A 108,488-nucleotide genomic window follows, 5' to 3' on the forward strand; every position below is an offset into this window, starting at 1 on the left:
GAACACAAAATTAAGTTGAAATTGCACCCCTTTTGAAATTTTCCCCGGCCTTTTAAAATTGCAACCTTTTTATCTATGAAAATTTTGTACTGAGCAACGAAGAATTCGCAGTACCCTGTTGATAAAATGAAACGGTCGTTTCCGATTTTCAAGGAGTTGTAGCCGCACGATTTCCTGCTTAATAACACTTTAAATGAACAGCAAGATTACATAAACAAAGCCTATAAAGAAAAAAATGAACATGAAGATTATAAGTTAATGATTTCCCAAATATATCTTGAGAAAATATTCGGTGCTAGAGGAGTATCAAGTTGCGATTTGAAGATCAAAGATGGCTCTATAAATAACACAAACCGCAATAAAACCTATACGCACCGGAGGTGCTGTTGTGGCTTGCACATGGACGGGAAATCACAGAAACATATTTTTTATGAGGACAGACATAGGTGAGGATATCGTGAAAATTCACAGCACGAGCTCTATTTGGCAACTGTCATATCATAAGGGCCCGACCACTTGAGACTGGCAGTAGCATGGCCACACAGTGATCACAGCGTGGCGTGCAAGCAGGTTGAGGTGGAATTTCAAACATTAGCAGTCTGATCACAGGGCTGTTTACATTCGACTTCAGTTTTATCTTAGCCTGTTTTTCGTGGATAATTGGGAATAATATTGGGGAAATAATCAAAACCCATTAGAGGTTTCTTTGGCATTCCGTCGCTCGAAACAAAAGGAGAACGCTGGAATTTCGAAGGCGCTATCTTGTTATACGGGGCAGTGACTACGGACAAAGACAAGGTTGAAGGTCTCTATTTGAAGCGATTAAACTCGATTGATCAAAGAATGCTATATTAAAAGCCGTGATTATACATCAATGTTTATTAGAGCCACGCTCTCGTAGTGAACGGACGAGCATCAGTGCTAGCGATGAGACAGTGAATCCAGCAAGTGAAGAGTTTTCTCAACGTTGTTGCGGATTTAGGTTCTTTGCTTCACAGGATGGAGAAGACGGTAATTTCGATCATTTGCTTGTTTTTTGTGCTGAATCAATGTTCGGCTGAAGAAGCCCAGATTGTCGTGCATAAGAATGAAAAACTCAAAGTATTTTACGGTCGTGCAGTTTATATTAGACCCCGCGTGGATTTGTCTTTCTTGTACAAGCCCGAAGGAAATTGTCAAGTTTACGTATTGAAGGACGAGCCAACGCATTATAAAGTTGGCGGTCTGTACCCTGGTATTTTTCCATGCAACTTCGACGAGAAAGAAGTTAAGTATCAGCATTTTGGTGGTCTTGACAATCTAGAAGATATTGTAAAGATGCATGCAAGGTTAGACACGGGGAGTCAGACTGTGGTGCAGCCGTTCGCCATACACGTTGAGGTATTATTCAGCATACCTTCCGAAGTATTACAGAAGAAAGCTGATCTCATCGTAGAACAGGTTGGAGGGCTTTCTGAGCCAATAAGCAACAGCGTGCTTCAATTCAGTTTCGATCAAAATAGAGAAGACTGTTTTATTCATGTAGTCAAGTCTGATGCCGGACCCCCATATTATGGGCGCTTGGTGCACGAGACAACAGCCACTGGCAGAACAGAGCTTAGTCAAAAAATTGAATGTGCGAAATTCACTGATGGAACTTTGCGATACAGCCATAAAAATGCTGCCTCTTCAAACCGGGATTATATTCCATTAGTTGTTGAGATCGCAGATAAAAAGTCGAAAAAGGTCGAGCAAAGGGAATTCATCCGTGTGCCAGTGAGAATAAGAGGAGCCGCGGAAAATGAAAGACCGAATCAAGCATTCGATGCTGTATTTTCAACCCAGGTTGACCAGTCTATCATCACAGCAATCAGCCCTAACGTTCTGGCTGTCACCGATAAAGAAACAAATGACGATCTTTTGATTCTCAATGTCACACAACCACTTGGTCCAGGTGAAGGGGAACTTGTGAACACGGACAATCCAAATGTACCTATCAGAACATTCTACCAAAAAGACCTCAAAGATTTAAAAATTGCATACAAGCCACCGAAAAAATACTCAAGTGGGGCCAGAGTGCGAAGGATTTGGTTCGAGGCTATTGATGGAGAAGGGGCAAGATCTATACCATTTTACGTTTTCATAATTCTCAAAGAAATGAACACTGAAACACCAAGGGTTGTGAAGAATACAGGTATCACAATGTTCGAAGGCCAGTCACGTGCGATAGACAAAAATATATTGGTAATCACCACACAAAACGATCCTTCCAATGTTGATATTTCTGTTATCAATGGACTTAAGCATGGACAGTTAGAGAAGCTCGGAAAGTCAGTTACTTCATTCACTCTTAAAGACCTTCGACAAGGATTGGTGAGATACATTCATGACGATTCAAACACCTACCACGACAATTTTGTCATGAGGGTGAAGGATGGGAAACACCAAGTCGACACTCTCCTTGCCGTCACAATTATTCCAACAGATGACGAGGCTCCAATTCTTAAGCACAATCTTGGCATGACCCTCGAGGAGGGTGGCATAATGCAGATAAACCAGTTTATTCTTACTGCCAAAGATGTCGATTCTGATGAAACTAAGTTGATTTTCAAAGTTATAAATCCTCCGAAAGCTGGTGGCCTTTGCTACGTACAAACATCACCCCCTGACCAAAATGATGTTGGATGGATTAGAGAGGGATCAACGTTCATGAAAAACATAACAGAATTCTCCCAAAGTGATATTATTGTTGGGCGGGTCTTTTACAAACATTATGGTGATGAGATTTTCAGTGACCGTTTTACGTTTAGAGTTAGGGATGATAACACAATACCTAACCAGTCTGGGTTGAAAACATTTGTCATTAACATAAAAAAGATCGATGACCTTAAGCCGAAACTATTTCCTGCCTGTCCGTTAAAAATGAAATCTTTGGAGACCGTTGTATCAAAGTTTAACAAAATCAATTTGAGGTACATAGATGTGGATACAGATGATGATAAGCTTATCTACAGGGTTACTAAAGAACCGTATTTTGTCAGCGAGCAAGGAAAAGATGGCGACGATGAGAATCTGGATGCTGGTACAATCATTGCTGAGCTTGGCAGCATCAAAAGAGAAGTTTCCACATTCACGCAAAAACAAGTGAATCATTTTAAAATTGGATACGATCCACCGAAAACAGAGATTGGTCGTGCAAGACGAAAAGTTAAGTTCGAGTTTTTGGTTCAAGATCCAGCTGGAAACAAAATTGAAAAGCAAGTGTTCACAATTGATCTGCACCCGAAGAACAACAAGCCGCCCGTTGGTATCATCCAAACTGTGCCCGTGGACGAGAGGCGTGACGTCATAATCACGAAAGACTACTTGGATGTAAAAGATGATGATAACTCTGCGGAGGACATCAGTCTGGGCGTGGCAACTCCACCCAAACATGGCCTATTGATCAACGCAGGCAGAAAGATGCTACCTGGGGACATTTTCCCGTTTCAAGAAATCACAAGGAACAACATCGTTTACAAGCATGATGGTTCTGAGACATTGAAAGAACAAATTGACTTTCTGATCAACGATGGATTCCATTCAGTTCCAATTGTACTGCCCATCGGTAAGTTTTTTATCTTTTCTTTTCACATATTGATGCCATTATCTTCAAAAACCTTCTTCAAATGTATTCAGCTATTATGATTATTATGATGGTTAAATCAGCACTTTGCATTACCCCCTACAGCGATCTCTTATACCATTATCAAAATGTGCAACGTTTTACATCGTGAAGTAGAAAAAAATTAATCTGGAAACGTTTCAATTTGACAATTTATATTACCTCACCATCCTTTATTTTCCTATCTGTGTTTAAGGTAGTTGTCATCTTTCTTTTTTATTGCAGGCGAAATTTTTTAATTAACTTAAATGCGTTTTCTCTTGACTCAAGGAATTTCTCCTCAGGGTATTTCTGGTACCTTCTTTTGAATCCACCGTGAATTTTTTTTTGATCAGGTTGTTAAAAGGGTTTCGGAATCTGCATTGAACTTTGTAATTCTAAGAACTATCTTAGCATAAGACGGTCACTTTTCAAGTACTACACAGGCTCTTTGCGCACAGTGGGAGGAGAGAGGCTATCGAACTACAAAATAGTACATATCAGAATTATTTTTCTATAGAAAGTTTACAGAAGAAGAAAGGGGCTAGAATTTATCGGATAATCATACATATGGAGAATATGCTTCAACCGTGAACTTAAGAGCTGAGCCACTTTTGCTTATGTTGTTCCAAACGTAGGTGATACTGATAGATAACAAGTACTTTCAATATGCACCCCCAAAGGTGTAGGTTGGCTGATTATCGGTGAAATATGCATTTGAGACATAAGCGTTTGCCCGCTCTTTATATCCGCTTTCCTTCAAACAGTGTTTTCCATTTACATCACTGAATGAAAAGGTTAGCAAGTTTGGCTGCATTTAGCAAATAATGTAGGATAATGACGAGATTTAACACTGCTCTGCCTGCTTTAAAGGGATAATTTGATTTAAATCGTCTTAGAATATGATAGGCTGACTAGCGAAACCTCGCAGTTTTGACTAAAACCCGTCTGTTCAACGTTGGAAAGCCCCAGCAATTCGTGCCTTTTTACTTAATTTTATAACAATGAAATTCCATAAAATTTGTAGCGAACGTCTAGTGGTTGCCTACTTAAACATTCACGTGAAAGGAGTGTTTTCTTTGGATATGTGAAATTTAAGGCGATTTTTATGGTATGAATGATTCTTTTATGACGAATTGCATGATCTTTGGAAATAAGCGAAGGAAACCTCACTCGTGAACAGTGCTGGGTGGGTGTCTAAATCCCTTGCTCAGCTATCGTTGATTGTCTGTAAGATTTTCCCAGGGATAATTATCTTAAATCCACGCAGCCGTAAATCATTTCGTCGTTTCATCTTGAGTTCAAAAGGTGTAGACAGATATCCTTTTACATTTTAAAATTTTCTTGAACTTCCAAAGTGGTTTTTTTTAGAAATTATGATAATTGATTGATGTAAACCATACACTGTCAGGGCTGTCGGATGCGGGGTGACTAGTGAGATTTTCAGCCCCCAGTAATTGACAAAGCTTCTCTATTGTTTATTGTATATGTTTATGTATATGTTATCATCAATTATCAGCAACATCAATAATGAAATAATAATCATAAAAGTAATAATAATCATCATCATAATAATCATATTTTATTATTACTACACATGATACTTTCCCACTAAATGTAACAATTGTGCAACTAATACTGAGAAAGCGTAGGAAGGACCAAATCACCGTAATGTATTTCAAAACCTGCGGATATCTTTCACAAAAGCTCATGATCTTAAACGAATACTTTCGCAAATAAAAGGGCCTTACTTGGTTGCGGGATGCTGCTGGAAATACCAACAGAATATGTGGTAGTTAAACAAACTCACAAATACGGAACGTTGTATGCATCTATGGAGAATAGATGCCGGTCCTGCAAAGAGGACGTGGGAAGAATACGATTATCCCAATCGTATCCGCATCTAGTCTTAGTAAATCTGTTAGCCGAAAGAAGAACACCAGTGCTTGATTAAAGTGCAGAACGATTCCTTATAGGCCCTTATGCTTGCAAAGGTTTAGAACTTTGCATGATAAATCAATTGGTTGTGCCACTCGAGGCAGTGGTTTCATTCAAGTTAGAAAGTGATGGTCTTGTTCTACAGTTTTGTAATTCCAGTTTTTGTGTATGCAATTGCTTGTTAGATTATATAGGGTGAGGGGGGGGGGGTGGGGGGTTGGTAATACAAAGTGCCGATGATTCAATTTTACTGAAGCGAGCCTCCTTCTGGTTATCGTGGGTTTTGTAGTTTCCTAAAGGTCCGCTGTATGCAGATAAGAATTATGACGTTAAAACCGGGTGGAAAATGGCAAAATGATTTTAATGAAGTTAATTCTCAGTTTCCTATTCACATACATCATGGTTAGGACATCTTTCCTTCCTTCCGCCCTGTTTTCTACCTTTTGTGATTGCGCTCCTCGTTTTTCGACTGAGTTTAAAAACAACAGATTCTACGTTGCGGCAAACAGGGAAATTGTCACGATACCTTGTTAAGCTGCTTCCGCGACGATTTCTAAAACTATAGCATTACGTTAAGCCCATTTCATAAAGTCTTTTACCTTGAGCTTTCTTTAACAGGGCTAAAGAAAATAAAACGTTAGATTTTGCCGAAGCTCTTACTCATACAGCCAGTAACCCCGACACTGAAGTATTAATGGGAAAGATTTGTTTTACATTGGGATTATAGGTAACATAATCTGTGTAACTGTACCGAACCTAGGGCCTTCATGTGATTTCACCTCATAACGTTTCCTAAATATATCACCAAGAACCATATGACTGGCTAACGACTTTTCGACTGGACAGGTCCTTTACCCATCGCTGTAATTTTGTCTCTGTCCATAACTTTATCAACATAGCCAAAATAACAGTTATCTGTTAGCAGACTTGAAATATTTCATTGACCATATCTTACTGGAGAATATATTTAAGCTCAATGTAAAAAACATTTAAAAAATCGTTTTAGAGTACCTCAGCCTCAGCTTGTTCTTAATTTATTCTTAGTTTTAACCAGTTATGAGGCTCATGTTCTGATAGAATTGCGTTATATAAAAGACGAATGCATGTTTAAATATTCATAAGCGGAATATTGTATCAAGGAACTAAGAAACATGGTTTATGCAGCCTCAAAACGTTGCTTCTGGAGCCCCCCTAAAAACTTTTCTAAAAAAGATTGATTTCCGTTAAGTCAACAATGTACATTCTATAGTACTGCACAGAACTTGATCTAAAGTAGTTTTAAACGGATAAATTCTCCGTTAAGTTGTTTCCTTCACCGCAAATATTCTTCTGACATCACGACGGAAGTCCAGACTCGATTACGCTCTTCCCACGGGGCATCTACCCAAAAATGTTAATATATATACTTTTTTCGGCCCGCCAATGCGTCCATGATTAAAGATCTTTCTATTAATTACTCGTTCATTCACTTAAAATCCTAGGCTATATCTGTTGGAATTAAATGCTTTTTGCCGCTAAACGCCCTTGGTCCGAGCCTCGCTATTTTTATAACCTGTTAACCTAATAACCTTTAAACCTCACAGATTCCGCTGGCCTAGATATGTAAAGATTCTTTTATTTTTGGTACTCCGGACATCTTGTTTGTAACATCAGTTACAGTTGTGCTCAAATCGCAAATACTTCGTTGGATTCTTATCGCTAACAGGTTTATCAAAATCTCACTAACCGTATCAACTACTCTTATCCCACTTTTTATCTCAATCTATTTTTATTTCGAATTGGTTACAACTCTACACGTCCTTCACTGTAGGCCAAGTGTACATGGATCTTAATCCTTATATGGCATAATTGTCAGCTCTGCCATATTTTCCTCATGGTATCGAGGCGTAGTTTTATGAAAAGAACGACGGGGCATCTCACGCAAAATATTACAAAAAGGCAATGCCAGAACAAGAAATCGGTTAACTTTCGGGGTGAGAAACTGGACTCAAGGTGCTGCATCCTTAGCACTTTACCCCTGCATTGAACTTCTAATTGTCTCATTTCTACTGTTATATTTCCCGTTTAAGACTGGAATTACAAGTCAGCTTTTAAGTGACGAGGGAATAATTGTATATCTACGCTGAGATACACATGAATGAATTACCATTTATGCATCAGTAAGTAAGTTTTAGTTGTTGGGGCCACCCAGGTCCTTATATACGGGTATGGCAAGCTATTCAAACTGTCTCAGATTAAAAGTGAATGGAACGAAACCAGTTCTTACATTTACGTATATGTTACGTTACATTTACCACAAGGGCCAGTAGACAATGACAAGGTAAACAAACGGTATCGCAAACGAGGTACAGTGCCCGTTATACTGATGGAGATCAGGCCAATCCAACCGCTACTTTGTTTTAGTATTGTTTGCTACTTGCATTACAACAAACAAACAAGGGCCTAAATAACAGAGGCAATTCATCAAAATAAAAAGCGAAATGAATTGCCGATGCCATAGATCTAGGCGAGTCTAGGTCAGCTCACCACAAAATTGATAATACCAGGGCTTCAGTGCGTCAAGAAAAGATTCCGTGGTACATCATTGCAAGTTAGAGTAGAAATTCTTAATTAACAGGCCCAAATGATTCACAGGTGTTCGCGTGAGAGAGCTGATTTAATTAGGGTTTTATTGATATTTTGCGCCATTGAGGAAATTGTATCATAGCATCACTGCATCAAATCGTTTTATTGAAAGATTTGTTGTAGATAGCCGTATCTGCTACCTTGCGATAATTGAAAGAGCTTTTTGTTTGTTCTCGCAACTTTCTTTACAAGCATCAACCCTTAATTATGAAAATAATCATAGCTTCATACCCCCCCATTCTCAGCCAACTGGGAACAAATCGACTAGCCCAATCATTGATAAATACAGAAACCCTCTTTTCTTTGCCATACGCAATTGTACAGATTTGCTTATGTCACGGATGCAATGAATTGAAACAACGCAAATGATTGTGCCTAATGCAGGATATCGCTAAATAAAGTAATTCTGAAGCCAGGTGAAGCTGTATATTACAAGATCAAGGGCTGTCGAAATACCGAGCGGAGCCTTTAAAAGTCTGGCACAAGAGCAGAGGTTTCGTCAGTTTTAAGCATCTTTGTTTATCTCTGTTGTTGAAAATCCTTCAGTATTGAATTACCGGATAAAATTGACTGAACGCCATTTCTATGCGGATTTGATGGGTTGCATGTTGTTGGTTCCAGCGTGATAGAGTACTGAAATATCTATGCAGAGCAAAGAAGTTTTAGCAGTCATGCCATCAAAGATTGCGAGGACGGCGTGCAAAAAAAATAAATCAAAGAAACACGCCTAAACCCCGCCTAAACCCCTCCTAAACCCCGCCTAAACCCCGCCTAGTTTTCTTTTTTTAAAACACAGTTATGAAATCTGTAATTATGATAATTTTAGCCATTTGTAGCTTCCGTTAATCTAGTCCAGATACAGATTGTCCAATGGGCCAAATAGAATTATATTTTAATCAGTCTCGTCACATCAATGTAATTCATGAAAATTCTTAGTATAAATTAGTGTTTATTTACTGTCGAAAAAGCATTTGTACAATGCGATGCAATAAAAAACAGTTCTGTAAATAAAATACAATCAAATGTAATACAATACAATACAAGACAATTCGATACAATGAAATGCAGTTCTATACAATACAATACAATAAAATAAAAACAGTCCTGTACAATACAATTAAAAAATATAAAAATTCTAGTCGGAACATTAGGTAGGTTGTATTTGCCCGAAATTTTTCAAATACCGAAGCACTTCCAGCAACTGTGTACAATGCATGATTTAGGCAAATTCAGGCAGACGCAATAGAATATACAGGATTAACAATACGAATGGGCGAATCAGAAATAGTTAGTATATTGGATTGGCTAATAATGTCGCTTGCTGTTTTGTATTTGCTTGAAAATCGATTTTTTGAATACCGCTGCATTCTTGTCTGATGCCTGAAGCGGTATTTATGGACTTATTATTACCATTAAATTGGATTTGCTCATCAGTGCAGCAATATTCGCTTAACGTAATATTTATTAAGCTAGATGACAAAGAAGGCTTGGATCCAATTCAAAGAGTCCTAATCCCACATGCACGTATGCAGTTGTGGGGTCAACTTACCAAGATGGCGCGACCTCTTCTTGTTTGCATACTTTGTTAGGATAAAGAGACACCGAAAAACATTGAATTGTGGTAACCATGCAGTCTTTCAGAAACTCGATTACTTTGCATTAGTCTACTTGATGTTTATTCCCTGCCTAGGCATTAGACAGGTCGGCACTGTTTTTTAGCAATCTTGCAATGTTGATGCCGATCCCTAAATTAGAATGACGTAAAAGTGCTGAATCAAAGGGTCGAAAGCCTTTTGCAGAAGAGATCTTTTTGCTTGATCAAAATCATTAGTTATGAATACCTCCTTTTAATGTTTAATTCTACAAGGTCTCATCCAAATAATTTCATGTTTACACGAGAAATTTTTTGAATAAGGTCCAAATGGATCCGCCAAATAAACTTACAGCTTCTCGGTATTTTGATGTTTAAGTCTACGAGCTAAAGAATAGTGGCCTTGTGCTTTTGACAGTCTATTTGCTCCGACAATGACTGTCTGGAAAGTAGCGGATTTCTTTTCTTCTCCTAGAAAGAAGATTGCTTACATCTGCTTATATTTTTGTTTCTAATATCAACAAATCTTATAATCATGATACCAGAACGAACTTATCAGTCTAGAGAGCTCAACTGTACGGCGTAATGTAAACAATTTATTTGGTGTGGCACCGTTTTAACTGACCCTGTAGAATTTAATATTTGATCCGTGTGCAAGGGGTATAAGTTCAAAATGAACAACTCCCTGCAGATTCCTTCTGTTTAGTCTAGACTAACTCATTTCATTATTTTATCGCTAGGGGCACTTTCAGATAAGCATTTATATTTTTCAACAAAAATGTGAAAACATATGACAGACGAGACTTGTAAACCATGGAATCCTCCCTTCAAGACATGCTACGTTCAGTTATAGATCTAGAAAGTAGATCATAGGGGCTGCCGAATTCTGACACGTATCAAGACAGATAACTATTTCAGCTTTTAATGAAATTTCTTCAAACAGATTTCTTATTTCTTCTTCCTGTCTTATTTCAGCTGTAAACCCAGTCGACGATCAAGCACCAAAAGTTAAATATTTGGCTGAAAAAGTTCAAGTTTTGGAACGAGGTGTCAAAATTCTGACAAAAGAGATCATCAGCGGTACCGACGAGGACACAGACGATGAAAATCTTACGTTTTTGATTGTGTCGGGACCGTCACGTGGTGTCATTGAAAAACAAGGTATGTTTTATCAATAACTTACATGTGTATCAAGATTTTGGCTACTTTCGCATTTGTGTTTCATTTTCCGAGAGATTCCCAAAGCAAATTTATTTTCTTCGCTGCAAGTGCACTTTTAGGCATTTCCCTTCCATTTCTTTGCTATCCATTTATCCCCATCATTTTCACTGTTAGCACAGTTATATTCAAATCGAAGGAGCAAATCACTCCTTTGAAATTTCGTAAACCTTTGGTAGAAATCCTGATTTATCTCTAAATCCCCAGAAATTCTTTTTGGTTTATTGAAATCTTGTTTGCTATTCGCCAAAGTGAGTTGCCCCTCAGGGACATCCAAACATTCAAGCAAACAGCATGCAAAACGACCATGCTTCACTTCATTCTTCCAAGAACGACCATGCTTCACTTCGGCCATTCCAAGTAGTTTGCAACTCAGTTTATTGCATCTTCCCTAAGCGCCATTTCTTCAGCTGGTTCTTACTCAGTTATCAGTTGGGAAGCGAAAAGTTCTAAACGCTAGAAGCCAGTTATCGTATTCCGCATCTATGGTAAACCTACATCATGAATCTGCCCAGTTCTTGGTGGTCATAGAGATTAGGTCGCAAAGAACTTGTTTGGAGTGTTTTTCTATTGAAACCTATCATTTGTGATAAGCTGCAATTTATACCAAAGGATAAGACATGGTTATTTTAAGTTGCTGTTAGATTAAAGGAAGATATATTTGTAAATGGAGCCCATGAAATGTTAAACCTCGCCTTTAAAAGACTGCTCTGTGTCCTTCATGCTGGTCACGGAATCGTTTCTCGTGAATCCTTATCAATTTTTTTGTTAGGGTAATGCAAAATATGAATATAATCAAAGGATATTTGACATTGCCTACAAAATAATTGTTTGGATGTGTTTACGTTTCTCAAATTATGTTAATTTGGTGAAAAAAGCCTTTGGTACAGTTAAAGTGATTCGTTTCCCCTGATTTCGAAACATCCACACGTGCTCCTTACCGTACAATTTCTCTACACGGCTGGTGTTGCATATATAGAATGTTCTTATGACATTTTCGTAACAGTTCTTTGTTATGAACCCTAGGAACCCTAGTTTTTACAGCAGTACAAAATCTTGCTGAATATGCTTTAAGTATTAAACTGTTTTCTTGCTTTTAGAGTGCAGGCTAGTCTGCCTTGTCAGTTTTATGTACGCCATGTTTAGCACAGTCTGAAGTCATATTTCGCGGATTTTTTTGTTATTTTTCTAGAAGACAATAGGATCTTTTGCCTAGGGGTACGAAATATTCGTGGATACGTCATGTCATGAAATTAGAATGCCATCAATTAATTAATATCTTCCCAGAGTCAATTTGGTATATATATGTTGTTATGTCGTTAGTTTTGTTAAGTTGAATTTTTTCTTCAATATTTAATTACTTCACAAGCATACAGGTTTCTTAGCAAAAGCCCGACCAACTATCAGTAGAAGAAACATACCTGTTCTTAAATGAAAAACCAACGAGGATCTGATGATGTGTTTTTTTACTTAATCGATTTAGGATAGCCTTTTCGGTTGCGACTTGTCTGAGATAGGAAACCAATAAGCAATCATTTGGAAAGATAAAAGATTTTTGGCAAAGATCGGCTGCTTTTATATCATCCTCAAATTTAGATAAACCTTGATTGATAAAGCCAGGAATTTATTTCGAAAAGACTGCGATAAGAAGTTACGACGAAAACAAGTTAATATGTTGTGCAGCCAACGAAGAATTTGGGATATGTTACATAAAGTTGGTGATATAAAACGAAAGGTAATAAGGGTCACCTTTTTAAAGATATGGATATCGATTGCCATGCTAAAGGTGGGACAAAGCCCAACAAGTCCTTCTCAAAGCCACACCCATATTAATCGTGTTTTCTTGCTGTGGATCATAGAGTCTTGATAGGAAGTAGTTAAATACCCCACATATTTATCGACTCTGGAATCTATGATCCACATGTCCCGTTTTATGCCTTCCTTCAACTCTTGTCTATGCTGATACGCCCATCCTCAGAGTAAATATACTACTCACGAAGACACACGCGTGATTAGCTTTTTTCACATCCTCCAATGGAATTTCCATTTACCTGTCAGAATGTGGTATATGCTCACCACGTGTAAATTTTTGAATTCTACCTCCAACAGTGTGCCTACCGCTTTTTTGTAACAACTCGTCTTTGAAAGCTGAAAATGATATTTTATGTATAGGATTTGGTTTTGAGTTTTTTCTCTCACTATTTATAGCTTTTCGTTTCTATTTGTGCAATGGAGAGCCCTGTTTTGAGCGTGTTGGCAGTGACTCTTATTCCATCGATCTTCCTATCCTTCATTTCTTGTATGCCCGTGAAAAACGAGCGATTGATAAACCTTTCACTTCCATTGCTGCATCTTACTGTCATCTCGGCGATATATACCGAAAGCCAGTTGTTTTCTTCTTCAGCTTTATTAACGACTACACCTAATTTCTAAAGTGTTGTATATTTTTTCTATTTGTGATTAAACACTTATCACCCCATCACCGCATTACCCATAAACCCCACAGCATTATTTCATCCTTCGGGCAATTTCTTGTTGGGTTCCAAGGAACCTATTATTTGAGGATACTGGAATTGTCTTTCCTTATTTTCGCTGGTAGTAACGTTTCGACGTGTTGACCTCCTTGAATGCTGATGTCTTTTCTATGGTCTGTCCATCTTATAGAAATATCCTTTCTACGAAATCTTCGTTAACTATGCTGTTGTCTTTCTACAATTTAATGACGATTTTACATACAGGAATAGACCTCCAAGAATGGTTCTTGACACATCTGACAGCCTTCTGTCTCTAGCATTTGGACCGACATCCCAGTGTCTATGAAATCCAGTGATAGGACTTTCGCGTTCGATGAAGGAGCAAGAAAAGATTATGCATACATGCCTAAGCAGTGTCATTACAGACTCTCATTTTAAAAATACCAATTTCGCATCTGCATTTTATCACTTTTCAAACCACTCAGTGCTCAGCAGACGGACATGTGGTTGTCCCAAATAATCGTTAGAATGTGTCTTGGTTATTCTAATTCATCTGTCTATGATGTTAACAAGTGTATCTGGTTCTTTGCCTTCCTGGCGCCTGTTTCCGTGGATTAGATGCAAATATCCTTGCTACCAAAATATACTTCAAATCAGAAGTGTTAACGAATCGCTTGGTTTTATTACAGGGTGTGAAAATAATTGGACTTCACCCAAACGGTTCACCACGGTTAGCCATCTGTAGACAAATGCCTCGAAATAGTTGGAACACTTTCTCGAAACATCTGCAGTGTTTTCTCTCCTTTTAACATGTGCTTTTAACATTGGCTAAACCGCGACAGAACCAAAAGTTACATTTATCAAGATAACAGCAGGAAGGAACAGCCTTTAATTTTGCAAGTAGCAAAAGTTGCAAACTGTTTTTGTAAATCAGTTGTTTTGTTCCACCTTTTCGTGCATGCTGGTGGAACTTGTTTGCAAATCCATGTTGATCAATTCGCCATTCTCCTTGACTTTGTGGTCCGTTATCTCATGGTCGGCCAATAATGTTTGATTTTTCCCCACCATAAAGTTTAAAGAAGTAATTGAAACTTTCAGAGATGGGTAAGGAGCAAAATGTTCACAATACCCATTGCTTAAATTCTTGCTTTTTAAACGAAAATATGGTTTATTGAAAATCATTTGTTTCATTAAATATAACAGCGATCACCGTGTTGTCGATTATAAAGAAATTGACATGATTACAAGATTTTGGCCTTTTCAAGAATAGACACTAAATATCTGTGAGAATTCCTACAACCGTCGAGATTTGAACCTTATATGGATGGGTCAAATTGTTTTACTTTTCTGCTATGACTATAATACGAAAACACGCCGGTGCGTTTGAGAGAACGTCTAGCTATGTGGCGGCTTATCTATTCAATTTATGAAACTTCAAGGCCTATTTGATAGCAATAGAAATCCTACATTACGGATACGTGACCACTAAAATAATGTTTAGATTAAATTGTCTTATGCAAAGCAGATAAAATTGTCAGTTTCTTTAGCGAAATCGCCGTTTGATTGGTTTTAAGAAAGGTGAAACACTAAAAGAATTCACATCAACAAAGATAAATTCTCTGTCCATAGCAAAAGCAGGATGTTTACGAAAATTGGAATAATGTTAAACAAAGTGAAAATCCGACCAGCTTTTTTATTTTAATTGTATAAAACTACGCAATTGAACAAAATTGCAAAATCAATTCTTCCCACACATTATCTGTTTTAAGGAACCTCCCATTCCTAAGCATGACCTTTTTATTAATCAGATTATGAGAAAACATTTGTTACTGTAAATCCTGGGATGAAAGTGGAATTGGTGCATAAATCTGTCACACAGCTTAAGGACCAATATTGTACTTTTTCGTGGTCGGTCGTTCACAGATCGGTAGCATGATTTTGTTGAGAAAACTTACTGAAAACGTGGGGGGTAATTTGAAGTGAACCAAGGCAATTGCTGTTACCAACAGACCACGTTTAAGACATGACGGCGAAAGCTTACTATAAAATTCGAAAAACTTCCTTTGTCTTGGTCGCTTTACTATGATAGAAAGGAAGAAAATATTCTTACCATGTGTTACAAAGCAATCTAATATTTTTCCTAACGAGACTAAATATTTGAAATACTGATTTTTTCTTTTTATGAAATATTTTGAAATATTGTTTTCCAAAGAAATCTTGATATTGGCATATCTGCATATCTTTATTTACTTTATGTTATTTCTAAGAAACGTACCCAACTTCAATTTTCTTAACTAGCAAATGAGCCTATCTTTCTTAAGACCTTAATTCACAAATACTTCCCAGCGACATACCATTCCATAAAATGAATGAGTCGTTTTACTTTACCCCAACATTTCTCGTTTACCCCTTTCATTGGGCTAGAGCCGTGCAAAACTAAAATCCAGACCACGACTCTTCTGTAATACGAATAGTAACTCTGGACTAACTGCTGTTTGGTATGCAGAGGTACCGTTGTAGATGCTAAACTGTACAGTTGTTTTTCTAATATGTAATTATACGTAATATTGCCACTGTTATCTAAGAATATCACTTTCCCTTCCTTCAGGCACACCAGTGAATTATTTTACTCAAAAAGATGTCTTCCAAGGGCTGATAACCTACAGGCACACTGCTGGTGAGATTGGATTAGAGATGCAGAAGGATACCTTAAACCTCACGCTCTCAGACATGTCAGACGAGTGGCTAGTCGGAGGTAATACATACAACGGCATACTGCTTCATTTCGAAATACTGCCAGTCGATTCTGAGCCGCCTGTTCTCGCAGTCAATACGCCTGTCAATGTTGTTGAGGGACTCAATGTAACCCTGACTGAACCGAACCTAAGGGTCATCGATGTGGACACGAAGCGAGAAAAGATCATTTGCAAAATCACTCAGAAGCCTCAGTATGGTTACATTGAATCGGTGACGCCAGCTGAAGGCTCCGAAGTGAGTCGTCGTGGCACTGAGTCTAAGGAGTTCACTAACTTTGATTTGATCAACGGACATGTGAACTATGTCCAGAGTGTACACGAGAAACTGGAGCCTACAGTTGACCAGTTTGTTATTGCTTGTTCAGACAAGAACAACACATCAGCTCAGACGACAATCAATGTCCTCATACAACCAAGAAATGACGAGGAACCTGTCCCTCTCGTGCGCGAATTCATTGTGTTGGAAAATGACTATTTGTCGTTTGACTTGGCTCTCCTAAACGCCATAGACGCAGATGTTCCGTCAGACGAACTCGTGTTTTATATCGCCGAGAACCCGAAACACGGTCAGCTGTTGCGACAAGATCAAGATCTCACTGTCATTAAGAAATTCACCAAAACGGAGTTAATTGCAAGCGAAGGTGGTATTCTGTATCAACACGATGGCACAGAAACAAAAGAAGATAGCTTCAAGGTTATTGTCTCTGATGGAGTGCACAATGTGAGTGCGATTGTGCCAGTTAAGATCATTCCTGTTGATGATGAAGTTCCTCATATGACCATAAACGCAGGATTGCGCGTGGAAAGAGAAGAGATGAAGCAAGTTACTAACAGGAATATCAAGGCAACGGATCTTGATTCAGATGACAAAAGCTTGATGTACTTTGTCATGAACGATGCGAAATTCGGAAGCCTGGTGATGCGGTTAGAAAACGGACAGTTCCGGAATCTCAGCAAAGGCAGCAATTTCACGCAGAGGGACGTAGACCGCAAGAGCATCTACTACCACCATGCAAACATAGGCAAGGAGGAGCGTGACGTCATAAGACTTGATGTATCAGACGGATTCAACCGATTGGTTAATCAGCTGTTTTACGTTATTATTGCTCCAATTGATAACATACACCCAGATGTCATCAACAAAGGTGTCACATTAAAGGAAGGTGACAGGATAACATTGACTACAGACCTCCTCAGTGCCTCAGACATCAACAGCAAAGATCAGAAGCTCGTCTTTCAAGTGAACAAGTTGCCAGCAAAGGGCTACCTTGAGAATACAGATCACCCATCTGTGCCCATTACAAGTTTCAAGCAAATCGACTTGGCTGGTAACAAGATCGTCTATGTGCACACCAGTCAGGATGAAGTGAAATTCGACAATTTTGAATTTTCAGTCAGCGATGGCATCAACAAAATCCACCGTACATTCCGCATCGCCTTGACTGATGTTGACAATAAAAAACCGATTTTACACATCAATTTGCTTCCGGCTTTCGAAGGTAAAAATACGGTCATCACCCCCTTTGAGCTCAGAGCTGACGATAAAGATACCAAGGCAGGGAATGTCGTTTTTACCGTTACCCAACTACCACTTCACGGTCAAATCGTAAAAGATGGCCACCAGACTGTAAGCACGTTCACCCAAGCGGACATAAATGACAATCGAATCAGTTATCGCCACGACGGTAGCGAATCCAAAACTGATAGTTTCTCAATTGTTGTTACAGATGGCACCCATTCAGATTTCTATGTTTTCCCCGACTCAAAGTTGCCAAAGTCTGATTCACAAGTCATCGACATTAGGATACGACCTGTTGACAACAAGCTCCCTGTCGTTGCCAAGAATGTTGGCGCTTCATTCTTGCAGAACTTCGATAAAGGAGATGTTGGTTTCCAACTGTCTGACAAAAGTTTGCAAGCACATGACAGTGACAGTGATAATGGAAAGCTACTATATTTCATCACAACACCACCAAAACATGGCAAGCTTGTGAACGTGTCGGCTCCAGAAGAGGTTCTCTCAACTTTTACCCAAAATGACGTCAACCAAGGGGGAGTAAGGTATGTTCTTAATAAGAAGGAAAATGCAACCAGTGATATGTTTGTCTTCAAATTGATGGATGCAGGAGAGAATACTCTTTATGGGCAACAGTTTTACATGAACTGGGCGTGGGTCTATTTTTCACAGCCTGAGTACAACGTTAGTGAAACAGAAGGCCACATAACCATACCACTGCGTCGTCGTGGGTTTTTAGGGGAGACCAGCTTTGTAAGCCTAGCTCTTCACAATGGCAGTGCTACAGAGAAAGAAGACTTTGAGATCAAAAGATCAAATCAAGTACAGTTTAGCCCAGGCCAGGCAAGAGCGACGTTGAAAGTGAAGATTGCTGATGACTTGAATTACGAAGCTATGGAAACATTCCAAATTACGTTGGTTGATAATATTCATGCTTTAGTGGGCGAACCAGGAAATGCTACAGTAAACATATTCGACAAGGATGACGGTGAGCATTTTTGAAAATTGTTTATCATTGAAATCAAAGATATGTTTCAACTTTTTCTCGTCATATACGTTTCTTAACGAAAAGCTAAAGCTAACATTGAACGTTCAAAAGAAAAACTTACTTCATTTCTTGATTTAATCACCTTCATTTTTGCAAAACTTTTCTTGCATCATAAATCTGTAGGTTGGAAGAGTAAAATCGTAGATGCAATTTTTATGTGAAATTTCGGACACTAACGTCTAAAAAATCAAACATACTTCAAAAAATCGTTTGCAAGAATGCCAATACTAAGCACTGATAGGAATGCACTAATAGAGGCATTGATGGGAAGTAGATAGTTGGAGGCTGAAAAATGAATGGAGGTAAGTGTAACGATAAACCTGCATAATTTATATTGTCGAAATCACTAGCAAGTGCTCTCGTTAACAAGGACTATCGCATTGTTATAAATTTGAACTGGCATTCTTAGAGCCAACAGTTGTGATTGAAGATCCAGAGTACATTGTGGAGGAGAATATTGGGGTTCTAAAGGTACCACTCCGAAGAAAAGGGGACTTGAAGCCACTGGTCAAAGTTGTTTGCATAACAACTCCAGGTGCGTGAGTGAAGTTTAATCTTACATTTTTTGTAGGTTTGTTGTCCTTGCCCTTTTAATGAAGGAAAGCCTATTTTTAAATGCAGTGATGTCTTGGGGGATTGATTACAACGAGATGAAACAAGAGAACTGAGATTGTATAGCTAAAACCCCTCGATTTACCTCCCTTTTCGCATCCTGATCCTCGATGGAACGGGCTCCGTTGTCCAAGTCAAAACCTTTGACAAGATTAAGCCTTGACGAGGCTAATGAGCCAATGCTCGTACATTTCTATCATGTTTTAGTAGCTAAAGGTGAAGGAAAAGTGGCTGAAACCCGTACTAAAACATGATAGAAATTTGAGAGCAATGGCTCATTCGCTATTCAAGGTAAGTCGAGGGGTTTTAGCTAGACTTTCTTAGTTCTCTTATTCTATCTTGGTAACAACAATGCAATGGAAGTAATACCAGGGGGACCTGCAGATTGACATTTCCTCTTATCGATATGATGCCCTGCTTCTTTCGTAGCAGTGCCTAAACAGTCGCCAAACGTTTCTTGATATGAGTTTCAATGGGAAAGCACATCAATGCAATAACCTGAATAACTTTAAGATTTTATTGGAGGTTAATATACCCCACTAAGCCAGCTCAAGGCATTATTGAAATGAAATACTGCAACTGTCACCGAGGTAGTTAGCGCAAATTGTATCTATCCTTTAATCGCACACCGCAAGTTGACATAAATGGTCTTTGACACGCATCTTCAAATCCATTTCACTGTGGTCTCTCTTATTCTCTGATTGGTAGGATTCTGGCAGTTTTGCATTAACACAAACCCCGAGAGTATAAGTACTTGTACCACCCAAATTCCCATTAGAAATAGCACCTTTGGAAGAATAAAGAAAGCGTAACCAAACTGAAAGATACGTTTGTTTTTTGCTTGGCTTGCGGCTATAAAATATACCCCATTTGATTCAAGTAGTGCAGAATTAATAAACGATTTTTCCATTCAAGTCCCAGTATTCTCATGATTTTGAAGATTATGGTTAAACATAGCAGAGACCTAAGCAGTTAAAGCTTTTTCTCCTGCCTGATTAAGCTTAATGAATAAGCTGCCTCAAAACGTCGTTTTTTATTTTTTGGTCTTAAGGCCTAATAAGTGAATGAAAGATTGAATGTGCTTAACCACTGTTATTTAGTCATAGCTACCGCACATGTTGTTGTGAATGCCTTAGGTTTTTAAGGGCATTTATTTGAAGTATGAAGTGACTTTGTTGATTCAGATAAAAGCAGCACTATTGTAACCTTAAGTTGCTAAAGCTGTTGTTTGGTGTCAAAGTCTCGTGTTTGATGTTGTATACTCTCTCTATTTCGAGAGTCACTCAATAGCTTACAAGCCAGCCCAGGATTATCAATCTTTTGACCTGGGTAACAAAACTTTTGGCCAGGCAACATCAAACTATCTGAACATTTTCTTTTGTGATGAAAAGTCGAGCTTTCACTGTTAAGTAAACACTCACACTTTGAATAAAATCTTATCCCTATTCTCAGATTTCTATATTTACAAAACAATTGTGCGTTGGAGAATATCAAACCCAGAACCTAAAGGCAAATCGATTAGTGTATTTGCAACACTCAACTACTTTTGCGACCCTTGACCAACCTTGCAATTACTAAATTTTTTACAGGGAGCGCAAGTGGAACGTTGGGTTCAACCGTAACATCATATAGAGACTACGTTTCAAAAGCTGCCCTCGATCGTGACAATATCATCACCTTCGATACGGTATGAATTATTCGAAATACTTCCCATTTGGTGAAAACGAAATAGGAAACATTTTTATAATATTGAGAACGATGATTTATAAATTTGCTTTTTGCCATACATCGTTCTTTCTTAACGCCGTTTCCCTTTCCTCCAAACTGATGCTTTTAGATCTTTCTTTTTTTTTTCGATAAGGACATCGTTAGCAAGTTATTTAACATGTATACTTCAGAGCTTGCTGTCTCTAACTATACCTCAAGACTTCATTTGTTTTCTAACCACGCCATATAATCATATTAAAGAAAGATGTTGAAAGGCAAACGTTTTATATAACAATTTTGACTCATTTTCTTGAGTTCATTTTGATTGACCAAAGTCAGTAAACATGATAATCTTTTTGCAATCTAATACAACAAGAAAGCGCCAAAACTTTTCAAGAAACGAGGTAGCAGATGATTATGTGCTTTATCTTTCGTGTATCTTTATCTAAAATAGATTAAGATAAGGACATTTTGTCTTAAATGCTTTTTTTCGGACAACGTTTATCTCTCTTTGCACTATACAGTTTTCTTTGTGTTGTTTTAAATTCACATGTAAGTTTAAGTGCGGTTTGTAAACAAATTCGATTACTTAAACCTATGAAACCACCCTAACTATTTGCTCAAATTGAATTTGGTTGATGTTTCTTTATATAGTTTGCTGTATTGTTGGTCAAATGTTGCAGCTTTGATAATCGTTGAGAGCTATCTCTGCTTTGCCTTGAGATTAAGCATTTAGGCGCTGTTATTCCTCTGTCTTCTCTTATAATGAATGGAACTCAATCTTGTATAAAATATCAGTTTGTAGTCTTTTCCTTCTGTTAAGTTTGCATTGCCCCCCCCCCCCCTCTCCTTCCTTAGGGTGTGTTGTAGAGAGCTTTTCTGCCTGCTATTGTCAGCTACTTTTGTTTCTTCAGAACGAGGTTGTTCAATACTGCCCGGTTACAATCATCGACGATTCTTTGTATGAGAAGAATGAGAAATTCCATGTGAAGCTTCTTCCTTATATGGGTGCTGCTATTGGAGACAAATCATCCACAGCTGACGTCATAATCCTTGCTGACGACAAAGATGGTGTGTATTGGCTAGATACCTTAACAGAGATGACAACATAAACATGAAATCTGTTAGACAATTTAGCGCAGCTATTTTGACAATTTAGCGCAGAAAAATACCAATATTCGTACATCAGATAGGAAAGTTTTAAACGTTTCCCACCATTGAGGACTTTACAACTATGATATATGTATGATTCTCTACTAGCTTTATATTTACATAGAATTGATTGATTAATGCTTAGTTTCGAAGAAAAGAGACGACCTAAAAACTATCAAAACCCATTTTTGAGCATCTTTCGAAAAAAGGGCGCGGAAGCGTTTTGAGCATCCCGTTACTTGTCTATTCTACACTTAAGTGCAATAAATACCTCTACGAAAAAGTACATATCATAGCCATATGAAAACGGTAAATGCAAATCTGTATGAAAAGGTTTAATACAACTCTATCTGTAAAAGTTCAATTCACATCTTTATTGTTTGAAAGAGTTTAATACACCGCCGTGTTAGAATGCATAAGATTGTAGGAAAAGGTCCCTTAAAGATACCCTTGATATTTTTTTCTTCGTATTTAAAGTACTGTTTATAGTGCATCAAACTACATAGTTAGAAGTATTTTAACATTTTTTGCAATAATATTTTTAACACATAGAGCCAGCATTCACCCTTGACGAAGATCATTACATTGTTGATGAAGATGCCGGCGTATTCGATGTGACTGTTCGCAGGACTGGCTCCGATCTTGCAGTAGAATCATCGGTGCTCTTTGCTACAAGACAATGGAGACCAGTTTCAGCCAGAGGTGATCTATTCTCTCCTTTTTCGTATTCAAGTTTTGACATCACGACCTAAAAGTGTTGTTCTTTTTTCCCAGAATGTTGCAAAATCTTGAAAACAGCAGAATTTTAAAGCGCAACGACATATTTTGTTTAGTTTCAAATTATTTTTATCGGAGACTTACCTTTGCCAGTAGCCAGATTAAGTGACAGTCACGCTGCCAACCGTGAGTTTTGTCACAAAAGATACTTTTGATCCAAATCTTTATATCGAGTCTCCAAATAATTATCGAACTTATTTGAAGACTCTCCTTGTTATTAGGAACACCTGGTCCCTCTACATGTCGCGAAACTTTTTAGATCGCCAAAACATTGGTTTCTTTCCCAGGTTTTTAGCCATTTGTGTTCCTTGGCAAACAGTGAAAACGACAACATATTATGAAGGACAACAGCGTGAACAATATTGATTTCAATTCTCCTTCCTTACAAATAGAACCAAACAAGTCTGACTTAAAAGAGATTCTCATCTGCATGAATATTTCATACTTTTTGGCGACGATTTTTGAGCTGGTTACTAGGATTAACGTTCCATTCTTTGAATTTGTTTTTATTCCCAGCCGAAAGAGATTATGTTCCACAAGTCCAGAGTTTGCAGTTTGCTGCAGGAGAGACGGAAAAGGTCGTAAAGATAATCATATTAGATGACATTGCACGGCCAAGGATAGAGGGAAAAGAAAATTTCACGGTGCTGCTTCGTGTCCCATTGAACGCCACTCTGGGTGCAAATCCTTCAGCCACCGTGACCATTGATGATACGAAATCTGATCGTAAGTACTGTCTCCTAACTGCTTAATTCGATACAAACATCACAGTTGTATTTATAGATAACTGTTTGCTTGAAGATTACATTGCGTCTCAGTTTGGTAATTTTAATGTGTGCAGTGATTGACAGAATATGTCATTTATTTACATGAGGTTACAGTGTTAGCCCTAGGAATTCGTATTGGAAAGTTGTTAAAAAAGGAATGTTTGAACCGAATAGACTGACATGACATTGCCCATATGCAAGGTTTTCTCTTAACATTTTGACTTTGACCTTTAAATCTGTTCATTAAAAATTGTCGATTTTGACACTGATTCGTATAATATGACGAGGATCAAAAGTCAAGAAATTAAATATATAAAATTTCCTTCTGATGACCAACTCTATCTTGAATATCACAGATGTTGAAGTATTTTTAATAAAATTGATTTAAAGTTTAGTTCTAATCCTTTGTCATTGACAGCTGGTTCGTTTTACTGGTTCATTTTTTGGTACAAATGCATACCAAGCAGGATCATCATAAACCACTAGCAATCTTTGTATTTCGGACTATTCTCATCAATCATTATCACTTTACACAATTTGATCTCACTTTTCTGACAAAGACAGCAAAGATTTATTTCTGCCGCATACCAATGTTTCGACTGCCGTATTTTTAAGTAAATTGATTTAAAGTCTAATGCTAATCCGTTGTCATTGACAGCTTGTTCGTTTTACTGGTTCATTTTTTGGCACAAATGCATACCAAGCAGGATCACCATAAACCACTAGCGATCTTTGTATTTCTGACTATTCTCATCAATTACAATCAGTCTAATGCTAATCCTTTGTCATTGACAGCTGGTTCGTTTTACTGGTTCATTTTTTGGCACAAATGCATACCAAGCAGGATCACCATAAACCACTAGCGATCTTTGTATTTCTGACTATTCTCATCAATTACAATCAGTCTAATGCTAATCCGTTGTCATTGACAGCTGGTTCGTTTTACTGGTTCATTTTTTGGCACAAATGCATACCAAGCAGGATCACCATAAACCACTAGCGATCTTTGTATTTCTGACTATTCTCATCAATTACAATCAGTCTAATGCTAATCCTTTGTCATTGACAGCTGGTTCGTTTTACTGGTTCATTTTTTGGCACAAATGCATACCAAGCAGGATCACCATAAACCACTAGCGATCTTTGTATTTCTGACTATTCTCATCAATTACAATCAGTCTAATGCTAATCCGTTGTCATTGACAGCTGGTTCGTTTTACTGGTTCATTTTTTGGCACAAATGCATACCAAGCAGGATCACCATAAACCACTAGCGATCTTTGTATTTCTGACTATTCTCATCAATTACAATCAGTCTAATACTAATCCTTTGTCATTGACAGCTGGTTCGTTTTACTGGTTCATTTTTTGGCACAAATGCATACCAAGCAGGATCACCATAAACCACTAGCGATCTTTGTATTTCTGACTATTCTCATCAATTACAATCAGTCTAATGCTAATCCGTTGTCATTGACAGCTGGTTCGTTTTACTGGTTCATTTTTTGGCACAAATGCATACCAAGCAGGATCACCATAAACCACTAGCGATCTTTGTATTTCTGACTATTCTCATCAATTACAATCAGTCTAATACTAATCCTTTGTCATTGACAGCTGGTTCGTTTTACTGGTTCATTTTTTGGCACAAATGCATACCAAGCAGGATCACCATAAACCACTAGCGATCTTTGTATTTCTGACTATTCTCATAAATTACAATCAGTCTAATGCTAATCCTTTGTCATTGACAGCTGGTTCGTTTTACTGGTTCATTTTTTGGCACAAGTGCATACCAAGCAAGATCACCATAAACCACTAGCGATCTTTGTATTTCTGACTATTCTCATCAATTACAATCAGTCTAATGCTGATCCTTTGTCATTGACAGCTGGTTCGTTTTACTGGTTCATTTTTTGGCACAAATGCATACCAAGCAGGATCACCATAAACCACTAGCGATCTTTGTATTTCTGACTATTCTCATCAATCATTCTCACTTTACACAATTTGATCTCACTATTCTGACAAAGACAGCAAAGATTTATTTCTGCCGCATACCAATGTTTCGACTGCCATCAAAATTATCTGAATTCTAATATAGCTTATACTTTATAGTATTTAAACTTTTCTATCACTGTCTTCCAGTTCCAGCCGTATACTTTGAGAAGTCTGAGCTGAAAGTCAGAGAAAATGCTTCTTTTATCGTTGCTAACATAAAACGACGTGGCGATCTCAGCTACACAACCTCGGTTCGATGTTACACCAGACAAGGCACTGCAAAGGTTTCAAAAGATTACATAGAAAGGCCTGACACCAATGCCTCCTTCGTTGTTTTCAAGCCAAGAGAGACAATCAAGCCTTGCAAGGTAACGTCTCGTAGCCTTTTTACTATTCTTTGGGGCGTCTAGTCTAGGGTGGATGGCTTAGTTCCAAAGGGAAACCTTAACATCAAATGAAACATACATACGGTCAATGCATTAGTGCATTACCCAATCATTTGACGTGCAGTAAAAAGCCCAGATAGAACAATGTTTATGTACATTAAAGAATGCCTATGCCATAAAACTAAAGGCTGCGTTGCGAATCAAAGATACCACAGCAGCCTGGCTGGTTGCTATCAGGCTTGCAATGATAAATAACCGGTAACTGAATATCTAAAATGTATGTCAAAACTAATGAGTCATGGAAAGCCCAGAAAATCATCTAAATCATCTATTTTTGCAGGTTTTCATCGTCAATGACACGATAAAAGAGCCCACTGAGCAATTCAAATTGCATCTTGGTGCCGTTTTTAGCACAAATGCCGGTGGTGGAAAGCTTGGAGGACGGACTGTTTCTGTCATCAAAATCACAGATGATGACCGTAAGATTGCTACAATCCTTTATTCATTTCGACGAAAAGTCAAATTATTTACTTTCTAGCCTAAAGCTATTTTCTTCAATGCCTTATTGGTTTGTGCAGCCTCAGATGGCTGCTAAGATGCCATCTTTTTTATGTGTACACATTAACCATTGTCTTCATAGCTTTCAACCTTTCATTCTTTGTTGCAGAGCCCATGATCAAATTCATGGAAAGCAAGTACTATGCCAAAGAGCCTCCACCTGATGAGGAGTCGAGAGTGGTTGAGATCCCTGTGTTCAGAGCTGGTGATACCTCAGAGCAGTCTGTTATCACTGTGTACACGAGAGATGGATCAGCAAGAAGCGGAATTCACTACGAGCCTTTAGCCAAGGTGAGGCTTCGTTAAATGATCTCTATTATCTGAATTTATCCTTCAATGCAGGAAGAAGGAAATTCAATCTGGATAGGAAAGTACTTCATGTACATAGTCAATTGTTAAGGAAAGAATTTTGTTGATGCGTCAAGTGCCTAAGGATTATCAAATCACATAGAATTGATAGCAAGTTAAACGTCAAAGAAATAAACAAGTATTGAAAAATAGCTGTAAAAAGGTACATATTGAAGTAAAAATGAATCCTGTTTTGCACATGACTGTTTCTGAAGTTGTTATGGGATATTTCTACCTATAAACAGTTTCCTGCTGGATTACATTTCTCAAAAAGATTATTGTCGTCTACAGAAATTGACTTTCGGCAAAAATGTAACAAAACAAATGGTGCAGCTGAGGATTTTCCACGACAAGGAAAAGAGTCTTCGCCGAGCGTTCTCCATGCATATCAAACCAGACGAGATGGGAATAGCTGGATTAGGGTTAAAAAAGACAATAATATACATTGAAGAAGTTGGAAGGCGAACTGGAGTTACTTTCCCATTGAAGCCAAAGGTCGCATCATTGAAGGATTATGATGACTTAAAGAATGCAAGAGTGAACCCCATTCAAGGTTACCCCCTTATCTGCGTCACGGTAGGTTTTTCTTGTTAATTTTCATCTTAGTCTTGGTTTAAGACTTCCTTGTTTAGCTTTTTACGCTGTTAACCTTATGCTGACTGCCTTGGCTTTTTAACACCCATTTTCTATTATCTCAAACTTTCCAGAAGACCTAGTGATTTTGTGATATCTTCAACTGATGTCATGTCCATAAAACATAACTCTTATGCTGTTGCTGCTCGTAGAAATGTTTGCTTATTTTATCTTTATTGTCAGGCGTGCAACCCGAAGTTCCCCGATTACTCATCGACTGCTGGCATTTGCAAAGCAGAGCGAATTAACAATGAGTTCACAAGATATCGGTGGCAGATTTCTGCCAGAGACAGCCAAGATGGCGTTACGCACCAGTTCAAGAACGTTGAAAGCAAAACTTTTGTCACCAAGACTAACAGAATCACTCTTGACAGGTATGAAGACTCTTCTCCTTGTCAATACGCATAGTTGTCTTGAAGCACGTCTAAAGCGGTGAAATTTTATTCTGAGTCTCTACGCCATCATCGCTTGTTTTACAGTTAATGATCATAGGTACTCTTGCAATGCATCTACACTAGTAATTTTGATGATGTCATTTGATTGAAACTTTGACCTTGTCTTCTGTCCATCATCCTGCACAATTTTCTTTATCTATTGGTTAGCGAATTGAGCAATCCTAAACATGATTAATCATCTTGCAGCGTTTACTTCGGTCCCGGCACTCGCGTCAGATGTGTTGCGCAAGCTGTCGATGAAGACGAAGGGTATGGCGTTGAAAGTTACAGCGATCCCATAACTGTAGATCCTAGTGAAGGACTCTGTATGCCTCGTAACGAGCGGGATATTGGAGCCGAGACATTCTCGGCCCAGGTCAAATACACCGGTGCTAAAGATCCGAAACATCCAAACCTGATCCGCGTCCGGATACTTGTTCCGCATTTCGATGGTCTAATGCCAGCAATTTCCACTAAACAACTTTCCAACTTCGAAATCGCTCTCAGCCCAGATGCAAGTCGTGTTGCTCAGCATACTTGCTCAAATTTATTGGATATTAATGAAATTAGAACCAGATTCGGTTTCTTAACCAAAGACATTATTGATCCTGATAACGCTGGAGAAAGTCTTCCATATCAGTATGATGTTGGACTTCGTGGAAACGCTACCCTTAGGTAATCTGAATTTTCTCCCTCAATAATGTGAATGGTTTTTTTCTCAATGCCCATATATTATGTTGTTGTCTTGAAGCAATATTCTTGGTTACAATAAGAACAATTAACAACTTTAGGAAATTGTTTTCTTATTTCAAGTGTTTAAATTGTGAGAACCCCATGAGGTATTCATCTTTATACCTGTTCCCAATACCTGGTGTTGTACAAAAGTCTTTTGCAATTTTGTTTGCTGTTTTTAAAGCAAGTATCACGTCAATTCTCAGGTTCTACCGCCATCTTAATCTGGATGCTTGTCTTTGGACCTTCGAATCATACTATGACATGACTGAATTGGTGCAGAAATGCGGTGGAACGATCACCACTGATGGCCAAGTGAAAAACACGGTGCAATCGCACATGTCAGTCAAAGTGCCACTCTTCGTCTCCTACATTTACCATTCACCGACAGCCGCCGGCGGTTGGATGCATTTCGACCACAAATCGTCATTGCGACTGACCTTCGTATACGACACTGCTGTGCTTTGGAAGGATGGCGTGGGACCCCCGGCGACGTCAGTTCTTAAAGGAAATCTGTATCCCACGAGTATTAGAATCAGAGACTCGGATCGAAAGCTTGTTGTGAATTTCAGGACAAAGGCAAGATTTAGAGGACAGTTCATCATGAAAAAAGACAGTATGTTGCACCTATTTCCTTTTTTAAAGTTATACCCATGACTAATCCCATAGAAAGTTTTGCGGTAATCTTTTGTCGTATCTATTCTTTTCATATTTGTTTATTTCTTATAACATCACTCTGTTCATCCAAGTACTCGTTTCATATCCGTCGCCTAACTCCGTGTACACACTTTTTCGAAAAACAATAACATTATTGCATATCCATTCAACTATGGTATCTACTGTATAGACTTGCTTTGTAAATAACTGACGTCCTCCCGATACTATAACAAAATATTTTCAATAGGAACATCTGTCTACAGCTAGTTAGGCCTAAAATTATCGTTGCCTCCTCAATAAAGCACTCTACATAATCTTACTCAGCACAAGCTTATGACGTAACATATTTCCTCCCATTAGCAAGCAAATACGCTTCAATTGTAATGTCACCAGACCAGCCCAGCCTAACAATGACCTTGAGCCTAGTAAGAAGTGACCAAACGTACGCGGAGCCAGAGCAGCTGTGGCAATTTGTCTCAAATTTCGCTGTTCGGGATTACAGTGGCCTTTACATAGTCAGACTGGTTCCCTGCACAGTGACAGAGGTGGGTTGTCAGTCGTTTCCTTTCATTTATCCTTTTTCAATAGAGCTAAATGTTGGCCTAAATAAGAAAGAGTTAAATGATTTATAATCAATGTCGCCTGATTGGAAATGAAAACACATTCAAGATGACATCGTTCATATCTTTCATGTTTGAATGTAGTCTGCTTTTTTTCTTTCTTTTTTATTCCTGGAAAGTTTTGAAGTACCGTTGAAATACAGGTTTTTCTTTCTTGAATTTTTTCATGAAATTAGGGCAGCATTTTCGAACATTGGAGTTTCTAGATCCTCGCAATACAGCTATTTTCACGACTGAAAAGAAGTTGCTTTGGTCTTACTAGCTGTTTTTGGAGCCGATAACCTAGGTGAACCCAAAGGAATGTTGAACATCAATGACAAATAAAGCATTTTCAGGAAATTAATATGATTCTGAGATGCTCAACATAGATCCTCCTTATCGTGATGACTAACCTTCAGATTTTTCCATCTTTTTTCAGGACATTGAATATGCAACGCCTTTAGAATGTACTCCTCGAAATCCAATCACCTTCCAACTGCCAATCAGATTCCAACAGACAAGTGAAGCAGTCCAGGCTAACTTCAGTCTGAATACGAGGTTCTTCTTGCTAAATAGAAAGGAGCAATGGACTTCCGAGAAATTTACTGGATCTGAGGCTACTGACGTTGCCTTTACCAAAGGTAATAAGAGCTGTTTTGCTCTTTTGGTATTCAGAAGATATTGGCCTAGGCATTTATTTTCTAGCACCTTAGACATCATCCGGATCTCTCTAATGTGGAAAAACGGGATGAGTTTAGATAGGGGGGAGGGGGCCAGAAGAGCGAAGATGTTCAGTTAAAAGTAAACAAGGGAATTTTGTTCGAGTCCAAATGAAGTGTAGAAAAATTACTCTTTTGTATGAAGTTGCAAGGTGAAGGAGACAATTCAAAAATGGGAAAGGTTTTATATGCATTCAAGGTCATGGTAGATTTCTAAATAGAATTAGAATTGTGGTTTTTTGGCATCAACGTTTTGTTATTTCTTGCGTTGCAAGAAAGTTTCGTTAAAGGTAAAACACATTTTCAGTGTTGTATCAATTCACATTTCCAGAGCTGAAGTTACTTTTATGTACACAGAAACAAGGAATTGAACGTTGTTTTTGCCTGTTTGTAGGTTCAAAGATTTATGGGCGAGTCATGATTGACACGGCTCAAAGCTTGGGAAGTGCGTATCACGTGGTCATTGAAAAGGTGTACCTCTGCAGTGGACTTGATGGCTACGTTCCTAAGTTCGACCCATCAGTAAACGAATTCGGTTGTCTGGCCGATTCTAAGAATCTACTATATCGATTTAAAGTCTTGGTAAGTGCATCAGGGTGTCTTCTAAAGACGGAGAACAAAATTTGAGATTTGATGAGTTTAGCCTTCTCTGGGTGATTTTTGTCAAAAAAGCCTCTAGCTTTTATCTCCGTATATAAAAACAGGGTGCTCTTTTTTCCAACGCCACATCTAAAAAGTTCTTATGTTCACTTTCTTTAGTGCAAATTTTTAGTACACTTTTGAAATAAAACACCTCCTACATATAGAAACTACAGAAGCAATCCTTCACCTCACTTTATTATCAAATTTAGTTTATATAAGCAGGCTCGGGTGAATAATCAAATTCCTTTGCCTTACGTTTAACGCAAAAAGTTTTCCCTTTCTATGTTTTAATTATCTACCTCTTCGATCTACAGGATAGGCTAGCTCCGAGCACAATTACATCCCAATTCGACAATGTCCAATTCAATGCTGTTTTTGCCGCCGATGACCAAAGTGCGGACCAACTGGTGGAAAATGCGGGGGCCGACGGCTTCAAACTCGACAGTGAGCCTCTTTTCAAGGTAAGTCATCGCTTTCTCAACATAGCCAATAATTAAAGTCCAGGGAACTTTTATTGATTCCTGATTCATTCTAGAATAGGCTTTATATCTTTAGAATGAAAAATACTGTTTGCCGATCTGTCATAAAGTGCTCGATGCCGTATAGGCAAGGCTGCACAATTGCCTGATGAACTTAGAACAGTCTCGTTTTACACACCAAAACATGTAAACCTTTGGATATGAACTCATATAATGAAAAGCAAAAGCAAGAAAAAATTTTTATCATTAACGAAAAAGTAAACAAATCAACTAGAAATAAAGAAACCTGCATAAAAGTTGCTGGAAGTATACATCTCATATCGCGAAATTCTCTTGAATTTCGGGCACCTCGCAAAGTGTTTATTGAACGCAGTTTTTTCGTGCTACAATGCGATTTTAAGTAAAACAACTTATCAAAATACGGTCTAAATCTTAAATCAACAGGTTTCTGGTGGCAGAAATTGGTTCTTGCACACAATTTACACAGTAAGGTCAGAGTCACAGAAGAACCGGGGAGTAGGCAAAAGGAGCTTGGAATATCTTGTGACTGAAACAAGACATTCCATTATGGCAAAACCCTCACACGGACGGTACAGAAGGGAACTAGAGGAACTGAAAACCATTGGTAAAAACAGAGGAACAAACATCCAGATGATCAGGCTAGCTTACAATCCCCCTTCTAATCCTCTAGGGGATTCCTCTTTAACCTTGGAGAATAACTACGGTGGAAACCTTCCAAAAGAAAAGGGCTTACAGCGACAAACTGTTTTAGAAGAGCAACTCTCATCCGGGGCCATTGCAGGCATTGTTCTAGCTGTTTTGTTTTTGATCATTGCAACAGCCGCTGTTGTCCTTTATAAAAGGAGGCGGCCCTCAGACGAGGTCAAAAGGACTGCTTCTGCCGTTAGTGTGGGTGATCAAGATGGGACTGAAATTTAGATGTTTTATTAGCGTATAGAAAAAGGGATAGTGCACAAAACTCGCGTAGGCCTTGTCATTAAATGACCTATTTACGTGTAAACAATGATTATATCATCAGTGATAGGTATGGCTGTATCAAGTCAAAATTTTATGTTTTGTTTTATAATACTCTTATATAGGCTATTGTGAAAAATAACGGCAAGGCCTGGAAATGGGCTTATCGCACGAGTCCCCAGTTTAAGAAACCCGTCTTCTTGACTGCGTTGTGAAAGCAAAAGTGATGACTTAATTAATCTATTCTTTGTACTGTAGGTTTTGTTTGTACTTTTTTGATGTAAATCAAGTTTAAACTTTCGAGGAGTGTAGCTGTTTGACCAGTTACTCCTTGCGGGCACCATTGTTCCAATGGATCATGTTTCCACGGGCACCCCGTTGCAATGGATCATGTTTCCACGGGCACCCTATCCCAATGGGTCATATTACTGTGCCAAAAAACACTCACAACATATTTGGTCCGTACCGTGTAAACAGAACCCAAGCTCTTAAAAAGTGCAGCTTTCCATCTTTTTCGTCAAGTGCCAGTTCCCACATTACCTGCCTCACTTCCCTGCTTGCTTCATAGCGAAAATGATTAAATCGTTGTGTAGCCCAGATGTTATGATGTTAATGTCAAGGCAGTTATAAGGTTATTTGTAAGGATGGTCTTTTTGACCGAACCATTCCAAAACTTGGTTGTTGTAATTGCTGGAAAATTTTTGAAAAGGAAGTAGATATGAGCGGGATTGCCTACAACATGATTCTATATCCAAATCGTATTCACAAGAAAGACGTATTTTTGTATTTGGCGTTTTTGTAGTCTATAGCGTTTTTTATGCCATCGTAGCTTTTTATATAGATGGTTATAGCTGTGTTAGATGATTTAGCGTGTAGCTTTCTTGACAAAAGCTGAAAGTCAGCCATACGCAAACAAATAGTATAGCATGCCTTTTTTATTAAGAGATGTTTTAGTTACTTATCAACTACTTTAAGTGGCTTGCAGTACAGGAGGGTCTTAGAGAAGAAAGTCGTCTTGGCCTGCAAATTTGATAGGCCTTCAAATTTGAAATTACATTAATAACTGTTATCTTACTCTCGTATATTTGAGTTGACGATGTTCGCTGCTACCTTCTATCTTCCACCTCCCCTTTCCTTCTCTGTCAGCAAACCAGTGATAATAAATTCGTGAAAGTTTTTTTTGCCTTTTAAATCTAATTCGGCAATATTTCTTTCTGCCCAACTAAAACTAAAATACATGGTCAGCTGTTTTCCGCTATTATGTCTTTAACAATTCGTCTCCAGTTCTCTGTTTGCTGTTATCTCTTGCAGGACTTTAAATGTTTTTCGACAGAATTTGACTCAATGTTTATTTGTTCTTTCTGCCACGTCATACTAATCTTGCTGTCATTTTTTTTCGTCAACTGATCATTCTCTACAAATGCATCCTTATCGCTGTCAAAATAGGTATTTTTAAATTGACTTGGTATTCAGTGGTGTTTTCCATGCTGTACTTAATATTTTGTTCCTATCATTTACATTTGTATATTTAATTCCTCTGATTCATAAATCTGTAACAATATAACTGTAACAAAATTTTGATGTTTTTGAAAGAAACTTTATGAACTTTTTGCGTGTTTATAATCTAGTTTCCTCGTCACCATTTTAGTTACACGGAAATCGCAATATCAGAATCTACACTTTCTAATCTCTTGAAAAAACGTACTACGATCAATGACCAATCATAAGAAGCAAGTAAACAAGTTTGTTATTGAAAAGTACCAATATGCCATTCTGTGTCGAACCTCAAGCTCTAAGTGCCAAGACAGCAAGAATAGGGGAACAGCTTGCCTTATCACCCCTATCCCCTTCATCGGCAGCGTACGCAGTATGGCAGTAAGGCCATTTTCTCTTCCACACTGATAAGACCTTGGAAAGATTTAAGCCACGATGCAGTCCCCCTTGCTCTATTATGCTTCCAAGCAGTGAACTGCACATGAAAAGGGTGTTACTCTACAAGATATTCTACTTAAAAATAACTCTTAAAAATGGCTTCTTATAGTATGGGATGCATGGGACATATTCTTTAACCACTGATAAGTGACAACAGGGGGTTATGTTCAACCACCAGCATAACCAAAAGGTAGCTCCTAGCAAAATGTTTGAAAGAGGATTGAGTGGAGCCTTTGAACTACAACTTGCAGAACTGAACACAATTTATCAATTTTCACCTGTCTTTTCTAAAATGTTTTTTCTGTCTATTCATCTTCATTTGTCGTTGGCCGTAAGAAAGGGAACCGTACATGTTTTAAAATCACAAAGCTTGATCTAAGTAAATGAAATTACTCATCAAAAAATTGCTTCTTATTTACCAAGTTAAATTCAACCAAGTCGAACATGCATCAAGGTTTGGGTATCCTTGTTATCCTAGTTTCTTGGAAACTGCGTAGATAACAATTTTCAAAGATTTTTCTTTCACAAATTACTCGAATGGTACCTGGTTGGGATCGCTTAAGATGCAATTTAATGATCCCAAACATGCATTTTTCGCATTATCGATGCATGTGGGGCTGCTTTGACTTGAATCTTAAGGGCAACTGCATTTTCCTTGTTACACATGATATCTCTTTCTGGAGTTTGTTCTCACACAATGATTATTCGCGCTACCTCGTATAAGAAAGAGTAAACGAAATATTCGCTTGAATACAATTAACTCGTGTGTTTGTCATATTTGCCAAATGTCTCTATTCATTAAATGCTGAAGTCGAGAAAACAATAACAAATTTGTTTTCTTGAAGAATTTATTAAAGCTTTTTGTGTAATTTAAAATCAGTAAGTTTTCATGTATCTTATAAAATTGCCAGTGTTTACATCGTTCCCCTTTAGTTATGTGTTTTATATCAAGTGCAAGTTTCCTAAAATTACAAAGTTGTTATCATACACTATTTCTTCTGATAGATCTACTTCTATCTCCAATGAATGCCTTTTTGCAATTTACTATTTCAATTCTGACGTTAGAGTTAATACTCGTCGCCTCCTTCTCCATCGTCCTTATCGCCTGATTCTCCAACCTCTTCATAGTCTTTTTCCAGGACCGCCAGATCCTCCCTTGCTTCGTTGAATTCACCCTCTTCCATTCCTTCACCGACATACCAATGGACGAAAGCTCTTTTGCGGTACATGAGATCGAATTTGTGATCGAGGCGGGCCCACAGTGAGGCCATGGCGGTGGTATTGCTCAACATACAAACTGATCTATTCGTTTTGCTCATGTCACCTCCTGAAAAATAAATCGAAATAAGTGAACGAATTACTCATATGACTTAAAGGTTGCCTTGAATTAGTTCCATAAATTTTAAACCACTCCATTTATTTGCAAGTTGCTCATCAAGTCCTATGTTTTCAAAGATTTCCGTACAAAAAGTTTCTTATACGCAAACGTTCTTAAAGTGGAAGTGGGATACAATAAAGCTGCAAAGAAAATTGAACAGCAGAGCTGTCTAGGGGTATATTTGTTAAAAGCAACGTAAATGTTTATATTCTTCCAGATATGTAGAAACAAATAGCTTCATTTGACTATTTCAATATCGATTACGTATATAATTTCACGCTGGACAAATGGAAAGGGTTAGATTCGAAACAAGCTAAGTTTTACCTGGAACAACTGTGGCAGGCTGGTGGTTTATGCCAACTTTGAAGCCAGTTGGGCACCAATCGACGAATTGTATAGTATGAAGTCCGCGTATCTTGGCAATTGAGGCATTGACATCGCCTGGAACGACGTCTCCTCTGTACAGCAGGCAACAGGCCATGTATTTGCCCGTTCTTGGGTCACACTTGACCATCTGGTTGGCTGGTTCAAAGACAGCTGTTGTTATTTCACTTGTATGCAATTGTTCGTGATAGGCCTTTTCAGCAGATATGATTGGTGCAAAACTAGCCAATGGAAAATGGATCCTTGGGTATGGAACCAAATTGGTTTGGAATTCATTTAAATCCACATTCAGTTCACCTGTAGGGCAAAAATACTCGTGTTGAAAAACTATAATTTAAATATAAGATTTTATAAGGAACGGTAGTACTAAACAAAATGGAAACGAGAAAAAACTATTGTTATCAACGAACTTACCATCAAATCGCAATGATGCTGTTATTGAAGAAACAACTTGGCTGATGAGTCTATTCAAGTTTGAGTATGTTGGGCGCTCGATATCGAGGTTCTTGCGACAAATGTCGTAGATAGCCTCATTATCAACCATGAAGGCACAGTCTGAGTGGTCGAAAGTGAAATGAGTCGTTAGCACAGAGTTATAAGGCTCCACAACTGCAGTCGAGACTTGAGGGGCAGGGTAGATTGAGAACTGCAGCTTGCTCTTTTTCCCATAGTCTACGGACAACCGTTCCATGAGACGTGCTGTCAGTCCTGAGCCAGTTCCACCGCCAAAAGAGTGAAACAGGATGAATCCCTGCAGTCCATCGCAAACGTCAGTCTAAAACGAATGTGAAAGCTTGATCATCATTAGCCTCTTACCCCTTTCCAGTTTTGCTCCAAGACTAACAAGGCAGCATTTGCCTCTAATCTTATGAAGAAAGATCAACCTTACTCAAAAAGCTCAAAAAGTATGTATTGTGCAACTTGTTCGTGCAACCTTCAAAGAAAAGATTGGCTACATAACACAGTACAGGATGGATTTTGGGAATGCGGAGCCATAAGGCACCCGGTGCCAGTGCCACTCCCCCGTCATTAAGGAAAAAGGTCTATCCATTCCTAAGTAATCCACCATTTCAAGATCTATCATCAACTCGGGGGATTAGAAGCAACGAAATACTTCATAAATGAAAAAAAAACAGATGTAACTCACAAGCTTTCTGACGCGATCAAGGACAGAGTCGACAATATGGCGGCCAACAGTGTAATGGCCGCGAGCAAAATTGTTGGCAGCATCTTCTTTGCCGGTTATCATCTGGTCAGGGTGGAAGAGCTCCTTGTATGTGCCGGTGCGCACTTCATCTATAAAAATATTAACTCGTCAAAAGCTGCTCATCAAAAGCTACAGACTGCTCATCAAAAGTTCTAATGTTAATCGGTGTGTTGTTGTTGTTTTCAAATGAAATCAAAACATCAAACGATTATCAAATAGATTTCATAGGACAAAATAATTCTACCTCAAAAGGAAGGTTTGAATTGTTTGTGTAACCCTAAAAACGTGAATGATCTTGAAGAAGATTGAATGAGAAACAGTTTTTATTAGGAATAGCCAATTTAATTTGGCAATGGAATGGGTCAATTATATTTTGATAACAAATATTCTGTGCGGACAGGTAACAAAAACGGTCTGTACCTTCTGTGTTTCAGAAGCAGCGTATATTTATTAATGTACAATGTTTAATGTACAATGTTCCGGGTAAGTGCTTAAGGTTTAGCCCAATAAATGGTTCAGAGCACAAGAAACTAGCTTAAAGAGCCACTTTTTGGCAGGTGCAGCCAATTTACAATAAATCTACACACCGATAACAGTCGGTTCCAGATCGACATAAACGGCCCTTGGAACTCGTCTGTTGCTTTCCGTTTCGGCAAAAAACGTCGTGTTTGAATCGTTGACATCTTTGACGCGGTCTTCGTTTATTCTTCCTGTTGGGTCAATTCCATGCTCCAAACAGTAGAGTTCCCAGCATGCATTGCCCATTTGGCAACCAGCCTGGCCGACGTGAATTGATATACATTCCCTCTGCGAAGCGAAATAAAATAATTCAGCTTTAGAGGATTGGATTAGGAGGCGTGCTTATCAATCAATCTATACAATTGGTTTTAAAAACAAAACGGTAAGGTCAAAGTGTATCAAATTGCTACGAAAACATAAACAAAGAAAGGCCTTGATGGAAGATGAAACGATTTAGTTGTAGCATAACATTGAGCAACGCTTTAATTGTATGATTACGAAATAATTCCTTAATTATTCTATTTTAGATTCTTATTTGTTTTCAAACATCAATTAATCATTCCATTTGTAACTTGGAATAGACGGCGTCTATTCATATGGCATATAAATATTTAATTTCGAATGCAATTCGATTTTGGCTGCTCCAGAGCAGGCTGAAAGATGCTTTAGAAACATACATGTCAATCATTATCGATGCGCAATTGAAGTCTCATCCAATGACGTGCATTTTTGTCTGGGAATATAGCGCAAAGGGAAGAAGATACTAAAGGGGATGCAGTAATGTTAGTGAACGAAATAAATGATTTGAATAGTGACATGGAGAGAGCTACTGCAGGATGGCAGCACCAAATGTTTTTGAATACATCGTTGTATACCATCGTTGTATGGCATGATGCCCAAAGCCATATACTTAGTATTGATGGTATGCCAGGCGAGGTATGCAAACGTAGTGCAACAAACATAGTGCTCCCTTGAAAATATATCTTATGCAATATTATATTATTCCACTAGTTGCTGGCTTTTGGTGCCTGTAGAGGAAAGCATGATAAATGGGCTCGTAGCATTTTTGAGGTTTGATACTAAAGGAAATCATAAGACTTCGAGGTTGCAACAAGTTCTGCAGGAAATAATTCTTGAATCATTTTTAAAATATTTCCTGTTTAAGGCAGGGAATGCCTTAAACAGGAAATATTTTAAGACCTTTTAAGGTTGTTTGACATTAAAAAGCTGATAAAAGCTAGAGGATGCATCAAGTTTTGTTTTCGTCAGGTGCCTGTTAGTGAACGTATTATTTAAAGGAGATTCATACAAATGGCCATCTTAGAAAGGAACTAATCCTTTGCTTTTTTCAATTCAGCAGGCATGCTTTGTTTGCCAACAAAAGAATTCCACCAAAACTCTGTGGGCAGATGTTCTCTGCTCATGGTCAACGGGGTTGTTCGAGATTTCAAGATAATCTGTTGGTCTACGAGAAGTATTTCCAGGAGATTTATAATCCATCCAACAAACAGCGCCCCTTGTTGAACAGAATTGCTTAACAGGTCTTTCTTTGCCGCCTCGACAGGTACACACCTTCAGCCTAGTGCAACGTCTGGGGCTTTATAAGGTGTCTGGACACATACATTTTTAAGACGTAAAAACGACCAAAAAGAACGTTAAAAGCACTTATCAGAGTAAATATTTCATCTCATAAAAAGTAATAATTCTTTGCACAACGCTCTACCTATTTATTTCTACACTGAATGAATTATTCAGTGCACGTTAGCTTAATCCATAGAGTGTCTATATACCAACAAATTCAAGAATATTTGGAACACTGGCCTAAGTAAAGACATGTCCCAAAAAAATTCTCTATTCAATGACAAACTACAATAAGCACCGTACCCAAAGTGGTTGTTTTCAAATAAACAAATTAAATAAGGGATCAACAAAGCCAAGAAAATTCTTGCAACAACTCACCATTTTGCAATTGAAATAAACCTCTCTTTTCTATAAGTTGTGAATGTTAGATCAGTGTTCTATCAGAACCAGTCTGCTTCAGACGTGTGCTAGTTTCGACACAGTGCGTGCAACGTGCGGACTATGTCAGCTATACAAGCTTGTAAATGAAAGCGCTAACGATATCTAATGTATAAGAACACCAGTAGCCTTTAGCTGGTTGGTTCTTCTTTGTTCACAAACCAACGACTACCTTCTTTTCTCCTCTTGACCAATCGCCGCTTAATTTTTTGTTGACACCTGTGCGAAAGAACTTTCTATGAATAATAGATCTTGATAGCCAATTAAGTGAAAGCAGTCAGTAACATATAAAAAATGCAGACTTGAAGTCAGATGTAAACTCGCGAAACCAGCTTCAACTGCATAAGACGACTCAGATCGCCTTATAAATACTATCTATTGCCTTACATTGATCACTTTGATATAAACAGCTGCCAAATATGGGTTAATTTCAAAATCATCTAGCGTCACATCAATGGAATCCCGTTACTTGATTCGCTGTTATGTGATCACGTGGCATAAATAAGAGTCCGAGAAAAGAGTAGAGAAAAAAATGCACGTTTAAAAAAATAATTTGCAAATAATGATATATAAACAAATCAGGTTTGAAAATTACATGGTTTAAAAACGTATTATTTTTACTGAATTTTGCAGCATCCTGCGAACTGCTAAAATCATTAGAGATTTCAAATTAGACATGTATAGCAGTTCAATGGATTTTATGTAGCATGACGGAAATCGTTGGGCTAAAAGCAGGATATGCATCTTGATTCGTCAATACCTAAGCTTATTCGAAGGAAAACACTAATATTACGACCAAAAGGACTAAAATTGGCTTTAGTTTTCCATGCCGTTATATTGCACAGGATCGTTATTAGAAAGATGACTAAGAATTCTTTAGCATGTGATTTGAATGGAAACTTTTTACAGAAATGCTTTAATCCTTTCAAAAAATTTGAAGATCATCTAAATCATATTAATCTACTATAACAATGGTTTTGATGGAGTGCGACCAAATCCGATGCGAAATAATCACAAATATTGGAAAATTGAACGAGGAAAATTTTGTATGTTAAATATCTTTCCAGTAAAAACTACACATAACAACAAGATGCATTCTGTAGAAATTGATATATTTTCTATACAGACTTACTTTTCTTTGGATGTAGAATTGTGGAAAATGTCTGCCGTCAAAAAATCAAACCTTTTCTTCACCCTTAGGCCAACGAAAACCTGTGCACGAAAATCGAATACACTGTTCTTATAATCGAAAAAATACGAAGTCGCATTATTTACAAAGACGGCAATGCATACATGCAGATCGAACTCATTTCAATAATTTTAATCATTTTTTGGATGTTTCTAATGCACAATAATTTTCAAGACACTCTAAGTGTTAATCAAGAAACCAAATAGCAACGCTATCTATTAAAGTTTCTGTATACGGAAATAAATTGAAGCAGCAAGCAAAGAAACATTTGCAATTATCAGATGATTATAATACGAGTTCTTGAGATACAGATCAAGTTAACTCAGTTTAAAAACGTATTTTCTAATGAGCTGGCGGCCTGCTCATCAAAACACATTGCCATTTTTCAAGGAAGTAAATTCAGCTTTAACAGTAACTTGAGTAGGATGGGGCAAAAATATAAATTGAATGGCTGTCTCACCTGCAGTGGAAAAAATGGGTGATAAGAGGTGTCCAGCACCTGCGCGGCTCAAAACGTACTAGCAGTCAATACGACAAAAGTAACGCCATTAGTGAGTCAGCCATTTAGTGGGGTGTAAGACACTGTTTCGATACGGCTGTGATTACGAACTCGAGAAATTAAATGGTTTTGAAAATCAAGTATAACATATCATTTGACGAGCTTGTTTAGCTAATAAACAGTTTCTGAAGGGTATATTGAGATGGAGTAGTTGAGCTTGTAAAATTTCTGAAGATGCTGCAGGTACTGATAAATTAATATTATTGCTGTAGATGCAGTTCTGATCCAGTACTTATGCCAGGCACTGATGACAAAAACCTATGCCAGGCAGCGGAAATAAAATTTCCCCTGTCTTTCACCTTACTAGTATAACGTCATGAATAATAGATGAAGCTCGTTTACAAAAATAAACAAAGTAAACGCGGAGAAAGAGCCCAATTCTAAAAAACTTTATCAATCAATAAATTTTACGAAATTTTTTGAGACATGTCCGGCTACTATTCAGGTTAAGTAAACTTGCTAAACGGGTGGCTGAAATTCAACGACAGCGTCCTTTTAATATGAAGCAATTGATTGAGCAACCGGTATGCTCTAATTTGCATTGAAATAAACCGGCATTCAGTAGTCAAACCTGAAGAGAACTTGCTGACATCCTGCTTCAAATGTGCAATCACGTGATTGTTACTTATCTTTGGCTGAGCTGAATTCTCCCACGATGGAATGAAACCACCGCTGGGGACACTGTCGTTGCAAGCTCTTACTCCCTCAAACAAAAGGTCAATTAATATTTCACTGTAAATTCGTTAAAATAAGGCAATGATTCTTTGTTCACATTTATATAATACTATGAGCGGCTGTCATATCAAGTTTCGGCACTCTATCAAAATGAAAACACGAACTAGTAATTGTTCATTTTTGTATCACCAATTGGATGTGAGGAAGGTCGCAGCAGGTGTTCTTAAGAAGAGTTGTATTACGGCTGTATCACTTTATTTGTATCACTTTAGAGTTGTACCACTTTAGAGAACGATAGAAAGAGAAGGTCAGGAAATTGTGTTAAAAAGCTTTGAGCCTTTGGTTTTTCAATACACTATGCCCCCAAAGAATACCTCGGTTACTTTTTTTGCCAAAAGCATTATGAACAAGGGAATTTTTAGGGAATGGCACCTTTGAAGCATCCTAGCAACACCTTTTGATTATTCATTTCCTTGTGAGCAATTTGCATAAACAGAGGTAGACCAGAAAAAGTTACATTGACGGGCATTTGAAGGGTATAAAATCGCTTGAATATGTTCTATCAAGAATTCTGTGAGATGAAATTTTACAACTGCATTGCTGTTTTGGAGCATTGACCGAACTTGGCGGCTTACGTAGAATTGCATCTGTAAAATTAATCACAACCTTTTTCCAAATTCTATATTTAAATAAATCATTGAAATATATCTATCGATTTTCTCAGCTTCAAAACTATTAAAAATTCATTGTAGTTATGCTTTAACTAACTTTGATGTCTTTGGTTGTAAAATTCATTGATTTGAAGTAAAAAACTCCCCATGAGCATAAAATTCCAATAGTGCAATACACCGACGTTAGCATCAGAGGAACAAAAGGCAGTTTTTCACTGAGACCAATCATGGAATGAACTGCATTGCAATATATGTACAGAGGCACCAGACCCCAGATGTAGAGAGCCTCGATCCGGTTGAGGAACGGCAGACCAAAAGATGATATTTCACACCTACGATCAATCAAATGTGAAGGTTTTAGTGCAACATTCCCTCTCTTTCTAAAACTATTTCCTTCTTTTACTTAAAACTTTCCCTATAAATGGTCTCTTCCTTAAACATGGTCCTACCAGCCAAATTTCAGAGGTAAACTGTCAACGTTTAATGTTTATTACCAATTTGCAAAGAAATGTGTCTAAAAGAATTCGGTTTGTGAGCAACCCTAGCCAGTAATGAGGTCTGAAAAATGTAGCAACAAGGTGCAAAATAGTTGCAGAATAGAATTTATACCAAGCAGGCACGAATGAAAGCCTTAATTTAGCATTCCGGTCATGCTTTGAAATTGTTTTCTATCGAGGGTGTATAACGATTAAGCAATTTTTACCCACGATAAAGCTAAATTCAGCCAGCTTTCTTTCCTTTACTTCTTTCAAAGATTTTCTCACATCCTCCCATTCATCTTTTTCAATTTACTTTATCACTCCAATTGCACATAAGCATTGTTTTTACCCAAGTTCTTAGTCAATCTAAGTATGTCGTGAAGTTGGGTGAAGACGATTAAGTGCATAAAAAGTAGGAAGCAGTACATACCTGTGCAACTTAGCAAGAAATGCAAGTGATAATACAGTGTACGCCAAGAAAAGTGTAACCTTAAGTGGAGTTTCTGCGAATAATGATGTAAATGCATAAGAACACGTCAAACTGGTGAATTTTGCAGTGAGCAACTATTTACATAAAGACACCATAAGCATTTCCGAACTGGGCAATATGAAATTAAATCCTGGGTTGACCGTGGCAATAAAAGGTCTATAAACTTATGAATTAATATAATTAATATATTGATTGTTAAAAATTGATTTGGCACTTCTATGTTTATTTTTAAAGCGGCCAAGACATAGCTTTACTGAACAAAATTTTTAAACTCCGTGTTTTACTCACCAAATGGCTGATAAAGTAAAGGGAACAGAGCAAAATGTCCCGGAACCGAGAGAAGGATGAACGCACGGCAGTCTGACTTTGATTCCACTGCAAGTAAGCTAGAAAAAGAGATTTTTGGAATTACTTATAGAAAATTAATTGGTTTGGAAAAACATTTTGAGTGGCGGGAAAGGATAAAAATTTTCCATCCACTACTGCAACGAAAAGTGCTGAAGATTCAATTTATACGGTGTTACCCGGGTCTAGAAATGATATAAGTCTATAAATATATATAAATCAATATTGTAGAGAACAGAACTAAATTGTGCCATATCTTGCTTCTACAGGAAGAAATAAGCTGCAGGTATATGGATTCAAAATTAAAGGTCCCTATGAAAATTATGGTCAGACCAAAAGATTACGGTTTTGATAAAAAAATCAGGAAAGGAATGGAAACCAAGTTTATTCATGTCGGCACAAAACATTCAATTACCTTTCAGCTTTAACAAACAAATAAGTAGAGTATTCGCGATAATTGAGTGGCCAACTTCTTAATAAATAATATAATCAAAGTTGGGTAAAATTAGAAATAACAAAACCGCATTTAATAAATAAATGATAAGTTTGATAATCAAATGCTTCTAGATTGGTCTAGAATGAGTCAGAACAGCTTTGGCTGTGAAATATTTAAACATAGATAAAATTGCATCAGTTCTCTTGTTTCATGGTTTCAGGTACCCATCGAGTTCTAAGACATGCTGTTCTCAGAGCTCTTCTGGCAAAGTTGCTTCCTATGATGTGTGATCAGTACATTTGGGATGAACTAGACTCAGAATATGCAATGCATTATTGCAGATCGATCTAATCCAGACTGGAGCATCCAATATAATAAACTTTAACGCCCAATTGCAGATATTAATTAACATCAGGGACAACAAAAACAGCACAAAAAACTAAAACTAGGAGTGAATACAAATATTTGCAAAATAACTGTACATACCACATTGGTATGATTATCATGATGACTGCCTTCTCGTGCACGTGATAACCGAACAGAAACGAGCAATAAGCGCATATTATGAGGCAACGAAGAAATCCCTTTGGTCCAGATGGTCTGTACCATATATTAAGTAATGAAGGCTGTAAATACAACAATACTGTAAAATATTAACTTGAAAAGATATGGATAATTGGACACTAGTTATACAGAATTTCTTAAACTCTTTCTTTCTTAAACAAATGCCAGTGTTTCTTCCAAAACCAAAGGAACATGATTAGTTATTTTCAAACGCAGAGCATAAAGGTCAGAAAGGGGTAGAATTGGCAAAAAACTAATTAATCGTTGAAACGTAAAACAATTTGATAAGATTGACTGACTATTGAAAAATAACATTTGCATGTCCTAAGTTAAACGTTTCATTACGAAGACGAGAATGAATGCTGAGAATATTTATTGGTATCAAAAGCAATGATACATAATATGGTAAAAAAGTGATGAAAATCATATCTGAGGGTTTCTAATGACTTTCGTTAATGAATAGCAGAAGGTCTATTTGTACGACATTAAGTAGGAATTAGACACCTTGGCTGGAGATATGCTAGATTTCTAACTGAATGATTTGTTAGTCTATAAAATTCGTGGGAATTTCATAACACTACAAAAGCCACTTACAAGGAAGGCTAGAAGAACAGGTTGTTAAGTTTAGAAATAGAATATTCGCTTTTTACCACAGAAAGCATAAATGATTATCAAGTGTTTTCCCTGTTAAGTAATATCTTTTCAGGGTTTATTTTATGAAAGAACGGACATAAATTATCCTTATCACTCGATTATAGATCCAATATGACTTTTACTAAAATATTCAATCTGAAACTGTAGACTTTAAACCATTGATCAGAAAAAAAGTAAATCACAAACCAGCATCGTAGCTAACGTTAGAATTGCAGTTGCCAAGGCAGATACAGACGGCAATACGAGATGCTCTTGCTGTGCCACAAGGCCACCAGTCATGGAAGCTTGACTTGTTGAAGAGATATGGAGACCTAGTTTGGAACCTGTAAAACAGAATTCATATTGGTTTGAGCGAAAGAAGGACTTCAAGTCCCTTGCAGTACTTTGGGTCTATTATATAGAAGAAAACAAAGGCCAGTTGTGCCTTCAAGAAAAGGCAGTTTTTAACAGCTTTTTCTACAATAAAGTTTATGTGGCATGCTTTCCATATATTGTATACCAACATTGTGAACGACAAGAACGATTTATCCCAAACTTCCCTAACTTCTTTAAAGTTTCACATGATACCAATGTTGTACAAGACAACCAGTGTCTTTAATCTACGTTAAGGCAGAGGCTCCTTGAAATTATATTAAGTTCCACTTTGATAGGAGTATTAATGGAGAAAAAATGTCGAAAGGAAAATTTTAAACACTAAAAAGTGAATTATAACTACCAGATGAGAAGAGAAGTATGCACATACATTACACATTATAAAATAAAGTGACTCTTCAACTACTTCAAAAAATTAGAATAGAATTTGATTAAACTGAAACATACCAGCTATTGCAAGAAATTTGTCAGCCAAATTATATAAGGACCAGAAGTTCGCGGCCCAGTAGGCATGACACAACCCTCTTTTTACTGGAAACAGGCGAGAAAGAACTTGCTTGAGATCGCCCTACAGATCGGGAAGAATAATTGGTAAGTTTTTTACCAGATAGAATTTGGAATGAGTTGGCATGAAAGTAGGTCTCAATTTCAATATCAGCAACTGGGTCCAAATAACTTCAACAAGGCGTGAAAACGGCGACCCAGATAATGTGAAGCCAAAAATAAAGAATCACTTTCATGTGACCAAATTTTAACTTGAATTGAACTGACTCGAGCTGAATTGAATTAAAGGTTAGATGAATGACCGACAATCTCTCACTGACAGTTTACAGCTTTGAATTTAGATTTGATACAAAGTATAAACTATCATGTTTATCAGGGAGTGAGACAGATTACTACAACAAAAAACAAAACTATTTTCGGACAGAAATTAGAATGTGCGAAAATTGAGTATGAAGAACAAAATGATAGCAAAATCTCCTCAATGAAATGATCTCTCCCTAGAAGATTAATTCATAGCTTTATATACCGATTTCCGTAAAAAGATACCATCTGGAGGCATATTTGCCACTTACGATAATTTTCTATCATTTTCTGTCACAAAAAGGTGCAGAAAATTATCGAAGTAAAAATATATTTTTGCTACATGCTCTATCTACATTAAATGCAAGCAAAGAAAAAAGGAAATGGAAGAAATCCATGACATACCATATATACAAATGGGCCGAATGAAACCAAAAAGACTGAAGATACGATGAGGCCTAGCCCGATCAACCTCGTTATCATCAGGTCAAATATACCAACACCAATCAAATGTGCCATCCCTGAAAGAAGAAAAATCCCCGATTGTTTGTCTAAGTTACAGAGGAAGATATTAATGAAACCTTACACAGGCATGTTTGTCAGACATATTGAAAAACTAAATGGTTTTAAAAGTCGTAATTATTCATATTGACAAATGATTTAATTCTGAAGCAGCAATGAAAAATCAAACACAGTCTAACTCACTTGAAGATTTCCTTGTATTTCGGAAACAAAACTCCCTCAGAAGGTAAACAAAATATGCAGGGGCGATGTAAAGGAAGATATGTTTGAAATTGAGGAGAACTGCAAACAGGAATGCTCCTTGGGGTATGCTTCCCTGCAAAGTAAAAATGGCATTTAATTAAATCTTCAGGCTTATAAAAGGTTGGGTTTGTCAGGCTTATAAAAGGTATCATAATATCACTATGCTAACAGTATTTTTCAAAGAATTTTCACTTTTTAAAGTTCTATTCGATATTCAGCCTACTTAATTTTTATGTATCAAATAATCTGTACATTCTGCAAATGGATGTCTTTAACAAACAAATTGCGAAAGTGTCGTGTTCATTTTAGTCTTGCATCATCTACTAATGAGTGACTTATCAAGGAAAAATGACTCTTCTGAATTTTTCATTTCAAGAATTGTAAATATTTGTGGCAATTTATCAAAATGCAAAAAATGGTATGTGAGGGTGGGGGCTTGTTTGAAGTTGGGGGCTTATTCAAAGGTTTCAGGCATGTTGAAAATCTTAAATTTGTAAATTTGTCAGTCAGCTTACTTTTGCTCTGATGAAGCTTCTATTAATTTGCTGGTGTTTATTATATTGTTGCTTGCTCCTGGCATTTAGCACTGTTCCTTACTTTCTTTATGTAACAATTGTTACTTTTAAAATGGGAGCTTATTAATTAGTTAACTGGGGCCAATTAACTTTTGTCCTAGGGGGTAATTCAAGGATTTATAGTGTCACTTTAAAATTTCGCAAATAATACCTTTTATGCCAAACTGCAAAAACACCACGTAAATAAATTTTACAATGTCACAAAAACTGAGAGTGATATCTCTATACTTTTGCTAGGAAACTGGCTATACATGAATATAAAAATTATAACTTTATCTAAAAAAGTTACCGCAGTTGTCTTCTGTATAGATAGCAGTAAAATGCCAAAAAGAAATCCATTGTACTGAAAATGTATATCTGTTGGCAGTCAGAGAAAATTGGCAAATTAGCATAAAATTATTATTGGTCATAATATACAAAACATTAAAATAGATTCAGTAGTCAGTTAAAATCTATCCACACATTAAACAAAGAAATATGGTAATAAACTGAAAATTAAAATCACTCACTAATTTTTAACTAATTTTCTTGCAAGAGGTTATCCTATAGCTGATAAAAGATAAAAATTGAATATGGCTAAAAAACCTTTATAAACAGGCCAACAAACTATTCACTTTGAAGAATAATTTCTAGATGATACAATCAAACAGGCTTTATTAAAATATTTCTTGATGTAATGATTTAACCTTTGGGATATTTATTAAAAACATAGCATGTGATTGATAATAATTTGAAAAAGATACGATCCACAACAAACAATCCAAAATTAAAAAGCAGCAAACTGGTCAGGATGAAGACTTTGCTTGTTGCTAAAGGCTCTTTTCTGAATCCTTGAAGATTACAAACAATGTACCTAATGAAATAGGGGATATTAAACGTGTTATCTAAACAGAAAATATATATTGAGCTCACAACTAATGTTTTACAATAGAAAAAGTTTCATCTACCTTAGGGCAGTTTCTTTACACAATGTAAACAAGGCATACCCAAAGTTCAAGACAACTGATATCGTTACACAATACAGTCTTCTCAAACAATTGGTAACCTGAAGCATCTAACACTTTCAAACAAACATAGCACTCATATCATAAAAAGCAACCAAGTAAGTTGAGAAATTAAAGAAAAAACTACGTAAATATATATCTACCTGTACACTGCATAAATTAGCATAAAGTCAGTGAAGATTACAGACAGCCTCTGGAATACAACTGTTGCTCTGCTTCCATACTCAAGATTGGTGACAATTAGCATATCTTTGTCAAAGAACTCTGCTACCTGGGATAGTAAATACTCAAACCATGCAAAGAAGGGTGGGTAGTCCAGGGTCCATTGTGAAGTTTCCTGTCAAAATGAATTATCAAAAAGATGAAAGCCCTTGCAGAACATAAAAATGAAACTATGAATTAAATAAACACAAATAATTCAGTTGACTTGCCCAAATATAAAAGCCATTGTTTCAGTTTACTCACTAATGCAAATCTTTCTTACAAACTTATACACATTTTCCCTGCTTAGATAAGGGGGGCTTGGTTACAAGTGCATGAACCCTTAACCAGATAGGCATGCACCTTTATCACAAACAAGTCTCTTTAATGGGCTTATACCATGAGTAGAACCTAATAACAAAAAATTAAACCCAAGTCTTTTTTTTCAATAATAGCATTAATTTTAAGTTCTATATTACAAATAATATAAACTGGACATTTCATTGTAAAACAGCAAGACAATTCAATTCAATTTTTCAAGCCCAGAATTTTTTTCATTACCACTTTCCAGCCTAAAAAACATTTGTATTCGTTTTATCTCATCCTTTAAAACTATTTCTTTTCTTTGCTTCACAAGTGTAGAGTATAAACCAAAACGTATCTCAGCCAGAGTATCTAACAAAGTATAATCCTTTATATGTGGCCCCTTCAAAAATTTAAGTCGTAGTTTCTTTAAGATCCTTAGCCAAGTAAGAATGCAAATAAAAGGCTCATTAGCTACATATTAAATTCTATTTATACTTGAAAACAGTTTAAGCTCCACATGACCACAAAAGTAACAAATTTGTGCATTGTGAAGTCATATGGACTGAAACTTACCTCATAATACCAGTCAGAAACAGGTAGGCTATGAGTGATTGCAAGCCAGTTTCTATGCACTTCAAAATCTGTAGATCGGCTGTAAGATAAGATTTTGATCAGAATACAAATAAACAATAATGTTAAAAGGCAACTACACATATCTACACCAAAACTTTGAGTGCAACAAAGACAAATGCATTGAAAATTAAAGAAAGAAAGCATTTTCATAGTTTTTTTTGATATTTCTACAGTTCATCAAGAAACCTTGGAATACCTAATATGGGTTCTTGAATATAAAGACTGGTAAGACTCACTTGGTGAGCAGTACATTGTCAAATGTTATTCATTGCCTTTTGTCATAGATTTTCAAACATATACTTTGAAGATCCTAGTCAGGGTCATTTGGATGCCCTTTACCATTTTGTGTCCACTGATATCATTCACACAGAAATCATTATATAAGAAAACATATAAGGAAGATTTAGTGTTAACTTTGTCCAGGCAATCTAATGACCATGCTTTTTTAGCATGGGTAGCATTCTCCTTTTGAGACTTTTCAGTTTGAATTCTACATAGACTTTCACAGAAAGTTTGAATTCCTAGCTTTGAGTACTACCGGCTTATTTTAATTTCGATTTCTTTTATTAGCTTTCTTTTTGTTGTTGCTTCAAGCTATAGAAAAAAAATATACAAGCAAATTTTGTGTTTCAAAAGTCTTCCTGGGTGCAGGAAAGATCTTTGTAGAGGTTGCCCCAACCCATCGCATATATTGCAGCGAGAACTTTCTAAGGATCACAGCCTAAGATGTGCCAGAGTTAGCTATAATATGGCGTTACTTGGGCCGAAATCAAGGAAAGTAAACTAGTACCATGGTAGTGAAGGTTCCATTTCAGGAAACGAATGGTTTATGATGAAGTTATTTGATAACAAAAAAAGCTAATTACAAAAAAGGAATCAGCAAAATTATATTAAACATTTTGTAAAGCTTTGTTAAAGATCATACTATGCTGGCAACAAAAGCAGCTTGATGCAACAACATATTCCAATTAGAGTAAAAAACCATTCTCCTTCGCGCGCCATTTTGTTGTTCGTTTCGTTTCTTCCAGCCTCGATCGAAGGATGGAAATTGTCACCTCTGTACCCTGTGACTCGCTGCGATTGTCCCGCGAAGACATGGCGGCCTTGGCCTGGAAGTTTTTGAGAGAGTCGAAAAGGTTTGGGTTTAAATATGTATCGTTGTAAAAAACTACACTCTGAAACTTAAAGTATGGTTTCACTAAGGCTTGTGTCAAGTTTTTATTGCTAAACTTTTCTTATAGGCTGTTAACTTTTGTAGCTAATCAAATTCAATTATTTTATTTTTTGGTTGGGCAATTTTTTAATCACAAAAAATTGCAAGGATAGAAAGACTTGTTTTGCATCCTCCGAAGTTAAGCCATAAAAATTATGGATTTTGTCAAAGGATCACAAAAAGCAACGATGAAAGAAAAGATAGAAACAACGAATTCATGGTTTATTGTAGAATCTGAACAAACTGCAGAGTATGGCAAGTGCACACCCCGGTAGTGTTCTAAAATTTTCCCTGCACATTTGATAAAAGGTTGGCATTTTAAGATCTGGACATGGTGTGAGTGTGTTCTATTGCTTAGGGCAAATGAAGAAATTAGTTTTTACAAGATGAAAATAAACTTGCAATGGTTTATAACAAAATAACTATCAATAGGATGTTAATTTTCTTAACATCATTCATACTCACTTTGATATCCTTATTTAACTCTAGCATAATTTTACACACTAAAATGTACAGTTGAAGTGCACCCACATACCAAAGTACCAGACTGGAAACTTTGTTGCCCGCCTGCAAGATATTGCCTGCGCACTCAACTGGGTGCTTTTGCATATTGGCTGCTCTCAAAATCCCCAGATAATAACATTTACCATTATAAACGCTAAAAACACTTACCATTAACATTTACCATTATGCTTTCAGGCATGCAGTCTCAAATTTTCATAGTAAACTTGTCCACACAAGAGGCAATGTTTCCAGTCTGGCCAAAGTGCACACTTGCACAATTGAAATTTTGCTAATATACACCTGAGATCTTGAGATTAGCCATACTCTGCAGTTTTGGAATATAAGCTGTTTAGATTAAGTTTTGTAAGTCAATATCATAAAAAAATAAAATGCTTTTTGATGACCACGTTTTCTTTAGTTATAGTTTTTGTCATCTTTTGTCTTAGACTTAAACTTTCACTGTGTGCTGCACAGCTGTTATTTGAATTGTTTGGGCAGAGCTATTGCCCTCATGCAAATGACACTTGTTAAATATGTACCTTACTTGTCAAATTTTTAAGCCAGTGAAGAAAAAGTAACAGCTATAAAATAATTATAACTATGTTATATTGGTTTTCATTTGATTTTGAAGTTACTGACCAGCAATTCATATTAATATTCAATAAAATGAAAAAGTGTTTTGAATCTAATTACAAGCATTTTTGCTCACTCAATAAATAAATTCTGTTTAAAATTTTCACAGCAACAAAGAAGCAAAAAGTCAAAAGTGCCAAAAGTGCTTACAAATTGGCCATTGGACATATGAATGTAAAAATGACAGAAAATATGTTTATCGTCCATCAAGAACACGAATTCTGAAGGACAAGGAAAAGGATCCCAAACCTACAGAGGAAAAGGAAGATGCGACAGAAAGGTTTAACATTTAATAATTAGTTATGTGCTTTACAACATCAATGAATTTTAGTAAATTGAGTGAAATCTTTAATTTTTATTGGAATTACAAATTTCGGTAAAGATTATAGATATTATGAATGCAAATTTAGTTCATACACTTAAAAAACATGGTAAAATTTGCTTAAAATTGAATACTTGCTACACAACTCATTTCATACTTCGATATGAGCAAAGGCAAGACAGCAGAAAGCTTTTCACTAATCAAAATTTTGTTCATGCACTTGTTTTAGATTAAGACATTTTACAAACTAGCATATTTGACAGTCAGGCATGACATATATGCATAGATAAATTTTACTAGTTTATCACCCCAATATTTCCTTTACGTAATAAAAAGTTTTCAAGACAAGTAGTGATGCCCTCTGTTTCCTTTATGAAACAATAGAAATAACCATGCTTCAAAATATTTTCAGTGAAAAGAAGATAGTTTCATCTGCAGAAGAAGAGGCTCCATCAGATGGCTCCTCAGACTCGTCTTCTGACTCATCAGATTCAGAAACTACCAGCACATCCTCCTCATCTTCATCATCTTCAAGCTCTTCAGATTCATCGTCAAGTGAAGAAACAGATGAAGAGCCAAAAACAAAACGAAGTAAAAGATATAAAAGTACAAAGTTGAAGCACTGAAAGATCCCAGAGAACTTTCACAAAGGCTGTCTCCATTTCCTGGAACTTAGCCTTTTATAAATAAAGAATTGTTTTAACCAATGCTAATTTGGAATGCCTTGCTTTAAGACTAAGAACACAGACACCAATGTGATTGTTAGCAGGGTGATACAACTCTTCTATGTTACATAAACAAATTTAAATATTGAATGAGCGATAACTGTTACTGGGAGGCCCACTGATCATTTAGGAGCTTAGATTTCCATAATTATTGATAATGATAGAGAAAAATAATGCATTTACATGTTTTTTGCATCAAGTCTTCTTTCAATACCAATGGCATTCTCTTATAGATTTCTTACTTTTCTGTAACTGTATATATTTGATATCACAAAATTCATGGCTGTGGTTTAATAATATAAAACCCTAAGTACATTCTAATGTTTGTATATACAGTGTGTAAGTGTATGAATTGGGTAGCTCCATTTTATTAAAATAGCTGATATGAGGCAAGCATATAAAGTTGCATTATATTTTCATCACAGTTTTGTAAATTTGCTAAGAATATTTCATCTCACATGATATTTTTGCTGTTCACAATGATATTATTTGCTGTTCACAATTGAAGTATATAAAAATTCATGTCTTGTTTTAACCTATGCATTTGTATTTCATCACTGATAGACTCTTGTTCCAAATGAGTTTTAAAGTAGAAATGAAGATGTTGATAGTTTTTTTATATTTTTCCTTCTGATATTTGTTGAATCATCAGATATAATTGAAAAATATATGGCTTTGAAAAAAGCAAACATTTGAGTACTGCAAACAAAGCAAACTAAAGCTTTTCGTCTGACACTCTTCAGAGTTTAAAACGTCAGAACATAGATCGAAAACTCTACGCTAGGAAATATATATACCCAGTTGTGGATCGAAATAGGCCAATCAGAAACAGGAGCACATGACTGTAGAGGTTGACCAATCAGTGTCATATAATATATGTCATAATTTCTCCTTGTGTTTATGTTTACATAAAAATTGATTAAAAACATAAATAATTTAATTTATTTGAATAGTAATTTCTTAATCAGAAATTGATGGCTTTAACATTATCTCTGTCATCAAGATCTTCCAAATTTGGCATATAAGTTTGGTTCGATAGCTTTAGAGTTAATAAACAAGACAGTTATTCAATTTCGAGTAACTGTTCTATTCTGATGTTTCTATTTCAAACATTGAAGTAGGCAATGGCCAAAACTGAGGCTGGAATTGACTCAAAAAGTTTTCTTGCAACAAATCAGTTTTTTTCAACAGATCGAAAAAGGGTCAGTCAAGCAAGCAAATTTAGGGAACAAAGAGCCTGACTTTCAAAATAATACGCCACTCTAAGTTGAAGGAAACCTGCTTCTCACTTTAAGACTGTGCATGAAAACCTTTAAAAACTTAACAAAAATCTTACTGTCTCTTTGCTTTTGTACAAAGTAGAACAATAGATCAGTCTATACTGTACTGTTTGTCAGCTACTTAAAATATATAGTTTTACGTGTTTGAGCATTTTTAGTTCATATCTTCATCTGCAAGCTAATGCTTCAAGGGCATTAAGTTTAGAACAGTTTCGAGAAAGGGCAAAAAAAACTTTGAAAGATTTAATTCCGAGTGGAATCTCTGATCCAAATTTAATCAAAGTATGACATGTAAGGTGTCATGCTCCCCAAGGAAAAGGCTTTGTAATGCCAAAAAACAATTTTACTTATAGGACCATGGCACCTAGCCCTCTTGCCACTTTCTTCCCTGAGTAGTAATCATCCTGGAATTCAAACGTGATTTCAAACAGGATTCACCAAAAATGTGTATGTCAAACGTGAGTTTAAGAACGCTAGTAATGAAGCAGGCACAAATTGAATAATCCATTCTGAATGATTTACTAACACTGATTTAAGTACACAGTAAAGCACTAAAAAAAAATTGTGCACGATGTTTAACAAGTGCAAAAAAAACGTTTCACAAACTAGATTCTGCATAACATCCTTAACGTTGCATATAAGCGCAATTGTGGTAAGGGGCAGAAATTAATAAATAAGTAACTTGCTTTTTTATCGAGTATTACACCTGGGTGGCCGGGGTGGCCATGTCCCCCAACTTGTTTGAGAAGCAAGTAGTTTTGAAGCTGCAGTAAAAGGGGAAAGAAGTCTTGGCCCCCTATTTTTGCTAGCCTTGGCGCCCCACTTTAAAATTCGTGGCGTGGGCCCTGTCACATATTTCAAAGTTATATCTAAAGCCAAGTTGAATGAATAGGCTCCATTTGTTGGTTTCCGAACTTCACTCGTATGGTTACGTTTTTATCGTATTTTATCGTATTCAATTCTCAATGAAGGTAAATGAGCTTATATGCAAGGTTCGGGTGACAAATAACATAAATCGTAAAAAGCAAGTCACGGTCACATGTTCTTCAAAAAAAGTGCAGCACCAGACTGTATCCACTTGTCTTGTTCAGTCCCACAAGGAACATTCAGCTGTGTGACGACACGATCCCGGAACAGGGTGTAGTACAGGGGCAATGCGATGCACTCATCAATGGGGTACGGATCAGTACTTTCCTGTTATAATACAAAATAAATTTTTAGAAACGATCCCCTCGAAAATTGTGACAGGAAATAATCCAGCTAAGAGGTGATAAATTGGGGAAAAAATGCAAGGCTTTTGAGTAATACAACCCATAAAATTTTAAACGCTGATGTAGCCAACCTTTCAACTGCAAATACAAATAAAAAGAATCCAATAAAGATGACAAACTCTAGACTTACCCTTGGTATCCACCCCAATGTACACACGGGTATCGCAGAAATGCTTGATGAGTCACGCGTGTTCTCGTGCAATTTCTTGCCATCAAAAGTGCAACCCTCCAGCTGTAGCCCCTCAATCTATTAGAATAAAATTTACGAATAAAACGTAAATAAAACCTTATTATAAAAAAATATTAACGAATAAAATAAAACTTTAAAAAGATTATTCAAGTTATGTGAAAGCAAGGCACTTTGTACATGGAACAGTAGAAGAGATATGGTAATATCAAAATAATTATTCTCTGCTTTGAAAACTACAAATATTTTCTAAATAGAAAGACAGTTTAGCCAAAACATGATTTAGATACAGTATAAAACACTAGTTGCTTACTCATTGTCATTGAACGATCAACTGATATTTTAGATTCTTTACAATAACTTTATAAATGCAGTATTCATTACTCTGTTCAATATTGCAATGTTTTTCAATTCCCAAGCTTAAGCGCCGTACTGTTCATTATTTAACTTAAATTCAAGCTTTTGGCGGACTCCTTTGGCTCAACTTCCACTGTAACACCTTCTATAGGTAGCATAAACTTCCACAAAAAAGTTTGTAATCCACTACAATTTCAAAACCTTTAGCCCCTTCAATCACATCAAAATGGCTGAAGTTTGGATCGGAACAAAATACATTTATGAAAGCCCTGCATCACGTAAGATGCAATCTAAAATGCTAAACAGCCTCATTTCCTATTCAATACCCAATATATAAGAACCTATCCATGCTGGTTTGCAAAATTTTGTGTTCTTATACACGGGTGTTTACTGTATAGGGCAGAAATGTCGATACTGGGCTGTTAAACACCATGAAACGAATCTTCCTAATAAACAGGCCCCTGCAATCAATACTTAAAGTTGTTTTATATTCCCTTCGTCTCAATTATCTAAATAGATCAGTCTTAATAGTTTAAAAAAGTTATCTCAACAGTCGTTTGTTACTGTAGCTAAACATAACAAACCTTAACAGTATGCTTGGCCCCGGCAATCCTTTCATCCCTCCACGTGCACGCAAGTTTCAGCTTATCCATAGGGACTTTGGCGGCTCTGAATCAAGTATAAAAATGTAGTTACCACAAGAAACTAAGATTTGATAGCTTTCTCTCCATGGCTTTTCAATTTCAAACTTTCCTTATCTTAGGTTTTTACATTATCTTAAAAGATAACTCTTGTAATGTCTCTGAATGAAAGAGGTTGTCTAATGGAAGTCTATCCCTTAAATTTGGTCTGTTACGTAGCAACTGAAATACCTATACATTTCTGTTATACCCATTCGATTAAGATATTAATTCGAAAACATATTGTCACATTTTCATAAAATGTTTAAGGAATTTAACAATAAAGCAAGGATTCGCCCTACATTATATTTGAAAGAAAACTGACCTTGCAGTTTGTTGCCTAAGAGCATTTAAAAATGTATCCGGATGAAACAAATCCGATAAATCTAAGGTTGAGGATAGGAGCTTTCCGGATTCTGCTTTCTCGGCCCAGCTCACCAAAGCCAGTGTTTTGTTCATGAGGGCAGTTAGCCATTGCACTGGATCCTCTGGCCCAGCCTCCCAGCGTGTGCACCAATCAGACGGGACTTGCTGCCTCATAATTGCCACTGCCAATGCCTCGACATCTGATGTCAGCAGTTGAGTTCCTTTGATAACCTTAGCTAGGGATGCCAATGTGGAGTGAATGTGCTGGGCAAGTTGAATTGCATTGAACAACTCGAGCTTGATGAATGACGTAACGGGCAAAGAGCTATCATCTTCATGAGGTTGGTGAACCTTCTTTTGGAGAATCTGGTGACCCTGCCAATAAAAATTATTTTGTTATCAGAGGGATTTATAATTACAAATTTCTTTTCGATTCAAGATTAAATAATCATGAAGATGATGAAAATGTCATTTTCGATCCTTCTAGACGGGGCCCTGCAAGAGAAACGCATAAGCAGGAGGCTTCAAATTAACTCCTGTGGTTCGTGGAGAGTCTCCAATTCCCCAATCTCCAATTCCCCAATACGAAAACGAACAAAGTGACGGCTCGGATCTGTAATTTATTAAAGTACCTGATTGAGTCTTTTCCAAAGATTCAGAATGGGGGCACATTCTGTAGCCCACTTCTCCTTGTTGAATTTTTTCGCTGCTTCATCCGAACGCATCAAGATTTTCAACTGAGAGATAACCTATGGAAACCAACGCAGTTTTTTACAATCAAGATTGATAAATAACAGTCTTTTTAAGAACTGAGCTGTATTTTCAGGCTTCCAATCTTTTATTCAGAGGCTGTTTCTACAAAATTCTGATTCCTTCATTTCATATTTCTGAATTTCTTTGCGTGTATTTTGTGCCTTTCAATATTACCCTGATTGCTCGCAGAGTCAATAACGATTTCACTTTTTCACATAATATTTGATTGATCACAAAACTTTTAACATACAAGGTGTGAAACATTTCATATTCTAAGAGTTCAAATCATTTAAGTATCTTTTAGATTAAATTCAATTCTGGGCGAAAATAACAGGATATTATTTTGTTTGTCACTGATATAGCATAGAAATTACAAGAGAGAAAAGGGGAAGTGCAAAGTTCTATGCGAAGCACCTCCAAGTCAGGTTAACATTCAATAACCTATCTGTTATGGCCAGTAAAGTCAAATTCAAAGCTCAGAAAGTTTCTTTGAAATGATTATTAACAATTTCTACGTAAAATGAAGAGCAACAAAAGAACTGTATTGAGACTCTAAGATTTTCGCTTGAACCTGTGAGCTGATAATCCGTTGAGAGGAGCGCTCTATGTTTGATGGCAGTCCAAAAAATGAAGGGGTGTCTTCATCAGGCAATGATGTGATGATATCAACAAATTCCTAGAGAAATAGGTTTCTGATTTAAAAAAACAGAACAAACAACCGACAGGTATTAACAGCCAAATGTAGAAACTTGTAAGAAACAACAAGAATTCAAATAGATTTAAAACGTTTAACTCCAAGGTGGATACATTTGAATGCAAAAGCCATACTCAGATTTCCAGCTGTTATATAAAGCCCATCTGGATTAGAAAAAAAATGACGAATTTTTAACTTTACAAGAAAAATATATGGGAGATAGGGTAAAAAACAACAGAAATAAAGAAAATAGCGTTGTATTTAATTTTTGGAACGCAAGATAATGTAATGTTCATTTCAGCTCTTCTATGTATCGGTTTGGAGCAGAAACTTTAGGCTATTGCAAATAAACAAGAAGCATTTTTCCGGCTTACCTTGTAGTTTGTTGACGATGGTAGTGTTAGAAATTCGCCTAATTTTCTTTGTTTTACACCTCGTGACGATCCCTAAAAAAATATTAATACAATCTTGGAATTTCTGTAGGTCATAAAAATATGTGTATCAAAACTTGTAGATCGAAAAAATTACACGCTTTGCATTTAAAAATGCATTAAAAACCAAAGTTAAATTTCATATGCTGTAAAAGAAAAGTTGGCAAACCTGTCCCGAGAACAGCCCGTCAGCAAAATATTGCTTTAGATATGACGTCAAAACTCGAACATCGAAGTTATTGTCAACCCTTCCACCATAAATGGCGTTCTCAAAAAGCCCATGTACGAAATCCCAGTGAATTGACCCACTGCCTGTGAAATTGATTTTGTTTAAAATTATTATAAGCAAAAACAAGGTTCAATCAATAGAGGAATGAATTAAAAAACTTGTAAGCAGTAAGATAACGGTATTTTGGTTCTTCAAATTGAGTACCTTCAAATTGAATCATACTTTTTAGGCCTTTGCATTTCAAATGACTGTTGTTATAAGACATTGAGATCTCTCAAGAAGACTAAGATACAGGAATAGTTTTGTCAGATTTTGTGTTTCTTCTTTGTGTGAGGCACCCCCGTCTTGGAGTCGAAGAGTATACATAATAGTGATCAAGTTCCACGCGCAGTTCCAGGCTCCAAGATGGGGGGTTGTCTCACTCATTAAAAGACTTGTTCGTTTCCCTAACAAAATTTCTATTAACAAATATTGCAAAGGTGTGACGAAGCTACAGATTATCTCACATTGTCACAATATCAGCAGTTGAGAAAAATTGCAACATTGAAAGCAGTGCATTCTCGTTAATGTTGTTACACATTAAGTTTATTGAAAAAAAACAAAAGTCCATCATTAACATCAAATCGTTGGTACAGAAAGAACGATAATCTTCACCTGCTTTCATGAAAAGCCTGTTGATGATGTCGGCACCAGCGCGAATATCCGCTGAAGAAAACTCGTAGAATTTTGTAAATCCCTACCAAGAAGAAGAATGGGGTTTAAAACATAAAAATACCACGAAACCTCGAATAAACCCATAAGAATAAACTACTGCTGAGGGCTCCAGTACTGAATTCATTAAAACATTGAGCTAGCTAATCAATTACTCATTTTTGAGATTAATGTAACGGATTTTCATTCAAGAAAAATCTTGACGTACATTTTATATATATTGTTCCTAAAATCACATTTTGACCACGACTGAAAGCAAGGAACCAAATCAAGTAATAATATTTGTTAAATCAGAATATGGATACCGCAATTGAAAAGACCAGAAAGACGACAAATACGAGATCTGTGTGAAAGGAAAAAAAATGATATATTACTTGTGGAATATAATTTCTTCGCTCTTGGACTAAGGCATGGAACCAACACAGAGCAAACAAAGACTGGGCTCTTGCCACTGAGTTTGACTGGGCAATGAATTCTGGCGTCCAATTTTCGTATGTTCTTTGCATGTTTTTCTTGATACCAGGCGGTGCCTATGGAAAAAAAGTTCATCTTACTTAGAAAATCAAATATCATTGCTGTTTATTCAAAGTTTATTAGTGATGATTTGGTAACAACAAAAAAAATGCTGTTTACCGGTCTGTCAAAAAGTGCTGGGTGTAGTATAGGCAGAGCTGTGCACGCTGTATAGAACAGGACGATTCTAAGTTGCAGCGCTGTATTTCGATCATTAAGCAACTGTTCATTTGCCTGATGCAACAATTGCCTGATGATCGCATCAAGCGTGAAACTCAAAATAGCATCTTAAAACAGTCCTGTTCTATACACAAAAAGCGTGGATTGCAAAATATATGGGATAAGAACATCAAATCTATTCGAAAAATCAACATATCAGATCGAACTATCTAAAAACCAAAGCTGAATATTGTGGATTCCTGATGATCTTTAAAAACTGAAATATGAATTAGCAGGCACAAAAACGAAAGGGGAGAAAAATGAGAAAAAAGCTAGAAGCAATCCCGAGCTGTTGTCTATATGCAGAGGCAAAAGTAAAGGAAGGCTAGTGGACAATATTATTTTATTTTTGCAAGAGAATAAAGAAAAATAAAAAGAATGGACCCCCCTTACTATAAAAATAATGCATCCAACTTGATACATACTGACAGGTGAAGGGTTATTTGAGGGTGACTACAACTACGCTCTAATGTATATGAGATAGAATGACACTGTGATAAGATATATTATGAACAAACAATAGTCACTATCAGAGCCAAAGCAAGCTGGGAATGTTCAATACGATCTACGATCAGCAAATGTCAGCGACTGGAGAAGTATAAAATACAGTTAACAAAACTGGAAAAAGCACTAAAAGTACAAACATACTAACCTCATAAGTGACTTTCAAACTTGACTGCAACAAAATAGCTGGAAATTTTGGATGTGACTCTGCTGTCAACCACAGCCTGAACTTCTCGTGCGGCTGAAGTGAGTTTATAACCTGATAGAAAGAACATATCATGATGTAAACTGGTACAAGAAATAGCCGAAATCAAAAACAGCTATTCACACAAACAAATAACATACGCTTCCAAAACTTTCGGAAAGTTATTGGAGTATGGTCAAATAATTTTTCAAATTTTTTCCAGAAAATATTGTCTCAATTGCTTAGAGACATAGTAAAATAGTGTCATGTTGTCTAGAATAAAACATTCAGCAATACCTTTTCCAAAGTCGGAAGCCATGCAGTGACAAGATGGAGGTTCTTCAAACATAACCATTCGCCTTGCCTTGCACAGTCGTCTAGCAATTTCAATGCAATTTCAGCCTGGCCTTGTCCCATTGCAACCTAAACGAAACGACGAAATGACATAATACTAAGATAAAAATTAACCTATAATTCGCTTAAAAAGAAGTTGAATAAGTCTGATATGCTTCTGTATAATATATGCAAGTAGCCAAATAAAATTCTTGCCGCAAACAAACAAAAGTAAGTTTTTCAATCTAAAAGTAGCAAACTGTGAAGTAGAAAGTAACACACCAAAACATACATTGCAAATTAAAAAGACGGAGCTTGAGAGAGAATAAAAATATCTGGTGGGAGACGCAGGGAGCAGCTGAGCAACAGAATATGAAGAATGGTTTAAAAACCTGGTGGAAGTGCTCTGGTCCAACAGTTTTGTCGGCGAAGTCTTGCAATTCCTATGAACAAGAAAGGCACTCCAATCTCAAATACAATGGAATACAAACAAGTTTGTTTCGAACAGTTGTATTTATGATAGGCCAACATGATAGTGAATGCAATTAATAAATGTTGGAAGTGATTTCAGTGATTTCGCATGAACGTTGGAAGTAACTCCACAGTGACAAAAGAAAGGGCCGGCAACAGAACGGGCCATGTTGCATAATGAATTTCATTAGCAATGCTGCACAGACTTTGTGTTCTGGTACCTGACTACCACTTCGAATCAAAGAAAATAAAATTGATCAAAGCAATACTTCAAGCAATATTTTTTAGCCAGGACCGCAAAGAATTATACGTTAGTGAGTAAAAAATAAATTTAAATATAATAAATAAATGAATAAGTGAAAAGGTAAACCCGCACCTGAGAAGGATCCGCTCCAGTCGAAATGATGATCAAAATTGGCTCCTTCGGTGTTGTCTCGGTCATCAGTCTCTTAAGATTTAGAGACGGGGCGGCAAGTGACTTAAGCTCTGTTGATGAAATAAATAATTTCAGAGCCAATTTGCAAATACAATATCGTTTGACCAAATGTTAAAAATGACCAAAAGGACACACAACAATTTAAGAAATAAGGTAATTTAATAAACAATTCAGCAGTTGATGGAAAAATTGGACGGGTTACAGACACTATGTGTTAAAAGGCTGCGGCAAAGATAAGGATATCAGCAACAGAGTCTCTCCCAGTACAAAAAAGAAGTCTCTTACCAAGAGCTTTGGTTGCAAATAATGCCATTGCGCTTTGCAGTCGATCTGGTCTGATTGTTTGAACAGCTAGGACCTGTAAAAAATGTTGCTTTCATCATGCTAGATATTATATGGGCAGCTAATAGATATTGAAGAGATACATTCAAAAATTGGTTTCAAACTCTAAGTAAATTCGTAGTAATAAGCTAATACCAGGGTATATAACAAACATTTCAAAGTTGAGAGGCGATATTTTGGGGTCTAGATTAAAAAAGAAGGGACTGCTTTTATTCGCAATTAGTTTCAATAAACGTAATTCAAAGTCTTTGTCAATATTTTTTTAAGACTTTAAAAGTTGTTGGCTCACTTTTGAAAAAGTGGGGAGGGGTGAATGACCGTTGTGTGCCCCCCTTTCCCCAATGATGTAGGCTTTTTGTATACTTAGATTTGAAATGTCTTTTCTTCTCTGATGTGCTAAGAAGAACTTGATTGGTGTAATCGAGAACAAAAAATCTTAAAGGTACTCGGTGGAAATAAAAAGGGTGATGTCCATTTGACAATAAAGATTGAAAAATTCTGTTTAAGAAGATTCATTGACAAAAGCCAACTGACCTGCTGGAAATTCGACACTTTCTTTGATAAGTCCCTGGGGAAGTCTTGCTCGCAGTGAGGGCTCTTTGCAAAGGGATCCCATAATGAAGAGTTTTTCAGGTCCAAAGCGGTGAAAAGCTCCGGGAAAGTGTTCTACAAGCAAGGATAATGAGTGTTAGGTAATCGTGGGAGATGTTGCACTAAGGGCTTGATAAAATTCACTGTCCTTTTTAAAGCAAATTGGGTTGAAAATGACAAAAATGAAGATAATCTTCTAAAAGTAAAAAGACTTGTGAAGACTTTAGTGAAACAAAGAAACCAGACAAAAAAGCAAATGGTACGGTGTAGAGACAGCAAACGTCATTTTATGATTATATGCTATTGCGATCAAATTAAGGTTAATTTCAAAGAGTATTCATAAAGCGTAATTCACTAAATTTAACAATTCAGTTAGCTTGTATTTGAATAAAATTCACCTTTAGCGAGCTAATGGCCTGGGCTCGCTCATGATCAATCCATGACGGTAGTCCACTTTTGATCTCCAGAAGAGAATCCTGATTGGAGTAGTTAAGGTGAATGATCAGAATAGAACTACTATTTAGAATACCAGTCGGGTAAAGGAATTTGCAATTGCGACGTCAATGTGTCTATTTACCAAACAAAAATTCAAGATACAGGAAATCTTTCAGGCCTCATCCCACCTCCTTAAAGGGTCTAGAAACCTGACACAATTTTAAAACAAAGATCACACAATCGTGCGCTTGTTGGTGCAAACTAAAGCAACGTACGTAAATAAATCGTGTTTCTTCATGAAAACAAATCAATTTTCCTTTAAATGAACAATTCCTTGGGATAAAATTTCAGGTAATGGCAAGTATGATCTATTTTCTCTTATACTAGAAGGCAATGAGGATAGAAGTAGAGAAAAGGCTAAACCTAGGGAAAAGTAACAAGACCATTACTTACTTGTCGTCTCAACATGTTGTCAACTACAAGACCACAGAAATACTCCCATTCCTGCATGAAAAAAGAAAAATCGAAAAGTAAAGCTCGTTCATTCGATTTTTTAGAAACTGTAACGTCATCTATTGGAGGCAGTAAACTGTGAAAAATAAAATGGTGAGTTTTCACCGTTCTTAGAACATAAACAGCTCCAAGCGATATATAAAAATTAACGGAAATTGACATTAACTAAAGTGGCTTAGGCCAGCTGTCAATAAACATTGGCCAATCAAGAAGCGTGATATCACACACACATTTATTGATTGGCCAATAGCCGATTGATAGATGGTTGAAGCTACTCTAGTATCTGTTGAATGCCTTTAATACTTGTTCTGAAGAAAATTGCCAGGCTTATCGTACAATATGATTAATTCCAACCCTCACAGGCATTATCTGCATCTTAAAATGACCCAACCTTCCACTGCCTTTTTCGGTATTATAACAATAATCAAAGGAAAAATAGATACAAACCTGAGCTTTGAACAGTTGGGTATGAATACCATGGACCAAGTGCAGACTGAACATCAGCCTATCAGCCTGAAAAATATCAACGATCAATTGATCTTCAGATTCTGATGATGAATTTCAATACTGAATGAGATTATAATAACTCTATTAACAACTCTGTGAACATTTCTAAGAATCATGTTCTTTTAAAAGAGCCAAGACAGTCAGAAAATGAAACTGGTGCAAAATTCATACAAAGTGCAAGCGAACTCCTAGCTGAAGCACAAAAATACTTCAAATTCAGCTGGAAGCAGCAAATATTTTTAAAAGCAAAATCTCTTTTTACAATTTGAATTGAACTTAATGTATTTTGTTAACGTCTTGTTACAATACTTTACCTTGAAAAGGGAACTGCATACATTGTTGTAAACAAGAGACTGGACAGAATTCTTCAGAGCTTTTATCCTGTCACCCGAAATTTCTGAAGCCTATAAAACGACAAAAAATTGAGATGAGCACATCTGATGGTTAAGCTGTTGTCAAATATATTTGTTGTGTAGTAAAAAACATCCTTGTTTAGGAATCTGTAATAAGACACCGTTTCAATGACGTCTTCACATAAATACCAACTGTCTTTCTATGCCTTGAATATAGCATGTCTGCCCGTGTACAAAAAAGTAAACGACTATAATATGAAGCCATAAAACCAACCGAATTTTCTTTCAAATCAAAATCCTTTGGTAAGGATAAATTCCGTAACAGAAACATATCCACATACCTTTATGAGTTCGAGAGCACGTTGGAACAAATGAAGAAATGATGAAAGACTAAACTGGTACATCCCATTGATCTTTGCAAGATCAGCAATGACGAAAAACATGGCACTTCCATGCTCTGCTAAAGGAACATAAGCATCACGCTCCTGTAAATGATAATGGGGTAATCAGGATGGGCATAAGGTGGTAGTCAGAGAATGGCTAAACCTCTATTTGGGATTTGGTAGAAAAGACTGTAAAATACGTGAAAAAAGAAGCAAAAAATACTATTAAAATAGGCTTTGCTTAAGATCGAGGAATTTTCTGGAATTAAAACCTAAAACCATTCTAGATAAAATACACAATGTGAATATTTTTCTAATCGGAAAGATCTGACCATCTATTCAAATGCAATCTGCAATGCATCTTGTCATGATTTCGGTAAAAGCCCCAATTACACTTCTGTAAAAAGTACAGTCACTTCAATCCTAAAGAAAGCAGTTACCCTGCAGGTTACCATGGCAACTAGAGAGAACAATATACCTTGTCCAACGTAGCTTGAATCCTGTGGGCGTCAGCTAGTGACTCTGCGATGGTCATGCTGCTTTCTTTGGTTTTATTGAGGGAGTCAAGCAACGCTTTGTTTTCCAAAATATTGCCTTCTGAATTTGCAAGCGTCTGCAAGGAAACATAACCAAAGTTCAGATACAATATTGATCAGAATTATCAGACCTATAGTATGACAATTTATGCTAAACTTTCTTCAGTATAAATTAAAACTCAACACCCGCTTCAAGAAATTTTTTCTATTTCCGTATCTGATAGCTTTTGTATTTCCGTAGTTAGCTTTTCGACCAAAACTGTTTGACAGGATGAGTAACGTTATTTACCAGGTATAATTAACATAACTAGTGTTTATTTACCATATAGATTAATGTTTAGTGACAGAATACTTAGAATATGCTGGCAAACGTATTAATTGCTTAAGAAGAAAACTAATATGACGTACCTTTGGATTGATTGGATGGAGGAGGGTGATGCAGCAAAAGATCATTACCCCTTTTGAGTTAACTCATTGGGAGACATGATTGCTAAATCGGCTTAAAAATTTAAACATCTAAGTGGAATGCTATTTAGTGAAAAGTGTTTGCAATGCTCATGAAACGAAAGGCTCCTTGCATTTTTCCTTTCGACTGATGGGTGTTCAAAGCAAAAATATTATTGCTGTTACCTCAAGCAAAGATTCTTCAAGCTCGGCCAACTGAACCTTCAACTCTTCTTCCTTGTGAAGCAGTTCAGTTTTCTTCACCTCTAATTCTGGTTTTTCAAGTTGAATCGTCAGAGCCAATAGCTGAAAACAAATTAAGAAAATTGCAAATACTTTTTGCCTTTATCTTGTGACATACAAAAGTCATTGCTTAGCGTGTATTTGATTTAGCACAAAAATGGTCTGCTTACGGATAAGAGTAAAATAGCTCACGGAATCCAATTATCGAATTTCTACTCTAAATTCACTAAAATAGCAAAATTAATGCAATCATATTGCCGATTAAATATATTTCTTCTGATGTACCTGCCCTGTCAACCCGGCTCTTGTTGTCGTGAAATTAATTTCGTTCACAATCGACGCTGCATTCGGAGGCAGTTCAGGGTTTGGATTCCTTGTTGTCATGTACAATCTACAAAAAAGGAATTAATTAATTCTCTACGACGCATGCTTAGAGGAAGAGGCGGAAGAGATTGTCCTCGAGCGACTTCCTCGCAGCCATTAGATGTCTTACAGGGCAGAATTTACCTTAAAAGGGTACTTGTTACTAACAATGGAGAAAAAGATTTTCAGACAAACAGTTAGAGAGCCAAGTATAATTTTCGTAAACAATCAATCCTTTTCTACCATTAGCCAAACAAAAAGCAGATTGCTCTTTTCGACATTTTGGAGGAACAGTCGCACACATTTTGTCTCTCCATAAGGGTTTGCCAACGGTTTTAAAGGATTACCCCGGAGACTGGCCATTAACTTCGGGGAAAATTGTCTAGAAAGCTACAAAACTGGAGGGAGTTTTCAAACTTTTAAAGAAGATATCGGTACTAAAAAACAAAGCAATATAATTAACCTCTAGTATTATTCCAAGAAAGTGAAGAATAAGAGCCAATTAATAACTATTTTAGGGCATACACACCTGAAATTTTCATTAAAGTCAACTGCTTTCTCACCAATTTGCACAACGTATTTTGGCCCTTAAGCAAAAAAGGATTTTAAATGTCACAAACAATCAATAAAAGGTTAGGAATTGAGTCATATCAAGGCAAACATTAAACCTGAGATTTATTTATGTACTGCGGAAAGTACTGAGCAGAGGAGATTTGTTTTTGCATTGGGATGCAAGCCTACCTTGACTGATGAGGTCCTTGCGTAAAACAGGGTACAATATAGGTTCAACATTGTCAACCTCTTGAATTATCAGTGTCTTGCCAAACCGAACTGCTAACTCCAAAGAGGTCGTGAAGTTTCCATCCTGTTGAAAACATAAAATAATTGACGAATTAGCGCCTTGCCATTAAAAAATATAAATCTCGGTATAAAATATCGTTTTAGACAAGATTTTTCCAAATTAAAAACCAGCATTTGAGCTGGGTACTTTGTAATAATGGTCATTCGTATATAGTTCAGGATAACTGGCATTTTACAGCCTCGCTGATGAACATTTATGAATAAGAGAAACTGAAGTTAATACAAAAAAGGGAAAGGCCGAGTAACTAACTTGCTGGTTGACAACTTCCACCTTCTGGTCTTTAGTCACGTGTTTTTTCAACCATTCGCTTGCTCTCTGTGATGGATCCACGAGGAACGGGCATATCACTCCCTACGAAAATAGATCCTGTTATCAAGATTCTCAATATGATATTAAAGGTGAACACTCTGACAACGTACCTACGAAACCTAACTACGAACACAGATCCAGATCTTCAGAGGTACCTTCTGTGTGGCTTATACTGGCATAAAGCATTGGAAAATCTACACACATTACGTAAATTAATATATTTGAAGACATAGGCAGACATGTAGGTATCCTAAATTAGATTCACTAGGAATGGTAGCAAAATCATTGCTACACTATTAACTGTCCTTCCTGGATTGAGAAAACCTAGGACCATCTAAGGAGAAGAGCCACTGAAGAAGATAAAGAAGAAGACGACGGTGCCATCAACCATTATTTCCAGCTTCAATCAAAGGATAAATGTGATAACGGTTCTTGGTCACCCACCTTTAGAATCATCAATGCATTTTCCATTGACAGATTATCAGATGGCAGCCCTTCACTCTTCCAAATCAGCATTTGGCTCTCTGAGCTAAGGAACTTTCTCAAGTCAAAATCACTCAGGCCAGTGAGCTCACAAAATTTCGTCAAGTAGGAGCGTCTGACATCTTCGGACTCGACTCCAAGGTAATTCAGGTAGGCAGCGGAAAGTTGCGAGCGAACGGGCAATTGCTCGATTTCAATCGTCAACTCACCAACCTATAAAAGCATTTTTGTTAAATAACTTTAATACTTTTAGATAGCCAATTTGTATTGCAGCGATATCTGTTTAAGAATTAAAGGGCTAACTGGGGAAAAGTTCCCAGTTTAGGGGGGGGAGGGGTGGTGGGGCTGTTGGTTTGGATATATCTACAAGATTCGAATAAGGCAAATTGAGATTCAATACAAGTAATAAGAATATGGATAAGAGGAATATATATTAGAGAAATATGCAAAGAATATCATTTCAAATATATATAAGAAAAAAGAGGGTACCTGAGCTGACCATCTCTTGAATTCTCCGTCTAACTTTCCAACTAGTGATTCTGCAGATTTGATAGTTTCTTGTGCTTTATCCAAATCAAACTTGAGCTGAGCAGCCTCTCGTGTGCGCTGTTCAAATCTTGAAATAAAACCACATAAAGCTAAAGATGACGTCACGTGCACAACACGAAGGCAAAAAATAGTTTATAGCGACAGAATAGGGCCTACGAGTTAAAATAACATTTCACCTCTCTCTCATTTCTGAGACTTGTTTGTCAACTTTATCCAAGCCTTTTTGCAGCTTTTCCATTCTCTGTTGGGACTTTTCAAGACTCCTGAAATACAAAAAAAAAACAAAAAACGACTATTAATCATGATTATGAATTAAAATTAACTAAGATATTTCAATGTGCTGAATTTCTGCATTTGTGGTTGTATCAAAATGAAGCACAGATTTGTAGCAAAATAGAGAGAACATATTCACGTTCTGACTGAAACAAAACCAGGTGCTCAAAGCACTGACATGGTTAAACTGATATTCTTAAATCATGAAAGTAGATTTCTTGAAAAATTGGAAGGCTTTCTTATAAACGTAGCAATTATAAAAATCAAAAAGATGTTGAGAAAATGGAATGATGTTGAAGGATGGGAACACAACTATGCTTCCAACTTTCTTTGTGAAAGGACAGGCACAGCATCTACGTTTCATCCTGTTATTTCCTAGGACAACATCCCTAACGCGCTAGCATGCCAGCTGAGTCATAGGCGTTCCTTTCGACAACGGTCGCTCTGTCAAATAACATCGAAAATCGTAGGGATCTTAAGCAGAATTTTACTCAAAGACCCATAACGGTACGATTTTTAGTGAATATTGAATGGCAAATGCATCCAAGGTTCTCTGCACTTAAGAATAGTTTGATAAACTGATGGTGTGACGAGCTTCATTTCGGAGACATGTGTTTCACAAAGCGATAAATAATCTCACTTCTTCAGGTCATTCTGCTCCTTCTCAAGAGGTCCAATCTTCTCGAGAACTCTTGAATACTGGATATTGGCTTTCACCCATTGTGCGAGCGGAGCAGCAGCAACACTGGCTCTCGTCGCATTCTGGAAAGAGATATAATCGACAATTAAATCATTATAAGGTATAAAATGCAAATTGAGATCAACGAGATAATGCGTGAGAAAAATGCAAACAGATAGGTACTAGTTTATATTGACTATCAACTTTGAGTCTGTTAGGCACTTCAACTTTGAAGTTAGGAAATTTGGGGTAGTTGGCCATTTGCAAAGAGCAAAGATTAAAATATGCTTGAAAAAGTATTCAAGCGAACATTAAAACGTATATTTCAGGGCCTTGACCGCCTTACTATACAATTATTCGATAAGCTTTCAAAAAGGGCTTCGATAGAAAGCATTGGTAAATGTAGCTAACAGTATAAAGTACCTTTGGATCAAAAGAAGCCTTGTTCTTCACAAGCAGCTCATCAACACCTTCTCTCATCTCAGGAGTAATTCTCCTGGCATCAAAATTGCATATTTCATCTTTAATGCCTCTTGTCGATAGGAAGCTGGAAAGAAAGATATTAAACAAGTTTCTGTGTAATATATTGACTTGCTTTTGAATTAAAGTAAAGTAAAGTTTATGTTGCAGCATGTCCTACATAGAGTTAGGGAATGTTTCTAATTACTGAAACAATTTATGAGCAATTTCTAGTAATACAAAATTTGAATAGATATGAAAAAAAACAAAAATTTTACAACACGACTTAAGCTTTCATCTGACACTCTTGAGGGTATAGGAAGACAAAATAATGGCCGAAAAGATCAAGAAAGAAAATATATATCCAGAAACAATTTACTTGCTCAACTTCATTCTCTACATCAGACCTACATTATTCATATAGCAAAAATAGAAAATAGCTTCAAAGAGATGGGATCGGAGCAAAAAACAAGAGCAGAGAGCTTGCAAATGGACCAATTCTCCATTAACTCATGTCTTATCATGTCACAGGCACATCAACTCATGTCTTATCCAGTCCTTAGGGCTTTAAACCAAGAAAAACAAAAATCAAACATACCTTCTCATACTCAGCCATGAGACATCAAATATACCCATGAGCCTTAAGACTCCCTCAAGAATGTCTCGAATCACATCTGGTGGAATCCTCAGGGACCTGATTTCGGACAGAGACTCAGGCTTTATATTCCCAACAGCGTCTTTCGTTTTCTGCACGAGCGGCTCAATTTCGCTAAGCTCTGCTTCGATTGCCTTTTTCCTTTTCTCCAAATGCGTGGTTTCATCTCCTTGTTTAACTTTAAGGGTCTCCATCTCAGTTTTCTGATCACTGGCTCGCTGAAAAGAAATTTAATTAGAATATCAGCAAATGACGGTTCAAAATCTTGAAAAGAGTTGTTCAGGAAAATAGGACATCGATGTTTCTCACACTAGTTTCATGATAATTGAAACAATCAGATAATTCAAGCATTCACTATAACCTTTTGATAAATTATTACATCAAACGACTAAGAAAATAGTTCACTCAGGTCAATCATCCTAGCAACACCAATTGGTCACTCCAATCACCTGACAACCTATCACTCAAATCGACCAATCAATTACAAATTTAACGATTGGAATGCTAAGTATAATTGTGTGTATAATTAAATCAGTTTTTCTTGGTCGGCAGCGGATATAGGGTCCTTGTTCTTTAAAATTTTTTAATTCTTAGGTGCGGGTCCCCTTATGACTACCAGAAGCGCAGAGCCTGGGTTGTGGCCCCCTAGACCCCCCTCCCCCCCCCTTAAAACCGTCACTGGTCTTTCTAAGTCTCATTTGCATTCAACGCGAGACAGGACTCAGGAGAAGCACAGATTATTGAGCATTAACAATAAAGCAAACATCCTCGGGCTACAATCCATTAAAAAAATAGTCCTTATAGCTATAAGCATGAAAAAATACGATTTTGAGAAAAATGCAGGTTGCTAGTGAATAGCGACAGTCGCTGCAGACTTGAACCAATTGATAAAAGGAAAAAAGCATCTCACCTCCATGCTTCGGGTGATTTCCTTCAAAGCGGCGTCAGCTTCTGACTGTTTTTCTGCTAGCAATTTACTCTGATCTGCAGCTTTTTTCTTCAAATCATCAACAAGTACTTTTGCCTCGTTCAGTTTTGTAACACCAGCCTAAAATTAAATCAAGTAATCAATCTTATTGAAAATACACTTGGGAAGAATGAGGGACTAGATTACAACCAACGAGTTTGTAACAAGGTCAGGATTGGCAAATGGAAGACTCTGGTCTCGTAAAAATCGGTATCAATATTAAACAGTATCTGAGAATGCAAAAACACAGAGTTAAAATTTGAGTACGGTGCTGGAGGAAATAGGCTAGAGGTACAGAAAGCATTTCAGTATCAGGTTGGAGGCCAAAATAAGAGACGAAGGCAAATATCAAAATATGGAAAATACAAAATGCAAAATTTATACCTGCAAATGTTTCTGTTTGTTTTCAATGCTTTCTTTCTTCTGGTTAAAAAGGTGAATATATGTTTGAAGGAAATTCAAGTAGCCTCTGGGAGTTGCATCTTTTGACGGGAAGCTTTCATGGATCTCACGGAAAATTTTGAACAGTTTCTCACCGCCGGAAGATAGCCTTCCCTTCATTTTCCCTCCCTCGTTGTCAGGATCTAGACTCGTCAGAAGCATTTTTGGGACTAAAAAGAGTTGCAAAAATAGGATGTAATTTTACAGACAGGCATGTTTTCAGGATACAACTTTAGGTTCAAAATTTTGTCTAGATTTTAAATTTCATTCTAAAACCCTATATCAACGTCAATAAAATTCAAATACCCTTATTCTTGCCAAAATCATACTGAGCGCAAATCGTTTGAATACCTTAAGATCTGATGCAAGAGTGCAACATAAAAAGCAAAGAGCACACCACCTAAAATTGCATGGACTCGTTGTTCTGAAAACCAAATAACATTGCGCTGCATTCAGTCGAATTAAGAATCCCCATAGTCTGGATATATTCCCAAAAAATGCGATGGGAAATTTAGAACAAACATCTGTTGAAAAGGTCATAATCCGCTTGGTTAAAGGTTTTAACAATACTCTAGGGCCCCATTTCTCTGTAACGAAAAATCCTGCACCTCTCGTATCAGAACCATCTATCATTTCCAGCAACCCGCGTTTGGTGTTGTATATCAGCTGATCGTATCAATGGAGTGAATGGCTAACAAATGATTTGATGACTCTATCACTTGAGACATAGATAAGGACAAATACAAATAGAAAGTGGAAAAGTCCTACCAGCAAGCATGCTTTCCTTGCTCCAACTGTCCATCCACTGGAATGCAGAGCTCTTGTACAATGCTGGATTTGCCTCGCATTGGGCAGTGAAGGTAGCCGAGGTACAGTCCATAATCAGCACCACGTGGAGGTACTTCTTCACACGGTGTGCAAAGTACGAGTAGAGCGGCCCTCTAAATTCCTCTTGCATTGCTTGCTCTCGTAGTGGGGACAGAATCGGGTCCAGCTCTTCTGTCGTGTACAAGCCAGGCACATCTCCAGCACACAACAGACTGTTTATCAATTCTAAGAAGACTGGCTCAACCAACTGATGGTCTTCAAGAAGCAAAATGATGTTTTCTCCATCAATGCCTGCTGTTTGCATCACCTTCGGAAAAAGTATTATTCCAAGATTTGATACACAGCCAACAAACCACATTAAAAGAAGAAATAGTTTATTTCAGTCAATACCAACAACAGTGAAGTGCCAATAACGACAATGAATCACGTGTACCTCGCTGCTGCATGAAATACTACACTAGAACACCTTATAAATCCTAACAATACGTTGCCTTAAAAACTTTTCATAGATTAAACTGGAATATGTTCTGCAATATAAATCACATCCATACCACACAAAAGCTTGTACTAAATTCAGTACGTACCGTCTTTAGGTCATTCTTAAATTGTTTGATGCCATACGCTCTCGATACTTTCGGAGATACCACCATAATCTGATGCATATGAGCAACAAGAGACAAAGCTGTGCGGCGCCCAACCCCACTTCTCCCTGCCATCACTAAGGAGCCCCCTGGTTGACTGATGACCCGATCGACCTTTGCAATGTTATCTAAGACTTCTTCAAATAGCAAGATTTCGTCTTCCTTGTTGTCGCGAGCTGTAAAAGAGATTTTGAATTAACAGGAAAACTTGAAACTAGAAACTAGTGGCTGCTCAAAAACAAGAAGGGATACCAAAAATGACATACGTTCCAATACGGTTTATAAAATTTTCATCGATATGATTGTTTCAAAAATTACACTGGCTTGTGTAATATTGAAGACTACAATCCTGCCAATGGAATCGGTTGAGACCTACCAAAGGAGATGAGCCCCTTGCGCACAATATCCCGGAATTCTTCGATCGCAATTAGGCCAAGTGGTCTTCCAAATGCCTTCTTAAGCTCCGTTTGATCTGAAGGGGCAATAGCTGAACCCCATGTTACGAAATGCTGGCTCTTAGCATTATCCGGACTGAAGTTCCAGTCATTGCGTAGCGCAGATGAAACAATGCCGTCAAACCGGTTACAGTTGTCCTTGCCAACAAGGCGATCTCTAAACAACCTCTTCGCTTGGTACGCAATCACCTGCAAGAGCTGTTCGGCGCTGTTCCCCGTGCTTGGGATGTCGTATCTTATCAAACCAAGAACCCAGTTTGTGAGGTCACGGGGAGTGAATATGTAATGAGGATAGTCATCGACTGTGAATTTCGTCCGGATCTGCAAAGATTCAAGAAAAAATATGAATCTAGGTATATAAGAAAGCACTTAATTTGTTGAGAAAATGCCGAGGGCAAAATGTAGCAATAAGTATTTGATTCCGTTTTGTTATATAATTTTGACTTAGCGCCAGTGGTATTAAGGTTTGAAAATTCCAGATGTTTCACAGTATTAAAGATTTTAAGAAAACGGCAAAATGATGGTTGATAGAACAGGAGTTCTCTTCGAGCTTAAAACGCATTCTAGCTGCACTGCTGGCGTAGCAAATCCCTAAAACATTTTAGACAAAAATAGATAAGAACTATATAGAAACGTTTATAACCTGCTCATAGATTGAAACAAGAGTCTTTGCCAAAGAAGAGATGTTCTTCTCAGCATTCCAAACTTGATGACTTTGATAAGACTCTTGAAGCAATGCCTTCAGGTAATAGTTGTAAACCAACTCAAGATCGTTCGTCTTTGGGTACCTGCAGCAAAAGGTATCTTTCTCTAATTTCATCACAAACCTACATCACGATGCTTGGAATATAATTTTGTTATCAGTATAAAAAAGGGCACAGTGTTGAAATATGATTAAGAGAGGCAATAGGCAATACTCAGAATTTGAGCAAAGGCGGAAGAAGTTTTCTTTTTATTGCTGAGTTATTCAATTGGTCTGCTGATCTCTAAAGAAACATGTCAAATGTGTCCATCTTGTATGATGAGATGACAAAAACTTGGTTTCTGTTAACAGGAGGTTTTACACAAATCATTAAAAAACTAAATGAATGCCCAATATACACGATGAACTCACCCAATGGAGCAAATTTTCACTATGGCTGTAAGACGTGTTGTGAGAGGATGCCTCCCGATGGAAGTTGAAGCGTTCATCGAGGCAACAATTTGGACGCCATCCAAACCAACCCATTCTAGGTTCATGTCATAAAAACCGTTGTATGTCAACACCTGGAAGAAGACCCGAGCATTAAGTGGGTGTTTAGAAATGAAAGGAAATTAGGGGGAATACAGTGATGTTGACGCCAAAAGGAACAGTAGCTGAACATATTAAGAATAGTGACAAATAATGCCTCGGGGAGTGTTCTTTATCAATCAAAATTTAGCAAGTTCATGAGACATTTTTTAAGCTTGCGTAATCAACATTGAAAATTAATCTAATCCCAGCTTAGTTGATATTTTGATAATAAAGAAATAACCAAAAATGAACGAATCAGAAAGCAAAGCTGAATTATTTAGCAAGGATCAATTAAGAGAAAGAAGTTGACGTGGACATCGATTTAATTTTTCTCTTTATTCCTCTTCTCTAGCACTATGATAAAAGATGAATATCATCAACTATCAATTCCTATTTCCCTCTATTTACTTCCATGCCTTTAAGCATTTTCTCTAAAAAGAAATAAACTAAATAAATAAACATCATTCGTTATCTTACTTTGTTAATACCCTCATTACCTCAACCATCACATTCAGCTATTGAACCATAGTATATTTTCTCAGCTTAAGGTGCTTTAAAAACGTAGAGTTTATACCTGTTGAAGAAACGCAACAAGTTGACTTGTGCCCCATTTATCTGGCTTTGGTAGGTTTAGGTCTTTCAAATACAAGACAAGTCTCTCACATTCTTTCGGTTTGTAAACACGGCCAGTGTTGGTCGTAATCACCATACACGTCTGGGTAAGCTTTTGAAGAACATGTGTGGGCGATGTCTGTGCATTGCAATGAATAACTGCAACTTGAGTTGATCTCAGACTTTTGAAACAGTGGTTCAACAGTAGTCTAGGGAGGAAGAACGAACAATACATTGATTAGAATTTATCATTTTATCATGAATTACTCATCGTAAGTTTCTGAATATGCATTTAGAGATCAATAATGATCTTAAAACGTACAATAATAGATTAAGGCCCCGTTTGCATGAGTTCATGAATGTTCAAGCGACTTTGTGTTTATCAGAATTATATACGAATATTGGCCCTTTAATAATTGAACAATTCATGGGCTTAGATGTTACTTTGGTTCTAAAAAAGTACATTGACAAATTTACAGGTCTTAAAATCTCAAGCAGGATAGCAAATGGAGCACGTGAATTACTGAATTACTTTTTTGAAGAATTACTGAGAGATCTGTCATTGAAGTTAAAATCTGCCCATTACGGTATGCAACATACCGGTTTGTGTGGCCGAAGGGTTCAAACCTTCAACAACTGGATGTACAAAATTGCTCAAATCATGCACAATGATCTATACAATGATGTACCCAAAGTGATAAAGTTTGAACAAAAACTTACTCTTTACCACATCCATCCGGGCCTACCAACAAAAATGGTTCCTCGTTTCCTTGGCTAAGCCAGGGAGAGAAGAAGTCAAGTGATCGTTGGGCATCAGCTGTTAAAATGACTGGCAGCTTGGAAGATGAAAGGTCTTCGGCCCTCAACGTGTCTGGGACCTGAAAAAGGTGTGCATTTACTAAAAGTTCAAAATTGTCACGAGCATCAGTCATTCTGCTTTTGGGAAAAGTTCATCATGACTAATAAGGAAGTGACAGTTGCTTTGCTACAACAAAATCTATAAAAACTCGATTTATCAGACTTAAATTTACAAAAAATTTAGACCCACTTCACATGGGATGATCACTAATTACAATAATTAAACAATTAGTTACCTTTGCTTGGTACTGCATAAAACGTCCACGTGATCTATCGAAGTAAGTGTTGAGTGGGTGCTTTGGATCTAATGGAGATTCGCCTGTCCAGCGGTAAATCTAAAGCAAAAATAATTTCAAAGTTTGAAGCAAGTTAAGTAGAATTCACTCCATATTTCTGTTAAAAGGAAATTGTTAAGCTATATTAGTATAAGACGCAGAGATTAAAAATAGTCCTTCCAGTAAAGCAATAAAAAATCAAATAGTTTAAGTAATATTTTGAATATTCTTATTTTAATTAGAAATATTTTTCATTTTTAACTTTGTCCACCGGAATCATGTCAGCAAGTAGAGCCATAGTAACCATAGTCTGATTAGATACGACTTTGCAGGGTCAACCTAAAACTATCCATTTATGACCTGAGCTACCCTTCTATTAACAAAGTTAAGTTGAAGAAATGAATAAAAAACTGTCCAAATTACTTCTTTTGCTAAAGTTTCTTTAGAGCTTTCAGTTAGATTTCCTCCAAGGCCGCGAATAATAGCACACGCAAATTCCCCGCGGGATGTCACGTCTTTCAAATGCGAGAGGCCACCAAGTATAACACCAACAAGGGTTGTGGGCACCACAAGCTCCAGCTGGTTGTTAACCAAATCCACTGCCTTGTGAAAGTAATCTTCTATCCATCCTTCAAGGCCCTTATTTTCAGGTGCATTTCTTTTTAACCAAGACTTGACAAGTGCTTTTGTATCAGTATCTTCATCGCTAATTAGAAAAATGGTCAGTGCACCAATGAATACAATGATAAACTAATCTAACATACAAGATGGATGCCGCCTATTTTCTTGAAAGGTTTTATTCCCTTGTCTAAAGGGACTATACATTCTGAACTGGCTATGCGTATTCGTGAATAGCTTTCCAGTCAAGGAAAACTTTAAAATTAAAATTAAAGTTGTTTACTGATTCAATTGCACTGAATGATTAACAAAAGGATTGTCTTGCTAGCACCCAGACATACTGTCCTTAGCAAAGACTCGAGAAAATTAATGAGATGAGTTATCCAATTTCTACGAACCTGAGAAAGATCATACCCATCCTTGAGATGGTAGCTGGAGATGCAGAGCTGAGGTCATGCGTTTCAAAGAGGAAATTCACATTAGGCCCAAACTGGATTCTTTCACCAGAAGGCATAGTCAGGAGGCGATTATCATCCAAAACGGAATTCAATGATTCAATCCATTCAGGGTCGATGTCTCCATCACAGATTATCCACGACTGTACTTCCAATGGTTCACGGACAACCTGCCTTGCCGCGTTGGTTAAAACACCATCAGACCATTCCCTAGTATCGATGTCAATGTGGCCAAGGAGCTAGCAAGATAAATTTACCACATTCATATTTCAATAAAAAATGCAAGTCAAAAGGTTCAGAGGAAGATATTATTCTTTCAAACGTGTCATCTAGCTCATGGTTTGGATTGCTTTGCCCCAAAATCATGGATTTAACTTTTCGTATTGGTACAAAATGGGAAATGATAAATGTACATTATGGGATGAAAATTAAACATATTTTTAACCCAAGAGAGAAGTAAAGCTGCATTAAGGCAACATGAAGTATGTTATCACAAAGCGCAAAAAACTAGCTAAGACGAGACAAGCCATAAAAGCAGTAATACTCTGATGTAAAACAAAATTTCTGAACCAACTATCGTACCTGAGTTCTTGGCATTGCTTTCGGGTTCATTGTATACTGCTTTACTTCGTGCTTCATTTTGACAAGTGCAGTCTTCAAAATCCTCCACAGAGTTGACTTTCCAGAGCCTGATGGTCCGACAATTACAACCCCCATCCTCTGGCGCAACTGCTCGTACAGCTCTAATGCTTTTTTGATCTGCCAGAATGGAAACATAAGAGTGGTGTAAATAATGGAATTGAGACTTTTTGGCATTTACATACAAAGAAAAATCACAACTCTATCTGCTTGTGTTGCATAATTAGATTCAAGCATCATAGGTATAAATTTAATAAAATACACTGAAACGAAATAAAATGCAAAAGTTGAAAAGAATCATTGATCTATTGAAAGGAAGTGCTCTTGAAAATCGGTAAGAGATTGTTGTTGGTAATAAGGATATTTCTTTTTGACTTGACAGCATTTTCTGTGAACATTTTCTAACACTTTAATTATAAAGTAAATTACATCAAACAAAATTATGTATTCCAGCCAATGACAAAAATAAAACAAGAACAAAAGTGGAACTTTTTGCAAAGAACTTTGGAATAAAAGAAGATTTTACATTATCTTAAGGACATTTAAAATTAAACCAAAGAAAAATTGCGTATCCAGTAGAATTTGCTTTTTCGCAACTTCGCAAGATGGAATTATTTTTACTTTGCTTCCTATGATTTTCGAAATCTTACAAATTTGTTCCTTTTGGTAGGAAATATCAGACGTAATTATAAGACACTTTTTATAAGAAATAACTACTTTCTGCTCGTTAGCCCCCCTCCCCCCACCCCAATTCAACAGGATGCAAAAAAAGCACTTGAATACACGAGAAGGAAAGAGTAGAACCATTCAAAAATGCCACGCTGAAAACAAACCTGAACTTTGCTGACGATCAAGCCCATTTCCTGACTAGTCTCAACCAATGCCGATTGAAGCTCGGCATAATCGACATCCTGGAATTCAGCTCCTGGAAAAACATCCCTTACAAGCGCATCAAATCTTTTAGAGTCTGCAAATGTCAGCTTGGACAGTGTGTTAAGCCGTATCGCTTGAATGGCGATCTTTTCCTCTGTTTTAGCATCAACTGAAAGACAAGTAATAGGACCATTGTTACGAGTTTACAATTGCCAAACTGAAAAAGCACGATATTTTTGTATAAGAAAAGGTAGAAAAAATGATATTGGCTGTGCAATACAGGGGGACAGAATTTCAAAAAAATGTCTTGGTCTTGCAGCAGTGACATCAAAGGGAAGTTGAGGAAGAAGTCTTCGAGCAGTGAGTACACAGAAGCCTAGATAGATCTCACAAGTTACGAGATTCATATCACATATTATTGCATCCTCGTGTTCCTGTGCTGTGGAAACTATGGAGACAGAATATAGCGTACGATGGGGTTGTGTTCCATAACTTTCATGAATCTTTCCGTTTGAATCTTTCAAATCTGGACAAAAAATCACTACTTTTTAGAAAACATTTGAAAGATAAAAAAAAGCCATAAAGGTTTAGAGTAAATTTCAAAATCTAAAAGATATAGGCGAACCTTTGCCTCCATTTTTCTTTTCCTTTTGCAACAAACTTCCACAACCACGCAAAACAGTTTTGAGTGCCCTCAAACCCCATTCGTAATGTTGTTGCTTTGACAACAGCTCTCTAAAAATTAAAACGTTTTCTGAATATCAAAACTTTGTATTATGCTCCAAAGCGTAATCATAGTACTAAAGTAAAGAAATTTGTGCAGAACTAAATTAAAGAACTAAACCACGGATGCATACAGTTAAATGTTGCAGAAAAGCTCCTTGCATTTCCGAGCAACCTGGTTTATCATTATTTGCGCTTGAGAATTCACATTATTTTTTTAACGATAGTCAGGCAGCTCTGATGACACGGAACTATGCATTGATTTTAACTGTTCTAAAGATCTGCTGAATCATGGTAGAGAATAAAAATAGAACAAAAAATTTCGTTGGGCAAAAAGGCAAAAAGCTTTCGCTATACCTGGAGAGAACAAAAATCGCAACCAATTTTGGACCGAGACTCTTGGCATCTCTAAAACCTTCCGCAAACAGGAGTACTTCAGCAATCAGTTCGTTGTTTGGTACAGACATAACAACAGGTCTAAACAGTTGCTTCAAATTGTCTGGCAGCTTTTGTCTACCACCATAACCTTTTCCTGCTGGGTTCAGTGTGATGAAGATTCCAGAATTTGCATCCAGGTCGATCTTGAAACATTAAAAAGGAAAGGTAATCAACATAACAAGAAGAGACAGTTGCCTATTATAGTTATGCTTAGGAGAGTCTCCAGTCGCTTTATGAGAGCGTCGATTAGAAGAAACAATATGTTATTGTTAAGCATGCGTTTTTAACGAAATGTAGGTAAATTAGCATCCAAATTAAAAAATATCATTCCGTTTACTCGATGTTCTTAATCATTAATACGAATAAAAAAGGAAGATCTTTAACTGTCTTGCAGATATAACGAGCCCCTAATAATCTTTTTTAATTCTATTTTGTGGTTTTTTGGGATTGCTTGCGAAAGTGAAATAAACTTTGTTTGATTCCCTAATTTTTTGGATGACCGCAAACTCATCTGGACAACCCCAAAACAGGATATCACTCTACTCGATCTGATACTGTTCCAGCTTACATTCTATGTTCAACAATCCACTCAATTGTTGATAAAGTATAATTGATAAAGCTGAAGAATTGAATAACTACCGTTCGACCAAGGAGCTCTACGCTCTTTTGCTGACTCTTGATGGCGGCTTGAATGCTCTGGATCTGCATGGAAACAGCAGAGAGGACAGCCTCCTCCAGCCGATTGAATTCATCGAAACAGCCCCAGGCACCACACTTCACCAAACCAATGAAGATTCTTCCCATAGAAAACACGTCAATGCCCTGACAGAAATAATATAAAATATCAAGCACTAAATAACAATTTAAATATGTATTCAAAATCATGTCTTTTTCCAGATTGTAGAGTTAACAATGCGAACGGCAATAACAACCTCTCTGTCTGGGTGAGGGATCTTATCTATCAAATAACTTACAAGCTCTGTCTTAGAAGCATAATACAATAACGAATTTTGAAGATTTTCTGGAACCAATTTAAAATGATTCTAAGCTAGAGGTTATCAAGATACAGAGACAGGAGTGTAGTAGTGCTAGGGGGGGCTCAGGGGGGGCTTATTAACGTCTATAAGTAGCCAATTTCTGCTTTTGCTTTTGTATCTTGCAACATTTTGTACAAAAGCCCTCCTTGTTATTATGATAGTACTATACCCCCACATTGAGATGCTCACGGGTCCTGGACTGTTATGCAGAAACCACAACATAGACTAAAATTAGGGAACAGCAAATAATGTGATGGGTTCTCAAGGAGAAAAAATTAACAATGGTGGTCAATTTACCTCATCGCAGTTGAAAACAAGAACCTGCCTCCCAAACAGCCCGCCTAAAGCCTTGACCGACTCTGTTTTACCGGTTCCAGCCGGTCCATAAGGGTTACCACCCATTCCCATGCGCATTCCTTGCGTTAACGTGAGGTAGCACTTGTCAGTCAGCGGTGTGTGAACCAGTTTTGGTGCATTTCCTTGGTATTCGTATGTGTACAAAAATTCAGCATCCACCATCCTCATGATACATACGCCTAGATAAAAAGACTTTTGTGAAATACATGTGATATAAGGCTGAAACAGAAAGAGCAAACGCTACTCTGTTACATTTTCATGGGATTTGATAAAACCGGTCAATAACCACTTTGGAGCGGTGAATTCATAGGGACAGTCGTGGGCTTGGGCTTAGACATAGCAGAGAACAGACCCACACAAGCAGGAATCATTCAAGGAGCAAAATAAGCGCCTGCACAGTTCTCGCGCTTTGCTAATGTTTTTTCCAAACATAATTGTCAGTGTACTGATTTTTATCAACAAACCCAACAGAGTCCTAGATACCCAAGCGTACATCCTAAAATAAAATTCCTAGTTCGAATATGACGCTATTTGATGTAAAGAACTTTATGACAGATCAGTTTATGGTAATTTTACATGCTAGGACATTAAAGGGACAACACTTTATAAATGCTAGACATGAACATAAATTAAAATCCCAAAGGTTTGTAATAAACACTAAATCTACCAGACCTAGCATCGTGTGGCATTCGGTCTAAAGATGAGAAAGATAGAGCTGCTGCTATGTGAAATCACTTTGGGGTAGGCTAGAGAGGTGCCATTTCAAAGATATTCTTATGTAAAAACTATAGATAAAAACACATCATATTGTTAAAATAGTATGTACAGCTGTGGAAAGCTAAATTTTCATAGTTCCAGAAAAAGGCAAAGGCCGAGTAAAATTTCGCAACATGTGACAAAATGAAGAAAGGCTCTTTTTAGTAATTATTTATTTTCAGTTACTTGCCAAACAGTTTAACAGAAAATGTTACCTTTTTTATTGATGTAAAAGCGTAGCTGTTTTTGCCACAACCACTCGTTAACATTCCTTATGTTCTCGCTGATCAGCTGCTCAACTATGTCAATGAAATGAATAGCATCCAGAATCAATGCCTTCAGCTTCAGTTCCAAAACCTTGTAGGCCTCATCACTTGAGTCCATCTCTAAGCTCGTGTACGATTCAAGCTGCTCCTCCAGTTCTTTCTTGAACGAGACCAAACTTCCTCTCGAGAGGGCATCTTCACACTTCTCGGTGAAATTTATTTGCTCAGCCAAGCAGAGTACCTGTAAAGACATTTGAAAAGTGGAACATCTTCCTTAGGATGGATGAGCATGATTTTAAAAGGTTCTTTGGTCTGGCAGAAAAGTCTAAGATCGTGAAAGAGTACTCTTTTCCAGACTAAAAGAGTCGCTCCAAAGAGCGTTTGTACATTTTATTCACAAATTTACTGTGTATTGGACATGAAATAGCTGCATTCGTTGGAATAAGTGCAGCTGTAAATATCTTAGTTATAGTTTATAACAGCTATAAAATATCTGACAAAATATTACTTGTATATTACTTTAGTCGTTATTTTTATTAAATCACCCTCTTTCTTGAAAATTATATCTTTAATCTTAAGCCAACGTTACTCTATCAGTTGTGTTGTCAAATGAAAGTTGAGGTAGCAACAACATCAAACTTTACATAGACAGAAAAAACTGAATAAATGTGATGCGCAAATATAAACAAACCTGAGAGGGGAACACTGTTGGATCAACGCTTCCAGATCGACTGGCTTGCAGGCAGTCTTTCAGCAAAATACTCAAAGTGTTCTTCATTTCATTGGCTAAATCACCGAGCCATATCTTCAAGTAAAGGAAAGAACATATTGTTACACGGAATAAAAAGAACACTGAATAAAAAGAAAAGTGACATTGATTTATCAAATAAACAAAAAAAACCAAACCAAACAAACGGACAAGCTTCCTCCATGCATTAAAATTAATATGAATTTGAATACAATGTAATATAAATGAGTACACAAAAAAGAATAGTATTTGAGATGGATGACTATTATGTACGACAACAGATGTCATTGAACATCTAACAAACTAATTGGCCAGCTTGATACTAAGAAAAAAGACACCCTCCAAAAAGATCACGAAATGAAATGGAACTTTCATGTTTGGAAACTTTTTACAGCAAAGGGCATCTGAGCCATGTTACTCAAGAAGATCATTAAATTGCTTTGATTTTTATTTATAATACTTTTCAAACACAGCTTCCAATAAAGATACCGACTCCAATCAGTAAGTATTGCCTTTTAGAAAATACCAATTTCTACAAGGTGCTGATTCTAGCTTAAATTTCCAAAAGGAAGGGATAGAAGAAATAGATTTGATGGAAAGAAGAAAGAATAAAGGAACAAGATAAAAAACAAGAGAGAAAATATGGTTATCGTAGTTACTACTCTTGCATCTTGGGAAATTGTTAATAGAAAATAAAAGCTGCATTTTTACGAGGAAAATACCCTAGACCAAAGACGAAGAAGGCCTAGATCATCAAGAAAAACTCAAGTCTTGCTTTGACACAAACTGATAAAACATTGAAATTTCCTCGAGCTTTTGGTAAATGCTTTACCTCAACATTCTCAGTAATAACCACAGGATTTTTCAACGTAACAGTTTCTCCATCAATAGATTTCATGGCCAAAATTTGCTTGTTTTCGTCATCAAAGAGTACATTGTGAATTCCTGCAAACAGCTTCTTCAGATGTGATTGGATCACAAGTGGGTTTGTCGACTGCCCCAATATCTCAAGCAAATCTTCGTCGCCAATAAAGTAGAATCGAGGAAAGACAGATCGTTTTTCCTAGAAATGAAGTAGAATTCACTAACAGGGATCAACCTTGAAAACGTCGTGACAAACTTTGGAAACTATTGCAGAGTTTGAGACACAGAGAGAAACGTTAACATTACAGAGAAATAAGATATTTGACAACTTTCTTGGCAGGGGATCAAGACTTCTCATTTATGCATCTGGGACCTTGAATCATTGCCCTCCCGACTTGAAGACTTGGCACTTGTGTAGCAGAAGTATTGCAGGGTATTCAGGATCGTGCTGATGCCAATGCTTGGTCGGATAGGCTATAGCTTTTAGAGGAACTAAGCATTGCTCATTTCTGTGTTAAATGTATCCATCTTTGTAATGTATATGAAAAATTTTTATAAACAAACCTCAAGGAACTCGTTCAAAGACTTTTGGCATCTTTGTAGCTGGTCCAGCATGGTGATAAGGGTGTTTTTGATGCCAGATTGGCTCACTAAAGACAACAGCCGCGTGTCTCTTGCAACCGACGATAGAATGTGCCTGGAAAAAGCAATTGACAACATGGAAAAAACTTGAAAAGTTGCTTGAAGTAACCAAGGAAAAGAACCTTTACCGAAATCAAGGAAAAGTTTTCCCGTGTAGTAAAAATGGGCAAGTCATATTCACAATCTTATTTTGTCCTAGAGATTATTCAGAAGAGCTATAACGCGAATATTTGTTCTTCTAGTACTGTTGGGTTGTGTGTAACCAATACTTCAAGCTCCTTCTACCCAAAATAAAAAGTAATTTATGATCAAATGACAATAAAAAAAGAAAATTTATATTCACCGAAATTCGTCATCAACTCTTTTAAATCTATCCTGCTCCCTTGGCAAAGCCCCTCTACCGAATATTGGTTCTAGGTAAACCCATTTCCTTTGAATCTGGTTCAAATTGTGCATATACTCATCCAGATCGGCAAGTCGTGTTTCCCATATGGATGCTTTATCTGCGAAGCCTTGGAAATATGGGGAGTCCTTCAGTGACTGCAGTAAACATTGGTTGTCCCCAACCTAAAAGAGTCGTATAGCTATGTTTTAGCACACCAGCCTAAATCACATACGCAGTTTTGATATTTATATTAGTGACTTGATATTGTACGACACTGTCCACTGACTACAATATAGCATAGTGCAACAGTTATGATATCACAATTAAATCAACCTATCAGGTCAGACGAGGCATAGTGTATCATCATTATAATACACATTTGATAAATCATAATGCACAAAATTCTATAAACAAAAGAGGAGCCATGGATCAAACTTGAAGGATCAATGGCAAACCTGAAACACAACACACAATCCTGTTTCACGTGCTGCTACAAAAGTCATGCTCCGGTTTTAGTAAAAGCCTCTCTAGGAAAAGTATTTTCATACTTTACGAAAGTAACTAGCTTTTGCTGTATAGAACAGAACGGTTCTAAATTGCTACCCCGTGTTTCGCGCTTAATCACGAGGCAACTTTTCCATGGACAGCTCTGCCTGAACGGCCTCGAGCACTTCACGTACATGTGAACGGTAATTTTCTTTACGAAAGTAACTATATAAAAGCGATGGGAAATTTCAAGCTCCAAGAAAGAAAGGCTGGCTCAACAACATTAGAAACTCAATGTCTTAACACTGAATTTATAGGGAGTAAGAAGACTTGCCTGGTTGAAAAGATCCCTCCAATCTTTAATGAGGTTGACTTCATTTCGATTTGTATCAGAATACGACGTTAGACTAAAAACTGCGCCTGCGCCCCACAGCTCCATTTCCCGCAGTGCATCACGGATAGAAACTTCTCCTTGTGCACGACTATTCAGCTCCTAAATTGAATGTTTAAATTATGACATCATTGAGGCTCAAATATGAGCAGATTTACTCAATACTGAAATAAAATATTGTATTAATCGGAGTTATTTTGATTCCTAAAATATTCATAAAAAAGTGCTGAAAATGAAAGTGAGAGTTTCGGGAATGGGCATTATATATAAACATATACACATATTTTATAAGATAGCAGATAGCTTCTGAGAATATTACGGCTCAAAATCGAGGAGATTTGAAAATGATTTAAGAATAATGCAAGGCTATAGCTTTATAAAGATTTATAGCTTACTTGAGTTTTTAGAAGTAAAACAAATGTGATTTTAACGTTATAGGAAAAATCGAGTACACTTGAGCTCTCGCTAAATATAGAGTTAGATACGAAGATGATGTTTCCATGGTGAAATAAAACAAAGATTTGAATTATTTTCTTTGATCTTCACAAAACAATTCTAGATGCATCTTACACTTAAAACGAACAAATTAAGAATATTGATGATAAGCATATCAGAAATCTGGGCATTCTTTGTGAAGAAGTGTATGTGAATATTTAAAAAAGTTATTCTAATTGCAGATCAATTAACTTTTTAGGGTAATGAGAGAAAATTTTATCCTGCTTGATGAAGCAAAATGATTCTGCGCAAAAGTTTACAACTGATATCCTCTTAGAAAGCAACTCACCTTAAGCTCGTCTCTCTTTGCAGTTATTTCTTCAGCGGAATCAAGAATATTGCCGAAGGTGAGTTTCTCGAGGGTCGTTCCTTTCGGCATCTTGAGAAGTCTAAACAATTCTAGCCAGTGATCAGCGGAGAGGGGGTCGCCTCGAACGTATTTCAACACAGGAATGATACTCTACAAAATAAAACATTCGTCTAAACAACCAACAGCAGAGAAAATTACATCAAAATTTATTTTCAAATCGACAGGTTTTAACAGGTTGTTATTTTTAGAGACAAGAGCAAGATCGTTGCTTCTGCAAAAGTGATTACCAGGCATCAAAGATGGCATATACATAACCATAATCAGTTTTGGCAGTCCATTTCCAGGAATTTCCAGGGAGCAAATATTCTGACCATTATCAGTATGCGGAAAAGTTCAATGTTGAGCATCATAGTAAAAAGAATATAAAAAAATACATGTAATTAAAATTCTGATTTTTAAATTCAAAAACTATATGACATAAGAATTTAAGCAGAACAAAATAGAGTTGTTTATATTTTGAAATGATTAAGGTTTGGATGAATACCATTGTAGACAAGATCAGATCTGCCAAAATTGAAATTGAAATACCTTGTATTTGTCAACATCTTTCTGAATTTTGAGGGTCATTATATTCGGTTTCACTTTCCTGAGCTTGTCATTCCAGGTCATCAGAAACTCCTCAAACACATGAGAACGCGTCCTATAAAACACAAAAGATGGAAATAAATAACATAAGAAGACGTGGAAACAAACCAAAGAGCCGAAATCCAACAGCTTTCAACGAAGAAAAATAGTTCTTAGAGGATACACGTTGAGCACCTGTAGCATAGGTGCTGGCATAAGAATGGTCAACAATCATTTTTGGTCGTTAAAAGAGTTTGGCCTACGCAAGTAGTTCACTGTTACCTGAAAGATATCCAATCTTCCTTCCTTAGTTTTTCTATTTCCCCATTGAATTCTTCAAATATCTGCCACATTGCCTCATATGTTTCAATGTCGATTTTGACGTCATCAAGCTGAGAAAAGTCTTCTTCTGGTATCCCAAAGTTTGCACAGTCCCCTCTGCAGAAAATGGAAAATGTTATTCATATACTTGGATTTAAACTAATCTACGATTCGGAATACTTTTTTGTCTGATCATCAAACTAAAACCCATGTTTCGTTTTTATTATCTTGTTTTCTGGTAACTACTTCTGCAAATTTTTTAGTAGCAAACCCTCATGTGTATGTTGCTACTCTCAGAGTTCAAAACAAACTTAAAGGTCTGATAAACAAAGGTCTGATACTGCTTATGGGCTGAAGGGTATATTATCATTTCAAGAGAAAATGAGTTTCATACCCAAGGTAGAAATCCAGTACGCAAGAATAACAATTAATGCAAGAATCAAAATTCAACGTCTTTTTATATTTCTTTTATGCAAGATAATTTAATGAGCTCCAAAACGGACTTTCAAATCGTAGCAAAGTAAGTTTTTCTTATTAAGCTATAAATGAAATCTTGCATGCTACTCTAGGGTATTAATTTTTTCTTATCTGTTAGAGAAATGAAAAATAATTAAAAAAAACAGGAAAATTAGTACATAAACGTCGTAGAACATAAACATCATCAGGGTATAATATGTAGAATAACAATAATGAATATTTTGAAATGCATGCTTACAGAAGTTTTTCTTTGTTTTTGATGATATCGTCGAGTTCAAGCTTTCTGTCCTTAATATTCGTCGCGGCAGCCTTGAAGTTATCTGGGCTGCTGTCCGCATCAATGTCGGATGGTTTCAGCTGGTTCCAGCGAGCGATGAATTTCTCCACTTCTTGGTGGAAATTTTTCACTCTATTTTCCAAATCTTTCCTCATTACGTCTCTCTAATAAAAGACATAAAAGCTTTACAGATTTCTATACAATTTCCTTCAAATTCAATTTGTAGATGTATTCTAGGAAAAAGGATAAAAACTAGGAAAAATTTTAAAACTTTCCAGACGATTAACAGATATCTGGACGAACTTACTCGCAAACTAGTAAGACAAAATAATTTGCATAACCATTGTAAATAAAAACTTGTACACACTTGTCCAGCGATCATCATTGCAAAACTTTCCATCATTAGCTCAAATTTGCTCCATTTTTGCGACAAATTTGCGATTTGCTCAACCCCTTCAGCGGCGACTGAACTAAGCAGCTTGTTTTTAGAACTTGCTTCCTCGCGGGCTAATTTGATCTACGAAAGCAAAGAGTCTCCGAAATAGAACAGTGATCATGTAAAAACATTATTCTAAAAGAGGACTAAATAAGCAAACATTAATTGGTTTGTCATGACTTATGACCAAAGATAATAATTTCAAATTATGGTACTCAAATAAGATGTATAATAAAAATTTGATATTGGTTAAATACGCAATATTTTTCTTTGCTGCCAAAAAAATAATTCATGAAGACTTTTTTGTTCAAAAGTCGTTGCATTTGATTACAATTTTGATACATTTATTTGAAAAAATATCGATTAAAACTATGAAAACTACAAACTAACATTATTGATTTACATGCTACGAAAGATTTACTAGATCTTTGATATGAAACTAAAACAAACATTTTCAAGTAAACGTACGAATCATTCATTCTATTTATTTAGCAATAAATTGCTATGAATTGAGATCGAAAACTGTTTTTCATGCTAAAAGAAAACAGATTTTAGCTGAAACAAAAAATTTTAAAAGGCAAAGGACAGAGTGTGACTTTTTATTCGTGAGAAGTGAAACACAAAATTTTTGGTTTTGAAAAAGAAATAATGAAAAATTAGTCTATGCATATTTGCTTTCTTAACATAGGAACAAAATAGAGAATGAATTGTATAAAAGGCGATGAAAACCTCTGTTTCACTAATTGTCTTCAGGTTCTATTCCTCTTCTTGCAAAATCAGTCTCTGAATAGTTTCGATGGCAGCGTACAGACAAAGTTCAACAAAAAAATTCAATGTTACGTCAATAGATTTGAGAAGATTTACGATCAGAATCTGAATATGTCGATAAAGAGAAACATGTTGGATTTGTTCAGTTTGTTTTGGTTGAATAAATTCAAGTATATTGGACTTGCTTGAATAAATTCAAGCAAGTCCACTTATGTGGAATTAGAGCCTGAATGTTAGCTGAGATTTAAAAAGATGAATTAAAACAAAAAACCTGAGGCAGATCAGCAGCCAGAGCTGAATGCTTTTGCGTCGCTTCTCCGATCTCGTCGATCGACTGAGGAACCTTTCCTAATGATTGAGTTCCTTCATTGAGATAGGTTTCTGTTCTGTTGTAATCGTTAAGAATTGACCGACGCAGTGAAATTATCAAGGCATCGAAAAGACTTTGCAATAGGTCGTCAATCGAGGTCTTTACTGGTGTTGTCGAAACATGGATGCAGTCAATCTTAATCGATCTGAAAACAGAATCCAAAATTGGATTGCAATTACCTATCGACGTTGCCATTTGGAGATGCAAAATGTACATTTCAGCATTGTTTCAGTCATCAATTAAAACAGATAGCAAAAGAGGGGCTAAAAACATTTGTTTCTAAATTAACAACACTAGGCAGCTAGGCAGGGCTCAGCCTTAATTCAATGGGGTGGAAAGATTCACACAAATTTCCACAAAAGTGAGCTTGTCTTTGTTCAAGCTTGAATATGTACCGTCTATATAAGAGAGAATGCATTTGGGCAAAACTCAAAAGGGTGGCTTAAAAAAGTCTGAAAATGACGGACATATATCACACTCACGATGGGATCTTCTCAGCCTCTCTTCCTTTAACTTTGATCATTTTGAAATTTTTCTCCCAATCAACTACGTTCATTAGATTCTCTTCAGCGAGTTTATCTGCATTCACATAGCCAAGCACGACCCAGTCCTTAAACTCTTCTTTGACAGCTTCCAATCGTTCAAAAAGCATCTCTGCTTTTTTGAACACGTTGTCAAATTCAGAGGCAGTGCGATCAATCAACGCCGCAAACAGGGCATTGTCACCTCCAAAGCCTTTAAAATTTTGTGGAATCGAGATGAACTTTCGAAGCTCTCTGTAATATCTGGCTTTGATTTCCTCAAATGGGGGTCGAAACTGCAGTTGCTGTTGTCTTATAAAAGAAATCAGATGATAGTAAACAAATTTGTAGATTCTTCCAAAAAATATCATACCGTATATCAAGATAATTTTTGAAAAACTACTCAAAAACTATGTTTATTTTCAACAAATATAAACAAATCCATAATAAAATTAAAAAATGAGTATAACATTGTATAACTGAGTCAAAAGAACCCTGCAAATTGTCATTTGAAAAGGGAAACTATCTTCAATATTCAATGTTAAACATAGACGAATTTCAATCAATGTAAATTACGTAGAGTTTTTTTTACTCTAACTGGCCGGATTTAAAAATTTTTATATTCTATCAAGTCTTAACAGGAAGTGGGATAGGATAGTGCATAAAAGGTCCGCTTTATTTTCCATTAAGAGGCTTTGGCTAAATCAGCACAAGCTAAAACGTCCACCTTCCTTGATTATATGAAGCCAAATCAAATCGTCATTAAACTTTTTCGTACAAAAGCTGGAGACAGCATAATTCCAGATCTGTTTCAAAGAGTCTTCATTGTTTGAAAACTACTTACAACAGACCTTCCACAAAATCGAAAAGAAAAAGTATATTCGCAAACGTACAGCTGATTTTTCCAAACGAATTTCTCCTTCTTTAATCACCAGTTTCATTTATGTCAAGGATTGAATATACAATAATATATTTCGAATATTTAGAACATATATTAAAGCAAAGATTAACTGTAAAGCAACCTGAAGGTCAGCTCTACTTTGATCTCTGGCAAATTCTCATTTAGCACCTCTAGGCCAAGTTGATACTGATGTTCCAATGCTTTGTAAAGCTGCATGTCCCAGTGCAACTTCCATGGCTTCATATTTTCTTCCTTGATTCCCTTTAGAAAACAAAACATTTCAATTTATTTCCATGTTGCATAAGAAAACGCTAAACAAGTAGAAGTGAAAAGGATAACATTTACAGAAATTGATATTATTGAAATAGTTGATAAATAGTAAAAAAATCTCCTTGCAAATATTTCACCAATCAGCTTATCAACCTGATATAAACATGGATTTTAAAACAAATAGATACAGTGGTTTGGAGGCTTTTGGTGAATAGCGCCCAAAAATTCTATAATCAGCGTCCGAAGTTGTATATTTTTAAGGTAGGCTGCCTTCTCGCTAGGTATGGGTTGAAACCCTACCTGCTGTGCAAGTCCGCTGATTATCTGTCTCAGTTCGAGCAAAACTTCTTTCCATGCAGCTGGGTTACGGAGGAGATCTGTACTGAACAGTTCGCCAATCTAAGACAACCAATAAAACATCGAATAAGAAAAATGAAATAACAGTTCTTGAACTAATTGGAGAGGGGAAGATAGCTTTGTTTTCAAGAACTGGGATATCAGTTAAAACGGCTAATTTTCAAAAATTTCTATTTAGAGGGAAATAAAATATAAAGAACCAGAAAAGCGTACAAAATAGCCAACATTGAGAATACACATAATCAAATGGGTAAGACTGCGAAAAGGATCAATAAAGCAGAAGGATGAAGGTAAAACCGGCTTGACTGAGGCAAGTACAAATTGGGGGAATATGAATACCAAGCAATGGGGGAAATATCAACAATCTAAATTTCTAACAGCATGTCCAGCAATAATGTACTGGAATTGGAACAGAACAACGTTGAGCATGTGCTAACTATCAAATCTCGAGTCTAGCTGAGCATAATGGTTCATTTCCGCTTACACTCCTTTTTTTAATCTGCATACCTTAAATCAAATGAGGTAAAGTATTAAACCGTTTTCTTTTTGTAAATAGCATCCTGATCAATGCTGGTGATATCTAGCAGCGTCACTAGAGTCGGACTTTTATAGTTCTCTTGTCCTGAAGTTTGAAGTGTGGACATTTTCGGGCAGAGAAACATCTCGTTTGCTGGAGGCCAATTATAAAATGTCAACAAACCTTTTCTCCAAAAAAGATGTGCTTCTTCCTCAACCGTCGGTTTTCCATCGAAAGTCTATCAGCCGCAGTTTGCAGCATCTTTATATACTTCTCAACTTCAACAGGGTTGTCCCATGTTACATGGACATTTCCATTCGCTCCTTTCTTGCCCGTTTTTGGGCTCTTCACCAGTCTCTCAAAAGCCAATGCAGAGTCAAGCATCATGGCCTGCTGGCTGGGTATCATTTGCTGATCAATCGTGTTGTAAAAATGTGCCACCTACGAGATAAGAATCAAACGATCATAGCTTTGTTGCCAAATTTCTTCTCTACATAATCTTGAAATTTTGCCAAGCAGCAAAGTTGGTAAAAACCCGTTTTAAAATGAACCATAACGATAAAAACCCTAAAGAACAAAAGTATTGAGCGACTTGAAGGCTAGTGATAATAACTCACTAACAGGAACAGCTACTGATTATAGAAAATCGATTACAAAGCAAAGGTCGAAATACGGAAATTTAACCAGACCAGACATTTCAGATGCGAGAGCATTGCCTTACAGATGAGTTCTATAATATGGGAAATCGTTAACGTTTTCAAGGTTTTTAAAAGCTGGATTAGGCAGATAAAATACAGTGATGGATCTTGCAAGGGAAATTGTAGAAGAGTCTTTAAAAAGGCCGTGATGATTTAGGATACCTATGCAAATCTGCATTTCTGTTAAGTAAACAAAAACGGGCAAATATATAATTGAATGAAATGAGTCCTGTACGATGCCTGGCCGTACCTGTTTTAAAATCACAGCTTGTTTATAAAACTTTTGTCCTGTATCAGCTGTGTTCTGTATCTTTGCTGGAATAACATAGCCCAAGCCAGTTAACTGACGCACTTCTCTTATCAATGTAACAAGCCTATCGTCATAGTGAACGCGCAGCTTTCCATCATCGTGACCAAGCTCCATCAACTTCCCGCTTGTTCTTAAGCTGCAGGGGCAAACCAAATAATCCTTTCAATTAGCTAGCATTAGAAGCTCTTTAGGATATCAAAACTTTGAAAAGTAACAACAGAAAAAAATGCTATAAATTTTTATAGCAAAGAAAAATCAACAGGAAAAGGTTCAACAAAAAACAACTAAAACAAATTTCTAATACAAAGCATAATCAAATCTTGAGGATAGTTGTCAAAGAAAAAAATGAGCAGACTATGTAACAGGAGTGTATAAATGTATGATGTTCGTTGTGTGTAGAAAAATTGCATAACACATAAATGCGTCAAAAATACGTGAAAGATTTCTCGTGAAGATAAAGAATTCGTTTGTCTCGAGACATTTTACTGCTTCAGATACTGTTATCTGAGAGAGACTGAGAGATTTACTCAGTTTTAGAGAGGCAAAATATTTAGGTTCACCGTACTTCCGTATCTACATAACTCAATTTTTGGATTCAAGGTATAAAACTATTCTTTTAGTGAGACTGAGATACCATAATAGGCCATTAACAAAGTATCAAAATATCAAAGTTTGTAAACATTTTATCATTTACAAACGGATTCAACATTAATCAAGACTTGAAGAGCGTTGCAGAAAAAACGTAATAGATTATCCTCATTTTAATATCAAATGGTACTTTTGTATCCCTAAAGCAAAAGGGTGAGATATCACGAAATCAAGATTTGAAGAATACCGAGACGGAATCATAAAACTTACTCACCTGATTGGATTGCTTGGATCTTCCAGTGAGTCTGAAATATCTTTCAACCAATATTCGTACTTGTCCTTCCCGTAGGCCTCAATTTCCTCGCGCAGTTCTTCGCCGATACGAAAAAACTGCTTGAAACTAAGTAGATCACTCAGCATTTCCTCTGCTGATTGCATCAAAGACTTAACCTGAAAAACATCGAAAAGTCAAATCTAATGTGATACATCGATTGCATTGTATTGTATTCGATCGTATCAAGTAATCTATGTCGTCCAAATAGCCTGTACCGGCATCATCATCATCATTTAAAAACAGTTTATTTAAGTGTTGTGTACGTCATATCATCCTTTTTGTAGTTTTATAGGTCGTTACCTGGTGAATGAGGATAGAGAGTCAAAACGAAACCTCAAACCGTCTTACCATTTACTTGTTTCCTGTACAGCCTCACTTTTTACCTTATACTGGTATCATATTCCACCTACCCCAACAAGAATCTATTCAAGTGTTTATTGATACGGTTTCTAAACTTAGGGCAAAACAGCTAAGCTAAAAATTAATTATACTTTTGCAATACTCCTAGAAATCATTCTAATTGCCTAATTTCTTGGCTTAAGCCAAGTCTAAGCACTACAATTGCATATAAGTCCTTTTAAAATCGTCAAAAATTACTTCATCAACACTAGAATTTTTGCTGTGATCAAATTGAACATAGACCTTTGACTGCAGTTGCTTTGCCCATATGATATCATTCACAACTTCTGGAAGGTTTTTTCCTTTGGGTGGTCTGTTTTTTCCAGAGTGGCTGGACCGGGAGGTAAAGTCTTCTTTCATTTCTTTGAGATGTTCTTGAAGCTGACCAAGAAGGGATTCCCTGAAAAACAAATTGATGATTAAATATGTGCCAGAAAAGCAGCTTCCCTAAGATCTACATACATTCTTATAAGGGTAGAATGATTGATAAATCATGCAAGATTGAAAAGGAAAATAACTTCATAAATGAGTAAGGAACAATATAACGGGAATGATTCTCTTTATGCTCAAGATATAAATATGAATAATAAATACTGACATGAAAATTTTATGCTTTAATAATTTAATAAACCCAATAGTACAAAAAAGCATTAAATGTATAAAAATCTTTATTAAGAAATCAATGTTCTTAAACAAAATAAAAGCAACAAAACTTAGAAACGCTGCTAATAGAAGATAAATTTTAATTGTAGTTATAATTTAAATATGAAATGTGCTTAGTCTAGAATTTGATATTTACAAAAGAAATTAACCTGGATAGTAAATATGAGGATGACATACCTTTCAGGACATAGTAAATATGAGGATGACATACCTTTCAGGACCTAGACCTTTCTTTATGTTAGGCCTTTTGATGAGCTCTTTATATTTCTGAAATTCTTTGAGTAGCTGCAAAGAGAAAATCAGTATCAATACCACCCTTTTTTAGATGTAATGTTTACAAAGTCATGCAAACCACAATAAACCTATTACTACAATTAAGAGATGGCATACCCTGGTTAGTGGCTAGTTAATAATAATGACAACAAAGCTGTCAGGGATCATTCCAATGATGACCATTCTAATTAACATATGGGTTTAGCAGGTATGACTCTAATCTCGATGACTGATTATGATTGCAGTGATTAGGACAATGATTACAATGATTTCACCCTGTTAATGGTTATCATGATCCTGATATACCCACCTGATATGATCCAATATTCAGCTCCTTGAATCTCTGTCTCAACTTTCCAGCCACTCTGTCTTCAGATGGCTGAATCATCTTTTCAAATTGACCAACAGCAGACTGCCATATTGGATCGGTGAATGGATTGTACAGCAGTGGATCCAGTCCTGCAAATGATGAGAAAGCCTTTGACAGGCCAAGTTCTCCTTTCTCAGTAGATGAAACCAGCCTGGCAATCTGATTGTGGATGGTTCTAACTCTTAAAACCTGAGAAGAAGAAAAAAGTATGACGATAAATCATGAAAATAATGCTTATTGAACCTATATCATCTTATTTACCTTAATTGTATTACTTAATCTGTATGTTACCAGGAAATTGATATATTTATCATATAACACAAATGTTTATCAAAAGATCATGAAGACAAATTCTGGACAGATTCAATGAGTAAATTTTTTCTTATTTTATCAAGGGGATAATTTTGCTAATGCATGATATATTATGAAATGAAGTATCCAGCAAAGCTAATAATTGTAACATACCCCTTCTAGACGCTGGCAAAGTTTGTTCAGTCTTTCTGGAATAAATTCTGAACCCTTCCATTGATTCAAATGATAGTTTCTCCAGAACTGGAAAGTCAGAGTCTTGCAAACTTGAGACCATTTATTGCATATCTCAATTCCTTGCTTCAAGTTATCTCTAACTGTTGCAAATGAGTCATTCCATAAATCTGTGCCTTTGAACAATAAGATGGGAATCTTAATGAGTAATATTCTTTCATTCCAATCATAAATAATAAAAACTGATAACATATTTGAGTGGTTTGGTAACATTCACTTTCCGAAAAGACATAAAAATGATGTCTTTTTATATTGCGGAAATAGCCAACTTCCAGGTCACAAATTGACTCTGTCTGATAACTTAAAGAAAATATAAAACAATTCCCACTGCAGGACAAAAAAGAACAGGCAAAAGCAGGAGTCAGCTACAGATAGGTTAACAATTTCATCAAATTAGCCTTTTTTTCAAACCTATATCTTCATGTCCTGTCTCAATTTTACTTCACAAATAAGTAGCTTTGAAACTTTAAGTAAATAATGCTCCTTGGATAATTGAAATTGTGTCTTAAAAACTTACATAAACATATCTCTATGGCATAAGTATTGACAATTATTTCTATGGCAGGAAGATCTATTACATTCTTTCTTTTAAAAAAATTGTGATACTTAAACATTATTATTCATGGAAACATTAGATGTTTGAAAAACACAATTTATGAAACTCCTTTTGATCAAAATAATGTACACCTTAAAACGAGAGGTGTGTCAACCTAGCTTAAACTAGAACAAAGGCAAAACTTTCATGGTCTTGATATTCTTAACTAAAAGTAAAATAAATATGTTCTTATTGCCTCAGCTAATACTTACAGCAAGCAAGTTTCATTACAAAATTGAGTTTTTAATCAAGATTTGATCAAACCTTAATCAAACTTAGAGTTACCTTTGAGCATCTCTTGTATTGCTCTACTGAGAGAGGCAGCAGTCATGTCTAAAAAGTGGCTCATCCTCATTTGTGGATATGGTTTAAAATCATCTTGTTTCCACAAATCATCAAGATTTTCTTGTACTGTGTCAATGAAGTCCAGAACATCATGAAAATCAAGTGTACTCAGTTTTGTGTAGCTATGGGTCATATTTGCTAAAAGCAATGGTGATGAAAATTACTGCTTTGCCAGTCTGTCATACAGTACTCCATGCTATGTAGACAGAGCTGTATACATGTGTTCATAAAAGCATCATCCAGAAAAGATAGGTAAATCACATTAACTTTCTATAGATGTCTTTTTAGATTTAACCAAGTTTGACAAGACAAACTTGTTTACAGAGTGCTTAAAGATGTATCCAATGGAACTTTTGTGAATCATTATTTTGGCCAGGTATGCAGTGCTACAGGGCTATGGGACGCACTGTTAATGTCAAAATGTAGCCAATTACTCCTTTTGACATTGTTTTGCGAGATTTTGCACAAGAGCCTCCCTTGTTATTTTGATTACACTACACCCCTGCTTGATGCATGTATTGACAACATTTTTTCCAAAATGTCAAATTTCCTTTGAAAAATTTCCCTCCCTCCTGTCATCAAAACACAAAAAACAAGTGTTTCAGGCTTTCAGTGATTCTATCTAGGGAAAAAGTATTAACAATTATTTCAAATCAAAACAAATGACTTTGAAAACATTTCTTAAAGTTGACTAATTTCATTAGTTAATGAGAGAGAAAAATACTTAACCTATAATTAGGGAACAAATTTAGCCTGTAACTATTCCTGGACATTTTAAGATTTGTACTAAGTCTAATTCTTTCAAACAAATTACTAAATGATCAAAACATGTTTCAAAAATGAACGATATGCTTGCAATGAAAATGTTATTTTCATCATTTTACAAGACCAAGCTTTAAACAGAATGCACAACATACCACGCTGGAACATTTCTAGAAATGATGAAGCTCGTTTTCTTGTTTGACTCTCTCTCTCAGAAACTGCTAGGTCTCCCCAAAACTGAAACTCGTCATCTGGGGTGAATATTGCTGAAAGATTTTCTTCATCAATACTTCCATCCTTTTTACGTGCAACTTTAGGCCCATCTTTCCTAAGCCAGCTTCCTAGCCCAAATTCTAGCTCTTTTATCAAATTTTGCAACTTTTCACTAATATCTGAATCATCTTTTCCATTTCGCAATAGGTTAGGGGCAAACAAGTTGTGCAGTGTGTGATAAAGTGTAGTGGCCGGTGAACCAAACATTGATGAAACCAGAATTGCATTGTGAATGTTCTCTGGGTTGATCACACAAGGTTTGATCTTAAAAAATGCAAGGAATCCATCATCTGCATCTGCTTCTGCACTTTTCCCCCTTTCTATTTCATTAAAAAATGCAATCTTCTTTGATTGATGCCCAGTGAGAAATGCAGTCAGCAATGAACAGTTTTCATCATCTAAAAACTTGTTAAGGGCAGTTGAAGTGTCTCCAGACTTAACAGTATGGTCACTGCTTTGCAGGCCAAAGAAGTTTGCACTGGTAGTAAGGATGAAATCCTTTCTTGAATCCTCAGTAGGCATCTTTACCCTTGAGCTACAAATACCTGCAAACAAAAAACTTTGCTATCTAAAAATCTGCATTATATTACACATCTTCAGGTAAGTAATATAATAGTTAAATTGAGAAAAATCATTTCGGATCCTTATAAGTTAATTTCACAAACGAAAATGGATATTTTCTTGCGTTTAATTAGTCCTAGGCTGAGATGTTGACCCCAAACATTTAATATTTGAAAGTCTTTCTTAGTACTTTAGACAGTGCAGTTTTTCCTAACAAAAACTTGGCGTCCCTACGTTTGACGCCAGGCAAAGGCAAATCCACAATAATTTTATCATTTGAGATAGCACCATAAAAATATCCCTTGTCGTAAGACATAGCACACTTTGAAGCTTTCAAGGGACATACCATCTACAGCTGGAAAAAATTGCAGCTGCCAAATACCATAAACATCTTCAGATGAAAGATATCTACCATTTATATTTGGCGGTCATGGATACGGTTGTGAAAACCTTCTTTCCCACATAAAATTCATTGAATTGGATTGTCAAATAGAGCTTCCTCTCCTCCGCACCTGTGAATAAAGTTATGAGCACAACATCTTTATCTCTATGCTATAATAGTAATAATAAAAATAATGGAAACTTTTCATTTTGAATTCCAGTTAAAACTACAATTACAAATCTCACTATTACAAGGTAATTTGTAACTGGCTAGCCTGTGTTTACAAAATAAAAACTATTACAATCGTAGTAATGTGAAAAAATAATGGTTAAAAGGGGAGTAGCTCTGGATTAGTCTAAGTTTTGTTTCTACAACAGAATATATAGTATGTGGTGCGAATGGAGATGCTTGTAAGTTTGGAGATGAGATAGCGTTTCTGTTGATGATCAATGGACAAAGAGTCACACATGTCGATGAATGAGCTGCAGGAGTTGCTAAAAATACCAAGTGAACTGATGGAAAGATTGACAAACGAGACTGACTTAAACTGACGTTTTAAGTCAGATACGAGGGTGGCATATTTCTCTGACTTTCTGAAAGTGATAATAATAATAATAATAATAATTATAATAATAATCAATTTATTTACAGTAAGCTGGTATAATATACCTATCTATGTACAATTTATGTACAAGCTAATTTAGGCCTGCTTTACAAAAATCTAGAATAAAAGCCAATTAAGAATGAATAATTAATAATTACATATATAAAACAATTAGTTAATAAATGAAAGAAATGAAATTGAAGGTTCAAAAAAACTTTTCAAATTTTACAATGCGTTTATATTTAAAAGATGTTTTAATATTTTTACACCAAGACGACTGTTTTCTTTATTTTCTAGTCAAGAAATCCAACCTGAACTACGTAGCATCTACATAATTTGCAACAACATTCTTCTTCTTTCTATTCTTTATCCGAGTTTTAAACTGGGCAAGATTTGATGACTCATTTATTTCTGTGGACAACTTATGTCATAATTACCCCCCCCCCCCCTCTAGATATGAAATGGTTTCTATTCCAAAGGTGGTAGTTCTGACTTTTGGAAGATGCATTTGGCTTCCGCTCCTTAGGCTGTATTGGGGGCGTTTAGCATAAAATATGCCTTCCATAAATGCTGGATTAAGGTTATTATGTGTCTTATGAGAAGCTGTAAATTCTTTGTGTGAATTTTCACAGCATTGTCCTTTTCTAAAAGTGCTGTAAAATCAGAATTATCATCTTTATAGGTGATTCGTAATGCCATCTCATGGAGGTGATTTATTTTATCATTAAAGCGTCTCTCACAGAACATCCATATAAGAGGACAGTAGTTGAACTGGGGAAGGATGAAGACTTTCATAGCTTGTTTTCGTTTTACAGTATTCATATACTTGGCGATACGGGATAGAGCATGTAACTTTTGTTTAGCTCTTTGTATAAGGATGTTACTTGTAATTTGAAGGATAAAGTCTTATCTAATATAATACCCAGTAGTTTAGAGTTAGAAGTAAGAAAAATTTCAAATTTCATATTTTTCTTTGTTTGGAATTCATTCAGTGTTGCTGGTTAATAAGCTGTTATTATTTATCATTTTTTTCGTATGCTACTAATAGTTGGCATTGTGTAGCCGAGTCAGCTATACATTTCACAAACATTAGAGAGATACTTTTTAAATATTGCCTTCAGTTATCTACAATCATGTATTCAACTCTGTTTTCCCTCATAGCAAGTATGTATGCAATACGCCAGCCCAAACATTATTTTCTTTTTTTTAACTAAGTAACAATAAAGAGAATTTTGCAATCAAAACCCGTAAAATTTCACTAGTTAGGTTCTTTCTTTGTTTTTTGAAAATACGCTTAGTAGAAAAAGTAACACAAGATATTTGTTCTCTTTTTACTCATTCTTAAAAAATAATCGTTTTGTTAGTATTTAGAAAAAAGCATTTGCACAATTATTTTGAATGACATAATCTCTTTTGTTTTTTTAAATACCAAAAGGATCTGGATTGAAAGCTCTTTCAGAGTTACATCTAGATGTCCTTAGCTTAAATGCCATCACTCAAAGATAGAAACTTTTATCACTGCATATAATAACAAGAATACTTTAAATATCATCTCACTGCTGTTATTTCAGTGCCGTCAAAATGAATTTCATATTGCGGGGGGGGGGGGGCTGCCCGCTGTATTGCCTCCTACTCAGTACACCGTCGTGCAGAAAATGTAGTACAGCTTGACTATTTCTGGGTGTACTACAGCTTCGGACGCTCACCCCCGCTTCTAACGGGCCTGTATTGCCGTTCTTGTTTTATCTAGTTATTTGAAGCTTAGATACTGATGATTAAAAGGAGATAAAGTAGGATTTATTTTTCAAGGACCGTTAAAAAGAGGAGTTAGAGAGGCTAAAACCTTTGCTTCCCTCGGTATCGAGATAAGTCATGTACAAGTGCTTAATACAGCAGAAAGTAAACAAATTATTCTAGGCTTTAATTCCTTAAAAAATGCCACTACTACTCGGCATTGACTGCGGACTTTGCGGAGGATCATCAATAGTAAAATTTACCAACGAAGATATGATGAAGAAAAATTGATGTACAATTGAATTCATCTACCGATATACGATTTCACCAACAAACTAAGGACTTGTGGATCAGATGTCACTCCCTATACCGTAATGCCTCGCTTATTTAATTTTTGAGGCTCCAGGGTGGGCGCTTATTCGAGGGAGGCGCTTAATCGAGGGGGCGCTGGGGGCGCTTGGATGCCAATTGTATTGCTCATTAATCTTTCTTGTTGAATTGCCTTTCAATTATGTTTTCGTTGAAAAGTCGAATAAGCGCTCTTTTCTTAAGGTTGAGGGATGGACGCTTATTCGAGGGGAGCGCTTATTCAATAGCGTCACCTCTAGGGTAGGCGATTATTTAAGGGGGGCTCTAATTTGAGGGGGCGCTTGTTCGAGTCTTCTTTGAGAGGGCATCACGGTACCCCTCCCGCTAGCTACGCTCGTGAGGCGAGGTAAGTGCCCACATAGTTACTTGGACCCTGAACGGAAACATCTAGAGAATTGTGATTTCTTAAATGGCAACTTTGACAAAACAGCAAGTAACAAGATATAAAAAGCTTGTCAGAGGAAAGAAAGGTGTGTCAGATAGTGAGAGTCTAAAAGAAATATAACTGTATTGTTATTTCATTGTATCTTTTTTATAAATTGTAAAGAATTTGCAGGATATATTTCAAAGCTTGTTTGGTTAGTTGGTTGACTAAGTTAGTTTGTACAGATATTATTCAATCTTCCATAAATTTTAAAGATGAAGGAAAGAATATTGAGCAAAATGGAGCAGTAATAACTGAATGAGTATTACTGGCCTGAATAATTACAGGGGTATTACATTGTTAAGCATTTTTGGAAAATTTTTCTTGGGTATTTTGCTCGAAAGATTAAATAACATTATTTCTCAATTTGAAATTCTTGAATAAAACCAAATAGGTTTTAGAAAAGGGTATCAGACATCTGATCATATTTTCTCTCTTCGGGCTATAATTGAAAATCATTTTAAAAACAATAAAGGCCCCCTACACGCATGCTTTGTGGATTTTAAAAAAGCCTTTGATTCCGTGGACCATAAGCTACTGTTACAACAGCTTGTTACTTACGGAATAAAGGGCAACTTCCTAAAGGTCATCGCGTCACTCTATGAGAAAGTTAAATCGTGTGTGAGCGGCAATAATAGCCTGACAGATATTTTCCCTTGCAACAGAGGTGTACGGCAAGGGTGCCTTTCAAGCCCAGTCCTTTTTGCTTTATATTTAAATGATCTAAATCAACACATTCAGGCATCTTCTCAAGGGGTAATTGTAGGTGATATAACTGTTCATTCTCTTTTGTATGCTGACGATCTTCTTTTACTAGCCAGAGATAGAAAAGACCTTCAGTCACAATTAGATGCATTAGACACCTTTTCAAAATCTCTCAAAATGGAAGTGAACATGGAGAAAACTAAAGTAATGTTGTTTCAAAAGCAGAAATCCCGTGCTAAATCTAACAAAAGTAAAACTTGGAAGATAGGTGATAAAGAAATTAAAGAATGTGTCTCTTATAAATATTTAGGTGTACTAATAAAATCAAACGGGTCTTTTTCTGAACACATTGATAAAATAAAAGAGAAAGCCCATAAAGCCTACTTTTCCCTTATCTCTAAAAGCAAAGAATGGGGTGGTTTCCAACCACGTCTTTTTCTTTATTTATTCGATCATGCAATTGCTCCTATTCTTAATTATGCATCAGAAATATGGGGTTTTGAAGAATGGACTAAACTAGAGACTCTCCATCTTAAAGCCTGTAAATATGCCTTGGGTGTTCGATCAAGCCTGTAAATATGCCTTGGGTGTTCGATCAAGTACCACAACAGATGCCGTCTATGCAGAGTTAGGTAGAATAAGTCTCCAATCTCAAAGACACATAAATATTTTAAATTTTTTCGCTCGATTATCATCTCTGGATTCAAAACGCTACGGTAGCAAAGCGTTTGCTATGCTTATAAATTATACAGACTATGGCCACTCTAACTGGCTATCCCTTGCCCGCGACCTACAAGTACGATACGAAATACAGCCATCGGAAACTCGTACAGCTATTAAAACTAAAATGATAAGTCATTTTAGGTCAAAAGTATTAGAAAGGCTAAATGAACATATAACTGAAAACAAAAAATTAAATTGATATGCCTCTTTTAAAACAGTTTACAAATTTGAGCCCTACCTTGACTACATACAAGATTATACCATTAGAAGCGTATTAGCAAAACTAAGGGTCAGTGCTCATAATCTCCAAATTGAAACTTGACGTTTTAGTAAGAACAAAACTCCAAGAGACGAAAGGTTTTGTCCGTATTGTAAAAGTCTAAATATTGACGCAGTTGAAAATGAAGTCCATTTCATTTTATCTTGCTCCCTTTTTAATGAGGAACGACAAAAATTCTTAGAAGAGATATATAGAAGTTTTCCAAATACTGCTTCATTGAACGAATTAAACTTCTAGCAAAATTCTCCAAGAAGTCCTTTGAGAAAAGGTCGAAATTCCTAAGCGACCCCAGCATTTAAGCGTTTAATACTTTTATGCAATTATTATACCTTAATTATTGAAGATCGTTCATTATAGAGCCTGCAAACTTTGTAGTTAAATTATTAGTTTCGTTATTGTTCGTAGCTTTAAAAAAATTCACTCAATTGTTAAGGGCCATCCCGGCCTAGATACTTGTATTTGAAAAAAAAACAAAACTGGTGCAAAGTAAACAGCAGAATCGTTAAGTACACAAAATTGAACAATTTGTGTCTATATTTGCATGGGTGATAATGTGTCTTATGGACATGATTACAAATTCAGTGGCAAATGAAAAGTTATCTTGTCTGAATTATGATATCTTACAAGAGTTATTGCTAAGTGAAAATGCAAACGAAATGAATTTGAAAATTGAGAAAAAACCACGAAACGAGTCAACCTGCGTGTCAACTTGTAGACGATTTTGATGGTTTTTATACAGCTCTCCCCCTCTTCATATAG

General features: G+C 36.4%; 4 protein-coding genes across 6 annotated transcripts; 2 read left to right on the forward strand and 2 right to left on the reverse strand.

Annotated features, from left to right (window-relative positions):
- The first annotated feature begins 429 nt into the window (after window positions 1-429).
- On the forward strand, window positions 430-34,571 carry LOC135686688 (FRAS1-related extracellular matrix protein 2). The gene is made up of 20 exons (XM_065202977.2): window positions 430-3,586; window positions 10,752-10,937; window positions 16,077-18,728; window positions 19,198-19,323; window positions 20,990-21,087; window positions 22,022-22,178; window positions 22,812-22,961; window positions 23,553-23,762; window positions 25,952-26,172; window positions 26,531-26,669; window positions 26,858-27,039; window positions 27,388-27,672; window positions 27,913-28,103; window positions 28,371-28,838; window positions 29,102-29,511; window positions 29,913-30,097; window positions 30,591-30,792; window positions 31,265-31,452; window positions 31,827-31,973; window positions 32,436-34,571. The coding sequence occupies exons 1-20, from the start codon at window positions 1,000-1,002 to the stop codon at window positions 32,928-32,930; spliced, it is 9,279 nt and encodes a 3,092-aa protein (XP_065059049.2). The 5' UTR covers window positions 430-999; the 3' UTR covers window positions 32,931-34,571.
- LOC135686689 (tubulin alpha chain) lies at window positions 34,325-52,193 on the reverse strand. 3 transcript variants are annotated; one of them, XM_089108953.1, is made up of 15 exons: window positions 52,053-52,193; window positions 51,068-51,146; window positions 50,131-50,324; window positions 49,727-49,836; window positions 49,273-49,340; window positions 48,349-48,481; window positions 48,049-48,164; window positions 47,287-47,407; window positions 46,654-46,790; window positions 45,736-45,875; window positions 44,757-44,854; window positions 44,409-44,481; window positions 42,055-43,831; window positions 41,538-41,617; window positions 40,349-40,624 (listed from the first exon to the last, which is right to left on the reverse strand). In XM_089108953.1, the coding sequence occupies exons 1-13, from the start codon at window positions 52,127-52,129 to the stop codon at window positions 43,588-43,590; spliced, it is 1,590 nt and encodes a 529-aa protein (XP_088965079.1). In that variant the 5' UTR covers window positions 52,130-52,193; the 3' UTR covers window positions 40,349-40,624; window positions 41,538-41,617; window positions 42,055-43,587. The 3 variants fall into 3 exon arrangements, with proteins under 3 accessions (XP_088965080.1, XP_088965079.1, XP_065059050.2); XM_065202978.2 differs by having other exon boundaries at window positions 41,538-43,831; XM_089108954.1 differs by lacking the exons at window positions 42,055-43,831; window positions 44,409-44,481; window positions 44,757-44,854; ... (8 more) ...; window positions 51,068-51,146; window positions 52,053-52,193 and adding exons at window positions 34,325-36,225; window positions 36,601-36,957; window positions 37,075-37,435; window positions 37,808-37,956; window positions 38,455-38,674 and having other exon boundaries at window positions 40,346-40,624; window positions 41,538-41,683.
- Window positions 52,179-55,062, forward strand: LOC135686691 (uncharacterized). The gene is made up of 3 exons (XM_065202981.2): window positions 52,179-52,263; window positions 53,587-53,757; window positions 54,212-55,062. The coding sequence occupies exons 1-3, from the start codon at window positions 52,223-52,225 to the stop codon at window positions 54,423-54,425; spliced, it is 426 nt and encodes a 141-aa protein (XP_065059053.2). The 5' UTR covers window positions 52,179-52,222; the 3' UTR covers window positions 54,426-55,062.
- On the reverse strand, window positions 54,374-103,007 carry LOC135686687 (cytoplasmic dynein 2 heavy chain 1). Its single transcript, XM_065202976.2, has 76 exons — window positions 102,855-103,007; window positions 101,830-102,492; window positions 100,853-101,050; window positions 99,895-100,088; window positions 99,370-99,618; window positions 98,998-99,071; window positions 98,367-98,523; window positions 97,665-97,840; window positions 96,743-96,938; window positions 95,978-96,235; window positions 95,221-95,319; window positions 94,772-94,911; window positions 93,711-94,061; window positions 93,130-93,373; window positions 92,022-92,171; window positions 91,616-91,818; window positions 90,862-91,017; window positions 90,544-90,655; window positions 89,935-90,105; window positions 89,094-89,252; window positions 88,232-88,455; window positions 87,811-87,943; window positions 87,215-87,445; window positions 86,326-86,439; window positions 85,584-85,875; window positions 84,553-84,791; window positions 83,858-84,040; window positions 83,138-83,361; window positions 82,683-82,792; window positions 82,018-82,226; window positions 81,128-81,304; window positions 80,489-80,784; window positions 79,896-80,178; window positions 79,434-79,532; window positions 79,060-79,217; window positions 78,302-78,548; window positions 77,569-77,720; window positions 77,098-77,242; window positions 76,376-76,775; window positions 75,943-76,175; window positions 75,299-75,665; window positions 74,474-74,700; window positions 74,033-74,170; window positions 73,066-73,340; window positions 72,432-72,555; window positions 71,970-72,091; window positions 71,233-71,319; window positions 70,997-71,123; window positions 70,469-70,720; window positions 69,965-70,066; window positions 69,595-69,718; window positions 69,383-69,440; window positions 68,776-68,881; window positions 68,434-68,553; window positions 67,746-67,880; window positions 67,226-67,369; window positions 66,846-66,935; window positions 66,472-66,537; window positions 65,965-66,015; window positions 65,475-65,552; window positions 65,020-65,151; window positions 64,429-64,501; window positions 64,084-64,193; window positions 63,629-63,679; window positions 63,201-63,326; window positions 62,868-62,978; window positions 61,858-62,013; window positions 61,427-61,508; window positions 60,713-60,855; window positions 60,487-60,558; window positions 59,990-60,094; window positions 59,298-59,414; window positions 58,625-59,040; window positions 58,204-58,288; window positions 57,206-57,322; window positions 54,374-56,998 (listed from the first exon to the last, which is right to left on the reverse strand). Exons 2-76 carry the CDS (start codon window positions 102,467-102,469, stop codon window positions 56,840-56,842), a joined length of 12,924 nt encoding a protein of 4,307 aa, XP_065059048.2. The 5' UTR covers window positions 102,470-102,492; window positions 102,855-103,007; the 3' UTR covers window positions 54,374-56,839.
- Between the last annotated feature and the right edge of the window lie 5,481 nt (window positions 103,008-108,488).

The sequence above is a fragment of the Rhopilema esculentum genome, chromosome 6 (genome assembly GCF_057945365.1).
Source record: "Rhopilema esculentum isolate cy_ngs chromosome 6, ASM5794536v1, whole genome shotgun sequence".
NCBI lineage: Eukaryota > Metazoa > Cnidaria > Scyphozoa > Rhizostomeae > Rhizostomatidae > Rhopilema > Rhopilema esculentum.

What these genes read in the sequence shown, in the direction of transcription:
- LOC135686688 (XM_065202977.2), top strand. Translation starts at nt 1,000, where the DNA reads ATGGAGAAGACGGTAATTTCGATCATTTGCTTGTTTTTTGTGCTGAAT. An exon ending in TCCAATTGTACTGCCCATCG is followed by an intron (nt 3,587 to 10,751) that starts GTAAGTTTTTTA and finishes GTCTTATTTCAG; the next exon opens with CTGTAAACCCAGTCGACGAT. An exon ending in TGGTGTCATTGAAAAACAAG is followed by an intron (nt 10,938 to 16,076) that starts GTATGTTTTATC and finishes CCCTTCCTTCAG; the next exon opens with GCACACCAGTGAATTATTTT.
- LOC135686689 (XM_089108953.1), bottom strand. Translation starts at nt 52,129, where the DNA reads ATGGCGCGCGAAGGAGAATGGTTTTTTACTCTAATTGGAATATGTTGT. An exon ending in TGGATTGTTTGTTGTGGATC is followed by an intron (nt 49,341 to 49,726) that starts GTATCTTTTTCA and finishes GACTGCCAACAG; the next exon opens with ATATACATTTTCAGTACAAT. An exon ending in CTATACAGAAGACAACTGCG is followed by an intron (nt 48,482 to 49,272) that starts GTAACTTTTTTA and finishes TTTACTTTGCAG; the next exon opens with GGAAGCATACCCCAAGGAGC.
- LOC135686691 (XM_065202981.2), top strand. Translation starts at nt 52,223, where the DNA reads ATGGCGGCCTTGGCCTGGAAGTTTTTGAGAGAGTCGAAAAG. An exon ending in TTTTTGAGAGAGTCGAAAAG is followed by an intron (nt 52,264 to 53,586) that starts GTTTGGGTTTAA and finishes AAATTTTCACAG; the next exon opens with CAACAAAGAAGCAAAAAGTC. An exon ending in AAGGAAGATGCGACAGAAAG is followed by an intron (nt 53,758 to 54,211) that starts GTTTAACATTTA and finishes AAATATTTTCAG; the next exon opens with TGAAAAGAAGATAGTTTCAT.
- LOC135686687 (XM_065202976.2), bottom strand. Translation starts at nt 102,469, where the DNA reads ATGCCTACTGAGGATTCAAGAAAGGATTTCATCCTTACTACCAGTGCA. An exon ending in GAAGATTGGATATCTTTCAG is followed by an intron (nt 90,656 to 90,861) that starts GTAACAGTGAAC and finishes TGTGTTTTATAG; the next exon opens with GACGCGTTCTCATGTGTTTG. An exon ending in TTCAAGCTACGTTGGACAAG is followed by an intron (nt 67,370 to 67,745) that starts GTATATTGTTCT and finishes TATCATTTACAG; the next exon opens with GAGCGTGATGCTTATGTTCC.